Consider the following 144,179-nt stretch of genomic DNA (forward strand, 5'->3'; position numbering starts at 1 on the left):
AGGAATGGTGCCATGGGGACACCTGTCCCTCATATTCCATTCAGAAGGGGTGAGGTCCCCAAGGCTCAGAGGGGCACAATCTAGGACTCTGCTTGAATTTTTAAAAATACAGAATTTGAAATTTGCTTCCTTGCCAAATTCTCTTCTGTGAGTTCTGTTTCATCTCCCCTCCCCCATCTTAGCTTCATTGCAGCTCTTAATGAGTGACCCAAGGGCATTTTTGATGGCTATAATGGCATTAACTACAACAGGGGAAACAAATAATTCTGTTCGCAGGTACAGTTCTGCTCCATGTTGATTGGCTGGTAATGATTTTGGTATCCAAGATGCTCCATTTAAAAGTAAAAAGCTTTATTTTTTTCCCTGAGAGCCTGGAAAATTCACCTGGGGATTCAAAGTAAGGCTGAGATTTTTTTTCCTGTCCCCTGCATCATTACAAAGAATAAGAAGTCTGCAGGCCTAATTCTGCACTCCCTTAAACCTGTCCAACCCCATTGTCTTCAAATTCCACCTTCATTTACACCTGTGGAAACCCCCAGTGAATTACCTGGGGCAGTATATGGCCCTGCAACAGAACCTGAGTTAACAATCCTGTGGCTGAGGCATGGGCCACCACAGAATCCAGTTCCCTCTCCCATAGTGACGTAGTGGAAAGCAGTCAAAATGTATCTATCTAAATTCAGCGGATCCACCTCTGAATATATCAGGGTAGCAAATCAGCCAAGTAAGAAATTACCATTCTTACCAGTTGCCACTTATCAGGGTAGAACCCCAGATTAAAGCAGAAACTACTTTTCAAAGTATTTTATTAATATTTAATGGTCATAAGCCCCCCTATAATTGAAGGGGCTCACCCCAGAACATGGCAAGCCTGTCTGCCAGGAGCCGAGCACTCTCAAATCCTATTGATTGTAAGGCACTTAGCCTGTAAATCAGTGTGGAAAGGAGGTGAGACATGTCCCACAATAATGCTGCATGAATAAAAGCAAAAATGCACCATAGAAGCCCCTTTAAAGAACGTGCTATACACACAGCCTTGTGTGCAAGGGCAGAGAGGATGAACCAGTGAGTAAGTAGCTTTGTAAATGTACTGAGCTAAATCCTCAGCAGGTGTAAATCAGAAAGGCAATGGAGCGACACTTTTTTTTTTTTACACACCCTGAGGATCTGATCCACTAAATGGAAGTCCCCAGCACTGGCTCATCCCCCAAAGGGTCCTGGTGTGGCAACACCATTCTCAGCTGTGTGGACTGGACACCAACATTTAGTTACTCACTTAGCATTATCACCGTGGCAACCTCCACCTGTAGGAATTGTGCAGCCCAGAGATGCTTCATTTGACCTTTCAACATCTGCTGCCATGCTCGATTCTATGTGCCTCACTCAGGGCAATGTTCTTTTGCCTACATTTTCTATTCACACAGGGGCATGTGATACCGAGGGATGTGGGGGCGGTTCTGTGTGCCTGTCATGTCCCCTTTTAGCAAGAAGTTTGGGAGGAAGCTTCCTGGTCTAAAAGTGCCAGCTTGCTTTGGTTTGTAATGTCCCTATTTGGTGGGGATGTTTTCCTCTTCGTTTCTGGAATCCCCCTAAAGCACACACCATACGATTTACAAGAACATAAATGAGCAGCTGCACTTCTTCAAATGGTGCCTCGCTCCCGTATCTTGAGCCTTACTAAAAGGTAAAACAGCTCCTCCAAGCCTCGTGTGCAGTTGCGTGCGTGTGTGAGCATATTACTTTATTTCACTACTATGACAGCACATGCTCCTGCAAAGCCGTTCAAGGCATTAGAAATACAACTCCTCCCCCCAGTACCCCATGTGTGTGAGCAGCTCAGGCTTTCTGCTTCAGCTCACTCCCATTTGATCACTGGGCTGACAGTCACGACTCTCTTTCTACACCTCCAGGCTTCACTCTGAGGGAAGAAGGAGCAAGAAAAACACAGAAGCAGACACACAACTGACCCACAGAACCATCAATAACTTACTTCCCTTGCAGCAGAATTACAGTGGGAGGGGAAGGAAGGGAGGAAGAGGAGAAGAAAAAGAAAATCCAGAGAATTCCAGCCAAACTGAGAATGAGAGGAGTGTGTTTGCTCTGCAGGAACGGGGAAGAAAGAACAAATTAAATAAACAAAAGCAGGAGAGGACTGGAGCTCTCTTCTCGATAGCAACAGTATTATTTTAGAGGTAAAATGATTCCTCCAAGCAACACTAGTGAAGTCAGTGTGGATAATGTGGAGAAAGAGAATGAACTGGAGAACACAGATCAACCTCCCTCTCCGGCATCTACTACCAGCCAGGAATCAAAGGTATCGAATCCATTTGGTATATAAAAAAAGCAGATTTTACTCTGTGGTGGAGGTATATATATAATTTTTTTTTACATTGAAATTCTGAACGAGGATTTAAAATAGTGATTTATTATTGTTATGGCTTGTAATAGCCAGACTTCAGAACTCTTGCCATTCATCTGGGTGACCCCTAAAGTTTGAATTGAGGGGGAGAAATGGTTTTGAGGTTTCTTTTTCTGAAGGGGGAGGGGGAATCAATCCCTTTCAATAGACTTTTTAATACTTGGCATGAGAATAGGTTCAAGGTTTTCACTTGTTCATGGCTGGAATGACTGAATGTGTTGCAGGTTCAGGAAACAAGTCATGGGTTATTTCCTGACAGATGCTTCAGTGAACTTGGGCATTCGCTTTTAAATACATCAGTATTTGAAATAGGGCCTGAGTGGTCATTTTGGTGCAAGAATTCCTACCCACTCTCTATAAGAGACGGTTTTTTTCCCCCAGCCTCTTTTTAATTATCTCGCTTAACTTACCTTGCTAAAAAAAACAAACACAAACAAACAAGAAAACAGCCACTCGTCTCTAATTTCTGTGCTCTGAAATGTTTCGTGGATGTACTTGCGAAAAGTTTCTGGCTCGCCCTGTGTATAATTAGGAAGAGAAAAGTATATGAAACAAAGCAGATTTCCAAATGGTGCTCTTCTGCATCATTTATCTCACAATTCATTTTTTTATTGGTATTGCAGTTGTGCCTGGGAGCCTCAGGCGAGGCCATGTGCTAGCTGCTGTACAAAAACGGCACAAAAAGATGGTCTCTGACCCTAACTGCTTATGTCCGGATAGATACTTAGAAACCACAGACCTAATGGCAGTTTAGCTCAGGGGTGGGCAAATGTTTTGGCCCAAGGGCCACATCTGGGTATGGAAATTGTATGGCAAGCCATGAATGCTCACAAAATTGGGGGTTGGGGTATGGAAGGAGGTGAGGGCTCCAGCTGGGGATGAAAGGCTCTGGAGTGGAGCCAGAAATGAGGAGTTCAGGGTGTGGGAGGAGGCTCTGGGCTGGGGCAGGGTGTTGGGGTGCATATGGGGGTGCGACTCTAGCTAGGGGTGTGGGCTCTGGAGTGGTGCTGGGGATGATGGGTTGGGGGTGCAGGAGGGTGTTCCAGGCTGAGACCGAGGGGTTCAGAGGGCAGGAGGGGGATCAGGGCTGGGACAGGGCATTGGGACACAGGAGGGGGCCAGGCTCCAGTTGGTGCTTACCTCAAACAGCTCCTGGAAGCAGTGGCATGTCCCCCCTCTGGCTACTACATGGAGGCGCAGCCAGGCTGCTCCTATTGGCCACAGTTCCCAGCCAATACGAGCTGTGGAGGCAGAGCTTGGGGCGGGGGCAGCATGTACAGCCCCCTGGCTGCCCCTATGTGTCAGAGCTAGAAGGAGAACATGCTGCTCGGAGCGACAGCACACACAGAGCAGGGCAAGCCCCCAACCCCGCTCCCTGGCGGGAGCTCGAGGGCCAGATTAAAACATCTGAAGGGCTGGATGCGGCCCAAGGGCTGTAGTTTGCCAACCCCTTGTTTAGCTGATAAGGGGCACGTTTGATCTGGATTTAAGTCAAACGGCTGCTTTATCCCACAGTATACATATATTCTAGTATATCACAGAATTCCACAATAACACCTAAGCACTGTAGTAACAGTATAGTAAGCCACAGTTCTTTCACAGGTACCAGCTTCCTCTGGGCCCCAGGGATGCTCAACCCCCTGCTACACCCACCCGCTCCCCTCCCTTCCCCTTGCCCCCCAAACCCTCACCCCGCCCCGCCTCTTCCCATCCATGTTCTGTCCCCACTTCACCCCCACCCTGCCTCTTCCCACCCAGTTCCACCTCCTTCCCTGAGAGCTCCCCATCCCCGCTCCTCCCCCTCCTTCCCAGTGTCTCCTGTACGCCGCAGAACAGCTGATTGCAGTGGAGGGGAGGTGCTGGGAGGGAGGCGGAGGAGTTAATCAGTGGGGCCACCAGTGGATGGGAGGTGTCGAGGGGCTGGCTGCTGATGGGTGCTAAACACCCACTATTTTTTTGTGTGGCTGCACCCATAAAGTCAGCACCTATGCTTTAGGCTATGCTGAGTGTGTTCTTTGGTACCACAAGAAAGAGAATTAGAGAATTCTTTAAGTAAAGGCGCACCTTTATATTTAAAAGAAAAAATCCTGTACCGTAAATATTCTGCAATACTGCAATAATGACCCAATACTATTGTGAACTGTAGGGCTTTGGGACATCACTGTAGAACACAGAAGCATTTTTAGAGGAGATAAAAAAAGAGACAGTTATTCACTGAGGGCCCAGCTCCACCAGGATCTACCTGGTAGGTATTGAGCAACCTTGTCTCCCAGAGAAGTCTGTGTGAATAGAAGGTGCTTCACAGGAGACACTCAGCACTCTACTCCATGTACAAATGAGGTGCATGAAGGTGTGTGCTGGGCAATGGCTCCTTGGTGCTGTATGATACTGTCCTCCGGCAGGACCGAGCAAGAAGTTATAAAGCTTCAGGTTTTGTTCATCTAATCAGACTTTGCTACTTCTGTGAGCATGAAGTGCTTCTTGGATAAGTCAGAATATCAGGCTTGGAAAGGACCTCAGGAGATTATCTAGTCCAACCCCCTGCTTAAAGCAGGACCAATCCCCAGCTAAAGCCCCAAATTGGGCTCTCAAGGATTGAACTCACAACTTTAGGTTTAGGAGGCCAATGCTCAAACCACTGAGCTAGCCCTAGTATATTGTTCTGCACAACAAAAATGGACTAATTTTAATCCTAAAATCAGATCAAGAAAAATATTACCTGTAAAATTATTCTTCTCCTGGCTATACATCCATACTACTCCTAGTAATGCCAATGGGAGTTAGGCTTATCTGGCAAGAGGTCATGATACTGCTAAATGACTTATAGTTGAACAATAATCATTAGCTTTGCCAGTCTCACACCACACTTGAACAAGGAAAAGGCCTGGATGTCTGTGAAGTTTTTATCAGTCAATGCTATTATTTGCCTATAAAGACTTCAGCACATGTAATGTATATATTTATGTTTTGAGTATTTATTTTATATGCGATCTGAAAGGACATTGTATTCTCCATTGTATAGAAAAAGCCACTTTAAAATGAACCAGGAGCTCTTCAGCACTATAAAAACTTCTGAGGAATAAAGACTCATGGGGCCATATTTCAGAAAGCTGGCTTGAAATGTGCATACACAAACTGTTGTATTAAAAAAGATGACAGCCAAGCAATACTGCAGTACCTGACTAGCATGTTTTGAGATGTACAATTTCAGGCTACCAGAAAAGCAGCTGAAATTTGTAGTGATCTAGCAGGCAGGAAGTGAGTGGTTGGTGAAAATCTAACTTTGTTGCCATGCAGATTTGTGCAAGTGTCTTCAAAGATGCTTATCAGACATTTCTAATTGAACAGTCTCTCATAATTGAATCACATTCCTTATACAGAAGGATATCCCAATTAATAGTAAAGTGCAGTGCCATGTGCAAATATCAAGTAATCCTCACAAACCCTGCATTGGTTGGGTAAGTAGTGTGAACTCCATTTTACAGATGAGGAAACTGATACACAGGAAGAGTAAGTACAAGATTCTGATATCCTTACTCATACTGACTAGCACCTTTAATGACTGGTTTCAGTGGAACTGCTCACAGAGTAAGGTACAATTCAGCATAGGTAAGTGTATTTGAATCAAACCCTAAATGATATGTTCAAGGACACACAGCTGGAGACGCACTCAAATGAGGTCTGAATTTTGCCCAGGAGAATCAGGTAAATTCAGGAGAATCTAACTCCCAGCACCACACTCAGGCCACCTCTACACTTTGGGGACTATAGAAGCATAGCTATGGCATCGTATAACCCCATAATGCAGATACAGTCTACACTGACAGAGAGGGTTTTTCTGTTAGTATAAGAACACCACGATCATGAGCAATGGTAGCTAGGTCAATGCAAATATTCTTCCATTGATTTTGCTGCATCTATGCTTGTTGGATCCATTGATTTAACTGCATTTATACCTGTTGGATTTTTCATAGAATATTATTAGAGTTGAAAGGGACCTTAGGAGATCATCTAGTTCAACCCCCTGACAGATTTTTTTATACCCCAGTTCCCTAAATGACCCCCTCAAGGATTAAACTCCTAACCCCAGGTTTAGCAAAGCAACGCTCAAACCACCAAGCTATCACTCCTACCCCTCAGTGGTGTAGCTATGTCAACCTAAATTTTAAGTGTAAATCAGGCCTTATTCCCCTCAACCATGCTGTCAATGATCCTTTATGCTTTGGGTCACTGCATTTTAATACATGAAACATTGTATAGCCCGTAATATAAACCAATAAACATGTGCATAGAACATATGACTTTGTTAAGGAATTCTCTAATAGTTTGCTTTACTCTATATAAACACAAGTTTTCAGATTATCTGCCCTTAATTTAATGTATGAGCTACCTGTGGGAACAGTATACTGTAGATATTGTTATTTCAGATGCGTATTCCAAGGACGATAAATATAACTAGGCCTGCTTGTAACAGAATATAAATTCCTGCTGTGTTCAAAAGTCTGCAGCTTGAATGGTTAGAAATACTGTGATAATAATAGTAATTTATTAGATATTACAAGCATTTATTTACCACCTAAGTACAATGGAAATGGGTGCTTTAGATATATAATAAGAACCTTATATGGGTTCAGAATTAATAATAATTTGTAATAATTATAAATTATACTATGTACATACGTTTGTAAATTATGGCTCCTGTGTATTTGAACCCGCAGATCTAGTGAGAAGGAAAAGGCCAGTTTTTGTAGGGTCTTCCAGTTCCACACCTAAAAAAAAGGAAGGAATTGACTAATGTATTCTGTACGAGAATTTATTTCTCTGGGATCTTGTCACTTGCAGGGCTGCTGGAACAATTTGTATAGTGGTGATGCTGAGAGTCATTTAACCAAACTGTAGACCCTGCATATGATGGAAACCACTTCAAGATGGGGTGCAGAAGCACCCCCAGCATCTCTCATTCCAGCCCTTATGGTTACTTTTAGGCCCCTTTGGATAAATCCTATAGAAGGTAATAGAAAATTATAACATTTCAATTTTTGCACCATGTTATTGAATTCAATAAAGAATTCTAATCCCTGCTATAATGTTTGATAGAGTGATTAAAAAGCCTGTGAGAAGGAGATAATTCTCCATTAAATGCTATAGATTTTTTTAAAGTTATTGGTATAGACACTGATTAGTTCTGTCCTTATTGAATTCAGTGGAACTTTCCTAACTGAATCCTACATCTACAAATGTAGAAAACTGAATTTGGGGAGAGATAGCTCAGTGGTTTGAGCATTGTCCTCCTAAACAGAGGGTTGTAAGTTCAATTGTTGAGGGGGCCATTTAGGGAACTGGGGTAAAAATCTGTCTGGGGATTAGTCCTGCTTTGAGCAGGGGGTTGGACTAGATGACCTCCTGAGGTCCCTATGAGTCCACATCTTGACTTCTACTAGGATTAATCAAGTTTTCTACACTGTTCAAGTTTCAGTCTTTCATAGGTATGCCCATTTCCATCCGCTTTTGTAAAGTAGAGGTCTGTGTACTTTACAAAGAGTTACACACCTTTGAATGTGCTCCGTAGCTGAAATATTTGCATAACAACCCCAAATTGACTTGCATATTGAACTGCTGGCACTGTGGAGATCTAGATGTTTGGAATATCTGAGAATTGTTGCATTGAGTAGCCAGCACTTTAAATCAATTTGGCATTGGGCTAAAGAGTCAGAGAAGTACAAGTGATTTACACAGGCAAAACTACTGTTTACTGCATAGCCAGTGACTAGCTCACAGGTAAATAAAGACAATTCTCTCCCAGGTTAGTGACAGTAATTAAAGATACACAGCACATTTATGAAATCTCTATGTATCAGCACAACTGACATGTAATAGAAGATACTAAAAATCTACCTTTTTAGTATAATGAATCTTCCAGAGTGGGATCTGATCTTCGTACTGGTTTCTACAGTAGCAATCCTGAACCTACTACCTACCACACTGTGGGCCACATACAAGTAATAATATGACTAAATAACATTTCTAAACAAAGATGTCAGTAACAAATTCTGAGCTGACTTAAATGGCTTACAACCTTATTGATATTAATAGGATAGCGCATGGTTTTAATCTTGCAAGTTTTGGTCTACAGTGTTTAATGGAGATCTGTCCTGCATAAAGAGTTAATACTTCATGAAGCTTCATAGATGAGGGATAGGTTACTGGTCAATGAATATTTTAAAAGGGCAGGTAATATAGCATACAGTTATTGTTCCCCCCTCCACACTACTGAATAAATATCTAATATGCAAACTGCTGCTATGATTGTCTTCAAGGGAATATAAACAACAAAAAGAAAACCTAAGGGAAAAAAAGTCACTTCCTGTTCTTCCCCACAGGTGCTTTACATGCCACTTCATAAAATGGTGAGTACAAATTGTGCGGGAATTAAAGTTGGTAGTGCTAAGAGAAAGAAAATGAGCTAAGGTATTGGGCTAACACATTTATTTGGGAGAGTATTTTAATAAAAGAATACAGAAGACATTTTAATTGAAGGCAAGATGGTGGTGTTCTATTTCTATGAATAACTACATTTTTGGTTTCCCTGTACTGATATACATTTTTTTTTTGACTTTGTCCTTTTCTTTCTTACGTCTCACCTATTCACCTGCTGACCAAAGAGTCAGGGACTGCATTATTTTCTCTCTATGTAATTAGGTTTATGGCTCCTTCTGGGGCATCAGAATATCTGAAGTAAAATGGGAAGTCAATCTGTTTGTTCTCCTTTCACCTACCCACCCTGAAATCCAGAGTAAAGAAAAATGCCTACTGTCTCTTGATGCACATCTGACTTAGCACTGGCTAGTAATGACTTGACTGTAGCCTTGTGTGAAAAAAATCTCAATGCCAGCAATAACAACAGATTCGCCAAAAGAGAAGCAATATTTTACTGAAACAAGCTGAGCAGTTTTTGCAGGTAGAAAGCTATCATTTTTTTCATGTGAATGCTCATAGAGCAAAATTTGGTTGGTTTGCCCAGACGTACTTCAGATGTCGGACCACTGAGCCTCAATACTTACACTAGTGTAATAGGAGACCAGGGACCCTTGGCTGGGTAGTCAGCTCTGAAAACCTCCAATCCATATCTGTGATGAATATAAAATGAAGTTCTTGTGATGTTGGCATTGAGCGTTCAGACACTGTAAACAGTTTGCAAATCTGTTTAGAGAAAAAAAGCTACTGTGTCTAAATTCATGTGCAATCATTCCCCCTGTTTAGGCTGCAAAGTTTTCTTACTGTATATAGGTCATTTCACAGTTGATCTGCCTTTTTAACCAACTGTAGTGCTGTGCCAGACCTTATCAAATTGAATTCCTATCATTTAGGCTTTTGTCCTTGATCAGTCACACTGTAGCTGTTTCATTAACGATTGTAATAATGGGGCTGTTTCCCAGCCATGGGAGCTTGACTTCCCAATGGAATTCCTAAGTGAGTCCTGTAGATGAGTGTCAGTGACTGCTCAGTAAGTTTTCTTGATACAGATAAGTTTCTAAATGGCACTTAGAAAAGGAGCATTATTAAAACACCACACACGCACTGCTTTATTAATGAGGATCATTTTAGCAGTCAACTGTTGTGAATGGAAAGCAAAATACAGCTGACTTTCAGTACATGCCAATTAGATTTGGTTCAGATAGGAGCAAAATGCTACACAGTGGCACACTTTAGACTTATAAATTCCACATACAGAAAATAATCCTTTTTTTTTCAGCCATCTCTCAGAGTAAGACAAAGAAATATAGAGCTATGGTTCATTGGACAGAGCAAACTCCAGTAGGTGTACCTATAGCAAATGATGTTGAACAGGGTTTTAGGGCCAGGTTCTCATCTCAGTTACTCTAGTGATATTCCATTCACTTCAATAGAATTACATGGTCTAGCTGAGAGAGAATCTGGTCTTTACTGTGAGAGATTCGGAAATCTAAATTTCATCCCGTTTGTATTATCCCAGTTTTCAAGGATCATCCATTTCTAGAGTAATAGAAATGGGATGAAATTTAATAGCGCAAAGGACAAGATCATGCACTTAAGGACTAACAATGAATTTTCCTATAAGCTGGGGACTTACCGCTTGGAAACAACAGAGGTGGGAAAAGACCTGGGTGTATTGGTTGATCACAGGATGACTATGAGCTGCCAATGTGATGCAGCCAGGGAAAAGGTTAATGCAATCCTAGGATGCATTAGGTGAGGTATTTCCAATAAAGATAAGGACATATTATTACCTTTGTATAAGGTGCTGGTGAGATCTCAGCTGGAACACTGCATGCAATTCTGGTCTCCCTGGTCTTTTAGGCACTTACCTGGAATACGAGAAATCAAGACTGAAGTCCTGACTCTGCCTGATTCAGAGCAGGGACTTGAACCTTGAGTGCAGGGGACTGGACTAGATGACCTCTCAAGATCCCTTCCAGTTCTATGATTCTGTGATTCTAACATCCTAACTGAATGCCTTAACCAGCAAGCTATAAAGTCGATCTCTTGATTTTGGCATTTTTGTGAAAGGTTCTGGCTTCATTTCATATCACGACGAAAACAAAGTTTGAAATCCCAGAATTTTTCACAAAACAGAATTGTTGTTTTCTGGCCAGCCCTAGTGGAAAGTGATGCATTGATGACAAAAACAGAAAGAAATGTGACTCTATCCAAGGTGCTTGATGAATCCGACAACAGTTTAATGAAATATGGGCATAGGCGACACTTTGGCAGGTACCCAGCAGTTAAGTCTATCTTCAGTAGTTGGTCCTATTGACAAATATACTTATTTCTCATAGGTGTTGCACAGGTCTAGATGGATAGTCATTCACTTCATCTCTGCCTTCTAGTCTTCTTCTCTCTCCTCTCTTTTCCTCAGCTCACCCAAGTGCTTTCATCACAGAAGCCAGAGCCAGACCTCAGATTTTCTGTACATACAAAAAATCCAGGGTCAAGCTTAGTCAAGTTAAAAGTTGCCTATAATGAAAATGGATGATAATCCTTTAGCGTGGGAGGGAGCTGGTTTATAAGTGCTGCTAGAACTTTGGAGCTCAAGTCATAAGTATTGCCGCTGTAAAGCAAACTCCAGAGGCTTGACCCTCCATTTCCTTTATTAATGAGTCATGACTGCTTTCTTTTCAAGAAGTACATTGCTGCACCTCCTCTACGGCCTGCTGTGTGCTCCCTTGTATTTGCCCTGAAATGTTAAGCATTGTCCACCGTGTTTGGATGTAAATTTGTTTCTCTCTTGGTATAACTTCATGTTGTTTTCTTTTTTGTATTATACCTTATTTTCACTAGGAAAATGGAACTTGGGCAGTCAGGTCATAGAAAATGTTAGGTATGCTAACAAAATGGATCTCTTTCCTCCTCATGTGGAGTGTCTTCCTGGCATTCGGGCCTTGGTAGGCAGTAAGTAATGGGAGTGAAGGGAATGTTTCCTCCCTTTGAGTTTAAATGCACTGCCCACCCAGGGACTCACAGCCCCTGCCTATTCAAGCACAGGAATCAAAAAACCAGAAATCAAACCCAAGTCTCCCCAAGGTAGTGCAGATTGCTACAACTACAGGCCAGGAATCCCTGCACATTATGTGGAATTAATTTATTTAAGTGACCATTGTGATTGTGAAAGCTTTCCAAATTTGCAACCCTCAGAACCAAAGTTATTTGTATGTTAACAGAATAGGTACAGTATGGACAGTGGGCATACAAGCTTTCTGACATGCTCCTAAGCTGGCCAGGAGGGACCTCATCCAGTGGGGAGCTGGCTAGTGTAGTTGTTGGGTGGGATTTTCTTTCAGACTTATTGTGTCAGCAAATCCACTAGCGTGTAGACTATAATTATTATTTTTGCAGTGATTCCCACCTGGTCTAAGTGACACATGGCACAGACCTCTGACAAATTATTATTTAGAGATCAGCAAAAGGGGAACTGATGGCAACAGCTCCACCAGAGCTGCTCTAATATAGACAAATGAAGGCCTTTCCACAAAAGACTCGGGAACCGATGGCAAGTTTTTAAAAATGGAACAGTCCCATCCTTCTCAGAGCTGCACTATGCAGAGAATGCAGTTTTGGGGACTCAGTCCACAGGAGTTAGCTAGTCCCACAATCCATACAAGACTGTAGAAATTCAGACCTCTTGCAAAAAGAAGGTACTAAAATTAAGCTAACTCTTTCTGGGAATGTAAGCAATTTATAACAAATATACTCCACCAAAAGCAATAACCATGGGGGCACACAGTTTATTTGCCACCACCAACTGCTGAGCCCCTGAAAAGATCCCCTTCCCCCAAAGTATCATACCTCATGCTCAATAAAACTGGTAGCCTCCCCAGTATATGAAAAGCAAGACTACCATTAGGAAATAATTGATACAACACAAAGTAATGAACATTTCACTTGTTGACCAGTATTATAGCCATCATTTGACTCCCAAGAGCATTTGGCACAGATCTATTTATGGATCTATACCACTTTATGTCAGCAGAGAATTTGGCTCCATGACCATATTGTGTTAAGCTCAGAAAAGTGCCATCTCAGGTTCATAACCAACCTGAGACTCTGGCACAAGCCCTGCTACAAACCTGGATTCAGTCTAGGGAGAATTTGGACATCATTCCATATCAACCTTTTGTTTCCTCTCCTTCTCCCTTATACCGTTCTGTTGCCTTCGGGGTGGAAGTGCTGGTTGCCTTTATCCTTACCTCAGGTCTCTTCAGAGGACAGCAGTTCCTGTGCTCCTCCCTGGTCTACATGATCAGTCTGATTTTTCAAGTCCTGAGCACACAGCATTGTATTGTCAATGCCTGTGCTGAAGTCACTGGGAGCTACTGGGGGCCAAGCACTCTTGAAGATCAAGCCACTTGTTACAGTGCGTAGTTGCAAATGCAAGAACTTGACTTTGGAAGTCCAGTTTTGACCATCTTGCTGTCAACATTGTTATTTGTTAAATCATTCCACTGCAGCTAGGTACCATACAATAGTTTATTATTTGTTATGTAGAGAAAGGACCAGGCGTAGATAGCACAAAGCCTAAAAGAAGAAGGTGCAAAAATCTTGGGAGCCCTTAATATGTGTTCTTTAAAAGCTGACTAGATTCACGAAGGATTCCAGAGGATTGGACAATGGCACAGTGTAGTTTGAAAGACAGCTAGCAGGGAGTTCATGCTGAATTCCTCAGCTGGAGGTCTTTGAAGCTGTTTCTGCCATGATAGATAAATGAAATTTAAGGGCTGTTGTTTATTTAAATATTCCAAAAAGATTTCAGCAGAGATGGCGATTAATGGTTAAGGGGAAAGGATCATGGAATGGGAGGAGGGTCGAGTAAGGTGCTTCATAGCAAACTGGCAGAGGAGCAGAATCCTCACTCACATCAAGTTTGAACTCTTTCAGCACCTTGAGGGTCAGGACATAGCTCTGCCCTGAATTCATCTCTCTCTCATTTCTTCCTCTGGCTGCTTAGGTTCCTTCTATGCAACCCTCTAGAACAGGGGTGGGCAAACTATGGCATGGGGGCCCATCAGACCATTTAATCCAGCCCTCAGCTCCTGCCAGGAAGTGAGGTCAGATTTTTGCCCCACTCTGGCGCTCCAACCAGGGAGTGAGGTTGGAGGCTTGCCCTGCTCCACGTGGCTCTCAGGAAGCAGCCGGCATGACCTCCCTCCAGCTCCTACATAGTATGTGGAGGTGCGGCTAGGCAGTTCTGTGAGCTGCCCCCATCCATAGGCGCCATCCCTGCAGGTAAGCACCCCTGATCGCCCCCATGCCCCAATCCCCTGCCACAGCCCTGATACCCCCCCTGCAAACCCCTCAACCCCAGCCCAGAGCCCCCTCTTGTGCCCCAAACGCCTCATCTCCAGCCTCACCCTAGACCCTCACCCCATCTGTGCCCCAACAGCCTGCCCCATCCCTGATCCCCCTCTTGCCCATTGGTCCCAGCCTGGAGCCCCCTCCTGCACCCCAAACACCTCATCCTCAGCCCCACCCCAACCCAGAGCCCCTTCCTGCACCCATAACTCCTCATTTCTGGCCCCATCCCATAGCCTGTACCTCAAGCCAGAGCCCTCACCCCATCCCACACCCCCACCTCCAATTTCGTGATCATCCATAGCTCACCATACATTTCCATACCCCGACGTGGCCCTCAGGCCAAAAGATTTTCCCACCCCTGCTCTAGAATATCCTGGGTAAAATCCTCTCCGCATTGAAGTCAATGAGTGTTTTGCTATTGATTAATTTCTCACTCATTTATGCACCTCTGACCATGACAGTCTGAGTGCTTGGTATTCCCTCCTTGTTGTCGGGCCCAGCAAAGTGCTCAAGCTTGTGTGTAACTTTAAGGATTTGAGTAGTTCTCTTGACTTCAGTGGGATTACCTCATGCTTAAAGTCATGCATGTCCTTAACTGCTTTGCTGGGTCAGGTCTCTGGTGCACTGGTTGAGCATCCTATCCTATTCTTACATGTGACTCACTAAGAAACTCAGAATCTCCTCACTCTGTGAAGTAAATCTCCACATTTTTAACCCTGCAGAGCTGTGTGATAATGGACATGGAAACTGTGAAATGTTTACAGAAAAGCTATCACTAGTCTAACACTTGAGCTATGTCTTCACTGGAGAAAAATGTGTATTTTCTGAGAGATGGCAGCATGCCCGGGGACTGGGGAGCCCAGTGCTTCTAGACTCCCATGCCAGCTGACTCCCAAGGCTCTCTGACACCAAATGGTAAGCTAGCTGGTCAAAGCACCACAGAGCCTGGAGAGGCAGTAGGCCCAGAAGTCTGGCAGCCTTGGGCTCCTTGGCCCCAGGGCAGTCAGTGTGGTGGGACCCTCCCAGCTCCTCAAACCTGGGAAGCCCTGGCACCTGCTGGCTGAAATTGACATGAATTTTGTTAGTTTCACACCTGCTATTCCCTAGTGGGCAGTGTGAAACTGACAATCCTGTTAATTTCGGTCAGCATCTACTGGGTCCAGAGAGCAGATTTTCTCTCAGAAACATCAGAATTTCCCAAATGAAAAATGTACAGACCTTTTAGTTCAAAGGAAATTTTCTAAAGAATGCTTTTGTTCCAAATCAGAATGAAAACAAATCTTGAAATATCACAGCTTCCCATGAAACAGTTTTGGACAGCTCTATTTAGAATAAACACCAAAGAGATGAATTAGTGGCCAGAGGGCAAGTGAGGCAGTCAAGGGTATATGATAAAGTGCAGTGAGGGGATAAGTGAATTTATCAGATATTTCTGTATATATTTACACTGTAAGCTCCTTGGCACAGTGACTATGCCTTCTTACATATCTATAAAGTGTCAGGATTTATATTATTATAATAATTCTCTGCCAAGTTAGATTGAAAGCCCCTGTGGGTGGAACATTGGCTATGTTTGTAGAGCATTGTGCATTACTGATGGCCTAATACGTATGAATCAAAATACAGATTTAGATGGAAACTTTCTGCAGTGGAAATAGGTTGATGTGGGGAACCCTAAGATTTGTTTTCAGCACTTCTACTCCAAACTTCTGAACCATTTTGAAGCAGGAATTGAAAAACAGATTTCTCCAAGTGGCAGACAATACTAAAATTGGAAACCAGGGAGATAGTGAGGAATATGCAATCAGATTGGAAAGGTTTTGAATTGTTTAGGTGACCCTGCATTTGTCAATTATTTGCTAACTGGTCTAGGAACAAGAAACTAAGCCAGAGAGTGTGTGCTAAATAGAACAATCATCTAGCTCACTGAACCAGATATAGGAGCTTTTGTGGAAAAATCATTCAAACCATCAGCATAAGGCTCAGCTGCAGTAAAGAGTCAAACTGGATGCAGGGTTGTATTAGCCATGCAGTAGATATAAAACTAAGAAGGTGATACATTTGCTATATAAAGAAGCACTAGACTTCCTTCTCCCCCCCACCACCCCAAAACTCTTTGCCCAGCATTGGCCATGGTACATCAGGAAAGATATTACTCTCAAGAAGGTAGGGCATAAAGCAGCAAATATGACATCAAGTTGGAAGAGTTTGAGTTATGAAGGAAGGATAAAGGAGCAAACAAAGCTGATACATGGAGATCACCTAAAAGACATTTAAAATTATGAAAAGGATAACAAAAATTGAAAGAGAGAGATATTTTCACATTGATAAGAGCTTAAAACAAAGTGCTGGAGACAAGCTGCAGTATTTGGATGTGCGATTTCAGTTTTACGGGAAAGAACAGTTGTAGACTGGGGAATAGAGATTTGTATACTGAGGTCTGGTGGATAATTCACCCATAAAATGCAGATCCAGGCTCAATTTCCCAACTTCTGCATAAAATTAGAGTTTCCAAGATTTTGGTTCAAGTCCATCTCTAGCATAGTTTAACGCACAGCAAGTAAATAGGAAACCTAGATAGAACTAATACACATAAAAACAAATGACTGTGAGAAGCAAAGTAAGCAGGAAATACAGACAAATGCAAGATACACCTATATTTGGTGCTGAAGAAGCAGAGGATTTACCGAGATGGTGAAAAATCAAGAAGTTGGAATTAAGATCATCCAGATAAGGGAAAGTACATTGAGCCAGCTGGTCTTTTCCTGGTGCAAAAATCTTATTTTTATGAACAATGAAAGATACTAAAAGTATTTTTTTTTTTTACTCTAGGGTTTAGTTCTGTTTATTTTTTTCTTAAAGTCCTTACTCAGGCATAATTCCCAGCTGTAGTTAATGGGAGTAAGCCATGAGCAAAGGTCTCAGGATTTGGCCTAGTGACAGTGTTGTTGCAGAACTGAGCAGTTATGTTTTTATTTGAAGCAATTTTAACAGGCAAGTGCTTAACCCCTTAAAGAGTGGAAATACTGATAGCATATTAACTGTAACAACTCCCAGGGATTTCTGGACCTTCCTTTTTATGTTCTAAGATGAGATTATATATGGGATCTGGTGCTGATGTTATGTATATCAGTCTCTATGCTAAATATATTTTCATACTTGATTCAACAGGCTGACATCTGAATATTATAAAATGGCTAAGATTAAAAAAAAACAACTCATGAGCAAAATAAAATCCACTGGAAGTTTTCAGATGTAGCTGGGCCAAAGCTCTTTAGCTGAAGGGTGCCATGAAGCATAGGTGTATATAGAGCTTATGTTTAATTACTTATTTTTAACTTATAATGGGTAAAGTACACCTGAAGTAGAAAGTAATGTCACACATATCATCAGTACACAGATATTGTGTAGGGTCAAAGGCTTGGCACCTTACACTGGTAGAATCTTGACTCCAGTAGGATACTCAGGAGAGTAAGGTGAGCAAAATGTAGCCCCTGATTTGTTTTTTGTCTTTTTGTTGTAGTTTTGTTTTTTTTTAAAATTCTCAATGGCCAGACCCTTAGCTAGTGTAAATCAACATAGTGCTGTTGACTTCAGTAGATCTATATGGATTTACAACAGCCTGGGATCTGGTCCTTTATTCTCAAAAAGAAAAGGAAAAAACCCACCTTGTACCAGTACCTATACAGTAATACTTATTAACTCTTAAATAACTGTCAAGGTTTCTACTACTAGGAAATCACTGTACCATTTAGAAAAGAGAAATCCAAGTGGGGCGGAGAAATAATGAATTCTCAGACGAGACCTTAAAGATAACAGTTGAACTTAAGGGCATATTGAGACGCAAAAGACATATTAATCATGTGCACCATCGTAATGAGGACCAACAATGGCAAAGACTGGCTGCTTAGCAACCAGATGACTAAGGTGAAACCCAAAGTACAAAACCAGAAGGTGTAAACAAATATATGTATTTTAAACAAAGTTGCAGGAATGTTTGGAAAAAATGAGAAAGTTACTATCAACCTTCTGTTACTTAATGTGTCAGCTTTCATATTTGATTTCTGGGCAAAAAGAAGAGTCAGCTGACCCCCAGTGACAACAAAATGAGTCATAAAGGGTTTTTTTAGTTTGTTCCGGTATAGAGCATCTTTTACAAGCTAATTTGCAGAAGATGTGCTGCAACTGTTGCCACTTGTGTTAAACAAGACATTCAACAGCCTACAAAATTCACAGTCTCCCTCCCTGTTCTTGAGGCCAGCAGCTCTTTTCATTAGGTGATACATGAAAAGAGGCAGAAGAGGGTGATGCATTCACGAGCCCTGTTGTAAAACAAACAGCACGCTTTTGTCATGGAGGTTGTGTTTAGTTTAAACTGTAATGTGTTGTGACTTATACACATGTTTACAAAGGAAGAAGAATTGACAGTCACTGGGCAGAGTGCTATGAGCTCAGCAGATGTTATTTATTTTCAGACTTTTAATGTAATTTTCATGATTTGGATGGCTAGCTATAGAATCAAATAGATGAATTCTTTTCTGACCAACGATCTGATGAGAGATTACAGTATGTTGAAATGTTGCACACCAGGGCTTTAGCAGGACTATTGAAAGAAGGGCTTGTTTACACTTACACAGCTGCACTTGGGCAGCTGCTCTACTGCAGTACTTAGGGAAGACACTTGCCATTGGAGATGTTTGTTGCTAGCACCGCAGATTGGCTCTATACCATTGTAGGCAGTCTCATCATAGCGTTCCCTCTATAAACGTATCAAGCTCAGTCTTGAAGCCAGTTAGGTTTTTTGACCCCACTGCTCCTCTTGGAAGGCAGTTGCAGAATTTCACTCCTCTGATGGTTAGAAACCTTCATCTAATTTCAAGCCTAAACTTGTTGATGGCCAGTTTATATCCATGTAATTGTAGTTTGGTATCTCATGCTTCCATTCTACTATGGAATGGTCTCTCCAGATAGATTTCATCTCCTGAGATGCACCACGGCCCTGTGACTGTTATGATGCATTGCCTCCTCTCACCAAGAGGGGAGATCATGTAGTGCGTCGTGGGAGGTGTCCAACCAGGGAGTTCAGCCTATATGAGAGAATGAGAACAGAAGGCACCTGAGCAACAGCTTCCAGGAGGCACTTTAGTGGCATTTCAAAATATTTTAAATTCTGTTTTTCACAGAAAACTCAACATTTTCAATGGAAAAAAAGTCCTATTTTTCTGACTGGCTCTAATCACAAGGTTGTTCAGTTGCCTATGTGCATGTTGATTATTCTCTTACAAGCTCTCCCTGGGTACGTGTCCACATCACATTAACCACCACCACAGTTAGCATCCTTGTTCTCAGCCTCAACAGAGGCCAAGGATTGAATGGGCATGAAGAATGAACTACCCTTTCACCCTAAAGACAAGGTTTGAGGCACACTGGTACAGGAGTGTGGAGACGCTTGTACTGTCAATTTCTGTGCTGAATTTGTTCCCAGAATAGACAAAAGATTTAATTCCCCAGGACTATCAAGCTGACATCTTTCACTGGCACTAAATTCTCCTGCACACATCCCCTTTCCCCCTTTCTTTTGCATTTTCACATACATCAGCACTTCTTTGTTCTTTTTAAGATCAGAAACTGCAGTGCCCCAGTGCTTCTAGTCCAAATGGAGCAGGAAGTACTAGGGAACATGAGATTTCCAGCCTAGTTATGCTGAGCTATCAAGAGGTTCATATGGTACCATCAAGGTTTGGATGAGTGGACAGTTTGGAAACCTAACGAGATTTGGTTTGGATGCTTCGGTTTGGCTATTTTGATCAGATATGCATATCAAACCTGGAATGAGGCTAAGCATTGTAGCTCTCATTGACTTCAGTGGGAGTGCTGAGTGTTCAACATCTATTAGGATTTGAGCCTCTGAGTTCCTTAAGCTTTTCCCTTATGGCTATATGTATTACAGTAATATCCAGATCAGGCCTCTGTTGTGTTGGGCACTGTGCAAAGACTAAATAAAAGGTAAGCCCTGCCCCAAAGAGTTTACACAATTCAAAAGCTGTGTCGAACACAAAGTCAGGAGAGAGCAGGAAGCTAACGGTGACTGTAACATGAACACAGAGCTTCATGTAATAGCAAAGGGTACAATTTGGAGGCTTTGTAGTCACCTGTTCTTTGTTAAATTAGATAACTGAACAAGAGATGTAAATGAATTGCTAACAGACCACTGCCTGGCCATTATCATTAGGCATGGTGTATAAGATTTTGCCTTTGACTAGTTCAATACAGTATCCAGGCAGGCAGTTTGATGACTTTCTTAAACAAAAATAAATGTATTAGTTATAATGTTGTCTATCTAATCTGCTGGGAAACCACACAAATATAATCCATAATGGAATCTATAGAGATGGTCACTCCCTTTGACTGTGATGGATACGGATGTGTTTTCCCAAGAAGGCTGGATAGGTAACCCTCGAAAAAAGGCATTGGGCGAGGTCTCAGCTGCTGTAAATTGGCATCAGTTGAAGTCAGTTGAGCTACACCACTTTACATCAGTTGAGAATCTGGCCTATTTATATCTATGGTGCGTACATGTTGAAAATAAATCTGTTTTGCTCACAGGTTTAACGTGGAGTTTTTGCGCACACAAAAATAACTAACTTGAATTTTTTAAATATCTTTTCATCTGGCCAATGGTCTAGATTGTGTCCCATTAAACTGTCAGAAATCTGTAATATTACTGAAAAGAGATATAGGCTTTGAGATAGTTTTAATCATGAATTTGCCTATTAAAATCTTGATGCAATGCCTTTTTAAATCAAAACCAGAAAAATAATGTATCCAGGCTTAAGAAATCAGTTGTCTTTGTGGTTTTTTTCAATTTGAACAAGATAAGCATGTTTGATGCTTACATCCCATAAGCACTTCACTGACATCATGGACCACATCCTCACTCGCTGTAGATCAGCATACCTCTGTTGAAACAAATTCACCTAGGCTAATCAGCACCAGCTGGGAATCTGGCCCTATATGTAACATGCAGTTCTTGAACAAGTCTTGTTAACATCAACATACACTAATGTATCCCAGAAGATGATAATGTGAATTGAATGCTTCTTGGCCCAGAAAACAAAGTGTACTCAGTAGAAGATCATCTGTTTGTTTGTCAACCATTTGTTCTTCCCCTTATTTGACGTGCTTTTGGTCATAGTCCTCGTGGTAAGAGATAATGCACCAGACATGTTTGGTGAGTCTGAAGAATGCTGCCTGAGCCTCCTGCACTGAAGTCCTCCCCTTGCTGCAAAGCAAGAGTCTAATGCTTTTGAATATGACTCTGAAAAGCTGGAGGAAAAAATTGGCTCTGTCAGGAAGGGCAGGGTGGGTATTTACCTGGTGGTTTGTCCGTGCTGCATTTTTATTCTCTGCATTGTCAGTGAACAGAGTTAAGCAAAATTGGTGCATTTTTGTAAAATTTGCAGAGGAAAAAATAAGTGTGGGCGATTCAATCCAATTTCCTCAATATCCCTCATTATTTGTAATTCACACCATGCTATCAGTAGCACTTGACTAAAGAAAGGGAAAAGGAAAGGAAGCGTGCTTTCTTTTTCTTGTTGGTTTATTTTTGGCAGTGTAATGGGAGAGGAGATGACTAGAGCTAAGGGCTCAACCATTTAGCCTTGGAGATTCATGCAGTGAATTCACTCACTGCCCTCTTGTAGTGGGAACATAGTATCACAAGCCCTTTACTGGCCTCCCTGCGTGGGGAGGTGCAGAGCCAGCCTCCAAAACTGACAGTGGGGGCATTTGGGTAGAGGATGGAGCTAGGCAGGCTGGGAAATGTGCTGGGCTGCCCTTTCTCTTGGGTAACCTCCACAAATGCTGCTCCAGATTGCAAAGCAGAACTTCCAGGAGAGGGCAGCGTTGGTACCTTTACCTGTCCTTGTGACCCAGGGACCTCTTGGTGACAACTGGCAGAGGGCACAGGGGTACATAAAGGTTACAGGGATCCCCCTACTAGTATCTACATACTTGTTCACCACAGGGTGTCAGGCAAGGTCTGTGATGAAAGCCTGTGTCACACAGGTGGTCATACTCATTGTGAAATGTATGTACAGATAATATATAAGGAGTTGGGTACATACTGAAAATGTTGTACTTAGGGGGTGCGACTTAGGGTTGGTCATCAGAAAAGGTGAGAAACAGGGTTGGTCATCAGAAAAGGTGAGAAACAGGTTAGGCTCAGGCAAGAGATTGTGGTCTACCTGTACACATGTCAGTTCAGCACTGTTTGGTTCACAGTGGGAGTCTATTTACAGTCTGAGCAAAATGCTAGTGGAGCGATTGCAAAGTCTCCAGGGAGGCCACTAGACAGGAAAGTGCAAGCAGCAGGGGTTAGCTTGTGTACAAGTGCAGCCCAGGGATTTTTGGAATATACCTGTAGGGACAGAGGAAAACTCTGGGTCTTTCCACAGAGGAGGCAAGAGGACAACGTGCTTGATTCATGAACAGAAGATCCCAGTCAAGCCTGGCTGTAATATGCTGGCAGGATTTTGGGTGAGTTTTTTGCTCTTATGACATGTCAGTGTCTTATTCATTAAGTTTAGGCTTCAGTATGTCTGTTATGTTTTTTTTTAATGTAACCTGTTGTTTCCAGTACTTCTGTTTGCTGTCATGTGAATCTCTGTTCTTTGTTAAATAAATGTAGACTTGGTTTCCCTATAAACAAATCTAAGTGCTGTGTGTTAAGCAGAGCCGTGTTCTGTGGTGAACTGATAAGCTGCACTGAATGGTTCCTTTGGGAATTATGTGAATGGCCAGTGGAACAGAAGCTGGGCACTCTAGGGTGACACTTGTAGGATTCAGAGGTTGGTGTAACCTGTAAAGAGAGAGCGGGGCCTGCAAGGCAGGGCTTCTGTTGCCAGAGGTTTGTGACTAGTAACTGACCTGCAGCAGACACAGACAAGGGTTCCTCACACTAAGGGTAGGTGGTAGCCATGTGCCTCACAACCCGTGGGCACTCCCCAGGAAGCATTACAGTCCTCTCCCAGGGAGAACCCTCCCTCTGGCCCCAGAGAGAGGAGTGCAATCTGCTGCCATTGCTGGTGGAGAGCAAGAGCCAAGGAGCAATCTGACTGGGAATAAAGTAAACTCCACAGGAGGGGAGGGTGAATGAAATGTAAAGCAGGACCTTGACGGTGAGCCCAAGAAGCTTAAAACTGATGTGGTGGAGGCAGAGAAGCCAGCCAAGGGATTCAGAGTGGGGCTACACCATCAGTTAATTAAGCATGGGATATTTCTGAAGTGGACTGAACAGGGTGATGTGGGTGGTGCTAGAGAGGTAGAGAAGAAGGTGGTGGTAACAACAAGTGAGACAGGACAAAATTGTTTCTTAGTTGCATGAAACCAGAATTAAAAAGGAACCAAAATCTGTGGCCTCCTCTCACTTTCCATATGTATCTTAAACCAAGGAAGTAACAAACAATTGGCTGCTTCCATTTCTAAGACAAAATTCAGCCCTGGTACAGCCAGGCACAACTCATATTGAAACCAGTGGGAATTGTACCTTTTCCTACTATGGCACAATTTCACCCGCGGGGGTTTTGCTACCACTTATTTCTCTGTTGTTTGAGAGGAGCCAACTTTAGAGACCCAGAGTTAGAGCAGAGTATGATGCATGTCCAAGCGGACCCATATGCTTACAATGATGCCACTATTTCTAATAGATCACAGTAAATCCAGAGAGACATCAGGACACTCACAGTAAATCCATAGGGAATAAGGAACAGAAGAAACAATGTGAGAATATTATTTCTGTGGAGCTACCAGAATCTTTGGGGTGAGAAAACTCAGTGAGACAGTAGGGGAGGAAGAGATTGTAGTATAAGATACCCAGGAAAAGGTTAATCAGCTCTTAGAAGTTGCTATTGCAGTTATCGGAGTCCTGCCCTCAGGGTACAGTGTGTGCAGTCAGAGTTTGTTTAGATGATATAATGCTTTTAACTAGGGATTTGCAAACTTTTGTGCCTATTTTCAAAGGCACAGAAACATCCTAGGTTTCAAATCAGACAGTGAACTCAAGCCTTCTAGGGTTCATATGTATGATTTTATTGTAAGTCTTGCAATATTTGGTTGAGGAAGGGGGTGTCTTAAAACCCCAGTTTCTGAATGCATGAGTATCTCAGCTTACTTTTTAGAAACTTAAGTTTCTAGCTTTTATACTAAGTAAACCTGAAGCCAACAAACAAAAAAGTATCCCACATTTATTAGCTTAAAAATCATGAGATGTCTTTAAGTAATCTAATGGGGGGTGGGGAGGTTCAGGCCTTGACTCATTATTTACAAATTGTTGGGGTTGGCAATACTAGAAGTTTGGGTTGCTGCCGTCTTCAGCAGAAGCAACACTAGGGTGATCAGATGTTCCGATTTTATAGGGACAGTCCCAATTTTGGGGTCTTTTTCTTGTATAGGTTCCTATTTACCCCCTACTCTCGTCCTCATTTTTCATACTTGCTCTCTGGTCACTCTAAGCAACACTGAGCTAGGATCAAGATCTAGGTCTAAACTTTGTAGCTCAAATTTCTTTCCATGTGTGACTTAAACCAGAGAAGTAACAAACAGCTGGCCACTTGCATTTCTAAGACAAAATTCGTAGGTGATCAGATATGGGGATTTGTTATGGGCTTGTCTCTAGAGAGAGATTAAAAATCTTGAAACTGTACGTTTTTGCTCTGATGGGAGAAAATGTACAGAGCCTGATTCTGATCTCACTTACACCAGCTAAACGTATTAGCTTTGGTAAGTCAGTAGCCTCACAGCAGCATTAAATTCGTATAAAAGAGATAAAAAGCAGGCAAACCGTGTATGTAAATGTTTCATGACATATCTTTTAAGATCTCTTTCAGTGTTTGACAAAATGAATTAGCTTAAACAATTGCAAAGATATGGAAAACAGAAATCTTTGTTTAAAGAATCAGTGTTCTTTTGACTGCAGCGTAATCAGATATGTGATTATATTTTACATCTTTTGCCATTTACATTTCCCCAATGTCTTCAACTCTCCCCAGTTAGCTGGTTGCTTGCATCATCCTCCCTCTAGTACAGGGATCTCAAACTCAAATCACCACGAGGGCCACATGGGGACTAGTACATTGGCCCAAGGGCCACATTACTGACACTTTTTTTCATATAAAGGTACAAAAGACCCCCCAGTCCACCCCTTCTAAGAGGCCCCACCCCCGCCACACCTCTTCCTGTGCCTTCCTCGCCCCCATTCCAAACCCTTCCCCAAAGTCCCCACCAAAACTTTGCCCCCTCCCTGCCCCTATTCCAACCCCTTCCCCAAATCTCTGTCTCTTCTCTGCCTCCTCTCCTGAGCGTGCAGATCCCTGCTCCTCCCCCGTCCCTCCTGGAAAGTGCTAAGCACCACCAAACAGCTGTTTGGTGGCGGGAAACGCTTGGAAGTAGGCAGAGGAGTGGGGACACTGCGTGCTGGGGAGGAGGGGGGCAGCGAGGGAGGGGAGCTTGGTAGCTGCAGGAAATAACTCCGGGGGGCCATGGGGAATTTGGCAGGGAGAGCTTGGCAGGCCACAGGAAATAACCCCGCGGGCTGTGTGTTTGAAACCCCTGCTCTAGTAGATTAAGATAAACCAGAAGCAAAGATATGCATTCACATCCAATAGCATACTTAGGGTTCTCTAATGGGCCAATTTCTCCTCACAATGTAGTTACAGATAAACGGCTTTAGTCAAACTTTCAAAACATGAGGCCTAATTCTCCATTGCCTATATGTAACCCACACACCTCCTGGGTGTGGTGCTCTGTCCCATGTAGTGGCACCAAGACCACTTAGAGATTAGTGAGTTTTGTCTAAAGCCTTAGCTTAGAGCCACATGGCTTTTAGCTCATGTACGAAGCAACAGAGGGCCCAGGTTCGATTCTGCTGCCAACGACTGGGGTCTGTCAATGTTACATATGCATCTTGTGCTGTCATTTATATCTGTGCATAGTGGGTAAAAAAACGCAACACTGCCGTATCAGGTTTTGCACTTAAGTTGCACACGTGTAATTAACTACACAAGGCGCAAAACTATAGAGAATTGGATCTAGGGCTTCCAAATATGTTTATTACTATGCGTATATAACCACTCAGGCTACAATTTTTGCACATTTACTTGTGTATAAAGTTACAGGATTTAGATGTGTACGATTCATCTGTTTCATCAAGTGCAATTTCAAATGGGATCAGAATGTGCAAATTCTATCATTTTGGTAACAGTGTGCACAAATTGCATGGTCAAGAGAATTTGCATGCATAAATTTGCACACACACAAGTGGCACTCAAGTTGTGGCTTTTTTGAAAACTTCGGACCTCTCTGTCTTGGTTTCAGTGGAGCTCTTCTCTGGTAAACGACACTGTATCTGAGACTGAGCAAATAATATCCAATGAATCTTAATCTGTCGAACTAGACAGGGTTTTTTGTGAGGGGGTTGTTTTGTTTTGGTTTTTTGTACTAAAACACTTTATTGTATAGCTTTGTCTTCTGCCCATGGCGGAAGCATAGTAATGTTTGAGATTTAATTAACTTCATGTGGCACTGTAGAAATGAGTAGCAAATCAATAATGAATGCCATTACAGTCACCTTATGCTGCTATAATTCTCTGTGTTTGGTTACATTAATGAGGTCTTGTTTCTTTGAGAAGCACTTCAATAGCAACCAGAAGATTATTTTTTTTAATTGCTGATCTCATGTCTGTCACTGGGGATATGAAGTAACCTCAGCTGAGACTCTATTAGTGGGGGCCAATGGTTTAAGACCCAAGAGGAGGGATATAACCTATTTTGCTGGTGCTGTTGTACAGTGTTTCTCAGGCTGAGAAATTCTAAGTATTAAGCTTCAGTTGATGTAGCTATGGAAATCGGCAGCTACTTTGTCCTTGTACTTGGTAGTTAACCATTTGATCTCTGTTTGGTAATGATTCTCCTGGAGAGTAATGGAAGTAAATGAGTCTTTAGTAAACACTTTAGCGTTTGCTTTGAACATCTCCTCAGGGCTCTTTCTGCATGCCAAGAAAGAAAATGTATGTGACAACTCACTTTAGGGATTGTCAGGATCTCTCCCAGGAAGGACTTATCTATATGGAGACTCTGACATCAAAGCACTCTCCAGAACTGTTAGTGTGCAGTTGCAGGGTGAGCGGCAGGCTAGTGTGCTGTATGTTCATACCCAGACTTGCCACACACGAAGCCTCCATGTACAAGTCACTAGTGAGAAAAAGTTAACTAAACTGAAGGGTGTAAAACAGGAGTTTTACAACACAACAACCTGGACTGTTGTTAACCTGGAGAGCTGAGCTAAAGCAGCAGAATCTCCTTGCATGTTCATCAGACCAGTGAAATTTACTGTGAAGAAATATAGGAAAAGGGCCTGAGTATCCCTTGTGCCAGTTCATATGGCTGCCTGGTGTGGAGTAGAGGCTGCCTCCCATTCATAATAGGGAGACACACCATTTTATGAAGCCCCTGGCCACTAATATCTGCTATAGGCTTCATAATAATTAAAAAAAAAGGAGGATCAGAGGTGGAAAGTGGTTATAACAGAGCCGCAAGGCCACTACATCAAATCTCATGCCAGGATTACAGACCTGTACCACGCACTTTCAGGAAAGTATGCAAGCTCATTCCCGTCCATTAATTTGAATTATCACTTCCAATCGCCTTGTTTCCAGTGTAAATAGTTTCTAGTCTAAACAAATGCTCCTAGTTAGCACAGACAGACTCTGTGTGGCATGGAAAATTTCATGCTACACCGCATTGGCCAAGAAAATAACGCCCAGCGTTGCTGTAGTTGAAATAATACTGTGTGATAGGCAAAATGGACATGCTGTATGTCAGAGATAAATGAACATGAAAGGAGATGCAGCTTATGTTTACCCAGCATGCTTTTCTTTCTCCTGACTGCCCTCTTTAGACTTCAGAGCCTGTCACATCTGCCAACTTCTGTAACTCACACCATGATAGGTACCAGACCTCACCCACTGCCTTTCATAGCACTGCTAATTCTTTGGGGGGGAGCACGGGCACAGTACCAAAGCCACCCTGAATTACAGGAAAATGACAGTCATTCTGATAAAACGTATAGTGCTGTAACTCTTCATCTTCACTAATTTTTCTTTTTAAAACCAGGATTTCTAGGACAAAAACGAGTAAATATTGTATCTGTTTGCACTGAATTGTAAATTAAGATGTTTAAAAAAATACATAATCTACTTCACTGAATTCATTCCTCTTCCAGCATCCTTTAACAGTTGTTCTTGAAATAGCTTTACCTGCTAGTCAAAGACTGTACATAGGTGTATGGCACTTTAATTTCTGTCAGGCTTGAACAAAAAGGAGCATATATTCTCCCCAGGGTGTATGTGCATAATACTCTGTAATGACTTTGTTGTTGCACCTATTAAGAAGGCAGCAATAGAGTTGTTTGTTAGAGCCTACAGGAGTAATGAGTTTCTCCTTGCAAGCTCTTGTCTTAACTCTCAAGGTGCTAGTTGGATTTTGGAGTGGATTATGTAGCTCACTGGAGTGGAGTCATTACATTGCAGTCCCATTACTGGGATAATCCATTCCCAACATACTGTTAATATCAGTGGGAATTTACATGTACGCACAAAGTCAACAATACACCTCACAACATGACCCTGACCTGCTATGTGTTTAAAAAAAAAAAGTGACTAACTCTTCTGTTATTGCATTGCAGCTCCAGAAACTGAAAAGATCACTCTCTTTCAAGACCAAAAGCTTACGGAGTAAAAGCGCAGACAACTTTTTCCAGAGGACTAACAGTGACATGAAATTACAAGTTGATTTGCTGCCTGAGGTGAGCACCAACATCGGCCAGCTCCCCAACTCAGAGAGCCAGACCTCCACACCCATCAAACTCCAACAGCAGTCAGAAAGCAACCAGGTTCATGTTTTCCAGGAGCACATCTTCAAAAAACCCACTTTCTGTGATGTCTGCAACCACATGATTGTTGGTAAGAATTATTTTGTTTGTGTGTGAGAGAGAATATGCAGAGTGGCCTTCCCAGACCATACATAACCACAGAGATGTTCTTGACAGTACTAGTCCAAAGCAACTTGGACTGTTGATCCACACCAACCAGCACATTGACATGATCATGGGCTCCATGATCTCACACTTTAAGCTGTGTAGTTAACATAGGTTGCAGTTTGACCCAAATAACAGGTATCTTCCCGTGATGACATGTAGGTATCACAACTCAGAAGCTATGAAGCCAAATTTTGCCCTGTTGGGTTTTGATAAACATTGGTTCCTATTGGCTGTATTGCTAGAAAATATGGTAAATGTCATTCATTATAATAAATCAAATAGAATGAAAGTCCCACACTGTTTCACTGCATTCCAAAGTGTTAATTACTATTCTGATTCACCCTACAGAGATTATGTGTAAATTTGCCCAAGTGTGGAGGCTTGCCACACTAGCTTTGCAATAGTGCTGCAGAAGAAGAGGTAGAGAGAGGGTGCAGGCAGGATGGTGGCGCAGAGGCTGCATCCTCTACATGTCATGGAGGGTGGGGGTCCATGCCAGCCATCAATAGGCCAACAGGGAGGCTGTTACTTGAGAAGGTTGGCTGACACACTCAGTGATGATTATCCTCTCACATACAATGACGTAAAGCAGGAGCAATTCCATTGAAATCAATGGAGTTATACCACTGTAAAAGTGAGTAAGTGAGAGGAGAACCGGGCCCATGTTATTCCTCAGGAAAAATTAGAGTGAGGCAGTGAATACTTTCATGTAGAAAAAGTGACACGCTTCCTTGACTTAAGTATTAGACAGAAACCTGCAGCAGCGCATATTCTTCAGCCTGGTGGCAGATTTCAAAATGCCAGGTTTGATGTGAGAAAATGTTTGTTTCCTGAGCTGTACATTGGACCAGTGCAAACTAGTGTAACTCCATGGAGTTATGGGAAGCTGATGAGGATGTGGCCCCCTGTCTGTTGTGAGGTTCTCTGGCTCCCTTATCTGAAGATGCTAGTATGTTTGTTTTTTTAGTTTGCGGCATTGGTGGTGTCCTGTCTTAGCTAACTTTTCCAGTGTTTCTGGGGCCCGGGGACCTTCTGCAGAATTTTTAAATGGATGGTGGGCCAACAGAAGACTACATTGCCCAGGACTTCAGCTGTATTTAGCGATATTCCTATTGTGACGCTCTCCAAGGGTACTCAGGGTTGTCGGGCACCTCACCACTATCTACCCTTAGCATGAAGGAGTCTTGTCTGTGCTTGCTGTGGGTCAGTTTTCTGAAACCACCAACCTCTAGCAGCACAAGCACTGCCTTCCAGGCCTCTGTAGGTCTTTCTCTCTTTGTACTGGTAGCGATAGGCACACACCACCTCCCAAGTCCTCAGAGCATTACCTGCAGTGTCTAGCCCTTTCTTCAATGAACACCCACTGACTTACCTAGGCCTGCTGTTCCCAAAGGAACAGCACACACCAGTTTGTAAGATTCAACTCAGGCCGTTCATTTTGCTTAACACCACAGCTCTGAGATGTATTTATGCTGAAAATAAGAATAAGTTTATCAAAGAACAGAGATTCCAATGATGGAGAGTAAGAATATTGGAAACAAATGGCTACATACAAAACAAAATCATGACATGCTTTCTAGAGACTGCAGTGAAATAACAGATTAACCTTCTCTCTAAAGAAGCTTATTTCACCCAAAGTCTCCTCCAGCATTTTCAACCGAGCCTGGTTGTGACCCCTTTTTCAGAAAAGAAATTTGCTGTCCATTTACCTCCTTGGCGAGGGATGCCCAGGCATCTCCTTTGTCTTCCTGCTCCCCCAAATATACTCAAGCAAACTTTTGATGTGCATCTCAAGATATGGTTCTCTCCGGCAGCTGTCTTTTTCTTACTGTTAGTTTCTTTCTGAAGTTCTTACAATTCTTCATTTGCATTAAGTTCAGACTGATGATGGGAGACCCACTTTGAATGAGGCAGTAACCAATTTACATTGAAACAGATGGATTAACATCGCTGGCCTGACAGACCCTGTTTTTCACCTTCACTGGTGACCAGTGCCTTGATACAGACTCAACAGATTTTCAGTGTATATGCGTAACTCCTTGCACAACATCCATACATGTATTTTGTGATATTGCTGAGCAGTGTGACACCGGCTTTCATCTGAGACCTCACATGACATTTTTTTGGTGAACTAGACTGTACGTACTAGAATCAGGAGGTCCCTGTAAGCCTTCTGCACCTCCTTGCAGAAGAGGTGCTGGGGTCACACCTGTGCTAAAAAGGAAGCCTTTGAAATTAAAATGTATTTTAAATAAAGTTTAAATATAATGTGGGAGTTGAAGAAGTGCTGCTTGCTGATCTTGGGCATACAGGACTAAGTCCTACCTGGGCACAGTCATCAGGTTCTATTATATATAAGGTTTATAGCCTTAAAAAATCTTGAGAGGAGGAGAATAGTTTCCTATTTGAGATCAGAGCCAGGAGGATGAGACAGAGTATTAACACCATGGAATACTAGAGGCCCAGAGCAAAAGAAGTATGGCTGGTGTGGGTCTGACTGAGGACAACAGGTTATTTAAACCAAACAGGCTGATGTGGATTTGATGTCAAATATTAGTTTCAGAAATGTATACAACTGAGAATATAAGCTCAGACCAACTTTGCTTCCCACTGTTCACATTTCTAACTGTCTCTCGCTATTGCTGTGAATGATGTAGATTAGTAAGACTGCAAACCAATACAATTCCAAAATATTATTGCTCTTTTGCTATAGGTAGGTGGGGCCTCCTCCCTGCAGCAAACACAGCTCCTGCAAGTTCAATTCTTATACACCCTTTGCCTTTGTTCAGCTTCCTCCATGATACAGTTTAAACAGGCAAGGCCTGAAGCAGGGCATACTACAAAACATCAGTTTGGCCCTACCTGCATCCTGAGCTGGCTCTCCCCAGGGCTTCCCCTTGAAGGGCTTCCCACCCCTCACTTTAGCCCTTTTGCTATAGAAAGAAACCTTTTATCCCTGCTGAGTTGAAGCTAATGTGACCTACTTTATCTGGCTGCCTGGATGAGTCAGGTGAATTGCTCAGACCTCTACTATGCAGCTGTTGGTGCAAGGAAAAGGTGTTTTTGAGTTTATTTTACCACATGGTACTCTACAGTCTAGACACCCTGTAAAGTGACATATGGAGCTGCTTCTATTACAGCAGTCCTCTCCATCTCTTCTTCCCACAGCTATGTCTGATTTTATAACATTGTATTACGGACTGCATGTGGGAACTGAATAGTAATATTTGATATAGCTCAATTACTCCAGGTAAGCTGTATAACTATGGGCATCCTACCAAGTGGGTATCCACCCACGAAAGCTCATGCTCCAATACGTCTGTTAGTCTATAAGGTGCCACAGGACTCTTTGCTGCTTTTACAGATCCAGACTAACAGGGCTACCCCTCTGATACTATAGGCCATAGGCTGCTGAAACAAAACAGGCACTTTCCAGGAAATCTCATCATATTTCCTGCTTCCAAATGAAAAAGCTTGTGCCAACCCACTTCTGCCCTGGTCAGTTGTGATTCTGAATTTTCATTGTAATAACGTAACACCTTTCATTCTTTCCATTCATATTTTCCATCAGCTGTGATATTTCAGGGTAATGAGTGTATGGCTCAAAATTCTTTATTGATTGGAGTGAAGAGAAACGCTGAAATATGTTTTGAAGTCTTGTAAAGGTCACTGAGAGAAAGAGTCCAGGAAAATCTCTGCTTGGCTTCAGATGGTTTGATTTTTTTGTCATCCAGAAGGATTCCAGGCTCACTTAAGATGGAGCACTGATCTGTGAACTGAACAGCACAGTTGGGTATGGCGCTGAATGTTGAGCTCTGCACAGCATGATCTTCTATCCTGCCAGTATGTCAAAATCTTACTGTAGCTTAAGAGCTAACAAGAAACTTACAACGCAGACAGCAGGCTCTCTATGCTGCTCTTTTCACTGAAGACAAAATTAGAGTAATGGAACATGAAACAACATCATCCTACAGAAAATGTGCGCATCACATCCCTCTTTGTCATCCAGTACAATGAGCCCAATTCTGCCTTTCAGTGTCGGCTCCCTCATTGTCTCAGTTTGTTCCATTTACAGATGTAGAGTCGAGGGATAAAGGTCAAATACATATAACTGGTTTCAATATACAGAGTAGGATGAGTACAATGAAAAGCTACTCTAGTGCTTTTCATATCATGAATCGCAAAATGCATTACAACCCATTCGAAAGCACTCACAAGGTAAAATTCCTGTGGAAATGACCAGGACAACAGACAATAATGTGCTTTATGCTTGGGCTTGAAGATGGGAGGCCAAATGTTGCTCTCAGTTTTTTTGGGTGCAATTCCCTTGTGCTAGAGTGGCAAAATAAGCATTTGGCACAGAGGTAGTTGTTGCCTGTCAAACCAAACAAGAGAGAGCCTTCCACATTCAGGGGAACACTGCAGGATAAAGGGAGCTCCCATCTGAAGGCAGTTTCTTGCAGTAGTACTTTGGGTATGTCTACACTGCAGTAAAACACCCCCAGCTGACCCATGTCAGGTGACTTGGGCTTGCTGATCTTAGGCTGCAGAGCCATGAAGTTGCAGTATATATGTTTGGGCTCAGGCTGAAGCCTGCACTCTGGGACTCTCCCCCTTCATGGGCTCCCAGAGCCCAGGCTCCAGCCTGCACACAAATGTCTACACTGTCATTTTATAGCACTGTAGCCCGAGCCCAAGTCAGTTGACACTGGCCAGTCGTGAGTGTTTAATGGCAGTGTATATGTACCCTTAGAGACCAGTTGAATTTAAAAAAAGAGAGATAATTTCTCTCTCTCTCTCTCTAACGGCAGCAGTGGGGAAGGTTGAAAATCAAATATCTGTAGGTTTGAAGAGGTTTCCAGAGCACAGAAGACTTTTATGTGCATGTGTGTTTGAGTATATTTGATTTTACTGAATTGAGTTCCAATTTATCAGAAGCTGTAGCTAAAGACTGAAATAAAAGAACAGCAGGAAAATAAGATGAACTCCAGGCCACATTAAGAACATAAGAACGGCCATATTGGGTCAGACCAAAGGTCCATCTAGCCCAGTATCCTGTCTTCCTCAGATTTGTCACCTAAAAAGGATGGCTCAGGATTGGGAATCTCTCTCACATCCTCAGCCATGAAGATCAATGCAAAGAATTCATTTCATTTCTCCTCAATGGCTTTATTGTCCTTGAATACTCCTTTAGCATCTGGATCGTCCAGTGGCCCCACTGGTTGTTTAGCATCCTGCTTCTGATGTACTTTAAAAAATGCTATTACTTTTTGAGTCTTTGGCTAACTGTTCTTCAAATTCTTTTTTGGCCTTCCTAATTATGTTTTTACATTTCATTTGCCAGAGTTTATGCTCCATTCTATTTTCCTCATTAAGATTTAACTTCCATTTTTTAAAGGATTCCTTTTTGCCTCTCACTGCTTCTTTTACTTTGTTTAACTACGGTGATACTTTAAAAAGTGTCCATGCAGCTTGCAGGGATTTCACTCTAGTCACTGTACCTTTTAATTTTTGTTTAACTAACCTCCTCCTTTTTGTTTAGTTCTCATTTCTGAAATTAAATGCTACAGTGTTGGGCTGCTGTGGTGTTTTCCCTGCCACAGGGATGTTAAATTTAATTATATTATAGTCACTATTACCAAGGACCTGTTCTACACCCAACTTCAGATGCTTCTTCCCATTTTTTGTTTTCTTATGTAAGATTTCACTTGTTTTAGGCAGAATAGGATAACTCAGTTCAATATGAGGTGAAGGAAAAAGTCTATCAACATTTAATATCTACGCACCAGCAAAGACAGGAACTGTAAATGTAATGTCACGTCAGAAAAAAGAATCTTAAAAAAGATAGGGTGATCAAAACCACGTGTTCTCACTTTTCTCCCAATCTATAGTGTGTCATCACTCATCATTATACTACTTTGCGCTCAGCAGAAAACATTATGTCAGTACTTCACACTTAGAAGAAAACATTATGTATTTAAAAAACCCTGCTCCATCTGTGGCCCTCTTCTAAACCTTTTACTCATTTATGGTTCATTTCCTGTAATGACTCAGATGGGAAAAAAAAGTCTTATTTTCCACACATTCCACACAGACTGGGTGTATTTAATACTTCCTGTCTAAGGCAAATATAAGTGGCATATCAAGAAATTAACCCAACTTGGTTTTAAAAATATCTGACATGAAAATAAATCTGTTCAGAAATGTATTTTCAGTGTTCCCAGTCAGTAAATAGCCATTTATTTAAAACAACCTTATAACAATTATTTTCTTTAATTGAAAACACAGCAGTTGACTTTCACTACTCACTTTAACTCTGACCCATAACGACTACCCACCTTATGGTGATAAGTATATTACAACTGCTATAAATTCACGAATAACTAACTTTCATTAAATCATTGAATATAAATTAAAGCAAAAATACCTTCTGGATAGATGTCAGTTCACCCTGGCCTTCATAAATCCACTGTGAGGATTTAATGGGTATTCTGGGCTCAGCAGCCCATGTAATAGATAATGAATTCAGAACTTGCAAAAATGGGAAGTGGACAAGACAACTGATCTCTAACTGTCTAGATGCTGATCATCTGTGACATATCCATTCACGAATGATCCTCTGACTGCAACAGTCCTAATCTTATGTAGATTTTACCACTCTGATACTCATCTTTGTCACCTGAGAGAGAGATTACTACAGTATGCTCTCCTTGCAGAATTATTGTAACTTTCTCCAATCTGGAAAAAACACACTTTATTTTATTTTTCCTGTGGGAAAGTTTTAAAAAAGAGAAGAAAACTAGAGGGGGTTGGAAGAGGAGAGACAGAAAAAAATCACAAAGTTTTAATAAAATGCAATACAAAATTCATGCATTAGTAATCCTATTTATCCCTCCAATGATAAAACAGCACACTCTGACAAGCCAAACTCAGATTCAGTGTAAGCAGTGTGACAAAGTTCCTCCTCTACCTTGGTGGGTCCTGTGCTTATTGGTGGATTTGCTCGCCTCACAGATTCACCCTGTGGGTCAGAAAACAGCACAGAGACCTTCCCCTCTGGTAGAAGCCACAATCCAGGTCAATTCCTCCTGTCTTTGATCAGGAGTTGGGAGGTTTTGGGGGAACCCGGGCCCGCCTTCTACTCTGGGTTGCAGCCCAGGGCCCTGTGGAATGCAGCTGTCTAGAGAGCCTCCTGGAACAGCTGCATGACAGCTACAACTCCCTGGGCTACTTCCCCATGGCCTCCTCCAAACACCTTCTTTGTCCTCACCACCAGACCTTCCTCTTGATGTCTGATAACGCTTGTACTTCTCAGTCCTCCAGCAGTATGTCTACTCACTCTCAAGGTCTTGCACACCTATTACTCCCAGTTCCTTGCACACACTTCCTCTCCTCTGGCTTCCAGCTCTCTCTGGCCTGACTGGAGTGAGCCCTTTTATAGCATCAGGGGGCCTTAATTAGAGTCAGGTGCTTAACAGCCTCACCTGACTCTTAGCAGGTTAATTGGAGTCAGGTGTTCTCATTAGCCAGGAGCAGCCCCTGCTCTGACCACTCAGGGAACAGAAAACTGCTTATCCAGTGGCCAGTATATCTGCCTTCTGCTACTCTGCTTTTCCCAACTGGCCTGGGTCTGTCACAGCAGGTATAACTCAATTGCACTGAGGTTAATGGAACTGTGGCCATTTACACCAAAGCTGAATGTGGCCTCCATTGCCAAGGCTTTGATATGAGGCCTTCAGTTGAAATGACATGGGTTTGGTTTTTTAGTAGGACAGGGGGGTTTTTGCTACATATAGTATCTGTTCAGTTGTTTGGGTTGTTTTTTTCTGTTTAAGTACTTGACCGGAAGGATCCATCGCGGATGAGAAACTCCTAAGCTATATGCATTATCTGTAGTACCTTTGACTGCTTTTTCTGAAACTGAAATACTTTGTAACCAAAAGTGTGCACATGGAAAAATCAGTCACAGGATTCATGTGCACTAGGGTTCATGCCTCAGAATTAGGATAAAGTACTGAGTTTTTATCTCTGCTGAATTTAAGCTTCCTAATTGAAGGCCTGATGTGGCAAACTGTTTACGTGCCTGAGTAGTCTTTATTGACAGGATCGTCCCCTAAAGCCAATGGCCAAGATTGTTCCCTTTTGAGGAGGAACCTGCAGGAGTGGATTCTGGGAGGAGATCTTTGTGGGGAAAGTTTACAGCAACAGGACTGAAACCTGGCAGGTCATTAGAATCTGAATGAGACCAAGCCATCCACAGAGCAGCTCTGTGCCATCACATCAGGATTGGGCCCAGCCAGAAGTCCCAGCTGGCTCCTTTCCAGAGCCACTTTCTGGCTGTGATAGTTCATAAGGCTCCTGTAAGACTCAGTGCAAAGAATAATACTGCTTGTGACTGTGTTAACTTTTTCACTAGATCTTTCAGGATCAGAGGGAAGATGATGTGCATTGCCCTCCTTCTGTGCTCACTCCCAGTCTCTCTTCAGCCATGTCTACACTAGCACTTATATCAGCAAAACTTTTGTTGCTTAGGGGTGTGGAAAAAACACTCCCCCTGAGTGACATAAGTTTTGCCAACATAAGTTCTTGTGTGCACAGTGCTATGTCTTTGGAAGAGCATCCCAACATAGCTACCACCGCTCACTGAGCTGGTTTTATTACGTTGATGGGAGAGCTCACTCCCATCAGCATAACACAGCTACGCAAGCAATCTTACATCAGTGCAGCTATATCGGTACATCTGTGCTGCTGTAAGCTTGTAAGTGTACACATGGCCTTCTTCCCAGTCTCCAACTATCCCCCGGCACAGACTCTGTTCTAGGGGAGTGGGAGGAATATTGTGACAGAAGTTGATAAACCCATTTCTGTACAGAATGGGTGAGATCTACATATGATGGTTCTGCTCTGCGTGGGTGTAGGGGCATGATCAGGTCCAGTGGATCTACTTGTGTGAGTAAGGGCTAGGAGGATTGAGCCATATTCTTCTGTGCAAGAGGACAGAGTAATTCTCTTATCCCTTTAGGTGTATTTTCAAAAGCACCTCAGAGAATTAGCCGCTCACTCTGACTGACTCTGATGGGAGTTTGGCACTTTCTTCCTTAAGGCACTCTTAAAAATCCCAACCTAATGTTTACTTTAGCTTCATCTAGTCTCTTCTGTGAAGAGCTCGTGGGAAACAGACATTAAGCATTCATAAAAGGCAGCAGCAACACTTAGTGTAAAACCTTAACTTAAAAATACCTGTTAGCTTGAAATTAATATTGTAACAGGCTTTGATTTTTTGTTAAAATTGGCTATCGATAAGTACTTAACTCCTACCACTGATAATGTAAGACAGTTAAATGTAGCACTAGCTGTACTGGAGTAGTCCATAGGCAGCCAGCTGGGCCTTTTGTAATATAGCCATGAAAGAACAGTAATTGATTCCAGCTCCGTAGCTTTCTTTCCTGTTGGATTTAAGAGTGCCCAGTGATATCCAGCCATAAGTCTGTAAAGAAACAGAGGAATGTACAGCACCTCTGTGTGAAATTAATATTTCTCTTTGGTAGTAAGGATCTAAGCATACTTTAAAGTGAATATTGAAAAGCAAAAATTGGGTCTGTTTATCCTTGGGGAGGACTTGCATCTCTGAGATGAGGTTAGAATTTTATCTTTAAATCGCCTAGAAAAGAGCTTGGAAGCCCGCTTCAAATTCTAATTTGTCCTTGCAAGGCATCAAGCATAGTTCACATTTCTTGCTTTATTATTTTTAACTGACTGTAAATTTTAGACAATTAGTGTGTTTAATCTTCAGTTAGACACTTTCAAGCAGCTGGGTAAAGTTTGTTGCCTAGCAGATAGGAAGGTGGGCAAAACTTTCAAAAGTACGTTGTCAAGGCACTTCGAACCCAGATGACTTGTGAAAACACCACTACCGCTGAAACAATTCTCACTAAATGTGTTTGTGATGTCCCCATGATTGCTCAGTAGCAACATTGCTGCATCGAGCAATACAACAGAAGAACGTGGGGAGAACCTAGACTTCAAATGCACCACAGAACAGGGTTGGGGTGGGGGGGAGCCATTTTCAAAAGTACTGTTAAGTACTTTCCTGAGGCTAATGCTGCTGTCAAGCATGACTCTCTTCTAACTGACCTTTTTAGGAAGCACTTTATTTTTCTACCTCTAGACCTGTCTTTGTAGGCACCTATATATTTCAGTTATATAGATGACTGCAGTTACCACTTGCTTGGTAAGTGTGATGTTGGGCAAAATCAATGGGAGGTTCACCTTAAGGACTGCAGGAACCATAAAGTAAGTCAAGCTGCTTAACGAAGCTGCTTTTTCAAGAAAGTAAAATGCTGCATATAGCCAGGATGTTAAAAGCGCCCCACACAGGAAGCTACAGTGTAGCTTGTGGCTATCATTATCGTTAAGACCAGCAGCATGGCTTAGAGATGTGATGACCCTGGTAGCCAACATGCAGCATTGCATGATGTGACCCATTTCTACTCTTGGCCATACTTTCATATTACAAATGGAAGTGAATGCCAGCAGCTCTGTTTTGTGACCATTGTGTTTCTGACAACTGGTCCATATGGATCCCCTGTTGGATGAAGTTGAGGTGCCCCAGTGTAAACAAATGATGAAGTCTTTGCCTTCTTTGACACAAGCCTATTTTATATTTGTGGGTGCAGATGATATTATACACCTGCTGACACTCCAGCCTGACACTCGTGCGGACACACCAGATAGTTGATGCTTACCACTAGATTATAAATCTTTTTTCTTGCTAACAGTGACTCTGATTACAACTTGTCTATGGCTGGGAGGTTCCCTTGTTATCTGCATGAGGTAACTTGGAAACAAAATATTTGGTCACTACCTGAAGAGCATACTCAAGGGGTACATCTACATTGCAATTAAACACCCATGGCTGGCCTATGCCAACTGACTCAAGCTCATGGGCTTGGGCTATGGGGCAGTTCAATTGTAATGTAGAGATTTGGGCTCAGGCTGGAGCCTGGACGTTAGGACCTTGTGAGGTGGGAGGCCCCAGAGCCTGGGCTGCAGTCCAAGCCCAAACATCTACACTGCAATTAAACAGCCCCTTAGCCTGAGCCCCTCAAGCAAGCCCAAGTCAGCTGGCATGGGCCAACTGTGGGTGTCTAATTACACTGTAGACATACCCTGTGTTTCTTATCTCAGCTCTAACCACAGTTCTGTCTCATGACGTTTTGTGCTATGACATTTTTCATTTCATTTCATTGAGACCAATTATTGTAAAAAGAACCATATAAATTTAAGTCCCTGTAAATGAATTTTATCTGGGAGAACTCAGGTAAAGCTTCAGGTTTCACTGAGATCCTCTTTGAGGTGCCTTTGGTAGAGTTATGCTCATTTGGTCAAGGGAAAGTAACAAAGCAAGGGACATCTTTCCAGTGTAAGCAATACAAAACATTATTTGCAGAATTATTTGCCAGGAATTATTTGCAGAAAGTATTATTAAAAAAATTCTGAATAAGGAATTAACCGATCTGTTTGCAGCCAATTCATGAAAAGAAAAGCAAAATTAATCAAGTAAATAATTCATTAGGAACCACGCTAGACTGCGATTTTGACTTTTTTATGTGAAACTGTGCTAGGAGCAGAGCAGTGGCAGCTAGGATGACCAGATGTCCCGATTTTATAGGGACAGTCCTAATTTTTGGGTCTTTTTCTTGGATAGGTTCCTTTTACACCCACGTCCTGATTTTTCACTCTTGCTGTCTGGTCACCCTAGTGGCAGCTGTGTAGTGGATGCCAGAGCCATGCAGCTAGCACAGTGAAGGGTGGCTTGAAGGTAGTGGGTGGGGATATGTGGTGGAACACACCTTACTTCACTCTTTTTAAAAGAACTCGCTTGCACCCCCACTTAATCCTTGTTGCATGCCACAGAGTACATACTGGAATAGTGGAGCTCTGACCAGGCCCATTAATGTGGGGGATCAGGAAGAAAAAGGGCCCGGACATCATCTTCCCCCAGTAGCATCTATGAAGCAGTGTGCATGACTCAACTTTAAAGCCACGACCAGTATTTCCATAATAGATATAACTGGCTCCCTTGTTGATAAACTCAGTAGTGAGGTTATAGACTGAATGTATGTGAAGATGCCAGCTGGTCCTTAGTTCCAGGCCAGGGTTGAGGCATATTCATTGGCCAGCATAGAATACAGCAAACTTCTGTATCTAGGGCTCTTGATGTGGCACCTTTCACCAGCACTAATGTGTCTCTCACACACCAAGGACAATGACACATGGAAAGCTCAAAATAGATCCTGTGCTGCCCTAGATCTTGTAAGAATCATCAGATATTTGCATAAAGGAGAACACCTTGCATTCCTCTTTAAGCATGCACACAGAATAGTTCCCTGGAGCTTGCCGGGAAGAGAGAGGGTATTGTTAGCAGCAGTTTGGGATGCAAGCTGTATACATGCTTACAGGTGAATACTGAGGTGCTGCATGCTATGGGAAGTCTTAAAGTTACTGGCAGTGATCAGCAGTCATCTTCTGGTTTGTTCAGCATGAAAGTTCATATTTACCCTGTTCTGACCTAGCTGTAGCCATAGGTGATACTGGCAACCACTGAGGGTAACGCATCTGAAAGGGCACCAGAAAAGAGGGCACGGGAAGGCTGCATCTGAAGGTGCAGCAGATTTGAGTCATCCTGTGAAAAACATTTGTTGTCTGGCTCTAAGAAGACTACACTATTTAGGGGTGCTTTGCATCCAACAGCGAGATCCTTCCTGCTCCTGCAGGCCCTTTTGTTTAACTCCCTTTGAAACACCATTGCAGCTAGCCCCCTGGGGCACCTTTGGGAGAGTAAGCACCAAATCCATTTATTGTCTAGGACTGGAAATTTTGAAGGAGCCTATGGGGATTAACTGAATTTGAGTGGGATTTGGGTACCTAGCTCCCTTTGTTTCTTTTGAAACATCCAGTCTTGAGCTTAAAAAGAACAGGAGTACTTGTGGGACCTTAAACTTGAGTTTGTTTGTGATATAGCGTTTGTTATCATTGGGAATGGATACAGCCCAAACTTCACCCCTTTCTATAAACCAAACCTGAATTTTTGTAAGATTCTGATTGGTTCAGATAAAACCCTTTGCTGATTTCCAAAAGCCAGCCCCTCAACAAGTCCCTTTCTGAAACATACACACATGTCCTCTTACATTTGAAGTTATGCTGTTGAGGACTAGCTCACCTGATCGGCTCCACTGGATCCTAAATACAAACCACGAGATTACAACTCTCCCAATTTCCTTCCCTGTCTATGGTACACTTAGACCTTGTCTAGGCTTGGGATTTAGCTGTCAGACCAGAAACTGGTGTATCTTCTCTCATGCAAACCCCAAGTGTAGAGAAGGGAAGCCAAAATTTGCACTGGTTCAACTTACTCCAGCTTAAATCTAGGGTAAACTCAACCAATGCAAATCATAGCTTTTGAAATCTACATCTGGAGTTTGCAGCAGGGCAGCTACTGAACACTGAATGAAGGCTATTCCCAAATATATACAAGGCCTTATTCATCTGGCTGAACTAATGACCAAAGCCTATGACATAAAATGAAATTTTTATTTACCATTCAGATTATCTTGCTCCAAAGATAGACCCCATGAAGGAAAAGTTCCTTTTACATGCATTGCAGAGATGGAGTGAAATCCTGTATTGATCATGTGAAAGAGTTCTTTCCAGCAAATGAGAGGCTTTCTTCTTTTTAAAAAAATTCATGTCCTTTGCCGCTACTGTGTAGAATTGTTTTTAAGCTATCACTGCTGTGCTGAATAAATCATAAACCCAGGACCAAATTCTATTCAAGGGTTGTAACTGATGGCAGAGTTTACCTATTTCTGTGTCAAACACTTAATATGAGAGATGGTCAGAAATTTTCTAATGAAATGTTTTTCTGTTGGAAAACACTATTTCATCAAAATCAAAACTTTCTGCGGGAAGTATCAATTTCAATAAAATTTTGTTTAAAAAAAAATTGAAATGAAGCCTCTTGATAATGACTACTTAAAGTCAAATGATTTTTCATTTCAAAATGACTATTTGCTTCAAAATTTATTTCATATTATAAAAAAGTAGGGTGGTTGATTAATCACAATTAACTCACGCGATTAACTAAAAAAAGGAATTGTGATTAAAAATTAATCACAATCACAGTTTTAATTGCACTGTTAAACAATAGAATATCAATTGAAATTTATTAAATATTTTGGATGTTTTTCTACATTTTCAAATATAGTGATTTCAGTTACAACACTGTATACAAAGTATACTTTATATTATTTTAATTACAAATATTTGCACTGTAAAAATGGCAAAGAAAAGAAATTGTATTTTTCAATTCACCTCATACAAGTACTGTAGTGCAATCTTTGTTGTGAAAGTGCAACTTACAAATGTAGATTTTTTTGTTACATAACTGCACTCAAAAACAAAACAATGTAAAACTTTAGAGTCTACAAGTCCACTCAGTCCTATTTCTTGTTCAGCCAATTGCTAAGAAAAACACGTTTGTTTACATTTAAGGGAGATAATGCTGCCCACTTCTTGTTTACAATGACACTTCACAGTGAGAACAGGTGTTTGCATGGCACTTTTGTAAACAACATTGCAAAGTATTTATGTGCCAGATGCACTAAACATTTGTATGCTCCTTCATGCTTTGGCCACCATATGAGAGGACATGCTTCCACGCTGATGATGCTCATTAAAAAATAATGCATTAACTAAATTTGTGATACAATTCTCCCCCAAGGAGTTTAATGTCTCCTACTCTGTTTTACCTGCTTTGCTGTCATATATTTCATGTTATAGCAGTCTCAGATGGTGACCTAGCACATGTTGCTTGTTTCAAGAACACTTTCACTGCAGGTTTGACAAAATGCAAAGAAGGTACCAATGTGAGATTTCTAAGGATAGATATAGCACTTGACCCAAGATTTAAGAATCTGAAGTGCCTTCCAAAATCTGAGAGGGATGAGGTGTAGATCATGCTTTCAGAAGTCTTAAAAGAGCAACACTCTGATGCAGAAACTAGAGAACCCAAACCATCAAAAAAGAAAATCAACCTTCTGCTGGTGATATCTCATTGACTCAGATGATGAAAATGAGTATGCGTTGGTCCGCACTGCTTTGGATGGTTATCAAATAGAACCCATTATCAGCAGGGATACATGTCCTCTCGAATGGTGTTTGAAGCATGAAGGGACATATGAATCTTTAGTGTGTCTGGCACATAAATATCTTGTGATGCCGGTTACAACAGTGCCATGCGAACACCTGTTCTCATTTTCAGGTGACATTTTGAACAAGAAGTGTGCAGCATTATCTCCTGCAAAAGTAAACACTTGTTTGTCTGAGCAATTGGCTGAACAAGACATAGGACTGAGGGGACTTGTAGGCTCTAAAGTTTTACATTGTTTTATTTTTGAATGCAGGGGGGTTTTGTACATAATTCTACATTTGGAAGTTCAATTTTCATGATAAAGAGATTGCGCTACTGTACTTATATTAGGTGAATTGGAAAGTGTTATTTCTTTTGTTTTTTACAGTGCAAATATTTGTAATCTAAAATAAGTATACAGCAAGCCCTGTACACTTTGTATTCTGTATTGTAAGTGAAATCAATATATTTGAAAATGTAGAAAATATCCAAAACTATTTAAATAAATGGTATCCTATTATTGTTTAACATCGCAATTAATTTTTTAATTGCTTGACAGCCCTAAAAAAAGTCAAAATCAAAATGAAACACTTCAAAATGCTTCAGCTGACCCCAAACAAATGTTTTGAAAATTTGAAATCGCTGAATTTCCTGTGAAATGGTTCCTGTAGAGTTCTACAAAATATGATCCTTGGGGTTATTCCCACTCAGGTCCAAATTATGCCCACCCACACACACCTGTGGCTTCAGCTCAAATCAATTAGAGCTGAATGTGCCTCCAGGAGCAGAATTTGGTTTCTGATTAGAAAATTGCATGTAGCCAGATTCTGAGAGCAGACTAAGTATTAGGCATGTGTGTGTAGTTATCCTCTGCTGCTGCCTCCTGCGCAGCTTCTGTGACATGGGGAGAAGATGGAGGGAGGGGTTGCAAAAGTAAGTCAGATATCTGTCTTTTCATTTGGCTGGCTCCAGAGTCAGCTCTGCTGCTCTATCTGCATTGACAAAGTCCAGGTACACAACAGAGAAGTTGGTTTGACAAATTAGTGTTCGTGCCACAAGAGAAAATAGCCAAAGCTTTAAGAAGTTTGGTGCAGCAGAAGCGCAGAGGGCAATCAGCTGTTTACATATCAAGGTGGGGGGTTTTGAAGTTAAATTGTCTTAATCCTTTGGCACACTGCATTCTCTTTCACTTCAGATTAATTGGTAATGGAGTGACACAAGCAACAAAAATGATAAACAGTTATTAGCAGAACAGACGGGATGAAAAATCCCGTAGCTGTGATGAACTCAGAACAGATTGTCCTTCTATTTCCCAGCGTAGGGTTCCTTTCCCCCTTTTCTGCATAGCGAATGCACCACTCTACATTTTGCAGCCAGTGCTTTGGTCTGATAGTATTTTCTCACCTTCCAGGTTCCTAATCATGGGCTGTAGACCTCAGAAGATTGCAGGGTTAGTACATATAAGCATCTGAACTTTTGAGAAGCTTATCTCATAAAACACTCAAAAGCCAGTTTTTTTAAAATCAGGTGTACGTTTTTTCACATTTGAAAAGACAGGTGCAAATAACTTGTGCCTATACAAAGAGAGGCCATTATCGGAAAATCTGATTTCCCGAATCAAAAATCTCTTTTTGATCTAGGAATTGAACTGTATATCTCATTTGATTGGACTTTCTTGCAAGTTTATCTGCCCAAACTAAGGCCAAACCCTTGGCCTGTACTGGTCCTTACTTCAGCCACTGGTCCAGGTTGCTGCTTTTCCTGTTCTTTATTCTATTCTGGTCAGGTTCTTATACCACCCTCATCGCCAGAGTATCTGAATACTTTCCAGAAGTAGCTGTCTACTTTCTGCCTTTTACCCTCCACGGGAAATCTTCGATAGGAAGATTTTTTTAAACGTTTAATTATTTGTCTGCTGTAGTATGTACGGTCGTGACTGAAGTAAAGACACTGAAATCCATAGTTAGGCATCCAATGTTGCCTGATTTTCACGAGCAATTCAAGTGCTCAGACTCTGAAATCAGGCCACAGACTTAGGTTGTGTCCATTTAGGAAACCCAGCTTGAAAATGTTGGCCTAAATCTGGCTTCTTCTGTAGTATCCTATAGTGTTTTTAAAGATGTGTTTGGGTTGGTTATTTTATCTGAACCACTTTTTTTTTTGTTAAAAATATTGTCTCGTACCTATTGCTTCTTGCCATTTAGCAAGTTCCAGCAGTGTGATAAATCTGAATATTAGTACTGTGCTTCTTTAGGCAGTTTTTATCTGCCTTTCAGACAAAACAACCCTCTACAATGTTCTGTTGTATATGGCTTGCAAAGAGCTCACCTGACACTGGCAATCGTTTTGCAGAGGAGTGGTTGTTACTGAGACATCAATGCCAGTTTTTTTAAAATACAGTAAATTAGAGATGATTTATTGCATTTGTTTTTTGGCTTTAATAATACATTTTGCTGTTAATTTATTTATCATGTTGCTCTTGCATCGTAACCAACATTTAGATAATCATCAACAAGAGGTGATATTTTAAGAAATGCGGTGGTGGATAGTTCCTTTCAAGGACAGAAATAGTTAGCAAAGCTGCTGAATATTTGATAAGTGAATGCTGGGAGAACTGTGGCTTTATGTGTTCAGTGTGAGGCAATCAGCTCATCTTCATAACATTAAAAGATCTAGAGTGAAATTCGTCCTTGTACAGAAGGCCAGTGTGCCACTTAAGCCCTGTTTCAAGGATCGATTCATGACCTAATGTCTGAGTAATGGTGTTACTGATGTAGACATTACAGAGCTGAATTACAGATGGAACAAGTGTGTTTTCACCAGTGCACATTGGTGAAAACAGAAAAATAAACGTACGAGTGACACTTTTAATGGTGAAGGTTTCTTTTCTGGACCAATCCCCGAAGAAAAACTTGCCTGTTTATTAATTTTGTCCTAGCACAATATTTCTAAAGAAAGCTCTGTCACTGGGAAGTCACTTCTAATTTTATGCTCTGTTTTCCAGCCTGCCTGCATACAAAGGAACTCTTTTTTTTTTTCTTCATTCTATTTCTACATGTTAAGAAAAGCCAACTGAAACTCTTAAGCAGCTCTGGATGCCTGGGAACTAAAGGTGACTCAAGCAGAAATGAATTTCCTGCCCTAAAACGTTAACGTCCTATCTTCTGCTGATTGATACATTGCTAATATATTATGCTCAGGGAGGTTTGTACACAGTTTGACACTATATTTCATGATTCATGGAAAAGTGTGATTTCAAGGCTGTGCTGAAGTTCTCTATCCTTAACAACCAACAAAAATGTGTTTAAAAAAAAAAGTAAAGCTGTAAACTTCACAACACATCAAAGTCAGACCAATACTGTCACTTTTTAAGGCAGATCACTATAAACAAATTCTTTGCCTCTTTTCATTACTCCGTCAGTTTTTAAATTATATGTAGAGGTTTTTAAATCCTCCATCCTACATATCTGCCCCTCACTTCTGGAACCCCTGTTCTACTGAGTTCAGGCAGTAGCAGAACCTTTGACAGAGAGGGCTGTTTGTGATGTGCTATTTCCTTTCTTAACAAAGGAAATGGAAATTGACCCTTGTGAACTATGCCAGACTATTTATCTACAGCACAGGGAGGATCAATACAAGTTGACCCTTCACCTGCCCACCAATGTAGCTTGCTCCTAACACCAAGAGACTATCTCTGCGTGGTAGACAATATTTCATCAGCCCATTCAGTCCTGGCCCCCAGTGCTGAGGATGCCCTGGGGTTGCCGCTTTTGCTCATGATTTTATGTGATGTGGATATCTGAGTGGGAACTATTCATTTTCCATAAGACACCCTGTGGCCATCACATCACAACTTTCATTTGCAACCAACTGAAGCAGGACTACAGGAACTTTCGACTTAGATGGGAAGGCTTGGAGTTTGATCTTCAGCTGGTGCAAATGGCTTCAGTAGGATTATGCCTATTTACTCCAGTTGGGGGGGGACAGGGTGTTGCTCAGTTGGCAAGTAGGGCAGTTCTAGCCCTTGCTGTAGCCAGTCTGGGATGGAGCAAGAAGCTCCATCTGTCACATGATTGTCAGCCCTGGGAAGGAACCACTGATCAGAAGTGCTAAAGTAGGAATGCAGAGATCTCCTTTCCGCCCTCCCCTGAGCAGCCAAAATAATTTGAAGGTTAGGGAGGGGAACTGGGGAGAGGAAACGTAAAGGGTAACAGCTGTTCCGGTCCCTTCTTTGCTCCTGTGAAAAGAGTCAGTTTGCTTCCTGCTCCTTCCCTACACCTTTCCCTCGCTGCAACACCAGGCCTGAGAGGAAGTAGGAGAAGGGGTGAAAACCCCCTGAAGCTCTCCCCAAGGCCTGGAAAGGGTGAGAAGAGAATCCTACTCCACAACCTGTGGGAGGAGAAGAGGTATGCTGTGGGCAAGGGAACAGCTGTGCAGCTGAGGGGAGCAGAATTAATGTAAGTGGCTGGATGTGCCTAGGTGCTGGTCTGGAGGGAGAGAGGGGCAGATGTGGGGATGGGGTAGACACAGAATAAATAAATAAGTGTTTGGGTTTGGGAAGAAGCTGGAGGCTGTGCACCATCAGGCACCTTGGAAGTCTGCAAAAACCAAACGCAGACCAAAACCCACATGTATCTATTTGAAACATACCATGATTTTTGAGTCCATTTCATGATTTTGGGGGAAAGGGTCTGACTCAGGATTTTTGAACTTTTGGGCTTGGTAATGCCACCTACAAAAAACCAGTCCTGAAGCCATCCAGTCCTGCAGCTGAAGCACTGATGCGAGAGGGAATTTATCCACTGATGGACAGCAGCAGAATCAGGAAGTGGTCACAGAGAAATTTAGAAATAATGAATATTATTTTTAAAACTAAGCAAAAAGTAAACAATGCAAGCAAAGAGTGGGTGAGAGGTTGAGGAATGAGGAGAAGCCAATGAGCTCATCGGATGGACTTTTCTTTATGCTTCAGGGTGACATTGGAAATCTCTTGCTGACAAATTATTGGCCCCGCCAACTTCAACTCTCCAATTCCAGCTCACAGGCAGCTCACCTGCAACAATTCCAAATGCGCTTGGGGAAGGAGGTGGGGGAGCATACATTGCGTTCATCAACTTCCCCCAGCAGAAGTTCAAGTCTGACAGAAAGTATGTGGATTGGGTGTTTTTAGCAAAAGGAGAAAAAAAATCTAACTTCTGAGTAGCATGATCCTTTGCATGGGAATGACAATAAACCTAATGTCTAGGCTGAAATCAGCTTAGGTGCATGCAACAGGCTCCTTTCTTGTTGATAGGAGAATGAAAACGACACCTTCAGGAGAGAGAGGTCACATTAGGTCCTGCATTACAGCCCATGTTTGACATAATGGGGTTGCATTGGATGTAAGTTGATAGGATATGGCCCTTTTGGTTTTGTGTCTTCAAATATTATGTATTTATGTTAATTTCCAAACCGAGAGAAATGCAAAAAGCAAACAAACGGCAGAGAAGATGAAAAATACAGTGGATTGTTATTAGAAATCTATGGAAGGAAATGTGTTTGTTCAATGTAGATGACTTTAAATATTTTCAGTGTCCATTTTACTCAGGTTGAATCATCTGATTATCTTTGGTATTGAACCAGATTTCAGAAACAATACAGGTAGAGCTGGTGGGAAATTTCTGAATTTTTAAAATTTCAATGGATTTTTTTCCCCCAAAAATGTGTGTTTTATCAACCAGCTTATAAAACGATGAGAATTTTTGGGAAAATTTTAAATTTGGCTGAAAATTTAGTGCAAAATTTTGAAAACACTCACAGAATTCTGTCAGCATTTTTCAAAAAACTCCAAGGGAAGGTTTTATAAGCATGTGAACTGCAAGATCCTCCAGGGTACTTTTAATGATTTTGGGGTTCATTAAACAACAAAAACAGGACACTTTTAATAAACAAACTAGAGCTCTTCTGTGGTGAACTGCTGTATACAGCTACTACACTGTATTCTTAACCCCAGCTTCTAGGACACACATCTAAATTCCTACATTCAAAATACTGGCCCATATGAGGGAATGTCTCTAAATTATAAACTTCCACAAACATATCTCGACATCTTCCCTGTAACATTCTGTACCTTGGGGAAATTATGAGAATTGTGTTGTATGTTTGTCACTAAAACATACTGTAAATTGGGGATTCAGCCAGATATTAGCACTGGGAGGGATCTGACTGGTGCCTTTCTCTGTCTGATTTATGAGTGGCTCTGGGAGGGAGCATTCATGCAATATAGCTGGGTGTGGGGCTCCACATGTGGTTGTGCTGAGCACCTGGACGGATTTGCTTCTGGTCACTCGCAAGGCATTGTGAGAGACAGCCCAGGCTGGAGACAGTTCAGAGGACACAGTGGTCCCGTGGTTCCAGGCTGCACTTCAGGGATCCCGTCACGGTGGCGCAGCAAGCAGGGTGAAATACACACCTTGTTGCACTGAGCAAGATTTGCAGTTCATACACTGGTGTAAATGCTTTAAGTGTGGTAGCCAAGGACAGTCAGGAGGAGGCTACCAGTTTGTTATTTTCCGTTTGCTTATTCCGGGACAGAATAAGGGATGTGGGGACAGAAAAGCAGGAAAACTTATGAAAGCAATGAAACGATTATGAAGTTGAAGCTTTTTAGACTACAGGTTGCAGAAAGAGAGAGAAAATCCAAGATTGCAACTGAAAGAACTGGAGATAAAGGAGAAGTGGGAGGAAAGAGAAAGAGAGTGAAATACCAACTGGACCTGCTAGAGAAGCAGAGCCAGAACCCACCAAACCCAGCGATTCCCATCACACCAAAAATCCACAATTGGGACCGTTTATATCCTGCATACAATGAGGCAGACTATATTGCTGAATATCTGACTACCTCTGAAAGGCTGCGTGCAGTGCATGAAATCCTTGATGCCAAGAAAGTTCCTACCCTGATTGCAAAATTAACTGGTAACGCTCTAAGTGTACTCAATGAAATGCCCATTGAGGATGCTTTAGACTATTGTAAATTTAAAAACACTGTTTTACAAAGGTTTCAGATTACCCCTGAAACATACAGACTTAAATTTAGGACTCTTAAGAGAGATATTGGTATGAATAATGGGGAATATGTGAACAAAATGAAAGATTTGATGAGAAAGTGAGTGAGGGGCAAAGGTGCTGCAAGCTTTGAGGGAATGTTTGATTTTACTGCTCAAGAGCATTTTCTAGGCATATGCAAGACTGATGTAAAGCAGTGTCTATGGGACAAAGATGTAAAGTCTGTGGATGAGATGGTATCTCTGGTTGATGCTTTTCAACGGACCGAAGCATCTATTGAAAGCAAACTGCCAAAACTGAGGTTTAAAGCTGGTGGGAAGGGAGGATCCTATTTTATCTCTAGCAAGAAGAAGGGTGGCTGGGAGGCTGGTCACTCACCTCCCCAAAACCATTCCTCTAACCCTCATTCTAAGCCTCCTGTGAAAACAGAAGAGCCTAAAAGGTGCTATAGGTGCAATTCCACTGATCATCTGAGGAATAAATGCCCTGTAGTAGGAGGAAGCAGACAACCAGTAGCTCATATTAGTTCTGCTGTCCTCAACACAGACCCTCCCCCTCCCCCAGGCAATCGAAACCTGGCATATTGGTTTTGTGAAATTAGCCTTTACAGAACCAGATATGGAGCATGTTAAGGTTGTCCAAATTAATGGCATGAAATGCTTGGGGCAGAGGAATACAGCGGCCCAGATCTCTCTGGTTAAGCAGAGTATGGTCCCAAAGGCCAGCATATTACCTGGGCAAAGGGTAGAGATTGTGGGAGTGCATGAAAGCAGATTTCTCGTGCCACTAGCTAAAATCCAAGTGGTGTGGGAAGGTTTGGAAAGTGTTTTGACTGTGGGGATAATGGAACACCTCCTAGCTGACCTGCTTCTTTGTAATGATTTTTAATGTGTAGCTCAGGTTAGAGTTAAAGTATTTGCCTGCGCAGGGAGGAGTTTCATGTTGGGACCCCTGAGGGAAAGGGTAAGGTCTCAGGAACTGCTGAGAGAATGGGAGAGAGTCTCCTTGATTCTTCTGCAGCAGGAGGAAACCAAATGCTTCCAGGTGGGAGAGTGGTTGAAACCAACTCCTGCACTGCATCTGGAGGCAACACCACCTCAGCAAGGGACAGGGGTGTTATGCCTGCCAGGAGAATTGTTGAGGTTGTTTGCTGCCAGAAAGTTGCAGATGAAACAGACAAACCCAGCTCTAGGAAGCATAGGGAAATGTGTCCCAGAGGGAAGCCCAGAGAAGGGAGAGGGAATCTCAGAAACCACTGAGGTGGGCGAGGATTCCTGTGACTTTGTCACACAGGAAAGCAAGGTGCTTCCAAGTATGGGAAGGAAAGTATGACCAAGGAAATTGTCCCAGTTGTTCGCTGGCACAGTTTTGCAGCTGAACAAGGGACAGACCCCATCCTAGGGAGAACAGAGAAATATGTCTTAGCAGAGGGCCCAGAGGTGGAAACTAGGGAAGGAATAGGGAGGTTACAAGAATGTCTTCTGACTAGTCACTTGGGAGAGGATGCCCAGGAACAAATTGCTACGTCAGAATCCGTGCACCCAGGCAATCAGCCTGACACACAGGTTTTGAGATAGAACAGTGTAACTGACCTTCTGGAGGGGAGCAGTCACACAGCTGACTTCTCAGGGACAGAGAAAGAGGTGGTGGAGGGTACTCTGACACAGGTCCCAGTTTTTCAGGATGCTGTTTCTGATAAGTTTTTGGAAAGTAACTGAGTCTCTTTAAATCAAAATGCAGCTCCAATGCCTGTGATAGTAGAGGAGTTGAGATCAGAACATTGTAGTTTTGTGAGAGTGCGAATGACCCAACTGACAGAGAAGGGTGTGTCTTCCTCCAGGCTGGTGAGACTTAGGCTAGGTCTACACTGAGGGGGGGGAGAGGGTCGACTTAAGATACGTAATTTCAGCTATGCGAATAGCGTAGCTGAAGTCGGCGTATCTTAGGTCAATTTACCTGGCCATGAGGATGACAGCGAGTTGACCGCTGCTGCTCCCCCGTCAACTCCGCTTCCATCTCTCGCCGCGGTGGAGTTCCAGAGTCAGTAGCAGAGCGACTGGGGATCAATTTTATCATGTCTACACTAGATGCAATAAATCGATCCCCGATAGATAGATCGCTACCCGCTGATTCGGCGGGTAGTGTAGACGTACCCACAGAGAGAAGTTATGGGAAAGCGGCTGGGAAAAGGTGCATCTGATCAAAGGGTAGACACACCTAGCCCAGAGAGCACAGCTCACAGCCCTCTATGGGACAGGGAAGGTTTCAGTGTGGGGAGGGGGAAACACCAGGGTAACCTCAAAAAGGGAGCTAGATTTGTATATACAGTCCTGGGGTTGGGAGACATCTCCCCAAAGGGTCAGCCAATATGCAGAATCCCCCTAGATCCCTATCTTGCCAGATCTTCAGGTACCAAAATCCCCAAAACATGCTTAAAATAAGAACCCAGGCAGAGGGGAAAACTGGAAGGAAAGAAAAGCCAGTGACTGATTACATGGGAAGGAGTCAAATGACGCCACGGATAATGAACAAATCAACCTCAAACAAGACTATTTGAACAGAGAGTGTGGTATCATAAAGGTACTTGTAAACACCCATCTGTGATTAAAAAAAATTGGTATTAATGTTAAAACTTATGGAAACACTAGTTCTCAGTTAATACATGTAAACAGATTTAAAGCTTATCACAGCAGAGAAATCTAACAAACCTGGTTTTCTGTGTGTAACCCTTCTGCCCCTCTGACTTGGCAGCAACAAGGGCCGGGTTCAGTATCCAGGGGTTCCGTTTCAGTAACACAATGCATAACCGGCTCGAGCCCCCACCCAGTGACCTGGGACACTTACATACCACACACCCCTGGGCGCCTCTAGGAGGCAATACTTCCCCTCTCGCAAGCACGGAATCTGAGTGTAGCAAAATCTTTTTAATAAAGGAAGGAATCAATGTGGCATCCCATTGGAGAAACACCACAAACAGGGTTATAACACAAACCATAAACAAAAAACCCACCTCCAAGTACGTTTGGCAGTGTCCTTTTTCCCCTTAGGGTTTTAAGTCCAATCACCCCAAAGTCCAACAACCCAAAAGTCTCTGGTCAATGCCACCCCAGAGTTTGAGAGTTTATCTGTAGAGGTCCCTCCCCCCAGCCTGGGTAGAAAGGGGCACCTTATGTGGTCCAGGGCCAACTGCCCTATGTCTCCGTGGGTTCTGCTTCCGCCTTCTCCATGAACTGCTCTGCTTTACCAGCCGCTCCACGCTGCTCCTCCAGCCGTCCTCGCAAACTGCTCCGCTCCACCAGCTGCTCTGCTCCATGAGCTGCTTCAGTTCTCCCTGCAAACTGCTCGGCTCCGCTGCTCTGTGGGCCGCTCCACCCGTCCCACAGCTACTCCACTCTGCCAGCCGCTCCGCTCCACCAGCTGTCCCATGATCCACTCCAGCCATCCCCACAAACTGCTCCACTCCGCCAGCTGCTCTGTTCCACAGTATAGCTGCAGGCTCCCCCACTAGTTAGCACAGTACTCAGTGCTCTCAGCTCAGTAATTTCAGCTCTTTAGTGATTTCAGCTCTTAGTAGGGGAGCCCCAGTGCTAGTGCACCATTAGCCCAAAGTGAGTTCAGCTCAGTAACCTGTATCTAGATTCTTGAGGGAATAAAAAAAAATCAACTCTGACATTCCACAATGGAGAGAAGAAGGAGTGGAACTGGTGCTTCTGGCTCCGCAAGGAGACTGCACCACCAGGTACTGATACCTGTCTCCAACCTCTCTCAATTCACTGAGTTTTGGAACCCATGTCCCTTGTCTAGCAAGTACCACCCAACTGAGGTTGAGTCATTTCTGTCACAAAGCAGTCCCACAGCTTGGCAGCCTGGGATGGGGTAGGCGTGCCTATGCAAATACACTCTCTGAAATTCTTTCCACCACATGTCAGGGTAGAGCTCATCCTGACTCTGCTTACATGTGTATGAATGGGGAAACTGAGGCACACCTCCTCATGGCCTTGATGGCTGAATGCCAGAAGAACTACAACACAAACTGCCTTTGAGTTGGTCAGTGACTAACCCTCTTGCAGTAAACTAAGGAGGGAGGTGTGACATTCTGTGCCTTGGGGAAGAACCCTGTAACCCCCATTTTCCTCATTTATATATGATTGTGATCTTGCATATAAAGCATGACTTGTAAGATATCAGGGAAAAGGTTATGATCCACTGAAAGTCATTTCTCTATCCATATATGTATATCATTAATACATATGAAGTTATGAGAATTATGTTGTATGGTTGTCACTAAAACATACTGTAAATTGGGGATTCAGCCAGATATTAGCTCCCCAGAGACAACAGCAAGGAAATTAACCAACACCATCATCACTAGACAAAGGAGAAACCAATATATCTTGATTTTAGCAAAGCTTTTGATATGGTCTCCCACAGTATTCTTGCCAGCAAGTTAAAAAAGTATGGATTGGATGAATGGACTATAAGGTGGATAGAAAGCTGGCTAGATGTTCAGGATCAACAGGTAGTGATCAATGACTCGATGTCTAGTTGGCAGCTGGTATCAAGCGGAGTGCCCCAGGGGTTAGTCCTGGGGCTAGTTTAATTCAACATCTTCATTAATGACCTGGATGATGGGATGAATTGCACCCTCAGCAAGTTCACAGATGAGGTTAAACTGGGGGGAGAGATAAATACGCTGGAGAGTAGGGATGGGGTCCAGAGTGACCTAGACAAATTGGAGGATTGGACCAAAAGAAATCTGATGAGGTTCAACAAGGACAAGTGCAGAGTCCTGCACTTAAGATGGAAGAATCCCATTCACTGCTACAAGCTGGAGACCGACTGGCTAAGCAGCAGTTCTGCAGAAAAGGACCTGAGGATTACAGTGGACAAGAAGCTGAATATGAGTCAACAGTGTGGCCTTGTTGCCAAGAAGGCTAACAGCATTTTGGGCTGCATTAGTAGGAGCATTGCCAGCAGATCGAGGGAAGTGATTATTCCCCTCTATATACCACTGGTGAGGCCACATTTGGAGTATTGCATCCAGTTTTGGGGCCCCCACTACAGAAAGGATGTGGACAAATTGGAAAGAGTCCAGCGGAGGGCAACAAAAATTATTAGGTGGCTGGGGCACATGACTTATGAGGAGAAGCTGAGGGAATTCAGTCTGCAGAAGAGAAGAGTGAAGGAAGATTTGATAACAGCCTTCAGCTACCTGAAGGGGGGGTTCCAAAGAGGATGGAGCTCTGCTGTTCTCAGTGGTGGCAGATGACAGAACAAGGAGCAATGGTCTCAAATTGCAGTGGGGAAGGTCTAGGTTTACAGCACTGAAACTATCTGCGCTCGGGGGGAGGGGGGAGCGTTTTTTCACATCCCTGATCAAGAAAGTTGCAGCATTGTAAATTGCCGTGTAGACAAGCCCAGTGACATGGTTTGTATTTCAAGCATAAAAAGCAGTTTCTTACCACATTAGTGATGTCGTGATTGATCGTCTCATGCTCTTTGTTTGCACTTCTCAATTCCTAAATGACCCTCGTGGATCTTCTGTAGTATTTTTTGAGGGGGAGACTTATTGGAATTACAACCTTCCTGCACTTGAAAATCACCCATCTTTCACAGTAAGTTCATGTCTGCCGTTCCAATAGTCTCTTATACTGGGACAGCAACTGCTTATTTCTTCAGGCTACCATTTATCACTTGTTTAAGGATCCCCAGCAATAGATCTTTCTCCATTTCTCGTCTGATTTGTTTGTTCTTCAGGTTGGAAAACGCTTGCTCTTTCTCAGTGGCTCCCAAGCTGATAACAGTCTTAAAACAACAGCTACAAAAATCCAAGCTACCCTGTCGTGGATAGCTCTGTTCATGGCTTTACTGATTGAGCAAACAATGGCAGGATGGAGTTGTTTGATGACATGTATTTTCATCCTCTGGGGTGCAGATTATTTCACTGCAGCACAGTGTTTATCCGTATGTTACATATAGGAGAGACTGAGAGAGAGGCCAGGGCCAGAGATCTAGGATTAATCAAATATCGCCTCTTCTCCCAAACTTGTCATGCAGCTATGGTTAGATGTTCTGTTCCCATCTAGTCTTCTAAATAAGGGTTAAAATAAATGCTGCAGCACCTCCATTTGTAACACCTATGGCCAGATTTTCAAAATGGCGCAAGCCCAGGCCCGTAAAGATCTTTAGGCTTCTAACTCTCATAGAATCAATGGAGTTAAGCACCTAAATACATCTGAGGATCTGGTCTCAGCATCCAATCTGCTGAGCTCTTGTGAAGATCTGGCCATCTACTCGAGTGTCTAAACAGGAGCTGTGCTCTTTTCAATTCAGTTCTGTCTTCTGTCACGGGTGCTAAAAATTCCAGCTCTGGAGTACTTCTACCAAGGCATTGTAAACTTTACCTGCTTCTTAAAAAACTACATCCTTCCAGCCCCAAGCTTGTAGATGCAGTTGCTGGAGCTTGAGGAGAGTGACTGAAGAACAGGAAACCATGCATAATCTCATTTTTAAATAATTTATTAAAAGCTACTTGGAACTTTGACATGGAATGCCATATGTTGTTTTCATCAGAACAGTCACATGGAATATAATGGTCTATAATTGTTTCTCTCATTCCCCTCAGCAAAATGACATTGCAAGGGTGTAGTATTTCATGCAGTGGAGACAACATGGCCTTCCTGTTAATAGATGTGAAACGACCATTCTCCCTCAGGATGTGTGTGCAAGAGAGAGAGAGAGACATACTATATGCATGTCTATGTGTCTGTGTTATCATAATTAAGGGACATTAAAACCAGGTATTTTTTCAACCTTTTTCTGAACTGACAGATAAGTTACAGGTAGTGAAGGCTGCCAAACAGTTTCCATTATAAGACCCTGTTTCCAGTGGCTTATAACTTTTCCAAACTTAAATGGTTCACATTTCCCATGCCAAGTGTCTGCCTCAGGCTAAGTGTTTTGGGGAAGTTTCAGCTAAAAGGGTTCTGCTGTTTCAAAGAATGGTATTAAGGGGAAAGCATGTAGTTTTGCCTATGTTAAAAAAATTACCACCATTTCACCAAGATCTAATACCTCATACTTTGGAGCTTGAAATGTGGCATGGGCTCAGCCTGGTGTCAGGGATGTGCTTTTTTCCATCTACATGAAAATGCACCCAAATCTGGCCAAGTTAAAAGCCTCTGAAAAAAATCTCAGTTTACACATGCTTAGTTCAAGACTTCTTGGAATCTGGCAGCTAAATTCTCTGAAGATTCCATTTGCACTGAGCATGCTCCATCCCAGAGAAGCAGGAGCTGAGAGAAGGAGAAGGACTTTCTCTCCAGCTTCTGCTCCCAGCCTCTGTGGTGCCTGGCACAGGAACTGAGTGCAAGGAGACACTCTCTCTTGTGATCTTACCGCTGACACCCAGACAGCAAGGAGGAGGAATCTACCTGACTAGAATGCAGAGGGATCAGGAACCGGGGAAAGAGATGCAGGATGAAGGATAGGGGTAGGAACTCAAGGAGGGGAGTGGGGAAGGGGAATTAGGAGCAAATGCTTGCAGCGAGGACTGGGTAGGAGCAAAGGGGACAGAAGATGGGGAGATAGGAACAAGAATGGGTGGGAGGGAGAGGGGTGGCTAGGAGCTGAGGAGAGCAAGTGCTATGGAGCGGTGCTCTGGGAATGAATCCAGGTTTTGTAGTGCATGGAGAATTGTTGGTTGGCCCCCTCTGAAAAATCAGGCCCTACTATTCTCATTTAGGCTCCTGAAATTAGTTGACTTTTCTGACATGTTGGCTGTAATCTGCCTCAGTTCTCTGTGTGTGACATAAGGATAATACCACTTTACTTCACAGGAGTGTTGTGAAATTTACTAATGTTTGTAAAGCACTAAAATAACATGATGAGTGCACCACAAGAAAGCCCAGGAAGAAATTAATAATTCTATCTGAAGAGTAAGTTTTGGATAATGTGCAATAAATAATGTGTGGGACACCTATTGAGTGATGAAGATGAAAAATATTGAAGAGCTATCTATTCAGTAAGCACTGTCCATCCTACATACTTAATGTGGAAAAAGTAATATGTGATCATTTAGTTAAAGACTATCATAATGCATATGTAATAGGAGGCTGAATTAAGGCTACGCAGCCAACCTTAAATCTAGCATTTCCTAACTTCACGTGCTTGACTTTGCAACCTTGATAACATTCTTTTAATGAAACTTTCATAATGTAATAGTAAATAGGCCAACAAGATGGTTAATTGTACTATTGCTGTTTCTAGAAACCCAGATCAATATGTCTGTATCTGAAGTCGCCTGAAGTATTTGACATCTAATTGCAAGGGCAATAGTTACTACATTGCTGATCATTCCTAAATGGAAGTTACTGTCACGATCCCGACTGGCAAGAACATTTTATTTAGCACTTTACTGTGATTACTTCCAGCTGTGCTTTGAGTCTGGTTTAGTGGAACATCTGCTGATGGGGATGAATTGTAGGCTGCAATCCAGACTGTCAGCTATTTAGAGGTCAGAGACAGAAGGAAGTCAACAGAGAGATTGCCAGGCTCACATGTAGGCCTTTTCCACTTCTGTTGGGAGCAGCATCTTCCAGGCCATGAGGTGGCCTTTTCAGATATGAATGTAGAAGGATAATATTCGCCTCTTCCCTTGCTGTTCAGAAAGTTCATTCTTATGGGAATGAGCACAGAGGTGGAGTCTTCATTTCAAACAGGTGCTCCAAACACATCCACATGAGCAGTGGGAGACAGGTCAAAATGTCCCTCTAACCTTCAGTTACTCCACAGAGTAAGGAAGAGAGAAACCCTGATTTGACTGCAATTCCTTTAACCTGTGTACCTATTGTGGGGTCAAATTGTGCCGTTCAGGGGACAATCCCTTCAGGGATAGGATGGCACAATCTGATTTCCCCTGGCAAGCTGAGCCATCTTGGTAGAGAGGCACCATGGCCCCACCTAGTTTGCACCTTCTTTGGGGTGAGCTGAGTGCCTGGAGGTGCATGGTGAGAGAGGAGACCCTGTGCTCCTGCACAAGAGTAAGAGAGAACCTGACCCTAAGTAATGTTTTAGTCAGCTGCAAGAGCCTGTGGACTGTTTATGCAGAACAGGAAGTTGCGGGGAGAATTTAACTATACACTGGACACCAGTGATTTCACTGAAGCTGCAGGGAAGTAGCTAAAGGCAGAAATTGGCATGCTGAGCATTTCTCGCAATCACTCTCGCTGTGAACTAATCAGCTGACTAAAGCTCTGTGAGTTATGTGTGTATGTGCGCTTAAGCTTAGCCAGGGCTGAGGGACTAGAGGAACCTTGCTTATTCTTCAAGGGATGGAATCATGAACCTGAGTTGTTTTTGACACATGAGCCATATGCACTAAGACACTGAGCCATGAGAATGGTTCTAAGGGTGTATACAGAATGAATGCAGGACATAAAATGACCTGCATGGGGGATAAGAAGAACTGCTCTCCTCTACATACAGCATTGTGCAATTGGACAGGAACATCATGGGTGCGTGTGCAATTTATCTTTTTTTGAAGTACCAGGTCAGGCACTGCAGGAGGCAGGACACTGAACTAGAAGGACCAGTGATCTCATCTATAAAGACTATGATATAAGGTATCAAACACAAGCTTATATCACACTGGTCATCATAAGCATTGTGAGATGTATGTAGGGGTATCATGCAAGAAGTTGCAAGTTTGCACTAAAAATATGTTTAAATCACGTAACCAGGCAGCGTTGATCAACAAGTTTTTCCCAGACACAGGAATGTTGATCTAGCTATCTTCCTAAATCTCTGGTGTAAAGTGAGCCAATAAACCAACATAAAAGAAGTTCTAATTGCATATTAAGCTGACAGGAAAACAGGTTGAAATCAGCATAGGTGACCAAACACCACAGGGGTTGTCTTGTCTCTGGGATCAAAACAATGAGTTTTGTGGAAATATAAGGTAAAACGAAAAGACATTTTGTTATCCACTTGCTGAGGAGACCCCTAGCAGTGCATGGGGGAATCATGAAAACCTGGATCCTAATTTGACTGAAAATCAGTAAATTCTACAGAATAACTTTAAGGGTAAGAGAACTGCTTTAGCCAAACAATTGTAGGTTGCTAAAGTTTTATGTTTCATCTGTTAGACACATGTCATATTTTTGTTTTATTTGTAACCAATTCTGTTTCCAATGTCCTTACTCTGTCACTTGATTTTCTCTTTGTTAATACACTTCTCTTTGTTTTATCATAAGTAGACCTCAGTGCTGTAATATTAAACAAAGTGAGAATTCTTAGCTGAATCAAACAAGTTGGTGTCTACACTTTCTCTTTGGAGATAGTACACTTGGCAATTTCTGTGAGTGTCCAGTGACAGTGGCTAGAAACTCCGGAGGAACACACTTCTAGCAGGCTCAGGAACTGGGGTGAACCAAGTGCTACCTGCAAGGCAAACTAAGGGCTGTCAGAATCCAGAGAAGTTTGTCTGGATATCTACCAGAGGGGTGATAGCTCCCTGTCACTCAGTTTAGCACCAGCAAATCTCTCACTCACTGAAGCACGGGGGTTACACAGTGACTTAATATTTAAAAGGATGAGATGCAGTCTTTCCGTTTCTGCATGTGTGAATTATGCCCACCAAATTTGCACTTGCAGTTTTCAACCTGCAAATTGATTTACAAATAAAAGCACTTGCCACTCTACTTGGCTGATTTGCATCTGCAATTGAACTGCAATATGAAAATGTGCATGCCAGTTTCACTGGTGCAAATTGTGCCCAGGAAATCTGCAAAATATAATCTTGTCAGGATAAAAAGAAAATTATGCTTCAAAAGAGTTCTAAAGAGAGAAAAAAAAGGTAGTATGGTCAAAAGGTTGCACACGAGTGTCTCACATCAGAAAATCTGCGTACAATGTCTGACTTAAGTCATACTGTAACTGAGTGTGAGCTAGGCCACATCATAAAAGTACATCGGAATCTGGTATTGTCTGATACCATTAGCAGTCGCCATTCTCGAAGGACCCAAAACTGAATTCACACAGATATTGGTGTTCAGGTGTGAGGTGCACAATGACAGAGCCGTATGGAAATGCTTGCCCACAGCCTGCCCACAATGAGCCTGATTCTTCTCTCGTCAAACACAGGAGCCTTGCCAAGAGACGCACGTCATTGCAGGGGAAAAACCATCTCCAGGAACCAAACAGATTGACATTAGTAATTTGTTTACTGCAGCCTCCAAGAAGATTTTAGGAAAATCTCCAAAGGAAACTGGTGTATGCATCCTTTATCTTTCCTTAAAGAGTTGGTTGTACATCATCATCATCTTTCCACTGGCTCAGCAGAGTTAAAATATACAAAGCACTGTCCTCAGTGCAGAGACTGCTTCAAATGTACAAACAATTTCTCATAAACAGGTTTCCAGTCATTCTGTCATTAGCTGCCTTTTAGAAAGAGCTTTCTCCTGAGATAGATCCATAGTCTCCTCTTGATGTTTGGGGGATTTAGATAGGCAGTCCTATTAGCTGTAATTAACATTGAAACACACCATTTATACCCAATGGCATTTCTTTAGACATAATGTGGGTACACAGGTGTAAACTCAGAGTAACTCCACTGAAGTGAATAGAATTACTCCAGATTTATGTAGTGTAGCTGGCATCAAAATTTGGTCCATAGCCCTTTTTCTTTTACATTTCAGTCTACCGAACAGTGTTCCAAAATCTGCCCTGCCACTTACACTCTTGTAACACCGAAGGCAATGGATTGCACAAGCATAAGAGTAAAATTTGACCGAAAGAGCAAACTCTGCTCTCATTTACACCTGTATAAAATGTAATGTGATTTTTTTGAGCTAATTGGAAACTAGTTGTTCAGTGCTTCCAAATGACTACTTATTTGGGTCTAAATATGGACTTAATTTTGGAGACACAAATGTGATCGTTTTGGCCAGGGTTTCAAGACCAAATTGGATTTGGAACATGACCAATGAGAAATCAGAGTAGAAGGCTTTATTCTGGGTCAAATGTATGATACAACACTTCCATTTTCAAAGACTGAGCTATGGCAATTGTGATGGGGCAAGGCCAGATGGCTACAGTAAAGTAGTGAGGAACAGGTATGTTAGCCCCAGGCTAAACAAATCCCTAGTACCATGGTAACTAAATAGCAGTTGCCTCAGGTTAATCAAGACACCTGGGGCCAATTAAGATCCTTCTAGAAAGCAATGGAAATAGCTAGGTTGATTGGGACACCTGAAGCCAAGGGCTGAAATTAGTTAAAAGCCTCCCAGTTAGGCCTGGTCTACACTGGGGTGGGGCGGGGGAGAGGGATTGACCTAAGATATACAACTTCAGCTACAAAAATAATGTAGCTGAAGTCAACGTACCTTAGGTCCATTTACCTCGACTTACCTTACCGCTGCTCCCCCATCGACTCCGCTTCCGCCTTTCGCCGCGGTGGAGTTCAGGAGTCAACGGCAGAGCAATCGGGATCGATTTATCACATCTACACTAGATGCGATAAATCGATCCCTGATAGATTGGTAGTCGTACCCTTAGTCAGTGAGGTGTGTATGTCAAGAGCTGTAGGAGGAAGCCACGCTGTTGGAGGAACTAAGCAGTACAAATCCATATCAGGTGCAAGGAAGGAGGCCGTGAGGTAACGGTGAAGGAAATATTGAGAGGGGGCTGCTCTGGGGAAGTGGCCTAGGGAATTGTACACATCCTATTTCCAAAAAGTCAGCTACCATAGCTGCTATTATTAGGGTCCCTGGGCTGGAGCCCAGAGTAGAGGGTGGGCCCGGGCTCCCCCCTCCCCTCCCTGATTAATTACTGAGATTGGGAGACAACAGAGACTGTGCAAGGGAGGATTGCTTCTCCTCACCTCCCTTGCTGGCTTATGATGAAAATGGCTCAGTAGGCTGTGATCTTTGTCTCTAGAGAGACAAGGGCTACGTGGAGGGTCACAGTGAGCTGCTGAGGCTAGTGAAATCCACCAGGAAACACGGGACCCACTGAGACAAGGACAAAGCTTTGTCACACAATGAAATGACAATTAGACACAAAGTAAACTCTTCTTTCCTAAATCCATCAGCTATTGCACAAAGAAAGTCTGGTAGACACATGCAAAATTGTTCCCAGGTTGCTTAATTCACACAATAAATTGTACAGTTAGAAAATACAGCAAAATAGAAATTGAAGTTTTGGGTGGCTAACGGAAATTCCATTTTAATTTACAGATTCTCTTTATATGCCAATCTGCACCTGAAATAATTTTCCTCTCTTTCAAGCTGTTACCTACATATCTATCGGTGACAAATGACACTCACTAATAAAAATATAAAGTGCTAGTCCTTCTATAATTTGTTTTGTTGAATTGATTGCAGGCAATGCTCACAGATGTGTATTCCAGAAGAGAAAATGCTTCTGGTTTTGAAAAGAGTGTATGTAGCTACAGTGCATGTATTTAGCACATCTTTTAGGTGTATAATTATATATAAGAGCAATAGATGTCTAAGATCACATATTTTATTACAAGGCTTTTATCATCAGGAAAACATTTAAAATACCAATATTCAAATAAACATTAATATTAAAATGATGGGACTATCAAAGCAAATGAAAAATAAAGACACGGGAGCTGATTCTCCTGTCACGTTGGTGAAAATCAGGCACAAGTAAAGATATTCTGGTTTTATATCAATGTAAGTGAAAGGAAAATCAGACCCTGTGTAGACACTGTATCAAATATGCATGGTAGTTATTCCTTGCCAGTGCAATAGCTTGTCATTTTGAAACTTTTATTCTACCCAATAGATCTAATAGTATAGTGAGGACAAAGTCCTGGTTTTGTATTGATTACGCCAGTCATTCACTTCTAGAAAAAGTGAGTCAACATTCTGTTCTCAGTAAAACAAGCTGGAAGTCAAAATTGGTTTGTACATGTGTGATTGAAATTGGCTCAATGTGTAAATTAAAAAAAATCCATAGTCACACAAACAGTATTCAAAAAAACTATAGACAGGAACAAGAATTTTTTTCTATATGATTTTAATAAAAATAACTATCTCAGGATTGGGCATTACCTAGCAGTTTGTAACCACCTGGATTAACTGCAGCCTTTGGCTTCTCAAGTCAGCCTCCAAATACCAGAAAATGCCCTCCCTGTCAGACATTACATTGGACCTAATTCTATCCTGACCCATGCACTGTGCAGTCCTATTCACTTCAGCCTTTTTCAACTCCAGTGGAGATACAGTATGTGATCCAGGGAAGAATTTGGTCCACAACATCAAGATGGTGAGAAAAATCTCTATATGTATCAGGAGACTAGTGACAACAAATGTACCCAGCAACTGCACAAAGACACGGAGAGGTAGCTTCTTGCTTCCGCGTGCTGAGGCAGGTAGGGGCCTGTTGAGTGCCCTGGAATCTGACCAGGACAGGGCATAGGATCCATCTTTTTATGGATCCTCAAACAACCACCCATCACTTCTTTGGAGGCACATTTGGGACACAAAGCCTAACTTAAGCCACTAGACTAAAGCAGTCTCTGTGGAGCAGCTCCCATAGCCTGGGGCTTGGAGTCCCTCACTGGTCTGGGTACTAGGTTCCTGAATTTGGCCAGTGTGATAGCATTTATGGGGTTATGAGGTCACGGAAAGGAATCATGATAGACCAAAGAACAATCCAATTTATAACCAAGGTCAGTATTATCCTGGAAAACAGGGAGAAGCCTGGAAGAGACTATCCTAAACAGGACAAACCCAGAAAAGCCAAAGGGAGTTTGTACACAAATAAGAATGGGAAAAAGGCTATTACAAATACCTACAAAACAGTAACTGACCTTCTCTGTGATGCATTTAGGTCACTTGTTAAATGCATGGAAAGTATTGATTTTGCTTATCTAAATTATCTCTGTGCATTTGACAGGGACAAATGCTAAACACGGACTGCGCTGTAAGGCTTGTAAGATGAGCATCCACCACAAGTGCACAGACAATATTGGACAACAGCGTTGCATGGGCAAACTGGTAAGCAAGCTGCTCGGTACAAAGTGAACAGAATGCTACACAGCTCGCATTTCATCCATTAACTCTTTAAACTCTGCCCTGTTAGCGGTAGCCGATTGGTGTGTTCGCTAATCTGGAATCAAGTTCCTTTCATTTAGACTATGACAATTATGACTCGAGATCTGAGGAAACACATACAGTTTCTGTACTGTTGTAGGGATGTGGGTATATGGTTTCACATGAGTCATATTAATCTAAAGATTAGTTATTTTTAATTGAATATGCTATATAGTACGGATCTCTGCACAGAATTAATAAAACTGTTAAAATTAGGGCTGGTTTAAACAGTTGAAAAATCTGTTGATAAATATCCTGTAAATTACATTTGACTGGTTGCTGCCCTCAAAATTTTGTGAAAACAATAATTTAGCAAAAAAAAAAACAAACCACTTTACAGGGATAGTAAATATCATGCTTCAGAGCTTAAGTTGAACACTGACTATTATAGATCGGGATAAGCAGGGGCAGCTCCAGGCACTAGCATGCCAAGCATGTACCTGGGGCAGCAAGCCGCGGGGGGCGCTCTGCCGGTCGCCACGAGGGCGGCAGGCAGGTAGCCTTCGGCGGCATGCCTGGGGAGGGTCTGCTGGTCCCGTGCCTGCGGGAGGTCTGCCGAAGCCGTGCCGCTGAATCTGCGAGACTGGGGACCTCCTACAGGCAAGCCGCCGAGGGCAGCCTGCCTGCCGTGCTTGGGGCGGCAAAATACCTAGAGCCACCCCTGAGGATAAGACCTAGTAAGGGGGGTGGATTACCCCACATATGCCTATGCAGGGATCTTGCCCCTTCCTTTAAAGCGTCTTCGATTAGCCACTGTTGGAGACAGGGAATACTGGACTAGCTGGACCCTGGGTCTGAGCCAGTCTGGCAGTTACTGCAGTGCTTGAGTGTAGACACTAACGGCACTGAAAAGAGGAGTTCTCCTGTTGCTGCAATATATCCATCTCTCTGAGAGCTGGTAGCTAGGTTGATGGAAGAATTTTTCCAGCAACATAGCACTGTCTACACCTCCCTTCTCTTCATGTGTCAGTATATTTATGCCTGTATCTGTAATTTTCACTCCATGCATCTGAGGAAGTGGGGTTTTTACCCATGAAAGCTTATGCCCGAATAAATCACTTGTCTTTAAGGTGCCACCGGATTCCTCACTGCATAGGAGAGGAAGGATTGAGCCACCCTGAATGCTACTGCAACCAATGGGCTATAGTACAGGCTATGGAGCAGCATTGCATCCTCTTGGGATGATTCCAGGGGTGAACTGCTGAGCAAAGCCCATTTACTCTGGCTTTGTATAAGGAAAGATGATTCACCCTTAAAGCCATATTTATGGGCATGTGTCTCTACCTCCCAAGGCTCTGAAGTGGGTTACAGCAATATGGGATAAAGACCCAAACTGAGAGCCACAAGAAAATCAGCAATTCCCAAAACTTTAAATAGTGTGGCAATAGCTTCCTTAGCATCCAATATTGCTAAACCTCTATTTTATGATCCAGCATTTCTGCTGTAATTAATTTAAACTTATTAACACTAAATTTGTGTAAGGTTGAAGATAAAATAGAGTTTGAAAATGAAGGCCATCATTCCAGATAATATTAAGAAACAGAAATGAGATGTTTCCAGCAGGCAAACAAAATAAACCCCTATTCTCAGCACTCTCCAGTGAAGGAGGTAAATTGCTGGTCTGTAACAGAGAGTATGTTCCTGCTCTCGAGACTTTTTTTAATGGGAAATCAGACTAGCAGAACAGCTGAGATTATTTCTGATGCTCCGTGATGCTACATCAGTCATATCACGCTACATCACTTCACATGTTTCCTCTCTCTAGCCAAAGGGATTTCGGCGTTATTACAGTTCCCCACTACTCATTCATGAACAGTTTGGCTGCATCAAAGAAGTGATGCCTATTGGTGAGTTTTAATCTTTCAATCTCTCTTGGGCTGCACTATGCTTTCAAAAGTGATGTTTGTTCTCAGCAGCCCTTCAACTCCTTTGCCAGTGAGGGGCCAGGTGTTCTTCCACCATCTCAGAGAAGTAGTCCTTCAACATTGTAACCAAAAGAAATGTTTATTTTTATTTTCAATATTACATGATTCAAAGGCACAATACAAATAAGATGCTCACTGTTATCAAGTTCATCAAACCAATGCCTATGCTCAAAGTGGGAGGAGCCCATGCATTGCTGCTAGCCAGGCCTGATTTGGGAAGAAGCACCACAAGAGTTGTATGTTAAAGTAACAGTGAACTATGCTCAACACTGATCAGGATCTTGAATGAATTATGCTTCCATTCTTTCTTGTTCACCTTCCTTTCTTTTCTCTTTTTATTGTTACTGATTTAGTTATTATTTCTTCAGCTACTTGGGCCAGATTTTGCTCTCTGTTACATCCTGTTCTGAAAATGAAAATTTTGAACCAAAAAAATATTCGATTTTGAAAAACTTCCTCCATGTGATTAAGTTTACCATTTAAAACTGGCAATGCAAAAACTGAAAACCAAGAAAATAAATAATGTGAAAGAATGTGTCTGAGAACAGCCAATGGGCTAATATTTTTGCGTGTAGTTTCCATCAAATATTTTTTTAATTAAATAGCAGGGTGTAAATTTCCATTTTCAAAAAAAGACCCTTTTAATATGAGAATTGTTTCTGTTCAAAATATTCTGAGCAGCTCTTCTGTAAAAACAAGGTTTGTCTTGCTCTCTGTGACGTTAAAGACCCCAGTATCTTTCACCTCCCCACTAGGTAGGTTAGCTGGTTACCATCCTCTGCCCCAGAGGAGGCTGCATTTCCATAATGCTATGTATTATATAGAGCCTGAATCTGATCTCAGTCATACTGCTGTAAATTTGTAGACTTCCACTGACTTACCTTGATTTACACCAGTGTAAGTTAGAACATACATTCAGAGAGTCCAAAGCCAGAAGGAACAATGGTGATCAACCAGACTGACCTGTATAATACAAGCTGCAGAACTTGCCCCATATAATTCCTCTTTGAACTAAACGGTACCTTTTAGGAAAACTTCCAGTCTTGGTTTTAACATTTCTAATGATAGAAAATCAGGTCCACAGTTCTTGAATGTGCTTTGGGATGAAGAGTGCTAGGTAATGTAAGGCCCTGATCCTACAGTGAGAACTGTGTGGACAGACGTTACTGACTTAACTGGGGCTCTGCTTGGGGACAAGGGTGCTCTCCTGTGGTTCTTAATGTAGGATTGGAGTTCCATATTCATTATCTTGCATCATTTTTCTCTTTCCTCAACTGAGACTTTTGCCGTTTTGAGATACAGGAGAAGTGCTCAGTTCTTATAAAATGATAGCTATGTAGGGCTAAATGGGACCTCAAGAGGTCATATAGTCCATTTCCCTGCTCTGAAGTGGGACCAAGCATACCTAGACCATCCCTGACAGGTGTTTGTCCAACCTATTCTCAAAAATCTCCAATGATAGGGATTCCACAATCTCCCATGGTAACCTGTTTCAATGCTTATGGTTAGATAGTTTTTCTTATATCTAACCTAAACCTCCCTAGTTGTAGATTAATCCCATTACTTCTTGTCCTACCTTCAGTGGATGTAGAGAACAATTGATCATAGACCTCTTAATAACAGCCCTTAACATATTTGAAGATTGTTATCAGATCCTACCCCCCACCCCCGTTTTTCTTCTCAAAACTAAACATACCCAATTTTTTAAGCTTTCCTCACAGGTCAGGTTTTCTAAACCTTTTATCATTTTTGTTGCTTACCTCTGAATTCTCTCCAAGTTTTCCACATCTTTCTCCAGCTGAGACCTCACCAGTGCTCAGTAGCGTCTCTTACATACAACACTTCTCTTAATGCAGCCAAGAATGATATTTGCCTTTTTCTCGTGCATCACGTTTTTGGCTTATATCCCATTTGTGATCCACTATAACCCCGAGATCCTTTATTCCAGTTATTTCCAATTTTGTAGTTGTGCATTTGCTTTTTCCTTCCTAAATGAAGTAGTTTGCATTTGTATTTATTGAATTTCATCTTGTTGATTTCAGATCAGTTCTCCAATTTATCAAGGTCTTTTTGATTTATCATTCTGTCCTCCAAAGTACTTACAATCCCTCCCAGCTTGATGTCATCTGCAAATTTTATAAGCATAGTTGCCACTCCATTGCCCATTAATGAAAATGCTAAATAGTACCAGACCCAGAACTGACCTCTATGGGATCCCACTAGATACACCCCCTTAGTTTGACAGCAAACCACTGATAATGACTCCTTCAGCATGGTCTTTCAACAAGTTGTGCACCCACCTTATAATAAATTCATCCAGACTGCATTTCCCTAGTTTGCTTATAAGAATGTCATATGGCACTGGCCTTACTAAAATTAAGTTATATCATGTCTCCTGTTTTCCCCTTATCCACTAGGCCAGTAACCCTGTCAGGGAAGGAAATTTGGTTGGTTTTGCATGATTTATTCCTGACAAATTCATGTTAGCTATTACTTATCATCCTATTATCCTCTAGGTGCTTACCAACTGATTATTTAATCGTTGTTCTAGTACCTTTCCAAGTATTAAAGTTAGGCTGACTGGTCTGTAATTCACCAGGTCCTCTTCATTCCCCATTTAAAGAATTTAGCATGTTTTCCCTTCTCCAGTCATCTGGAACCAGTTCATTCTCCATGAGTTCGTGAAGATAGTTGGTCATGGTTCCGAGATTGCTTCAGCTAGGTCCTTAAATACCTATAAAGACACAAAGTAGAGCTCAGCTCATATGAGAGGATCCAGTTCCCTTCGTGAACTGCTAATGACTTTTACATATATTATAAATATCTTCCATTCAAAACAAAGGCCACAATATGCTGGATGTTGAGATAAGGCCCATCTCTCTTTTGCAAAGGAAGTAAGAGCCAGTCACAGAGTGTGTGGGTGGGAGGGAACAAGAAAGCAGAGAAAAGGAGTCTACGAGCGAGATGGATGGCCTAAGGGTATGTCTACACAGCAATAGATGATGCAATTGCAGCACACATCAGCATACCAAGCAGGCTTGCTAAAAATAGCAGGGAAGTTGCATCAGTACAGGCAGTGGCACAGGCTAACTGCCCAAATACAGTCCCACCTGGGACCCCAGGTACAAATTCGAGCAGCTAGCCCATGCTACCGTGCCTACACTGTTACTTATAGCAAGCTGACTCAATCAAAGCTAATATGGATATGCCTACACGGGCCACCTCAATTGCAGCATAGACTTATCCTAAGTGGGAGAAGGGAGAGGTTTTGAGACAGTGGGTATGGGTGTAGCTTATGTAGTTTCTCACAGATGAGGTGATTTTAGTTGCAATGGGAGATGATTTGGGGGAGGGGAGTTAGTCAATAGGAAGGGGAGCAAAGAATGAGTGGAATGATGGGATGGGCAGTTAAGTCTCTAAGTGAAGGAGACATAATGGTGGGTACTTTCTTTCACATGTTTATCTCTGTTTTGCCTCTTCTGTTGCAGCCTGTGGCAACAAAGTCGACCCCGTGTATGAAACCCTCCGCTTTGGAACCTCCTTAGCACAGAAGACCAAGAGGGGCAGCTCTGGAAGTGGATCTGATTCACCCAAACGGAACTCTGTAATCCTTCTGTTTTTTTATCTTCCCTTTTCCTTTTGCAGGATCACAGCACATCCATACACAATAGTTGTGTCAGTTTCCATCAGAAAGCCCAAATTTCAGGCTGTTAAAAAAAATACATTTCAGACTAGAACAGGGCCTATAAACTCTTTTTTATAAACTCAATTTTTTAAAATCTTGTAAATAACCTTAAAAAGAAGAAAAAATAGATGTTGAACAGGTGAGTGTTCCTGTTTCACTTTGATCTGAAAATGCTGAAATTCAACAAACCACGTAGGCCAGAATCATTTGGGAGGGAGAGGAGGGGAAGTAAAAACATAAACAAAAATGTTTAAATTTGAAAAGTGACTTGCACAGGCACGGGCTTTAAAAGATGCATTAGTATCTTGCAATTAGCTGCGACTAGCCGGCAGTGCATAGTCACAATGTTCTAGGGGCAGGACAGGTACTGAATTCTGCCTCCACCACCCACTCTTTGCCTATGTGCACAGGAGAGGGAGTAGCAGCTCAGTGGCACTGGGATCCATGATCTGAGTAGACCATGCAGGTAATTAAGGTAGCACCTTATATCCCCTCATTTTCATTCCTGGGCATGTCGGCCAGTCCATGACTGAAGCAGCAGAAGGCTGTTTTTTCAGGGGTGCTGAATGCCCACAATTCTAACTGATTTCAGTGGAAATTGCAGGTAATTGGCATCTCTGAAAATCAGGACCTAGATAGTAGTAGTAGTAGTCTAGGAATAGTAGGCTGCAAGGCTTAAATTTTCAGACACTATTCCCTAGAGCTCCCCAACTCTCCAGCCTCATTTGGGGCTCCAGGTTTCAGCTGCAGGGCATTAGCCCCATAGGGAGGTGCTTGGGCTCAGGGCTTTAGCCCTGTGGAAACGTGCCAGCTGAATTTAAGCCCTGTCTGATCACATGGTGCTAGCTTGGGTCCTTATTTAATTAAAGATGGCTGGAAACAATACATTACGCGTGTGAGGGGAATGATCCTCCATCATGAATAAGAAGGAAGGTGGTCAATAGACAATCTCTCTAAGTTGTTGTCTGCACTTGAAAAAGGGAACTCCCGCCTTAGAGTGAAGCCATCACTGTAAGAAAGCACTCGTAGGATTTAGGTGCAGCACTTAAACACATGATTAATTTTAAACTGGTGCTTCAATTCATCCCTGTTCAGCACAGCACTTAAGCCATTATTTCATTTGGGACATAAACAGGTGCTTAATTGCTGTGTTGAATCAGGGCCTTAAATGGTACAGATGGCCTTTTAAACAGATGTTAATGTAACTCAAAAAGGCAAACCAGAGAAATTCAAACCAGAGACTTACAATTCCTAAGTGAAAGCTGCACAGGAGTTAGTAAAGGACATGCCCTTCATCCAATGTTTTCTCTTTTAAAATAAACTTAATAATTTTCTGCCTTTTTTTAAATTCAAAACCAGTTTTAACACCTTTCATGGTTTGTGATTACAGCTCTTTCTTTGGCTTATTTAATTTACACTGGAACAGGAGTTCTACAAATGTAATTATTACCTGCTAAATCAATAAGGCATTACGTTAAATTATGAATGATTACTCAGGCATAGAAAACACAAATGGATTGTCAGCTTGCCCTGGACTTTTGATCATAACAACATGGGGAGTGGGTGTAAAGTATAGAATGCCAGTTTGTCATGAGCTAGTCTCCCAAGGAGTCAGAGTGTGACTAAACGTAGCACATGTCTGTGCTTAGATAATATAGAAAAGCATAAGACAGAGAGACAGATATGGGAAATTCTAACTTCTCACAGTTAAATCCTGAGCCAGCAATGGGTGAGCAGTTACAGAAATACAGAAACTAAACTTCTTCACTGTTGGTCCTTCCATCCCACACTCCCTGAGCCATTGTTTCATTACAATCACAGTGGAGGTTGTGAATGATGTACCTGGTTTGCCCAATGTTCCAGGTGTGTTTATGCTGCAGTGAAGTGGGTAATAGATGCAAAGCAGGAAGGAATACACCCTTCATGACCTTATTGAGACCAGTGTCACAATACCATCTAGAATCTGCATGTCCCTCTATGTGATTTTAGCCTGGTTTCTTGAATGACCATAAATAGAAGGTAGGCATATGCTCCAAACAGAGCATCTGCCACTTCACTGCTACCTCAGAATGTAACCCTCTAGCCCATGTTTATATGGGAAAATTGTTTGAAGTAATGTAAACATGGCACCAGTTTTCCTTCAGGGTTTGATGGATCAATTCTTTCGGAGTGACGCTTTGTATTTCAAAATGAGAATATTTGTCCTATAGGGCCTGATCCAAAGCTCATTGAAGTCAGTGGAAAGACACACGCTAACTTCAGCGGCCTCTGGATCAGGCCCATAATGCAGAGATTTTTATGGTACTGACACAATATTCAGCAAAACATTTTGTTATAGCAGGATAGCCTCACGCTTTGACTGTGTTGTACCTGAGGTTTGGAGCCAAAGGCTTTTTACTTTTTAATCATTACAGAGATGCAGGAGTCTGGTGTTAAGGGAGCCAAAATGAAGCATTACATTTACTGGAGGTTAAGTCTTGAAGCTAGTTGGTGGGAAATCCAGAGACCCGGCCTTTGCAAACTGTAGAAAAATAACTGTGACCTGGGGTTTCTTTCAATGGTGTCTGTTTTCCACCTAGGAGCTAGGAAGTCCATGTTCAGCCTGTGATATTCCCCATAGTTTGCCCTGCTTTACACAGCATTATTATCACTTAACGTTTATATTGTGATAGAGCCTAAAGGCCTCAACCAGGTTGGGACCCCATTGTGCAAGGCACAGTACAAATATATAATAAATGACAGCTCCTGCCCAGAATTGCTTGCAGTGCAAAAGACAAGCCATAAGAGGTGGACGGGACAAACAGGAGGGTAGGGTGGTGGCGGGGGAGACAAGATAACAAAATGATTTTGTGTCCTGCCAGCTTCCTGTTAACTCCCATGGCAATATCCTTGGGGAAGGGAGAAGTTAGGAAAATAGGAGCACATTTTTCCTCAGGCAAAATGTGAAAATATACTGGATTTGACATATACAGAGCTGTAGGTAGGAGAAGTAAGCAGTATTATCCTTAGTTACAATTTAGAAAACTGAAGACCAAAAAAGCAAATGAATGCCCAACTTTTACTATAAATTTCTGCTAAAAGAAATTAAAGAAACATCTTTTAAAAAGACAATGATCCTAAAAATTATTTGTCAAATGCTTGTGCTATGAGGAAATACTGCTCATGACACTACTAACTTTTAAAAACCAAGAAACGTATTTCAAGTCCAGTCTTGCACTACTTGGGCAACCTCTTCATTGTCTTCATGCATAACTCCCATTGGTTTTGGAGTGGGGAAGAGTTATTTGTTATGGACCAATGTTGACACAAGAACAAATGGATATAAACTGACCATCAACAAGTTTAGACTTGAAATTAGTTGAACGTTTCTAACCATCAGAGGAATGAAGTTCTGGAACAGTCTCCCTAAGGGAGCAGTGGAGGCAAAAAAGAAACCTAGTAGTCTTCCCTACTGAGCTTGTTAAGTTTATGGAGGGGGTGACATGATGAGACTGCTTACAATGGCATATGGCCCATCTGTGACTGCTAGTAGCAAGTAGCCCCAGCGGCTGGAGACAGAAGACTAGCTAGGGAGGGCTCTGAGTCACCACAGAGAATTCTTTACCAGGTGTCTGGCTGGTGGGTCTTGCCCACTTGCTCAGGGTCTAACTGATCACCATATTTGGGGTCAAGAAGAATTTTTCCCTAGGTCAGATTGGCAAAGACCCTGCATGCTTGTTGCCTTCCTCTGCAGTATGGAACATGGGTCACTTGCTGGTTTGAACTAAAGTAAATAGTGGATTCTATTTAACTTGAAGTCTTTAAATCATTATTTGAGATCTTCAGTAACTCAGCCAGAAGTTATGGTTCTACTACAGGAGGGGGTGAGTGAGATTCTGTGGCCTGCAATGTGTAGGTCATACTAGATGATCACAGTGGTACCTTCTGGCCTTAGTCTATGAGCCTATGAGTAAGCAGAAAACAAGATTTTAGAAAATTGTTAAAGAAAGCCACATCACTGATGGTCACCTTTAAACATAGCTGGAGTAATTTTTTTATCTTTTCTTCGTGATGCAAGCATAGGCTGTAAAGCAGTTGGTTTACTTGTGTTTACAGTATCATTACACCATATCATAAAGACATTAAATGCTAGGATGAAATCCTCAAAAGCACTATAAAAAGGTGTTAACAAGAAATAAACAAATCTTGGGAATATACAAAAGGAAATAGGTTTTCAGACTAGAAAATGTGTCAGAAAACTCCTGAGTTTATAGGGATGTTTTAAAAATAATCCCAAAAGTAGAGCAGGGTCTGAACTCAGAATCTGAGGGTTCAGCGGGTCAGATTCTGATAACCTTATCTGGAGCAGCTCCTTACTCCAATGTAACGACTCATGGAGAAAGGTGCTACTCAACAGAAGTAACTCTGACCCTTAGACTATATACTTTTGAGGCCTGGAACTGTGTTGTCCTCTATGTTTGTACAGCACCTAGTACCATGGGGGCACTAATCCTGATTGGAGCCTCTAGGCACTACTGCAGTACAATTAGTGCATAAAATAAGCATAACAAAGATATTTAGTTTTTAATTTTTTTAATGATACCAGTGAAGAAATTAGGTACAGTAATTATGTGACTAATTTCAGTAGGTCTTTCACACTCCTGAGCTTGCATCCATAGCAAATTGGAGAAATTAAGGTCACACTTCACATTAAGGATGTGTTTCTAAAGTGTTTCTAAAATTGTAATAAATTATATGTTTTAATAAACCATTAACGAATTGTTATAGAGGGTTATGAAGTGTAACTGCAAATAGACATTTACAAGCACCAAAAAACAGCTACTCTGTACAGATACCAACCATTCTTTATTAACTCCTAACCCCCAACTTCATCTGCTGCCCAGAAACCTGTTGTACACTAGAACTGGCATTCATTTGGCTTTCCTGCTGCTTCCCATTAAGAATTTGAACTGCCCCATTGGATAGCATGTTATCAGCAAATCTCTTCATGTTGACTCCCTCCACTCTCAAAACACCAAGCTGCTGCTTTCACTTAATACTCTTGTGTGATTTTATTTCACCTCATTATCCACTTTCTTCCTTATTCAGTCCATTTCGTCCTCTCTTTTCTCATAGACTTCAGACCTGGCAGAAGTTCCTGAGGAAGCGGATGGTTCAGGACGCATGTTTGATATAAACAGGAAACGCAGCAACAGTGGTGAGTTCTGGACCATCTAGCATTTTCAAAAGCAGCAAAGAGTCCTGTGGCACCTTATAGACTAACAGACGTTTTGGAGCATGAGCTTTCGTGGGTGAATACCCACTTCGTCAGATGCATGTATTTTCAGACGCACAAAAATAGTCTTCTAAATGAGTGGTGTAATTATTCTACTACCTTGGCCCACACAAGTGGAATCCATGAGGGATGAATTTGGCCCAATGTTGACTTTTCTGAGTAGCGAAATTGCAGTGTCCACTGGGTTCCAGTTCAGTCCTGGTGATAGAAGGATTGTGTGTAGAAAGAACTTTGGGGCACCCAGTAAACTTCTAAGCCAGGAGTGGAGTTTGTGTTGCACCAAGGCTCACCAATATCACCAAGAAGAGTTAGTATTCCCAAACTTCAAGCAGGAGCAGACTGGCTGAATCTGAGGCAAACACATGCCGTAGTGAATAGACCTTCCTTTTTGAACCCCAACATCCACTTCCTCCACAGTGCAGATCCCCATTGGTCTTGCCATATGGCTAGTAATTTTTATAGTGGTCAGGTGTTAACTGTAGTTGTCTTTTCCCACCTCCAACCCCATTTTACCTCCTTCCCAGACTCCTCCCTGCTCCTCATTCTGACCCTTTCATTTCATATCTCTGTTTTCAGTCCTTTTCCTCCCTCTCAGCATGTGGCCCACCCATCAGTGGCACCAACCTCCTCCTGATGGGTGGGCTACATGCTGAGAGGGAATTTTCAACCTCAGTTGAGCACTTGGAACTGTGATTCAACCTGGCCAGTGGAAAAGCATCCGGTCAACCTGAGTTTGATTTTTCCCCTGAGGTTTTCAGATCACATTTTTTCTTCATCACTTACCTCATCTTTTTTTTTTTCAGCCTGTAAGAAACTTTTCTATGGGATCTGTATGACTTAGTGGCATCAAGAAGCTTGCTCAAAGAGATCAGTTTAAAGAAATCAGCATATGCCAAACCTCCAAATAACTTCCTCAGCACATTAATGATTCCTTTGATCGACATTGGCTTTCTTTCTCGATCCATCCTTCAGAGGCCTAGTGTATAAATTATGCAGCAATTGCTCCAAATATTTCCTCTTGATAGATTTTAAAAAACTGCCTGTGTTGTTTGTACTAATGATGGAAATGCTAAGACTCTTTCATGCTGTCAGAGTTCCCACATGGTTTTCCTGCAGCTGCAAAAGCAAACAGATGGATTTCTGGTTTGTGTAGAGATGAACCCCATAGTTGCTATGATCTTTACTTTTATATGTCTCCCAGTAATATTCAGAGAGCATGAGCTAAACAGAGATTAAAAGTTTAATGAACTTATTTAAAAATATTCTTGGGGCGTTATTCACCATCGCATTGCTCCAGCTTTACATGGGATAACTCCAGTGATTCTAATTGGTGTTTACTGCACCATAAAGCTAGAGTAACACAGAAATGAATCAGGCCCCTTGTGTTTTATTTTTCCCAGAGAAACCTGACTTCCTCAAGGAATGTTTTAGAAAAATGCAGATTTGTGTCTGTTTGTGCAATAGGGAAACAGCAAGAGGAATACAGTATGGAGACGTCTAGGATGCACAGGCTGGTTTATACATTTCTATAGGATAGAGATAATTTCAAGGGAAAATTAATTCTCTACAGTGCTAAAGCACACACAGTATCAAATGTGCTTAGTTTACAAACAAAAAGATGGCTTTTCTAACTGCCAACTCTGTAAACTCACCCTGGTCTCCACCAGTCAATTGGGCCAGATATTGGGCTTATTACTTTGCATGCATTATTACCAATAATAAAAGTTCTGCAGGTCAATTTACTCTGTAAAAGACATCTGTTCAGTCCCATTGTCATCAGTGAGTTTGTGTAGATGTAACTGATTCAGGTATAGGAAACAATCTCCAAGTAGGAACACACTTAGTATTCAGTTCTGTCAGCGCACCAGAAACAGAACCCAGCTCCCGCACTCAGTTGATTCTGCATTGCTAACTAGTGTAAAATATAGTAGTAAGATTTTATTTTTGTCAATGGAGAAATCAGAAATTACCCTGAATATGCAGAGGTAGCCAATCTGATGAACAAGAAGGTTACATTTAGATAGTCTACTTTTCAGGTCAGAAATGCACTCTAAAATTTTGTAAAGCCTTTTCACATTATGGATGGTGTAAGTCTAGATAGATATTACCTCACTCATGTTTTCTGTTATTGGACCAAATTCTGTTGGTGACAGAAACAAGCTTTTGAACTTACACAGAGCTCTTCCCCAGAACTGAAGGGCTCTGTGTGAGCTCAAAAGCTTGTCTCTCTCACCAACAGAAGCTGGCCCAATAACAGATATTAGCTTACTGACTTTGTCTCACTACGCCACTGGGGAGACAGAGAGAGATTCAGCAGGCGTTCACTGGCTTCTTGGCTTTTATTATTCTGAAAGTATGAAACTAAATCACAGAAAAGGGAGACAATAATACACAGAACAATCACTAATGATTGGCTCAGACTCAGGGCCAGCGCTACCATTTAGGCAGCCTAGGCAATCGCCTAGGGCGCCAGAATAATTGGTGGGCGCCGTTTTGCCCAAGGGGGCGGTAGGCGGCTCCGGTGGAGCTGCCGCAGTGGTGCCTGTGGAGGGTCCGCTGGTCCATGGCTCCGGTGGAGCTGCCGCAGTCATGCCTGTGGACGGTCGGCTGCTCGCGCGGCTCCGGTGGACTGCCCGCAGGCATCACTGCGGCAGCTCCACCGGAGCCACGGAGCACCAGACGCTCCGCAGGCACCACTACAGCAGCTCCACCGGAGCCGCGGGACCAGCGCGCGGGGTGGCGAAATTGCCGTCCACCTAGGATTCTCAAACCCCTAGTGCCGGTCCTGCTCGGACTGCTTGTGGAGACTTCTGACTTGTATTTCTTATTTTTCTAACAACAAATGTAAGCCAATGCCAGGACTAAACATTTCTAAAAGTGACTTAGGCCCAGAACAGTTGATGGCTTCCATCTACTAAAATCATGGCTGGGCTTTGTCCAAAAGTAGGGGACAGTATTCTCTAAAAATTATGAAACTGCTCTTTGAGAATGAACATAGTGTAATAAAGCAATTGATGTTAGCAGAGAAGGCACCTGAAGCAATGCTGTATAAATCAGCTAATGAAACAATTACAGTAGATTAAGCTAAATTCTGATACCTTTATTAACCCTGAGTGGGACCTTACATCTTGAGTACACCTATCTCATAGAGCTGGAAGGGACCCTGAAAAGTCATCAAGTCTAGCCCCCTGCCTTCACTGGCAGGACCAAGTACTGATTTTACCCCAGATCCCTAAGTAGCCCCCTCAAGGTTTAGGCTCAGAACCCTGAGTTTAGCAGGCCAATGCTCAAACTACTGAGCTATCCCTCCCTATAGAGCCCACTGATTTCAATGGAGTTACCCACAAAGTGAGGTGTTACTCAGTGTGAGTAAGGCTGCCAGAATCTCATTGCCCAGGAGTCAAGAGACCCGGGCTCTGTTCTCAACTCCACCACTGACCTGCTGCATGACCTTAGGTATTTCTCCTGTTTCCCTTCCCACCTTTTATTTTGTGTGTTCTGGTTGTTAATTCATCAAGCAGGAATTGTCTTGTACTACTTGTTTGTATGGTGCTTAGCACAATGGGGCACCTGACTTGATTGGGGGCTATAAGTGCTACTGCAATACACAGGCCTGATTAATAAAAGAACATTACTGAGAGCAGTAGGGAACAGTTAGAAAGGGGGGATTAGGAGTGAGATATATAAGATAGGCCTCGGGAGGTGAATCGCCTTCAGCTGTCCCTAAAATGTCCTGTGTTTTGTTTTATATTAGTGTTTACCTACTCAGAAAATGGAACAGAAGACTTTGGAGAAGAATCAAAAAGGATAAACTCCCTGGTATGGGTAAAGATTTAGTGAGTGTATAGTGAAAATGTTAATTGGTTTAAGAGGCTTGTTTTTAAAGAAACACACTTGGGTGAGTATTATAAATTGGCCTGGTGAACACAAACATTATGACAGGTGAGCCAAAGCAATGTGAATGGAGCAGTCTTACACCTGTGACAGCATAAGAATGACACTGCACAATCCAGAGTCTGACATAATTTGAAAAGGATCTTGGGTTTTTTGTAGTTTCTTTTGGTCAAATCGTCCCTGGCCCTTGCATGAGGGCGTATATGGAGAGAGGGAATGCAAGGAGTGGTCTCCCTCGTTGAGCACACTGTGTAAACATTCCTGAGGTGGGAGAGTGCCCAATCGTTCCTTGAGCTCTGACTTTCATGGTTATGCACCACCCTCCTCAGCACTGTGGATGATCAGCAGGGGGCTTTAACAGAGGGCTAGATGTTTGCGGGGAAGGAGGATGGAGAGGAGACATGGAAAATTACAGGAGGGCCATAGGAGTAATAACAAGGAATCTGCTCAAAATTTTAGATGTCTATACACAAGTGCAGGGAGTATGGGGAATAAACAGAACTGGAAGTATCAGTCTGTAAGCTAGATTATGGCTTAGGGAAGGACAGGCAGCATAAAAAAGAAGGAAGTGTTGCATTATACATCAAGAATATATACACCTGTTTTAAAGTTCAGGAGGAGGTAAGAGGCAGACCAGTTGAAAGTATCTGGATAAAGATCAAAAGGGTAAAAAAATGAGGGTGACATCATGGTAGGGGTCCACTTTAAACCACCAAATCAGGACAAGGAGATGGATGAAGCATTTCAAGAACAAATAACAGAAATATCCAAAACAAAAGGCCTGTTAGTAATGGGGGGCTTTACCCCAGACACCTGTTAGAAAAGTAACATGACAAAACTCAAATTTTCTAATAAGGGCTTGGACTGTATTGAGGACAACTTTTTGTTTCAAAAAAATGGAGGAAGGAACTAGGAGGACAGCCATTTTAGATTTGATTCTAACCAACAGGGAGGAATTGGTAGTAAATCTGAAGCAGGAAGGCAATTTGGGTGAAAGTGACCATGAAATTATAGATTTCATGATTCTGAGGAAAGGAAGGAATGGGAGCAGCAGAATAGGAGCAATGGACTTCAAAAAAGCAGATGTTAACAGGCTCAGAGAACTGATAGATTCTCTTTCTATAGGACCTTATCTAAGGGAAAAAAGAGTTCAGGAGGACTGACAGTTTCTCAAGGAGACAGTATTAAAGGCACAACTGTAAACTATCCTAATGCAAAGGAAAGATAAGAAGAATAGTAAGAGGCCAATATGATTCCATCAGGAGTTCCTTAATGACCTGAAAATCAAAAAGGAATGCTACAAAAAGGGGAAACATGGACAAATTGCTAAGGGGGAGTATAAAAGAACAGCACACGCAGGTAAGGACAACAGCAGAGGGACTAAGGCACAAAATGAGTTATACTTAGCAAGGAACAGAAAAGGGAATGAGAAGAGGTTCTTTAATACATTAAAATCAAGAGAAAGACAAAGAAAAGCATAGGTACTATACTTAGAAGGGAAGGAGTGCTAATAACTGATGATATTAAGAAGACTGTGGTATTTAATGCCTATTTTTCTTCAGTCTTCACTAGAAAGGCTAGTGGTGACCAGCTACTTAATACAATTAATATGAACAACAAGGGGGAAGGAACACAAGCCAAAAAGTACAAGTTAAAGGATATTTAGATTATTCAAGTCAGCAAGATGTGATGAAATTCACCCTAGGGTACTTAAGGAAGTAGCTGAAGCAATCTGAGAACTATTTCCAATTATAGTCAAGAATTCACAGAGGAGTTTCTAGAGGGCTGGAAAATGGCAAATATAGTACCTATCTTTAAAAATAGGAACAAGGAGGACCCCGGGAATTACAGACCAGTCAGTCTAACTTTAATACCTGGAATGATACTGGAACAAATTATTAAATAAGCAATATGTAAACACTTAGAGGATAATAGGGTTATAAGGAGCAACCAGCATGGATTTGACAAGAACAAATCATGCCAAACCAACCTACCTTCCTTCTTTGACAAGATCACTGACCTAATGGAGAGAAAGAAAGCAATAGATATGCTATATCTTGATTTTAGTAAGGCTGTTGACACAGTCCCACATGACATTCTCATAACTAGAAAATGCGATCTAGATGAATTTACAATAAGGTGGGGGCACCACTGGTTGATAAACAGTATTCACATAGTAGTTATTAATGGTTCACTGTCATACTGGGAAGGTGTATCTAGTGGTTTCATGAATAACTTAGATAATGGAGTAGATAATTTGCTTATAAAATTTGTAGATGACACCAAACTGGGAGGGTTGTAGGCACTTTGGAGGGCAAGATTAAAATTCAAAGGGACTTTGACGAAATGTAGAATTGGTCTGAATTCAACAAGATAAAATGTAGTAAAGATAAGTGCAAAGTACTTCATTTAGGAAGGAAAAATCAAATCCACAACTACAAAATGGAAAATATCTGGCTAAGTGGTAGTACTGGCCTAAAGGATCTGAGGGTTACAGTGGATCACAACTTGAATATGAGTCAATGATGTGCTACCGTTGCAAAACAGGCTGATACTTTCAGGGTGTAAGAACAGGAGTGTTGTATGTAAGACACTGGAGGTAATTGTCCTGCTTTACTCAGCACTGGCGAGGCCAGAGCTGAGTACTGTGTCCAGTTCTGGGCACAACGAAGATATGGACAAATTGGAGAGAATTCAGAGGAGAGTAACAAAAATCATAACAGTACAGAAAACCTGACCTATGAGGAAAGGTTAAAAAACTGGGAATGTTTAGTCTTGAGAAAAGAAAAAGAAAACTGATGGGGACCCTGATAGTAGTCTTCAAATATGTTAAGAGCTGTTATAAAGAGGACTCTGATCAATTTTTCTCCATGTTTATTTAAGCCCATTACTTCCTTCATCTGCAGCATGGGAGCTTTAGGTTAACTATTTGGAAAAGCTTCCTGTTCTTCCAAGGGGGTTGTGGAATCCCATCATTGGAGATTTTTGAGAATAGGTTGGACAAACACCTGTCAGGGATTGTCTAGGTTTACTCGGTCCTGCCTCAATCCTACATTTTAATGATTCTATACGACAGTAATAAACTGCCAGGCACATATCATGCAGCCCTTAACATACAGCGGAGAGCATGGGCTTTTTTAAGATCTCACCAAAAATATGCACAAAGCACTCTTTATCTGCTTCTGGAGGATGAAAAGCTGAGTCAGCTCTGCCAGAACTTGACCCTTTGGTTCTAGAGGGTCTAATTGTTGTAAACCTCAGAAGTCATGATTATCCCCTAATACCCTCTTAAAACTTAAACATTTCTTTGATTTAGAACCAACTGCACATTTTGTCCCTATGTCTGTAATGAGATGAACCAAAATCCTAGCTTGAAAGGCCCCAGAGTTCAATAAAGTTCAGATCTGGAGCCAAATATTACATCTCAGACCCATCTCTAATGAGGGCATGGTAATTCTAGCAGCCAGAAACTTACAAGATTTCTTATCTGTTTTTTCCCCCCTTAAAGGGACCTCTTTTTAAAGACACATTACAAATGCACACCTACGTTGCCTTGTACAAATTTGTACCACAAGAGAATGAAGACTTGGAGATGAGGTAAAGTGCTGACATATTTACTCATTGATTTGACCCAGGAAAACTGAGAATGGTGCAGACTTAAATTAGTGGTATACTTTTAATTCTAATTTTTGCTATGCATATTTGTATTCTATTATTTATATAAACATGGTCTCACAGCTATTTAATTATGTATTCTTTCCCTCTTTCCACTTATGAAAATGCTACAGAGTTGAGGACAAGTTTTTTACAAAGAAAATAATGGGTAAAACTTTCAAGTCATTTTGGTGCCAAAGTCCAGTGAGTTAGGCGCTTTTGAAAATTATGCTTTAAGTCCCATTCAGTGACTTTCAGTGAGATTTAGGTTCCTAAGTGCTGAAGTCTCTTTTGGGATGGTTGACAATTTTTTGACAGAAAATTGGATTTTCAACCAAATACATATTTTTGCAGCAAGTATCTGCTTTCCTTGAAATTTTAGATTTTTTTTTAAATCAGAAAACGACAAACTTTGTTTTGTTCTGGCCAAAAATAATTCAATTTTCAGCAACCAAAACACTGAAAAAATATCAGGTTTTTAATTTGGGGGGAGTTGACAAAAAAAAGTCCACAGGAAAAAGAATCCCATTTTCTAACCAGATCTAGTGACAATATCAGAACTTCTAGCAGTGTTATTTAACTGATTGCTCCCTCCCCTCCTTCCTTCCACCCACTCCCCCAGAGATTTTTTCTCCAAAAAGGGGAATAAGGAGGATCTCAAGATGGTGAATGACGGCTAGTGTGTTTTCATGTACAATGTATGGAAGGTTGGTTTCAATTGCAAAATCTTCTGGTTCAAATATCTTTTTTTTTTAGCACTTTTTCATGTAACCCTGCACTAGTGCTGCCTTATTCAGTCTAACAGGACCTGTCCAAAGCCCCACTGAAGTCAAAGGGAATCTTTCCATTGACTACCATGGGCTTTGACAGAGGCCGACAGTGAGTAGTTTGTTGTAGAGACTTTAACAGGCTCTAGGAATGCTGGCTGCTTTGGGCACAGTTCACAAAACACATCAGCTCTCTTCATGATTTACCCAGGGTCAAACCAGTCAGATGCTGACTCCAATAAAATATATGTAACCCTTCTGCCCATCAGAGCTGGCAGCAACGAGGGCCAGGTTCAGTATCTAAGGGTTTCGTTTCAATAACACAATGCAAAACCGGCTTGAGTGACCTGGGCAATTACATACCACCCCCCTGGTGCCTCTAAGAGGCAATATTTCCTCTCTCACAAGCACAGAGGCTGGGTGTAGCAAAAGCCTTTTAATAAAGGAGGGAAACAATGCGGCATTATGCTGGGGAAACACCACAAACAGGATTCATAACACAAACCATGAGCAAAAGACCCACCCCCAAGTATGTTTGGCAGTGTCCTTTTCCCCTCAGGGTCTTACGTCCAGCAACCCAACAGTTTCTATCCTTGGTCAGTGCAGCCCCCAGAGTTCAGAAGTTCATCTGCAGAGTTTATCTCCCAGCCTGGGTGGAAGTCAGAGAAAGGTATGGTCACATCTTACATGCTCCACTGCTTGGGTTGATGGCCGATTGCCATGCCTCTCCATGGGGTTCTGCTGCAGTCTTCACCGATAGCTGCACCTCTCCGCCAGCCATCCTGCTAGCCATGCTTCTCTGCTAGCTACTTCCCTCTGCTAGCCATCCTGCTAACCACTCACCAACTTGTCTTCAGGCCCCCCCTTTACTTAACATAGCTCTCAGTGATTTCAGCCCTTAGTAACTTCAGCCCTTTAGTGTTTTTCAGCTTTCAGTGCTGGCACACTCAGAACCACTAGCCCAAAGTAAGTCTAATGCTTAGACCTAGGAATCAGTGATTACAGCTCTGCAGCACCTAACAAGACTCCTAACTGAGTCAAAATTAATTCTATTATTACACCATGACAAGGAGTGTCAAAGTGCTGTTTAGGGGCCCATACTACTAGGTACACATGGCTATCCCCAGCTGCTCTCAATTCATTGGGCTTTGGAACCCTGGCAAGCGCTACTGAGTTGAGGGCGAGTCCCTCCATCATAAAATGCCAAGTACAGTTCTACTGTCCTTGATTCACATAGCCAGGATACCAAAACTTTATTACTCCTGCCCCAATAACAAAGAGAGTGGGGATTCCACAGCAGCCAAAATGACCATTTGGGCAAGCAGTCCATCATGCTAGGCAGTGTGGGTGTGCCCATGCAAATGAGATCAGCTCCTGAAGTTCTTTTCCACAGCTCACCACCAGATGTCAGAGTAGAGCTCATTCTGACTGCTTACATATACTTTCAAAGTCACTTAAGAAAAGTCCCACTCTTCAGCATCTCTCTATTTCCCTTTTCAACTGTGCCCTCTCCTTGCTCAAGATAGAACTACCATTTTGCATGGCTGGCATTTTTCCATGATTGCTTTGTTTCAGGTGTGATAACTGTATAGAAAATAGCCACATGTGGGATATTTGCTAGGAATCCAGAGCCTCTATGTCTAAATGCTCCGCATGTTGGACTCTCATTTTGCGTTATTGATTTATTTTGGTTTATGCACTCACTCATTCGATTAAAAAGGAGCACCATCTTAAAATGTAATGTAACCACACTTCCCAAGGATGTCTAATAACCCAGCAGCTGAACTGTGTACTCAAGATCTGACCATCCCCTGCCAGAGTTCTCCCACACCCTTACAACAAGGTATAAAAATGTGCCTTGCAGTCCATCCTGATGCTTGATAAACGAGGACTGCTTTGGATTGACTTGCCTTCTCTGTTGAGATGCCAGCTAAGTTTTAGATTAGTGCCACTTGTTATGGTGGTAGATTTTTTTTGTGTGGCCCAAAGCCATCACAATAAAGAGCATCAAATAGCCACCAGATAGCAATGCTGTTTGGTCGCTACAGACCTGGGCTGGATTCACACTGGTCACTATAGGTTAGATTTTTGTTTAAACCAATGGGAGTAAGACACCTAGGTGGTTTTGAAAATTCCACTAGGCACCTGTGTGAATCTTTAGATGCCTAAATACCTTTTGAAAGCTGGCCCAAAGCACTTTAAAAACGTTGGCAAGCATTATTATCCCCATTTGATAAAGGTGAAAACAGAGACAGAGAAAATAAAAACTCAGTCAATTGACTTTGATGGGAGAGGGTCTTGCTTTTAAGTGGCATAGCTAGGAATCAAACACAGGTCTGATGCGCCATCACTGGCGCACGCTGTCCAGTCAGTTCCTGGCATGTTCCAAGAAGACTGGAAGCTTTATGGTTCCAAGATGTCATCACTCTTGTACAAGGAGTTCAAGACAGGATGTGGGGAAAGCTGGAGAAATTAGGGTTCAGCTATTGCCCATTAATTTCAGTGAATTCAAAACCCTCACTGCCCCCAAGGAAAGGCTCACACCCAGCAGAACAGAGCTCTTGGAGCTGGTCACATTGGGAAGTGGGTAGAACTTACTTCCAACAGCACAGTTTGTCACGTTTGTGTAACAACTTGAAGCAGCATCAAAGTGGGTCTTCAGATAGCTGCTGCACTAATGCTGCAATATTAGAGATGAGCCCAGCAGGCTCAAATGTGGCAAGCTGGAGTAGGCTAATATTTCTGGCCAAATTATTCTCCCAGCCTGAGGCTGTAACTAGTCAGCTTCCTTATGATACCCAGCAATTACGGCATGACTCCACACATTATGAAGGTAAATATGTCCCATTTGAATCAAAAAGACATTTTTGTGTAGAATTACATCCCTGCTGATTAATTATATTTGTCAGTTAAATAAAACTGTTTTCCTGCTGCCTTCCTTTAGCAGTAACAGCACGAGAACCTGGCTGATAAGATTCTGTGTCCCAACAATATTTAATGCCTTCATGGAACATGGCAATCCCTGTTACAAATGGGTATTTCTAAGCAGTTTCAGACTAAATTGGAAGCAAAGTATATCACACGGGATTTGCCATCTTACTACAAAGGTCTTTCTATAAAAAGGAGGGGAGGAGATTGTGTATTCTAAACTGGGATATCAGGTTCTAATTGCTGAGGTATGGTGAAATGTGGTTTAATATATCACCCACCACTTTCACAGCCCTTTACTGCTCCTGTTGAAGTCAGTAGCAAAACTGAATGGGAGTAGGACCCAGGCTCTGTGTGGATCAAACCTTGGGGCCATATTGTGTCTGGCCCTAGAATGGATGAAGATGCCCAGTGCCTGCATTAGCCAGGCACAATAGTAGTCCTTCCACTCTAGGAAGCACAGGATCACATCAAAGGGGATGGGGAAAAATGGGGGTCATGGCCATGTGTTCCTCAACTTCCACCTAATGCAACTCTTACCAGTCCATGGCTCACTGGCCAAAACACAGAAAGGAGAAGACTGTCCCATTCTATAGAATGATGTCATATGTACTCTTCCCTTCCATGTGTCAGGTTGCTGGGCCAGAGATTATGCTTGTGAGACAAAAATCCCTCAGAGTGTTCACCCTGGTATTGTATCCTGCCAAACTGCCTCTAACATGAGCCAGTGCAAAGAATACAGGGCCAAATCCTCACCTGGTATTTACAGGCACAGTGCCACTGACTTCATTCTGTCCCCACTCAGCTGCAGGTAAGAAATGTTACAGCTTGTGGGTGTATCAGCAGAGCCATGCAGGGCCTGATTGCTCTACTCGGCATCAACATGTACAGGAGAATTCAACGGGACAAATTTTGCACCCAGTTACAATGGTCCAACCATGTTGGCATCACTGAGCTTTGTACTTGTATAACTGAGAGCAGAGTTTGATAGTCTCTCATCTGGCAGATGAAGATTTTTGCTTCTGTGCTCGTATCTGACTTACGAAGTTCTCATTGCTTCATGGATTCACGTGTAGTGATTAATGAGATATAACGATCAAGGCTGGGTTACCCTTCTAAGAGAATTTCACTATGAATGCTGGTGTTCTGTTGCAATTAAGACACATATTAATCGAAATTCCTGACATCTGTCCTTTCTAATTATAGACCAGGTGATATGATCACACTGCTGGAGGATTCTAATGAAGACTGGTGGAAGGTACATGCCAAATACTCCTATATCCTTTAACAAAATAAATTAGTGGTATTTATAATGAGTATGAAGGTCATTCTTCTGTCAATGTGCTTGCTCCATAGGGGAGAATTGAGGACAGGATAGGATTTTTTCCTGCTAATTTTGTTCAGAGAGTGCAACAAGACGAAAAGATTTTCAAGTGCGTCAGAACATTTATCGGATGCAAGGAGCAAGGACAGATTACACTGAAAGAGAACCAAGTAAGTGAAGTGCACCATTTACTGTACATTAAGGACACAGTTCTGCATTCCTAGTATATCCAGTAATCTGCTTGGTTTCATAAGAAGTTTCGGGTGTGCAAAAAAACCATGAGCAGACTTTCACAGCAAATAGAATTTTTTTTCAGTAAATATTATTGATATTGTGGTAATACCTAGCGCTCAGTCAGGATCATGGCCTCATTGTAGGTACACTAGAGCTGTGTAGGAAACTGTTTTTTTCATCCCCTGATAGTTTTCAAGATTTTAAAATTTCTTCATATGCCAACTCAGGCTGAAAAATCAAAATATCAAAAACGTTCATGAACATATCTGAAAAAAAAATTCAGATCAGGACGATCTAAATGTTTCCTTTCAACAGTTTTGATGCATTTCATTTCTACTGGCCTTTTTAAACCTTAATTTAATATAAACTAACTCAAATTTCAAAACAAAGTCATTTTGAACCAGAAAATGAAACTTTTTGTTTTGAAATTTTCAAAACAAGATTTTTCAACCGTTTATAAACTTTTTTTTTTTAAATCAAGATATTCGTGAAAACCAACCCTTTCCCGCAAACAGTTTTGGTTTTGACAAATCAACATTTTCCACTGAAAAAATGTTTTGTCAGAAAATTCTGACCAGCTGTACGAAACACTGGGAAGACAGACTGTGCCTCAAAGAGTTAATGGTCTAAATCCTCAATCCCACAAAGATTTAGGGACATGGTTAATTTTACAGACTCAGTTGTCCTAGTGACTTCAGATTAGACCCCAAACAATGCATAAAGTTAAGTACTTATATAAGTTTGTTGCAGAACTGGGGCTTCATTTAAGACAAGACTCAACAGATGTGTTTAACAGACAATAGGAGGGAAGAGGAGGTTAATGGTAATAGTGATGGGATTGCCGATACATGGGGCAATATGTGAACAACTAGAGGTGTCCAAATAATTCAGGGTGGGATTTTCAAAACTGCTTTGCATTGGGCCTGACCTTGCTCCCACCGATGCCAATTCCCAAACGCTTGACTTCAAAGGGAGCAGAATTAAGAAAACAGCATCCTTAGATCTCTTTTAATTATCATTTTTAAATGCCTGATCATTCCATAATTCCCTGTTCCTCCCTTTTTCCCTCACTCCTACACACTGAACTTTTAAAAAAAATTAAAATCACCCCTCTATATTTTTTCACTGGACTCACACAGTCTATTCATGCTGAAGGTCTTTGATCAAATCCTCCTCTTTAATATTGTTTTTAAATGTGCCCAGAAAATGATGGGCATATCGTTCATCTGGGGATATGCCTTTGGTGTGTTCTTATTTCGAATTTGATTTTATAACTACTTTTCCTGAACACTGCCTGGATCCAACTGACATCAGTAGAGGGCTTCTCTGGGACTTCCCTGGTGTAAATGAAAGCAGAATTTGGCCCATTCTGCATTAAAAGAACATCAACCCTGTGACAAACACAGTAACATAACTAAGGAAATGAACAACTAAGGGGAAAAAATACAGCCTAGGTTCTCTGATACAAAGGGACATCAGCTCGTAATCTTTCTCAGTGCATCCTATTAGAGCTAATTATTTTCCCCTCTTCGTGGGGCTTTTTCTTTCGTTTGGAGATTTGCATCACATCTTATATCCCTAGGGGCCAAATTCTGTGCTAACTTGCACTCTCTGCAATGCCACTGACCTTAATGCGGTTGAATGGGGGTGGGGGGAGGTCTAGGTCAGCACAGAATTTGGCCCCTAATATTTCTTTAATGTAGCATTTGCTTGTGACATTTGTTAGCACTTCAGTTTGATCGTAGGTTAGCATATTTCACCCCTTTGATGTAGAAGAATGTCTAAGTGCTAATATTTTGTGGCAACATCAGCCCTGTAAATAAGACATTGGAAGAGCAATACTTGGATTATATAGTATGACTGCCTTCCTGCAGCAAGGACACTAGGCAGCACTGAAGCTGTTAAAGTGAGATAAGCTGCATGAAGTATTTTACCAGCACAGTAAATTAATGCACAAATGTCTTCACTGTGAGGCTGATTTTCCACTGCCCTGCACCTTGCGTGGTTATTTTCATCTGTGCAAAGGGATGGGAAAAACATGATACAATCAGGATAGTTGGGGTTTATACTGCTTTGCACTGGTGTGAATGTCTAGGTAAGGGGGAAGGGAGTGCGGAATCTAGCCCTGTGAATGTGATGTGTCAACATGAAGGTAAATTGACAGATGATTTGCGCGATTAAATCAGATTATAATGTTAAGTACGTGATATCCTGTCAGTTAACATGACTAACGTTGTAATAGCTATGGATCGGTTTTCTTGTATCATTTCCCATAAAACTATAATTTCTAAAAGATCTGATACAGAGTCTGGCACTCGTCTCTAAACATGAAACCATCCTATTGTCCTTTTTTCATACTAGGATTGCATGGGAGCTATCGTCAGGAGCAGCTCATTGTTTCAATTCGGTATATGAGATGAATAGGGGTGGACTAATCCATCCTGTCTGTCAACCTCTTTGTTCCCTTTCAGTAAGGACGGGCAAACTTCTCTTGCTTAATTCTAAACCCATGCAAACACTGAAGTTCAACTTGAATGCTATGGGTTCTCTCTTTGCTTAGGAGAAACTGAGGGAAAGGGAGTGAAGAGGGAGAAAATGTGTTCAACGGAAAATAGAGCACAGAAATCAGGCAGAGTGAACAAGTAAATGCAGAGGGATCTGGGGAAAAGATGTAGAGACTGAGAACAAAATCTAGGAGGTCAAATTATGACCAGCCACTTCAGGGAGATGCAGGAAGGGAGGTGCAAGGAACCTCTATGCCACTTGGCACAACTTCAAAAAAAGGTCATTCTGTCACAATTCCTCCAGGAATCCCTCTCATCATCCTGGGCCTATCCCTGAGGTGGTCTGACCCCCACACAGGGCTGTACTTAACTGGCACAAGTCTAGTCATTGAACTTTTTAAAAAAACAAAAAATGGCTTTTTGACCATTACAATTTTTCCTCACCAAAAACTATGTTTTTGCTATGATTTTTCATTAAAAGGTTTACTTTTCAAAAATCAATTTTTTAAATGTTTGTTTGTCTCTCTTTTTCTCCATTCCTCTTTTCTGTTTTGCCACTGAAAATAGAAAATGGGAAAGGAAAAAAGGAGAAGAAAAATGAAAAACAAGAAAGATTCACGTAGGAAGATTGGTTTAATCAAAAACCCAAAAATTTCAATGGAAAATTTTGAATGAAATGAAAAATGTTCATTCCTTTTGACATATTTTTTTGAAAATACTTAACCTTTGTCAGCTCTGGACACAAGTGAGTCAATATACATGCTATACACAGTGCACCACTCATGCCAGGCTAGCTTTTGAAGGAAAAGGAGAGATTCTTCAGTCCCAAACATAGAGGTCAGATTCTCTTTATCTAGAAAATCTGCATAATTCATTTAACAAATGAATGTAAATTATATTAGCACAGATTCTCCTCATTTTACATTCATGTAAATTGACTGGATCAAAATCTGTGCTGGCCCAGAAGTCATACAAAAAGCATTTGTGACAATGAAGTCAGTGGGGTTACACCAACAGAGACCTGGCCCATTGAGTTTAATGTGAGCTTCTCATTTTCAAATACAGTGCTTGTCACCAAGGGCTTTCATACCGCAGGATGCTCCTGCTGATGCTTGAACATAACTCTCTGACACGTTAGTGGGTGTTATATATGCACATCAGGAAGAGAATATACAAACCATAAAGTGCTCGGTGCAGAAAATGAGGAAATTTTTGTATGCACCCTCTACCCCAATACAACGCTATCCTCGGGAGCCAAAAAATCCTACCATGTTATAGGTGAAACTGCGTTATATCAAACTTGCTTTGATCCACCAGAGTGTGCAGCCCTGCCCCTCCAGAGCACTGCTTTACCAAGTTATATCGGAATTTGTGTTATATCAGGTCGCGTTATATGGGGGTAGAGGTGTATTATATCAAATCAGCAGCAAAAATTCATAATCATAGACAGGCAAAAATACAGGCTATGTTAAAAACAGGCAAAGAGATTTTCAGCATCCTGGGCACCCTGGGCATGTCTTCCTGTGTCTTTGCTTTGCACAGTTTCAAACACTTTGAGTTTCAGGTTTATCCAAACCTTTATGGTAAAGCTGATGCTCAGTGTATGTCTACACAGCCTGCAGAAGCAGGCTTCTGATCTTAGATCAGCAGACTCAGGCTAGCAGGACTCATGCTAGTACTCTAAAAATAGCTGTATAGACAGCACGTTGACATTGCAGCTTGAGCTGGAGTTTGAGCTCTGAAACCTAGGGAGTGGGGTAGGCATTAGAGCCTGAGCTCCAGCCCGAGCCACAACTGCAAAGCACTGTCTACATCACTATTTTTTAGAGTCTAGGACGAGCCAGTCTAGCTGGAGTCTGTTACTTTGGGCTGGGAGGCCCGTTTCTGTGTGCTGTGTAGACAGATGCTAAGGAAGAGAAGGGAAACAGCACACTTAGCTCCTCCCTCTCTTGCATTATGTAAGGGTTCCACTTCACATAAGAGCTCTTGAAAAATTCATTATGAAAAATGAAACTCAGCCTGGGAAAAAAGCATTCTTCAAAGACATCAACATTTTTCACGCTAGGGTTCAGTGACAGGCTTGTGTGGGTTGAAACTGGTTCAGAAGAAAAATTTCTCTATAGGGCTCAATTCTGCACCTCCTAGAAAAAAAAATTGTATGAAATGTTGTAGCCCAGGATATTAGAGAGACAGGGTGAGTGAGTAAAAGCAGCAAAGAATCCTGTGGCACCTTATAGACTAACAAACGTTTTGGAGCATGAGCTTTCATGGGTGAATACCCACTTCGTCAGATGCATGTAGTGGAAATTTCCAGGGGCAGGTATATATATGCAAGATAACGAGGTTAGTTCAATCAGGGAGGATGAGGCCCTGTTCTAGCAGTTGAGGTGTGAAAACCAAGGGAGGAGAAACTGGTTTTGTAGTTGGCAAGCCATTCACAGTCTTTGTTTAATCCTGAGCTGATCGTATCAAAGCTCAGCTGTTTCTCTTTGAAATCTGGTCCTGAAGTTTTTTTTGCTGCAGGATGGCCACCTTAAGGTCTGCTATAGTGTGGCCAGGGAGGTTGAAGTGCTCTCCTACAGGTTTTTGTATATTGTCATTCCTAATATCTGATTTGTGTCCATTTATCCCTCTCCGTAGAGACTGTCCAGTTTGGCCGATGTACATAGCATAGGGGCATTGCTGGCATATGATGGCATATATTACATTGGTGGACGTGCAGGTGAATGAACCAGTGATGGTGTAGCTGATCTGGTTAGATCCTGTGATGGTGTCGCTGGTGTAGATATGTGGGCAGAGTTGGCATCAAGATTTGTTGCATGGATTGGTTCCTGAGCTAGAGTTACTATGCTGCGATGTGCAGTTACTGGTGAGAATATGTTTCAGGTTGGCAGGTTGTCTGTGGGCGAGAACTGGCCTGCCACCCAAGGCCTGTGAAAGTGTGGGATCATTGTCCAGGATGGGTTGTAGATCCCTGATGATGAGTTGTAGGCGTTTTATATGGGAATTGTATGTGATGGCCTGTGGAGTCCTGTTTGTTTCTTTCTTGGGTTTGTCCTGCAGTAAGAGGCTTCTGGGTACACGTCTGGCTCTGTTGATGTTTCCTTATTTCCTCATGCGGGTATTGTAGTTTTGAGAATGCTTGGTGGAGATTTTGTAGGTGTTGGTCTCTATCTGAGGGGTTAGAGCTGATGCAGTTGTACCTCAGAGCTTGGCTGTAGACAATGGATCGTAGATGTGCCCGGGATGGAAGCTGGAGGCATGAAGGTAGGCATAGCGGTCGGTAGGTTTTCGGTATAGGGTGGTGTTAATGTGACCATCACTTATTTGCACCGTGGTGTCTAGGAAGTGGACCTCCTGTGTCGATTGGTCCAGGCTGAGGTTGATGGTGGGGTGGAAGCTGTTGAAATCATGGTGGAATTTTTCCAGAGTCTCCTTCCCGTGGGTCCAGATGATGAAGATGTCATCAATGTAGCGTAGGTAGAGAAGGGGCATGAGTGGACAAGAGCTGAGGAAGCGTTGTTCCAGGTCGGTCATAAAAATATTGGCATATTGTGGGGCCATGCGGGTGCATGAGGTAACATCTTTTATTGGACTAACTTCTGCTGGTGAGAGAAGCTGGCCCAATAAAAGATATTACCTTCTAGAAAAAAAAACATGAGTTTTGCTGTTGATTTCAGGAGAGTAAGAGCAGGTCCTTGTTCTTGAGTTTGAAACCAAAGCTTGCAGGTTTTCAGATTTTGAAACCTAACTCTTACATGCCACTAGTTGTGTAAATTTTCCCATTTGAGATTGTGTCCTCACCTGGATGTGAAAATCTTTCTCTAGCCTAAAACATGTGACCCAGCATATCAGTTCAATAACACAGATTCTGCAGCCTTCCCTTCATACATTAGCAGGTCTTAAGTGAACCTCTGCTCAAAAAAAGAAATCTGCATTTTGAAACATATCTAAATAGATATCATTATGCGATCTATGTTTGAAAAATAACATTAACAATAAAATTAACATTTTGACCATAATGGCCTTTAAAGCACTCAAAATAATCTACTGTTTGAACCTCTGTTTATTATTCTCCCTAATTTCCTGTTTAAAACAAAGGACATGAACACTGGAAAAAAAGCCTTGAGCCAGATAGACAGCTCCTGTAAATTGGAGTAGCTCCATTGAAGTCTATAGAGGTGCACCATTTTATATGAGCTGAGGATCTGGTCCCCTGTACTTCCAAAAAGTTGAACTACTATAATCCAAAAGGTCCCAGGTGGCAAAGAAATTCATACCCAAAGCTAACAGTCAGTCCTTTAATCCAGTCCTTTGCATCTTGCATAAGCAGATGCCTTCAAAAAGGGGAGTTGTAATTTTCCATAGTGTACAGTGCAGCAAATCATAGAGGAGTGACTTGAGAGACCTGAAAAACTAAGCAGAAGGATCGACACATTTATCAAAACATGGCAATGTAAATTGTCTCTATTACATAAAGAACCTCCCTGGAAAGTGACACTGCTGCAACTACAGAACTAGCGTCTGTGCTTATAACTTGACACTGCTACATAGCAGTATTGTACTGACATGCTGTTAGAACACCCAAGCCCAATAGCTGGATAGAGTCTTAGGGCTTTGTACTAACACAGCTTTAGACTTTGCTGTCCCTGAGCACACTGAAACTCATGGAGCATGCTCCCAGCCTAACAAGTTTCTGAGTTCCCATCCTGAAATACTGTAAAGGGCCCTGATTTTCCCTGAATAGTTGCTTAGCTCTGTCTGAAAACCAGGCCCCTTTAACGTATCTCAAGAACCTAAAATTGATGTTCCCCCCAAAAAAACACTAATTATGTTTGAAAATTTAGGCCAAACTAACTTCCCTCAGATTGGTGGAGTGTAGATCTTCCTCCAGGCCATTCTTGGAGCCTAAGTTATCAATGTCTTGGCAACTTGAAATCTGCATCCCTGTTGTATTAAATGGACTGACTAACACAGAGGAGTGGGAATGGACTCTGGAGCCTTGCATTAGTCTGTTAGTGATTCAAATCCAGCCCTGTTGGCAGTCCCCACCATCTGAACGTTTTTGGGTAACCCGTGTGAATAAGCTGGTGCTATCAGTCCAAATGCTAGGGCACTAGTGGGCACAAAAAACATTATCACAACTGCCATCCTGGCTGGCAGTTTCAATCGCGAAGCAAAAAAAATGAATGGTGATTTCAGGGCAGGATTGAAATGAATTGGCAAGACAACCTAGGGATGCTTACCTGGCCACACCAGTTTCACAGATATATAGAGGACATCAGCCTCCAGGACTGTCAATCTGATACCTTTCTTAAGTTCTAAATTCCCGCTAAAAACTGTAGTGAGTTTGTATCCAAATTACGATTCGATGGAAACCAAGGCATGGCATGGCAATGAGAAATGGTGTTTTAAGACATGCAGGAGCCATGGGAACATTCTGGGGTGAAAATAAGAGACAGCAGTGAAAATCAGCGAAAGCTCAGAATTGCTGTTTGACAAAGGGCATTTTCCATTTGAGCCTTTTGCTCTCATGGCAACATGCAAAGTATAGGACTCATGTGAGTTGAAGACTATTAATAACTGTGCAGTTTAAAAGATCATTTCGTAATCATTAATCTTGCCCATCTGTTAAGGGAAATGTGATGGACAAGAATTCTTCAGGGTCAGAATATGTTGCCAAGTTCAGGGAACAGTCAGGATCCCAGCAATTTAAAAAAAAAATAGAATGGAAACAAAGAATTGGGAAGTGACTTTCTAATATTAGATCATGTTTTCTGCCTCCTGTTCTCTCCTCAGACCACCCACTATCTTAGAAATAGCCTGAGAAATGGTCACTTACACCATTTCTAACCTCACAAACCAGCGGCAGTGTTTCAGTGTCTGTATTGCTAATTTATTGGGGAGCTGCTTCCCAGCTGCTCACTTGCTTTGGCAGTATGGCAGCCTCTCATGCATGAACATGTCAGCATGAGTAGGCGCCATTTTAAGCAGATTCCAATTTGATACAGCAAGCTGTAAATGCCCAACAGCAGTAGTCTCTCACTCCTCCCCACCCGCCACAATATTGTTTTGCATTTATCAGCAGCACTAGTTCCACGTAGCAGCTGAGGCACTGTGCAGGGTCCCAATCTAATGTGACAACAGTTAGCTATAAGGGGTTTCAGTCTCCATTAACTTAGATGTCCTTTACAGCGCTTTAACAGTTACTCCTGATTTACCCCTGAGCAAGATAAGAATCAGGTCCAAGGATTACAGCTTGCGGCCAATGCTTGAAGGTGGCTAAGCTCTGGTCAATGCAGGACACCCGAGAGGTGAAGGAAGGAAAAAACAGCTTAAAGCCACCTTTGCATTCCCCCAATCCCTGAGGTTGCTAGTGGCTGAACTGGCCCGCTGAACTTGGAGCACCTGATCTAAGTTCTGGCAGCTGTTACAGCCTCCTAAGACCTGATGTCTGGCAGAGTGCCAGCTGGAGGTTCCCACAGGCAAGGATTAGAGTATTACTAGCTTGCAAGAGAAATGTATTAGGACAGGCAGTCCCTTACAGGGATCAGGAAGGAATATTTTTACCCAATGCACAATTGGCCAGATGTATTCTGTCTTTGGTGTTTTTGCCTTCCTCTGAAGCATCAGGGATTGACCACAGCTGAAGACAGGCCACTGGGCAGGGTGGACTGGTGTTCTGAGGTGCTAGAGGCGCTTTCTTAGAGGCCTGGCTGGTAAATCTTGTTCATGGGCTGAGGGTCCAACTGATCACCAGATCTGGGGTTGGAAAGGAATTTTTCCCCCAAGTCAGATTTTCAGGGACCTTGGATTGTTTTCACCTTTCTCTGTGGCATGGAGTGTGGATCACCTGCTAGGATCATTTGAGTCTATCCTACCTAATCATTTCTCTGCCCCTGAGGGGGCTTGGGTTGCTGGTGACATCTCAGTCTGGCACAGAACATTTTAGTCTGAGGACTAAAATGCTTTAGTCTAATCTCAGTTACTGGGTTCAACACTGGGGTAACTGGATGAAATGTAATGGCCTGTTATATACAGGAGGCCAGAGTAGGTGGCCTAATGCTCCCTTTACTTCTATGAAACCATATCCTCCCACCTAATTAGGCCATAGTTTCATAGAGGGTGTTACCACTGACAGTAGTGGGAGCTCTGAAAGGAATCGGCAGCAAGATCAAAAACCCTGTGAAAGCCCAGCCTGCCATCGTTCAGTTATTGCAGAGGGGGATGAAATGAGACTTTTGTGACTATGTGAATAAGTGATTTTCTTTGACTCATGAAGAATTACGCCCATTAGTAGTTAGGCATCTAAACGTCTTGGAGGATCTGAGCCTATACGTATGTACAATACCTGCTAGAATTGGGCCGTAATCTAAGATGATGCATTTAGGTACTAATGTAATAAATATAAATCATCATCCAGCTGAAAATTATGCAATTAGATATACTTGAGGGCCATGTGTTAGTTGCATGTCCTCTGAGTAACTAAATATTGCACATACTGGTAGCATATTCTCCCCTGTTCAGAGATAACACTATGAAGTGATAGTTCAGCTTGCATGGTGTCAAGGATGCAAGAGTCCATCAGAGAGACCATTCAGTGCCCTACATCACTGCTGTGGATGCATCTGTTTTATGTCTAACTCTGGAATGCTGTTTGATTTCAATAGCTTGTTTGCTGGAAATGTACGGATCCTTAGCACCACATAGGGGGTTCCAAAGAAGATGGTACCAGATGAGAGAACAGGGAATAATGGTCTCAAGTTGCAGTGGGGGGAGGTTTAGGTTGGTTAGTAGGAAAAACTTTTTCACTAGGAGGGTGGTGAAGCACTGGAATGGGTTACCTAGGGAGGTGGTAGAATCTCCTTCCTTAGAGGTTTTTAAGGTCAGGCTTGACAAAGCCCTGGCTGGATGATTTAGTTGGGGATTGGTCCTGCTTTGAGCAGGGGGTTGGACTAGATGACCTCCTGAGGTTCCTGCCAACTCTGATATTCTGTAATTCTATGATTCTATGTTGGCTTACATTTATTAAAGTGATTTGGGATATTTTGTTTGTTGGTTGCTTGCCCAGCTGATAAACTTTACAGGGCCAGATTTTTAGAAGACAGCTGCTCAGTAACATGCAAAAGGCAGGTCTCTTAATGGTGTCTCAAGCTGGGCTCTCTAAAACTACACTACCTCAAATCACAAGTCACTTCAGAGAATATATTATTTAACCTTAGTATTGTAGTAGAGTCCAGATGCTTCACTCATGATTGATTCCCATTGTCATAGACACTATAAATCAAACACAAAATGAGAGTCCCTGCTTCAAAACCGTTGATAGAAGACACTTCCCACTGATGTCAGGGAAAACTGCAAGTGTATACTGGCATTTCAAAAGGAAACCCTTGATCACTTTATATATGGAGGTGGAGTTTCTTACATTTGGAGTTGAAATATAAAGGGGACGGCTCTATATATAGGCTTTATAATCACAGTCTCCCCAACACAGTAAGTACTCGCTCGTGGAATAAAGTGGCTGTTTATCTGAATATTTCTCCCACTCTTTAACTTCAGATCTGCGTGACTTCTGAAAAGGAACATGATGGCTTTATCAAAGTTTACTGTGGAAAGAAGAAAGGCTTTGTCCCCCTAGATGTCTTAGAAATCATCTGATTTCCGCACTGCATTTGCTGCAGTAGGAAAACTTTGCTGGCAATGCCTGTCTGACTCATCTCACACTGTGTCAACCCGGCAGGGCCGTCTTGCAGATGATCAGGGACTAGTGAGACGACCGCAGCAACAAAAAAAAGACACTTAGACTGTTACAGCAACAAGAAATAAAAAGACGAGGGTTGATTAAAATAATATATATCAGGAAACCTCTAAGGGGAAAAGAGGCCAAGGAAAGTAAAAGGAATAAGGTAAGGAATGGCTGGACTAGCTCATTTCCAGTGCAAGATGGCTATTAATTATCCTGATGGAGACAGACAGACAGACAGAGACAGCTGTTCTGAAGGACTAACCTCATACCTGCTCATCTGTCTTAAAAACAAGCTGTTGGAGTGCGTTTTTGTTTGAAGTGTGATTTCAGGGGGGGAGGTTCAAACTGTCCTTGTAGTACAGTCTGATCTTGTAGTAAAGTGTGACTGTGAGTCTAGAGTTTTGTCCACAGTATTAGCAATCAGCATAGCGTTTAATCCCGATGTCGAGTCTTGTAACAAAAGCAGTTTGGCGGCACTATGTAAACGTCAGTCTGAGAAGTTAATGCACCATTGTCTGGACGCCAACGGCTTTCTCTTTCTCTGTGCTCAGACTGTACAAAACAGCGGCCAACTTCTACGTCCTTTGCTTTCTCTGTATACAAACAAAACTCTTGGCACATATTGGATGTAACAGCTGCTCTGGTAGCCGGCAAACTTAGAGTCCCTCCTGTTCAGAAGGCCAGGCTAGAAGTATTCCTCTGGGATTCCTTTCTCCTTTATCTGGTGGCAGAGGAAGTGTCAGAAATACAGAGCTGAGTGAGAGCCCCATGCTTGAAAAGTTTTCTATTTTTCCATGAGTATTAAGTTTGAAGAGATTTTATATATTGATCCTGTTTATAAGTAGTAGATAATCAACCAAGCTCCTTCTAGAGTAAAAACACTAGTAGAGAATTGCAGTAATTGTTGGTAAAGTCAGGAAGCCTCCCAATCCAGGATCAATGAGAGAGAGAGAGATAAACTAGAGTATCATTTAATTGTATTAACACAAAGTCTCTTGCTTCATTCACTAGACGGGAGCTTTTAGGAATCAGACTAAGCTAAATTCTGCCTTCACACATACCTGCAAACCCTATTGATGCCAATGAGGTTACAAGAGGTGTCTGTCAGGGCAATGTTTGGCCTATTGTCTGCATCATGTAGGCCCGTCTTGTAATCTGTTCTGTGCATATGAACCCCTGCAATGGTCTCTGTGCAGGCATAAGAGTCTGCCGGTGCAGATCAGATTGCAGCATCGGGGCCTTGGTCTATTGGTCTCATAATATTTCCCACTTGAGTTCTTGCCTTTGTTGTCCAGCCTGTGACAGAACCCTACTCTATATTACTACCAGGGGTTCTGGAATAGTTTTCATAGTGGGGGTGCTGAAAGCCACTGAACCAAACTGTAAACCCTGTATATAATGGAACCCACTTCAAGACAGCGGGTGCGGAACACTCCTGGTTCCAGCACCTATGATTACTGCTAGAGATAGACCCAACTCAAAATCCTAAATCCATATATTCCCACACAAAGAGAAGTTTCAGATCTGCATCTGAACTTCACATGTGGTCACACTCTTTAAAATGGGCAGAACCACACAATCCTGCAATCAAGCACTGCAGAATTATGAATGTATCCATAAGCCCTGGTCCTGCAGCTAGATTGGCCTATATGAACTGTCCATGCAGAGGCTTCCTGAGGACAGTGGGGTTCCATTCAGCCTCAGAATGCAAGATCAGAGCCATATATTGTAGCTCTCGTCTGGCTCTCATTATTGTGTTAGTGTCAGCTGATGAACCTTTTTTCCTCTCAGCTAATGTAATCTAAACAAATCACATGTCATTTCATTTCAGATATTGTTCAGTGGGGAGATCAAAGATATATAAAGGGCCTTTTTCAGTGTAAACAATGAATTACTTTAACTCAGCTTATTTTCCAAGGTAATCAGAAAACTTCTGTGGGGGTGGGGAGACTGAAGATGCTGATATGACTCAGAGACTAAGAGGAAAAGCAGCAGAAATGCTATTAATCCATCCTGCTTTATAACATTATTTTATTTGATATTCACCAATTTTTAAAAAACCTCGAATGCCTGTTACAACTAAAATTATTGCTTACTTTGGTCCAGCCTGTTATGCATAAAACTAGGGAAATCTGCTTTAATCTCTACATATATGCTCTTGTTTACATGATTGCATCTTACTGTGATTCCCTCCTATGTCACTCTCCTCCTATTATTTCAGTTTCTCCCTAAAACATGCATCGTACTATTCAAAGAATAATATGAACATTAACTACAATTCACAATGGCCTTTAATCAATGTCAGTTTGATTTCTTTTGATACCAAGCAATAAATAATAAAGTGACTGAAAAGCCCCTAAGTGGATTACATCATGGTGGAGCAAGCATTACTTTCTAAATAAAAGCTTTCATGGTTATTTTTACTTTTTTCTTTTCTGTCACTGGTTGATGTGTATTTTGTCCCTGATTCAGCAAGTTGTTTATGCACGTGCCTAGCTTTAAGCAGAAGTGTAACTGAAGCCAGGCACTTGCTTGAACACGTTACTCATCAATTTTGGATGCCTTACTTTGATTTCAGATTGGCATTCCAGAGTTTTTTCTACCATGTGCAGTTCATCACAGATATTTGCATTAATAAACAGATAAAGTCCAGATCATCACTGTGGCTGCCTATCTGGCACTTGCTCAGATAAACTGTATTTTAAGAGATAAGGGTTGTTCATATCTAATTTTATATTTTGCTTAATAAAGAACATGCAGCAACTGACTGGAAAGAGAATGGAGAACACGTGTATCAATCTCTTCATTGCATTGGGTATGTTATCATTACAGAGACGTTATTGGAGCACTTACTGCAGGCATCAGCAACAGGAGTTGTTGAATACTTTCATTTAAACCCATAGGGCTTGCTCCTGCCCCAACTGGAGTTTCTCCTTTGAAACATTTCTAAAACAGTTTTTCTGTAAAATAGTAGTATATACAGGATAGTGCAGTGTAGAATAAAGGTTTTGTTTTATCCATGCGGCTTTGGGATAGTTGAAATTACCTCTCTTTCAGACCGCTGTTTTACAGTCCAAACCCATCAGTCTGACTACAGCAAGGTTTCTTGCAACACTTTCTGAAGCAGCTGGTCCTGGCCACCATCAGAGACAGAATACCGGACTGGCTGGACCAGAGGTCTGATACACTGTGGTTGTCTGTATGCTTATTCACATATGCAAGATAGAAACACATAGTATTTAGATATTTTCCATAAGTTTGTCTCATGCTTAAATAAGTGTTTTTGCACATCAGTGAAATGAGGAAAATATTTAAAATGCACAAAAAGTCAGTTTTCATTCTATCTGGAATAGATGGTGGTATGAAAGATATTACCATGTACATTATTCTATATTTCACTAGTTTATTTATAACCATAAACCAATCAAACCAGTTCATTTTATATATTTTGTATGAAGTTACAAATCATCATCCAGATGTGTGCAATATGTTTTGTAAAGCACATAGTGCCTGGCTCCTAAATGTTTTCCAGTGGAACTATACGTCAACAAATTCCTCACATTTAGTTTTTTCCATGGCAAAAATAAAATAATCTAAGTTAAGAGGCACACAAGTGTTATTTTTAAAGCCATTCTTTATATAGAAATTGGTAGTATGCTTGGGGAACAAACATTTGGCAGACTTTGCTCACAAGAGGCCCAGTGCTGGAACAGCAGGGTCGCTGCAAGTTAGCATGTAACTACGTGTCTTACACCATTAGTCCTTTGTAGACACAAGCATCACATGGAGGGCAAGTGCATAGGCCCTTTATCATCCAGCCTTATTGACTGGTTTTCTTAATGTTTTTGGCACCTAGAGCCTCAGGTAAGTGGCACCCTGAGATGGCAAGATAAATAGCTATAGGGTGCTATTTGCGTTAGACAAAGTGTCTACCATATAAATGCACATCTGCGCTGCAAACATACAATATTGTAGGCATGTTCATAACAAAACACTCTCCATTTCCAAAATACATGCCCCTAGCTAATCACAATTAGGTTATTTTACCATATAAAAAGTACTGTATCCCAACCCTAGAATCACAGTCAGATCGATACGTAAAACTCACCTCTTGAACTGAGCTTTCTCACTATAACAAGATACTCAAAATATCTCTCTTCACTTGGGGCTAGACATATTTTTTTTTAAAAAAGTGTCCAATGCACAGATGCTATGGTAAGGGCACAATATGAAAATCTATATAAATGAGACAGAAACAGCCCATTGGTACAGCTAGCTAAGTATCCTGCCAGGCCACTGATACCTAATGATCAAAGGAAAGTGGCACATAAATAAACAAGGGTTATTTTAGCATTGAAACAAGCTGCAATGAGCTCCAACAATGAGAGGCCATAACAAACAATCGGGATAGCCTGCCTAAATATATATCTCAGTTGCCAACATTAAATTAATCAAGGCCCCAAAGCCTCCGACATAGCACTGATGAAGTGACAACACCACCACCCCTCGCTTGTGTGCACACATACACACACACAGATGTAACATCAGTTCTTTGGCACCCACTCTTCCCCTACTATCCCCATCACAGTAGTAATTTCCCACCCACCTACCCCCTCTGCTATGTTAGTGTGCCAGAGACGCCCTAGAGCTGAGCTATATGCCATGCAGGCAGTGCCTAGTGCTGAATGGCTCCACCAAAACCTGTCTATCCTCCCCACCGGCAATGAATGCATGATAGTTCTGCTGCTGGGGTCGGCTGCACCCATTGGAGAAAGCGCTAAAGTTTTCCCCACAGGAACAACAGTCAAATAAAACTGACAGTTAAAATGGCAACAGGCAGGCCACACCAAAGTGTGGCCTTCTTAATGACACATTACACAGCCATATGCAGACCCACCAGTTCTTGTGTCTGTCTGCCATGGTCTGTTTGTCATGATTAATATTAAACAGCTGGGCCTGCCCTGATTCACCATTAGCCCACCATCCATTCGTGCTTTGGTTGCATTGACTCTCACACTTCTGCCTTGATGGCGTGTCCTTTCACTTATGCAAGCCTGCATTGCAGCTGCCCTGTTAAATACTCAGCCTCGTCCCTAAACCAAATCAATTGAATCTCAATTTCCCTGAAACACAGGTCCTGCATGCTTTCCCTACCAGCCCCTGGCCAGAAAGCTTAGTAGGGGCATAGGGCTGATCTGAGATGAGGGGGCCAAGCAGCAGGAGAGGGTTGCAAGTCTGAGCAAAAAACTGTGATGATTCGTTACACTTTGGAAACAGCCCACATTTCCAAGGCCTGACCAGTACGTGTTCCTCTTGCCCCCTTGCCAAGGGCTGTGCTCCTTGTCGATGGTAACCAAGTCACTGCGAGGAATTCCTCTTTGTGGGTTTTTTTTTAGGCTAATGATGTTGCATCTCTTTTGGCGAATTCTGTGTCACTGCAATGACTCCATTGAAGTACCCTGAGAATGTCCTGGGCCCCGCTAGTGCAGCACAACGTGAAATGACAAGAAATGCCCAAGTAGGAAGGGCGGGAATTTTGTTTTTTGCTCCTTAATTTTCTGGGTGGTGCCTCATCAGATTACAATGTGCAGTGACTAAACTCCTGCACAACAGCAATGAGCATTGGTTGAAGCACATGTCTGCAAAGCGGGAGAGTGATGTGATGTACTAGCATTCATTACTTTACATTCCTTTGGAAGGGGTATGTGGGAGGTGTTGTGTTTGGTTTTTAATCGCATATGGTGAGGTTCATCGGACCTGGCTGGCCCACATGGGCACCAATGAAGCAGAATTCTTTGACCAGAGTGGCTGGTGTGTAAAATTAGATACAAGCAGGCTGTTATTCAGACATACTGGAGTCACATGACACCCCTTGATGCATAGAAATAGCCACAAGGTGTGTCATTTTATACCAGGGTGGGAGAGGCTAGGGTGACACTATAAGGACATAAATATTACACATGGTACGCATCTTATAAACAGCCATCCAAATTAATATAGTGCTAACTGGACTAGCCACTTAGGCCTCATTCCTATCAAGTGAGCTGCAGCTGTGTACCAGCTGCAGCTGGCAGAATAGGGCTCTTACCTTATAAGATTGCTCATAAATGGGGAAGGATGAGCCTGGGGTTTAGTCACTGGGCTAGGGCCCAGGAGATCTGGGTGCAATTTCCAGCTCTGTCAGACTCTCTCTGTGACCTTGGGCCACTCAGTTAGGACCAGATTTTGAAAAAAGTATTTAGGCACCTAAAGATACAGCTAGGTGCCTAATGGAATTTTCCAAAGCACCTAGGCACGCATCTACCATTGTTTCCACTTGGGCCTAAGCAGATATCGCCAGCATTAGACACATAAATACTTTTACACATCTTGCCCTTAACCTCTGTGCCCCTCTTCTAAATGGGAATAAAAACTATCCCCTTTCTCTTTTGCATTGTCCTATTGATTTAGCTTTTAAACTCTTTAGAGCAGGACTGCCTCTTATGACGACTCTCTACAGTGTTGTGGTATCTTGGTATTAGGATCAGACCACCACCCTCTGTATGTCTCCTGGCTTTGAGACACAGTGCTGCAGGCTCTCTGCCTCAGTTTCTCCTACTATGTGTTTCCACCCACTCTGGTGATTTATGGTGCTCAGACCTCCAGCCAGATCACCATAAAAATTCATTCCCTAGCACAGACTGGCGTCTCAGTCCAAAACACACACTGTAAAGGACTTTTTGCCCCAGATCGGGTTAAGCCCAGAGGGGCTGAGAATTATTTGTCCATCTGCCCTCTAGATTTAGTTCTCCATCCCCATTCTGTCTTGTCAGGTGACATACCCTCTACAGTGGCCCGGCATTCGACCATCAGCATGTCCTAGGTCCAGCCACATAGTGCCGTGTCAGGTCCTACCATCCCCCTGCAGGGAGGTTTGATTAGGCAGCAGACCTACTCATCTCTGTTTTCCTGCCCAGTTTCTCTTGCCACATGAGTGCCATTACTGTACATCTCTTCCTAGCCAGCTTCTTTTTAGCCCTTTCCTTCTGGCCTAACACCCACCACAGGGGTCCGTACAGGGTTTACAAAGCCCATCATACTGCAGTACAAAGAAAAAGACACTGCACTCCTGCAGCTACCCATTACTTTACATCCTGCAGACAGTCACTTGAATGAAGAGCTAAACAGCCAAAGTGAACGGCCCTTCATTCGGGTTCAGGCAAATCATTCGGCCCAGGAGGGAAAGGAATGAGGTTTCCAGGCACACAGCGGGAGGGGGAGAAGTCTGCTCAAATCTCTGAGGAACCCAGAGGAGTGTTCCTGCTCTCACAACACCTTGTGAGCATGCCTGGCCCGTTCTATGAGCCAGTGCCAGGGCAGGGTAAGGCCAGGCTCCTCTCCCCTCCTCATGGAGGTGATGGGAAACCAAAAGGACACACAGAAGAGCAGTCCCTGCACGCCGTTCAAGTACAGAGACTGCAACTGGGACAGGCTGTTGTGCAGGCCATGCCAGAGCGGAAAGAGCTTTGCACACTCCAGATCCCCAATGCCTCATGTAACTGTCAGCAATGGGCAAAATCTGGCCTGTAATGAGCACCTTTGCCACTACAGCAAGTTCCAGGGCTGCACCTAAAAGGCCGACCAAGACTGCAGGCCATTAAAAAACAAAGCAGCCTTTGCTACCCTCTGGCATGTGACTTTTCTGCAGGATTTTCTGGGTTCAGGATTGGAAATAATCCAACAAAACTATGGCAAAGTCCAACACTAGCATGTGGTATGCGCTGCTTTTTAATGGCACCTACTCATGTGCAGAAATAAATCCAGATATACTGCTCCTGTTCCCAGTCAGAGCCACCTACCAGCAAAGCCATGCTGTACAGCACTGATATTTTGTCTCAGCTCTCAGTGTGTTGGGCTGAATAATCCTAATTCACATTGGAGAGTATTTACTCACACACTTAGCCCCACTGACATCAGAAAGGGTTGCACACTCTAGCCCACTGGGTTCATTCTTCCTTGAAAAGCTGTCTGCCCCGCCACGCCTGCTGTATAACACCACCAGCACGCTCCACAGATGACTGTAACGCATCAGCTGTCAGACCAGATGCCAGAGCAGATGCCTGGGTCTTGGCAAGCCAGTTCTGCAGTTACTGAACCATTCAAATTCATTCACTAGCAGGCAATGTTGTACAATGCTTGCAAACTGGAGCTCAACAAATCCATGTCTTGAGATTACATAATTATTGAAGGTGGCACCCTTCCCCTCCCTTTTCATTTTTTATGCAGTTGACCAAGCAGTCCTCTCAGCAGCGAAATGTGTCTAAATAGCCTACTGTTGCAACACATTTTTCTTTGAACTAGATCTTGCTCCGTGCCAGAGCTCTGCTCAGTATAACTGAGGGTGGCAGGGAGAAAGAGTGGCTCCCCGATCACATGCCCCAATCCCTAGGTCTGTTGTCAGCTGGTTTGGCTTCCAGGGTAACTTTAGAGCAGCCTCAGGGCCCACAGTGCCATTATGCCAGACAGACGTTACTCTACTGCAGTGTGCTCTGGCCACATGTGCTAAAGCATGCTGCTTTTGCCACCATAGTCAGAAGAGACTCTATAGATCAGGGTAGGCAACCTATGGCACGGGTGCCAAAGGCGGCACACGAACTGATTTTCAGTATCAGAGGAGTAGCCGTGTTAGTCTGGATCTGTAAAAGCAGCAAAGAATCCTGTGGCATCTTATAGACAAACAGACGTTTTGGAGCATGAGCTTTTGTCAGATGCATGTAGTGGAAATTTCCAGGGGCAGATATATATATGCAAGCAAGCTAGAGATAATGAGGTTAGTTCAGTCAGGGAGGATGAGGCCCTGTTCTAGCAGTTGAGGTGTGAAAACCAAGGGAGGAGAAACTGGTTTATCTTTTTCCGTAGCGACTGTCCAGTTTGGCCGATGTACATAGCAGGGGGGCATTGCTGGCATAATATGATCATATGATCATATGATCATGTACATGGGCCAAACTGGACAGTCGCTACGGAAAAAGATAAACGGACACAAATCAGATATTAGGAATGGCAATATACAAAAACCTGTAGGAGAACACTTCAACCTCCCTGGCCACACTATAGCAGACCTTAAGGTGGCCATCCTGCAGCAAAAAAACTTCAGGAACAGACTTCAAAGAGAAACTGCTGAGCTTCAGTTCATCTGCAAATTTGACACCATCAGCTCAGGATTAAAAAAGACTGTGAATGGCTTGCCAACTACAAAACCAGTTTCTCCTCCCTTGGTTTTCACACCTCAACTGCTAGAACAAGGCCTCATCCTCCCTGACTGAACTAACCTCGTTATCTCTAGCTTGCTTGCATATATATACCTGCCCCTGGAAATTTCCACTACATGCATCTAATGAAGTGGGTATTCACCCACGAAAGCTCATGCTCCAAAACGTCTGTTAGTCTATAAGATGCCACAGGATTTTCAGTGGCACTCATACTGCCCCGGTCCTGACCACCGGTCCAGGGGGCTCTGCATTTTAATTTAATTTTAAATGAAGCTTCTTAAACATTTTTAAAACCTTATTTACTTTACACACAACAGTAGTTTAGTTATATTACAGACTTATAGAAAGAGACCTTCCAAAAATGTTAAAATGTATCACTGGCACGTGAAACCTTAAATTAGAGTGAATAAATGAAGACTCGGCACAGCACTTCTGAAAGGTTGCTGATCCCTGCTATAGATCCAGCTATATCTGCTGGATACTCACCCAAACTGGGGGACTCCTCAGTGGCCCTTTTGGAGCAGTTGTTGTACCAATTATATTAGACCAATAAAAATAAGCAGGATCTTATTAAAGGGGACAAGGCAAAGATGCCACATTTATTATTATAACAATTTATGACTAACTAATATCTTAATTCTTATACACACACATTATACCTACACACACACACACACACACACACACATTCACATTATACCTAATACCTATACACACACCCACACACACATTCACACACACACACACACACACACACACACACACATTCATCAGGTATTCTGCAGCTGCTGCATAGTTACCAGTCCTGAAGATACCTTAAGTTCATGGCTTGATTTTGCAGCTTGGGTTCGTAGCTTGTGGCAGCTAACTGGCCAGGAATGCTGGGCACAAGGCTGAGCTGGATCTCTGTTGGGCAGGCACCGATGTTCTTCCATGTTGGCAGCAGAATGTTACCCAGAGTTTCTCATCTCACCCTTCTTTTTTATAGACTTTTAGTTTGGATTCAAAGTCTATAGGTCTTGCTGTGTCACGCTGCCTCTGGGTTTAGATTGATCACCCATTAATTGCAGGCGTGACTTTCAGCCTTGAACCTGGCTTTGATCTTCCTTCTGTTGTTTTGTTGTCCTTTTCTTTTTAGGGTGGATGCTTCTTACTTTGTTTAGGGCTGTTGTCTAGGTCTTCAGCCATTGGTATTTGAACTTTATCTCATCAGGACAGGCTGGGGCTGGAGGTTGATTCCGTCATTCATACATACCTCATTCACACATCTAAACTAAACTAATAAGATTACAGCAGGGTTTGCAAAAATGAAGGTTGGAGGAAGCTTTTACAAAATGGAGTGAGTGTTTTAAAATGGGGTTTGAATTACAATATGGAACAGAAGTTACAGTGTAGGCAAGTGTAGTGAATGGTGAATAGAAGTTACATTAATAAAGTGAACAATTGAAAACAATTTCATTTATCAGTTCTACACAGTAGTATGGCCACATTACTCAAACAGCAAAGTGCACAGAGGTCATAGTAAGAGCTATAGGTTGTGCTTCCAAAGCACACCGTGCGCAGGCAAAACCTAGACTTTGTCCTTCAAATGCTTTCTGATGTATGATTGTTCCAAAGACATGGCCCATTAAAAGGGAATCTCTCCAGGACATTATATTTGTCCATCTCGGGCTTTTCTGTAGCACCCATCAATCTTCATCATGCTGATTCTGGTGGAATTGCACTGTTGAAGAAGAGGGCCTTGCAGCCTGAAAGCAGCCAGGTTCTGGACTGGCCTGATCTCTTCTGGAAGCTTGTTCCACAACCCTTTGACTGAGAATAATCTATCTTTGACTCTCATGCGTGTTGTTCAGGGCTTTGTAAGCTTTCTGAGAGGAACTTCGGCTGGCTAGGCAAGTTGCGGATGGAGAGGTGGTAATTGATGTGGCTAGGTCCTGACCCATTGATGGCTAAGAAGATCAGGACCAAAGCTGACTGACAATGAAACCAATCTGAGAGTCTGTGGAGGGAGCATAGCAGAGATGTGACGTGCATGACGAGGCAGAAAGCTGCATTCTGCGGCAAGCTGGAGATTCAGTGTTGCACTCACATTTCAGTCCCAGAATCCCACAGCCACAGTAACCAAGTACAGAGGTGATGAATGCACAGACCATTGGGCCAAATTCTCATTTACACTAGGACCCCTTTACACTTCATTATAAAGGGGCTTTATAATGGGCATCATGATTCACTTGATTTCAAGTCCATTTGCAGTGCCTCAGTGGTGTAAAAGAGGTTCTTTTTGTAAATGTGAATAAGGCTAATTATGTCCAGAACCTGATCTGGGGTGTAGGGCTCCCTGGCAGGCTGTAGATGGGAGGGGAGAATCCCAGCTAGTTCTTCAAAAATTTCTTCCTTCCACCCAGTGTCACCTTGTTTGTGCATTGTCCTGATCAGCCCCAGAGAGAATTCCAGTCACAGGAGTGTCTGACAGAGTGGCCAGAGCAGAGGTTCTCAAACTGCAAGTCAGGACCCCTCAGGGGGTTGTGAGCTTATTACATGGGGAGGTCGCAAGCTGTCAGCCTCCACCCCAGACCCTGCTTTGCCTCCAGCAGTTATAATGGTGTTAAATACATATATATAAAAGTGGTTTTAATGTGTAAGGGTGGTCGCACTCAGAGGCTAGCTATGTGAAAGGGGTCACCGGTACAGAAGTTTGAGAACCACTGGGCTAGAGTAACACCTGACGTGGGGTGGTAGCTTCTGGGACATATCATGGAATTATACCAACCAAATTATTACAGTGCAGATACAACTAAGATATGCACCTTCCCCTCCTGTGGGGAGTGGAGAAAGGAGAAGCAGTCAGAGTACTGGGATGCAGAGTGAATTATACAATTATGGTTTGACAGCTAGAGTAAAGTGAGGCAGACAGTGCTTCCCGCATGGTTCATTGCTTTATTAAAGTCACACTGCTGACCATCACACACAATACCTCTAGCCATGCTAGACACAGTCAGATACAGAAATCAGGTATGTATGTAATCAAGATTCCATAGACAGTATTGCAAGATCATACAGTCATACAAAAACTCTGAGATCTTTACTCAGGCTGTTTTCTTCCTTATAATATGCAGCGAAGACAACAATATACTTACTTGTAAATACATACCACAGCAATAAATGTATTGATTAGATGCACATAAACAAACCTGGAATTTCACTAGTGGATTATTTGGCAATCTCATATGCTGTCAAATGAGTACTGAAATTAAAAGAAAACAGACAGATTTGGTTTACTGACCCACAAAATACAAGAGCTATAAATAGTGCACACTGCTATACGTGTGCAATACTCATAAGTCAGGACACTGCAACATATTTCATAACTAACTGGTGAATATTCAAGGAAGGGAATTAAAAGAAAACAGACAGATTTAGTTTACTGACCCACAAAATACAAGAGCTATAAATAGTGCACACTGCTATATGTGTGCAATACTCATAAGTCAGGACACTGCAACATATTTCATAACTAACTGGTGAATATTCAAGGAAGGGAATTAAAAGAAAACAGACAGATTTAGTTTACTGACCCACAAAATACAAGAGCTATAAATAGTGCACACTGCTATATGTGTGCAATACTCATAAGTCAGGACACTGCAACATATTTCATAACTAACTGGTGAATATTCAAGGAAGGGACCCAACTTTACAAGGACCAGGAAAAGAGTGAGGGCTCCCTGCAGGTCTACAGAATGAGTTGAATTAATAGACCCTGTGCTTGTGGGTTGTAATGAGAAGGAAGGCACGGTTGACATTTACCTGATCAAACAAACAATGATGAATGGATGTGGCTCAAATTGTGGTAGAAAATGTATGCAGCAACTTGGGACACATAAAAGGTAAAATGATGTGTCAAATCGCAGTCAAGTGTGAGCAATAAAGTCTGGCAGATCATTACTCAAGAAGGGAAGACAAGAGGAGTGTGGAATCTTGATTTTGTCCCAAGGAGGAGGAAGAACATGTGAATCAATCACATTGCATATGAATAAAACAGAATGTCATAATCACTGTATATTACTGCAGTGTAGAACCAGATTCATACAAGCCATTGAGTGCTGGGAGTGGATAAACAAGGGTAATAAAATTCATTAATGTATGTAAAGGCTAAATTCATTTAAGTCTGTAAAGTGCTTTGAGAATCTCGGATATAAGGCATCACAGAAGCACAAAGTATTACTATCAGTGCTGACATGTTGCAGTGATTAGCAGCCTATAAAATATCATAGATTAGATTAAATCCACAGCCACACATCTATAGGCAAATGCTCACACCATTGCAGTGATGCAATTCTGTGATGGGATCAGATTAAAGTCAGGGGAAATGCCAGCCTTTAAAAGAAAGAAGAGGATGTTCAGCACTGTAAGCAGTTACTAAAGGAATCTAGTCTTGCCACCAGCCCACTGGACAACAGAAAAAGTCTCTTTTGATGCTATTCGTTCGTTTACATATTTCATGTAATTAACACTGGGCAACAACATGGCTAGTGTTCCTTGAAGAACAGTGAAAAATCCATTACTCTTCTCTTTCGTCTGAAATGACTGAAGTGTAAGGAAAGTCAGAAGGAAAATGTGTGCTGGGTTGCTTCATTTCTCTTCCGTCTGTCCCGCTGGCTGAAGGAACAGAAAGTCATTAATCACCTCTCAAAACAGCAGATTGAAATTGCCTTGGGGTTAGCAGGGATTAAAAAGGATCATCAAAGCATGGTGATTTATTGAAAGGGGTAAAACAGTGTCAAGAGTCTCATTCAACCCTAAGTAGCAGGTGACAGGTAACATTTCTAATATTAAGAAAAATTGAGGGGGAAATTGCAGTTGACTAGAAGAAGAGGAGCAGCAAATGAGTTACAAGATAAAAAGAAAGAACAGATGAGGAGAAGAGGAGGGTTTATAGTAATAATCCCGTCTTCTTTATTGTCTTAAAACATTTAGTCAGAAACCTCTAGCCATGTATTCCTTCCTCATCACATTATTTATGTCAATACTAAGCAAACAGAGGTGTAATAAACAAGCACCTATCATCTGCAAGGTTTCTTCAGAAGAATGCTGGCGACAGCTACCAGATCTGTCAGTCATGACTCTATGCAGGTATGTGAAGAGACGTCTGTACCCCAGCTAGACTTTGGAAAAGCCAACATACTTTTTGAGACTGTTTATTTGCAGCCTCCAACTCTGCCAGGCTCAAAGATGCATTAGCTATCACTAAACTCTGTTGCTTTTATGCACCCCATCTCATCCCCTCTCACCGAACTAAAACATGCCAGTTTGTTTAATCTCTCATCATATGGCAGTTTCCTTTCCCACCTCCTTATATGGAAACCCAGTCTTCCCATCATGCTCTTAAGCACTGTCATGAATTTTGGCTGGACCTCTTCTATGTTGATTCCATCCTCTTGGAGAACAGGCAACCAAAATGCAATGCAGAATTTGAGCTGAGGGTGTACCATTGATGTATATATTAGCATGATAAAGAATAACATGGGCAATGCTATCCCATTCTTTAACGTGTTTTTAAAGCACCATGCATATGCACTCAATATTGGTCTTGTGGTTAAGGGATCACACTGGGAGTTAGGCATTCTGGGGCACTATTCTGCAGCCACTGAATATAAGGAAATCACTGGGAAGTCCTCTTAACCTTCACTTGGGAGAATTAGTCTGGAAAGTTCCATACCTGGCCCTGTTACAGACTTTCTCTTATCTTGGGCAAGCAATTTTCTTTCTGCTTCAGATTTTTCATCTGTAAAATGGGTCTAGAAATTCTAGAGCCAGCTGGGAAAGAAGTTTTTTTTTTACCCACGTGGAAAATTTCAACAAAAATGGCTTTTTCATTTTAATTTTTCTTCAAATGTTGAGTTTATAATCAAAATATGAAGAAAATTGTTTGAGAGCTTTAAACTGAAAATATTCACCTTTCAAGTTTTCAGTTAAAGCCTGAACATTTTCAACAACAATGAAAGCCTTCCATGAAGTTTTCTATTTCATTTAAAAGCTCTGTTCCAATTTTTTTTTAAAAAAAATTGTTCCTGAGAAGTTTTGAACCAGCTGTAAACAGTGTTTTCCTAATACACCTCAAAGAAATGCTCAAAGCTAAATTTAAAATGATATTACACAAGATCTTTGTTGGGAAGTGGTGAAGCTGCACACATAATGTACATGACACAAAGTGAGGAAATGGACAATTAAGCCATCTAACATCTCCATTCCCATCGATCACCAGTCCTTAGCATTACCATGACTGCCATACGCCACATACCATAGCCTTAACTTCCCTCCCATCCAATAAGCCTTGCTACACACACACTTTAAACAAACGACTGCCTCCCAATACTTTTCGTCGGCTTCTTTGGGCTTTGGACCAGGCTCTAAGCACTCAGTATTATTACAAAAGGAGCAGCAGACTCCACTATAAGTTGCATCACAGCATCTGTTCCCACCATCCCCTTTCAGTCAGGCAGAAATTTCTGAAACTATCCCCAAACAAATGAAAAAGCCAAGTCACTTGGGCAGAAGGAGAAAAAGAAAACTGTTCACAAATAACAGGAACTGTGAAACTTTCCTTTGGAATAGCTCTCCAATGATGGAACACTGAAATTTGGCTCAAAAATAGCCCTAATTCAGAGTCCTTTGCGTTTTGATTTGGCCAAAATATGATCCTTGCACAGTATATTTTATATGGGCTGTCTTTATTTTTCGCTAAGCTCAAAAACTTCATAGCAAAGGAAGTGCACACATGCACAAAGGTTACCAATGATGACGCATACAGGACACAGCAAGGGCTCCACAGGACCTCTGTAGAGCAGGAATAAGGTATTATTGTTTTCTTTTTAAATGAGCAGTTTACCCACAGACCCAGTGGGTGCAAGACGCAGTTTATTTTCACTAGGCCTTTCCAAGCACTCTCTCCCACACTGTATTTCTGGATTAGAACCCCAATCTCTTCACCTATTGTGTCTTTTGTTCCTCGCAGAAGGAAAATCAGGTGATGAACTCACACAGTAAGGTTCCAAATAAATAACCACATTTACTAAATATATGCAAACATGAAAGGCCTACCCATTGCAATGGCTGTTTTCTGGCCATGTCTAACACACAGAATGCAGTGAGCACCATAAAAGGGCTCACACACAATTTAAAGGGATACCACTCTATCCATACACTACCAGGCTAAGGTTCGGGAATATTGCAGTGCACTTTGGGCTAGATTGTGTCTTGTCTTACTCGGTAGAGGCCTCTTTATGCCCTTGTTGAGCCTACCTGGACCCAGGTCTAGTGCAAAGCTGAGCTTCTGCTCTCTTGATACTTCCCACACTGTGAGAGCGGGTAGAATCTTGGCTCTACCACCCCCGGGGCTGTTCAGAGCAGCTGAGCAAGAACGGTGGGGGACCTCAGTGATTAATTGCTGATATAGCCTAGCACTAAATCATTAGCACCCGGAAGCAAAGGAGAAGAAGGAGCAGAATTGTGCCTCAAAAAGATGTGTCCTCAAGACACAGTGCCTCCCAGGTCTATTCTTATATATTTGTTGATGTTGGACTTCTGGGGGAAGAACCTATAAGGACTAAATCTGCTGCTTCTCTGTGCACAGAACTTCCATTCATTTCAACTGGCATTCAGCACAGTGAGCAGCTGCAGAACTGGTCCTATTAGAATCTGCAATTTACAATATATTTTCAAATCAGCAGGTCTGACTTAGCAATGAGACTTGCGGATAAATTAACCCTGCCCCTCTGCCCCCAACAAAGCACCTTTACACAGTCTAAAGAGTACGCTTTCAAAGCTGGAGATAAAAAATACCATTCACCTCCCAGACCCGACAAGTGATCCACACACAATGTGTGTGACGTTTTCAGATATGGCTTTTCTTTTTTCAATTTCTGTTAAATAAAGGCCATTTTTAATACATCTTTTTTGCATTCTAATCAAAGTTCAATATTTGGCACAATAATTTTTTTGCATAATTACACTACTTAGCTGTTATCTGGAGCACACATATCTGGGTTGAGGTGAAGCATCAATCATGAGGCAACCGGAGGAGTTCATAATAAACTCACACCCACATTTGCAATGCAAAATTAAATAACACCATTTCCGCATGATTTGGTACAGTCCAAGCCCTAAAGCATCCAAAGTTGCTTAGCAATTAGTGATTAGTTCAGACACTGGCTGCCATTTAGTAGACACTAAAATAATTACAATCCTGCTGGCCTCAAGGAAAAAATATTCTGTTATCATTCAAAATACTCAATCTGTTGTGGCGACATGAGTTCAGAGTACATCTCTGAAGATAGCTACCACATTAAGATGAGGAACGCTCTGTTGCAATGGGGCTGAATCAACTTTCAGAAAATGATGTCTTCTTCAGATATGCCAGCCAATAATATTGCATTCATGTGTGATATTATTGTGCAGCATATGGGATATGACTCGTGATACATCGCACATTATTAGCTAAAGATATTTGAACTTCAGGAAACTAAGGTTAAAGGGAAAGAAGTCACAGCTTTCAGAAATAATTAATATGGTAGACAGAGAGATCGCTCCAGAGTTAGTTAGTGCAGTAGGTTCCCCAGCCCATTTTGTTTCTGGGTTGTCAAGAAGCAAAGCATTCGGGCTTGCTACCACAATGCACAGATCTATAGGCAGTGGTGAGTCACCCGTGGGGTTCAAACCATTTGAAAGGTGGAGAATGGATTCTGTCACATAGAGCTCAGACCTATCCTGGGGCAGTGTCATGCCAGCACCCTCACAGCAGCACATCCAAGTCCAAGAAGAAGACACCAGATCTGTAAATTTGTTGTAACTGTAAAAGTTTATTGCACTGTGGAGATAGCTGCATTGAACCTCACCCAAGCCATTTCCTCCCAGCGCTTACTCTGTGAAATGTTCTTTGATTTGCAAAGAAACGAGTTTTGGTGTGAATAAACTGTGTATGTGTTTAAGTGAATTGCAGTGATCCAGGGCTACCCAGGGGTGGAGGCAACTGGGGCAATTTGCCCCAGGCCCTGGGCCCCACAGGGGCCCCCATGAGAATATAGTATTCTATAGTATTGCAACTTTTTTTTATGGAAGGGACTCCCAAAAATTGCTTTGCCCCAGGCCCCCTGAATCCTCTGGGAGGCCCTGCAGTGATCACAGGTTAAAAGGGGAACGAGTACGTTAGGCATCTCCTGCAGTAGGGGCACCCTCATCCTTGCCCAGAGATGCCCACGGGAAAGATTGTAGTAAACACCCAGGAATCCCTGGGCTCAGTCCTCCCTGTGTGATGCGAGTCCTGTTCACATAAGGCTGGGAAAGAAAGTCAAGCCAGGCAGGTACCAGGGTGAAGTGAATCAGGGTGGGGACTCAGATCCTTTTCTCACTCAGTTCAGCCAGGATACTGTGTACATGTTCTCCTACTATGGTGGGACAAATCCCCCTGCTTACACACACATTCAAGCCAGCCTTGCTTACTGAACTTCTCTGTCCTTAATATGAAATCAATGGTCCTATGAAAGCTACAGTTGGTTCACGACTCAGCAGCCTGTCTGCTCTGTTAATACAGACCACTGAGAACATATCAGTCCAGTACTCTAGTCTCTTCACTAGTCCCCGGTCGAATACTGGGTTAAATTCAAGACTTCATGCCTGATTTTCAAAGCCCACCATTGGACTTACCTAAATTAACTGAGGGACTGCCACATCTTCCAGGGTCGTGACATCCAGTGAAGACCTCGGTCATATTCCTGCCTCTGCCACTGACTCACTTTGAGTCATTCACTTAAACCATGCCTCTGTTTTCTCACCTCTAATAAGAGGACAATGATGCCACCTTTGTAAAGTGCTCTATAAGAGATAAAGTGCTGCATAAGAGCTGTATTTCCATACTTTTAGACTTAGGATTTTTTAACTTATTTTAGTTACTGACCAATTCCGATTTTCAAACATGACTTATAGCCTTAACTTTGAATTTCACTTCTTTCAAGTATTTTCTCTTACAATCAGGGCCAGTTCTAAGTTTTTTGCCACCCCAAGCAAAAAAATTTTTGGCTGCCCTCCACTCCAGCCCTGTCCCCCCCCCCACACTCCCTGCCGCCCCAGCATTGGGTTCCCTCCTTTTTCCCCCATCAGTGCCCTCCCCCCCCACCCGCACTCCCCTGCCTCTCCAGGCCTGGGCTCTCCCCCCAACCTGCACCCTCCTGCTGTCCCAGCCCTGGGTCACTGGTAACTCGCTCCCAGGGCGGGTCATTCAGCAGGAATTTTGGATGTGCACAGAACACAGACAGGATTGGTTCCCATATGGCAACAGAACTGCAGTAAAGTGGAGCAGTTTTCAGCTTGTGTGATTGGAGTATATCTGGATGCATATTATAAGACTGTCCTACATAAATGAGGAAAAGTTGAGATGCCTTTATTATTCTTTTGTTCCACTCTTTGTTTCTATGGGGAATTTGCCAATGCAATATCACTGTCTTCCTTTTAAACAAATAAAACTTTTAAAAAAGGGGGAGGGGCCAATACTTTTTAAAAATAGCAATTCCAGTCCTAAAAACCACTGGGAAGCATTTTTTGTTTTGTTTGTTTCTTCATTTCTTATCCTACTTTTTCTACAGCAAGTTACAGTGGATCAGTATATTTGATTTGGAGAAATGAAGAAACAGCTGCCCAAATTGAGCTTGAGTATTCCTGAATTTTGAGGGTGTTCAAATTTGGAAGGCAGGTGCTAGATTCCCTTTCTGAATATTAGCTAAATCTGGAAAGGAAAAGTCAATTTCTGCTTCCATGGCCCAGAAGTGGAAATCCTCCTACCTGCCTGGCACTGCATCTAAAGCTGCCAAAGTCCCCTAGCAGAGCCTCCCCTCCCTTACTTTTCATTTTAAATTCTAGTGGGATCCACATACCTCCCTTGCTAGGCTTCAGATAGAGAGATACACCGTCCATTTAGTCCACCCAATTCCTTCTTTGTGGGCTGCAAGGTGACATCAGACCAGTATCCCTAATGCAGTCTGGGGAAGTCTTCTGAAGGGGACATCTGGGGTAAAGCCTTCTACTCCTTGGGCACACTTGTTCCCCATTCACAGTGCCACCCCTTCTGACTTGCAGAATGGCTCAGCTACCTCACTCACTACCCCTTCCTTTCCTATTGCTAGCTGCCAAGGGATTGCTGGGAAATGTAGTTCTTTCCCTGCTCCAGGGCTGGCTCTATAGGCAGGGAGCTAGGCAAGGAACTATAGCTCCCAGGGTCCCATGAGTTCTCAGCTCTCATGCTGGATCCCCACCTGCTTCATGGCTCTGCTTCTGCAGGGTTGTAAGAGGGGAGGAAGTGAGTTAAAAAAGATGGCCAAAATGACGCCCCCTGGAAATGTGCTGCCCCAAGCACCTGCTTGTTTTGCTGGTGCCTAGAGCCGGCCCTGCTTACAATGATGTTTAATGTTAAACATTGCTTACAGTTAATAGATCTCTATAAATTTATTTTTTTTCCAAATTGATTGTCTTTCAATAGTATACAGCAAAGGTTGATATTTAAAAGTAGTGGATAGTTTGAATTTAAATTCATAGAAGAAAAAGACTTGATAATGGACTTTCAGAACACAGAAATCGCACAGATATCCTTTCAGAAGAACAAGGTTTGTTAATCTGGTCTTACTTCTCTTTTTATCGAGTACAACATTACTCTTTTTACACCAAAATGGCCATCAGTGAACAAACAAGCCTTCTGACACACACAATAATGCAACCAAAAAATGGATTAAAATATACTGCTTTCCGCTCATGTGTTTTCTCAGCTATGCGGTGGACATGCAGAGAAGCAATTCTGTTCTGCCATGGCAGAGCCTTTTGTTTTCCCAAGGTCAAAGCTAAGTTATTGAATTGCATCTCAAAAAAGACCTGAAGAATTTGTGTGCCTATGAAAGGCACTTTTGTATTGGCCCACCTCCGCCTCCTCCTACGTGGTACATATCTTTCATTAAAGGAGAACCACAGCAAAGCTGAGCATAAAGGCCACTGCTTTATTTATACAGACCTAAACAAAACCCAGGCATTGATCACCAACATCACCAATGAAACAGATAGGAACATAACAATACTGGCAGTAGGTTATTATTTGCCCAGAATATAGTGCAAAATCTCAACTAAATATATATACACAAAGGACTCAAACAAATATGATTCCACATTTTATGAATTATTTCCCCAATCTTGCAACTATATGCACATGAACAGAGTCCCAATTAAATCAGTGGAGCTCTGTGCGGGCAGAGGGGTCCTTCTACACAGAGCTTACTACAGGATCAGAGCCTTGCTATATAGGCCGGAATCCAGCTCTGATTAAAATCAATTGAAAGATTCCCATTGTGAGTAGAATCAGGCCTATAATATATGGAGTCAATAAAAAAGAATCCAAAAAAGGAATTAAGGAAAGGGCAAAGCAACATGAATTAGGAAGAAAGAAAGGATGGGGTGAAAGAGAGGTTGAACTGAATGGAAGAGAATCTGACAACATCTGGAGACTTATGGGAGAAATTCCTGGATGGAAACCATTTACAATTAGGGGAAATTTTAAAATGTAGTGCCCATAACTGAATAATGCAAAAGAAAGAGTACTATATCACAGGGACACTGACATTTCTACTAGCCCCTTTCTTGACTTCAATCTATAGCATTAGTAAGATTTGGCCCATGACCTTCCCATCTGCTCTTGGCCCACAACTTTCCACAGAGAAATGACCAAATAATCACAAACATTTCCAATCCTACTCCAGTAGATACTTTACTGATAGGATGAGGATGAAGATATTGTAGTAAAGTAGTCATCCAGGGCTTGGTGACTGGGTGACTTGGAGTATTACAGGTTGGAGCCATTCTCTACCCTCCCTAGCTCACTGTTTAGTTAGTTGGGGGGTTCGCCCACTCTGTTTGTTATGTAGCTGAATAAAACACCATGTTCCTGTTGCAGGGGGCAACAGTTAGGGATTGTTTGCCCGGTGTCCGTATCCCCAATGACCACACCGGAGTGGAGAAGCAAGTCTCTTTATTTGAAATCAAATAAGGTGCAGGGAGATACAAAATCTCAAATCATGCACTGTCATAAACAGATAGCTAAAGGTTAATGTCTCTTTCACCTGGAAAGGAGTAACCTGAAACACCTGACCAAAAGACCAATCAGGAAACAAGACTTTTTCAAATCTAGGTGGAGGGAAGTTTTGGGTGTGAGTTCTTTGTTCTTTGTCTTGTGTCTGTGCCCTCTCGGCTCTGAGAGTGATTTTTCTACCTCCAGGTTTTCTAAACTTCTGTTTCCAAGTTGTAAGTACAATGATAGTAAGACAATAGGTTTATATTGTTTTTCTTTTGTATTTACATGTGTGTAGTTGCTGGAATGTTTAAATTGTATTCTTTTTGGATAAGGCTGGTTATTCATTTTTTTCTTTTAAGCAAATGACCCTGTATTTGTCACCTTAATACAGAGAGACCATTTTTATGTCCTTTTCTTTCTTTTTATATAAAGCTTTCTTTTTAAGACCTGTTGGAGTTTTTCTTTAGTGGGAACTCCAAGGAATTGAGTCTGCAGCTCACCAGGGAATTGGTGGGAGGAAGAAGTTAGGGGGAAAATCTCTTTGTGTTAGATTTACTAGCCTGACTTTGCATACTCTCTGGGTGAGGGGGGGAAGAGAGATTAGCTCTGTCAGTACTTGTGTTTTCCAGGACTGGAAACAGGGAGGGTGGAGTCCCTCTGTTTAGATTCACGGAGCTTGCTTCTGTATATCTCTCCAGGAACCCAGGAAGGGAACACCTGGAGGGGAGGAGGGGAAAGGGAAATAGTTTATTCCCCTTTGTTGTGAGACTCAAGGAATCTGAGTCTGGGGTCCCCCAGGGAAGGTTTTGGGGAGACCACAGTGAGCTAGGCACTGTATAAATCCCTGGCTGGTGGCAGCGTTATCAGGTCCAAGCTGGTAACTAAGCTTGGAGGTTTTCATGCTAACACTCATACGTTGGACGCTAAGGTCCAGATCTGGGAAAAAATGTTATGACATGCACAGATTACTATCCTTTTTCCCTACCTTATATACCCTACTTGTTTACAGAGCTGTTCACAGGTGCTACAATCGATCATTTACAATTCATTAACTACTGAATCTTTTAATTAACTACATCCTTTACCCACACTACAGAACCCCCTTTGATTAATCTTGTGAACAGAACAGTCCCTTTACAAATGATGCATGGCCTGCAAGTGGTGGAAGGGAGTTAAATTTGAGAAGTGGAGGGCAGATGAGATGGAGAATGATGGGCATGAAGGGACTAATCCAAAGATCATTGGGCTCTGGAACAGGTCTTAACTGCTTGTTTCCTTGCTTTTTACAATTTGTGTTGGTGAAAGCTGCATTCTAGGAGCATTACGTCAAAGGCAACAAAGATTTTTAGGAGTTTTAAACACACACACACACACACACTCTCTCAAACAGAGATATACTAATTTTTTTCTTCAAAAAGTTATTCAAGGCCCCTGCCCATCTCAGTTACTCAAATAAAAGATCCAAAATGACAAAGGCAACACGGCATCCTTCTGAGTACCCTTCAGATACGAAAGTTAAACCATTACTGAAAATCATTGCTATTAACCTGAAAAATAAAAATCACAGAAAACCTTTGGGAAAACTCTCATTACAAATACCTATGTACTAACGTTACTGAGCATACAGAGAAACAAAAAGGAACAATTGTGCTATCCAGGAACAAGAGGCAGAAATGTTTCCTAGCTATAGACGTGACATTTATTTTTTTGAAAAAACTTTGCCAGAGTGTTTGCAGTGTTAGTTACAGTTTTCAATTGTCTAAACAAAGTTAATCCTAACCTTGAAACCCATTATTAGCCAACTATTTGTGCTACTTCTTCCCACATGATGCAGCACATTCTATATCCTGTGCCACAGGCTGCTGCCAGTTCTTTTTTGGCCTTCCTTACTTTTTCTTTCCTCCCTCGTGTACCCAATTTGATGTTTGCTTAGCGTGTCTCCCATCTGCCATACAGGGTACATGTCCCAACCACTTGAGTCTTCTTTCTTTTATGATATTTTCTAACACATGCTGTTCTGTCAGCTCCCTTCCTCTTCCCTTTATTATTTCATCTTTGTGTAGTATGTTCCTAAGCCATGTGTGATGGTCAGCCTCCAGCCTCTTTTTGTTAGCCAAGGGTAATGGTCAAGTGGAATTAAAAAGCCTGCAAAAGCAGCATCAGCCCCCGGGAATCAAATCAGTATCACTGTGCTGGGTGGAAAAGGAAAGCTCATAGGAAAACATAATCCCATGGAAATTTTGGATCAAAATGACTGTGCATTAGTCTATGTAAAGGGATGCTCAGAGGTACACTTAGAGATTTTGCACACCAGCAAGAGTGTATGAAATCAGAAAGAAAGATGTGGACGCCAGGGGGTAACAAATCCTGCCACCGTCTGTGTCCTTGAGCAACCTCACCTTTGCCCAAAAGGTAAGAACTTGGTGTGATGTGGGAGAAAACAGCTGTGAACATGAGCAAACTTCCTGATACCGAATCCTGGGGCTAAACTCTGATCCACAGCCACCAGTTTCATAAAAAAAACAAAACATTATGTATGCATGCTGACAAGGGTAGCTGTTAATATGGACCTGAGGTAACGTGCCAAGCAGGATGGGGAATAAACATGACACATCATCATATGTGTCTCTCCCACTCCCATTCTTTGCCGACTTCAGGATTAGGCCCTGGATGGATATGACAGACAGGAAGAATGGCACAGTATCTTCAATTTATATCCCTCATAATTTTCTCTAATTGAAAATGAGGGAAAATTTAAAAAACTAGTGCCCATAACAGTATAATTCAAAAGAAAGGGCCACCAACATTCCTACTAGCACGTTCAATGACTTTGATTCATTTCCCTCAGAATGCTTTTCTCTTTCTTCTGGGGAACTGCAGTGCAAACCACCTAGCCCAATGGGGGGGCTGAGCTATATAGTACTAAGGCAGCTACTGATATGTCTCAAGTGAGTGCATCGTAGAAGGCACCTTTGTTGTCCGCTGGAGATGATCCCTAACTTTCCAGATCAGTGTCTAATTAATGGTGTTTGCCCTTCTCTAGGTAACAATATCTTTTACAGTTATCCTGCAAATTGCTTTTCTAGCACCCCATTTGACTTTGTTGTTGATGTAATGGGAAAAACTGTTCCGTAGTTTACAAAAGCATTCTCTTGTTTAGCGCTTACCATTTCTTATAATCAGATATGGCTCTGAATAATTATGCCAGATTAATACCAAAGTAAGTCAAATAATAGGGCACAGGCTCCAAACAAATATTAGGCTGAAAGATCAAAGGATGGGCAAGGGCAAGATGTTTGCCTTTGCAAAGGCTAGAGAATTATAGAACTGGCCAGGCTTCAAAATCATGAATCATAAGAAAAAGCCAGGCCTCTAGCGCACAGCAGTTTTACATGGGTGAGCTCTGTTAACTCTAGAGGTCTTAGTCCTGATCTACTGCACTGGCAAATGCAAGAGGGAATCAGGCCCTGCATATTTTACAGATTTTTATTTTAAAGGCTGTACTCTGAATTTTCCTGGCTCATTGTAACCTCTGTGTATTCTTGCCATCATGATCTTACCTTGTTAAAGTTATTGAAAAGAAAGTTCTTTACTTGAAACTCCATCTTACTGCACAGTGCTCTGAAAAGCGACTATGAAAATTGCAGCGGGGGCTTCCATAATTATTGCTTCTCTGAGATTCTAGATCAGATTTCAATTAAAAAATGTAGCAGGGCTAATTTTCCACTGACTTGCAGTATCTGTTTTCATTTACACCTGTGCCAATGGGTTATAAATCATTGTCCTTCTGATTTGGTGGCATTTTACACCCTCTTATAACTGATGTGAAGCATGACACATGGTGAAGAAGCCCTGAAGAACCAGCCACACTTCTCCTACCATCATCACTGCACAATCAACCTAGATTTTGAAAGTTAAATTGCATCTTTTCTAGTTCATGCATTATCATCAGTAGTAAAGATTCTATAAACCAGACTATGCTCTCGGTCACCCTGATGTAAATCAGGTGTAGATTCATTTAAGCCAGTGGAGTCTGTCTGGCAACAAACAGAATCTCTGTAAACCAGTAATATGGCCTGAGTTTGTGTTCACACAACTATGCATGTGCAAATCATTTGTGTGCACTGTCACTTTTGCATGCAAAAAAACCATTTGTGTGTATGTAACTTGAGGACAAATTGGTTTTGCACAGGTATGTTCTATGATTTATATGCCCAAAAATAACATATACAAATGATTTGCATGCAAGAAAATGGCTAGCTGTTGAAAATATGGCCTTCAATCTGAAGAGCATTTTTATGACCTTGTTTATGCTGATGGTTAAATTTTCAATTTTAGAAAACATTTGTGCCCCTCATCAACTCTTAAAATACACTTGAATTTTCCACATATTCATAGGACAACATAGCAAGATCTCTTCATCCCTCCAGCACTGTGTATTCTCAGTGTCCCATTTCCCATTCTCAGTGACCTACCACAAGTAAACACTGCCTTTTGTTCCCCTAAGTCTCATATTCAAACACCTGTCATTGTGATACACAGCACAGCACTAAAGAAATGGAAGCTGAACACAGCCCTTTTTCATTGTGATAAGCAATTGCAGTCCTGAATGTTTAAGTGTCTTGGCAGCCTCAAATAATAATAATCAGAGCTACAGCCTGTTGAAATTAGTAAACGAAACCATCTGAGGGGTAAGGTCATATGAAATGCAAGACATACCTTGATTTGAAGACTTAAATTTCATCTATCAGCAGCAAACAGAAAGCAAGTATATAGTATGCCTCAGTTCTGAAAAGAAAGTGTATTAGCAACATGACATCTGTATAGTATGGTCCTTATTCATGCTAGCAACCCAGGCATGACAGAAATCTATCATTTTGGATTCAGCTATTGAAAAGCAAGGATATCTTTCCCCTTTTCTAATTTTCAAATATTTCCAAATAGAATGGTCAATTAGTAGAAGTCTTTTGTTGCTTTGTCACTAATCCAGTCCACCTCCTGGAAAACATGAGTCAGGCTTTTTTGTGACCTTTTCTTTAGGCTCCTTTATGCAAAAGAAAGAGAAAGGGATACAAAGGGAAATGAAAAATTAATGCAGCTAAAATGAGATCTCAAATGACCAAAATATCCACAACATTCAAAGCCAGCAACTCAACTTGAAAAAGTCCCAAGTGTCTGAGTCAGTGGATCCTTTCAGAGAACTAAACTCAGTCTCATCTTATTTAGTACAACAATATTGTCTTCTACTGTTTAGTGGCAGGATTCCTACTGTTAGGCGCATTTTCTGTTGTTTAAAATTATCATGGAGGCATAAATATTTGTTCTAGACTCAGTCTTGACATACAAGATCTCTGGGAAGGAACGCTCTAGGAGTGGGGATTTTTAGGCATTTTACACAAAGATTTAATAGCTTTAATTGATCATTTTGTCATTCAACTATAATCAAGCTATAAAGCAGATTAAGTGCTTGCACCCTTTAAAATCTTTGAAGTGAATGGGATTACAAAGTAAATCAGTGCAGAATTTGGTTTGTGTATATACACACAAGAAGAGAAAAGAGAATTTGGCCTATATACTGCAAACAGATATATATAGGCCAAATTCTCTTCACAGTTATGACAGTACAACTCCATTAAAATCAATGAGGGTATACGGGTGTAACTGAGAAAAAAATTGGTTTTCTATAAAATGTATTTGCTACATATATTTTGTATACAATTCTACATTGAATTATATGCAATGCAAATGACTTCAACTGAGTTGCACAGGCATAACTGCATGTATTGCACATATTTATTGCCTTCCAGTTAAGGAGTGGCCCCCAGAACATGCAGACCAATAGACCCATGCGATGTTCTAAACCTAGTAACCAACAGGAATCAAATAAAAAAATTTACCTGGAATTTCCACACAGCCAGAGAAACCAAGATCTGAACGAGCATGAAGACAGAACTCACCCTCTAAAATTCATCTTTCCAGGTCTGTATAGTACATCAGGAGGGCAAGTTTATACTGCCACTGTCCATGCTGAACCCATCCAATGGATAAATTAAGAATTTCAGTCTGCAGGGCTACCAGGCTCATATTTTCCACCAGCAGTAGATTTCTTTAAATGGTGTTTAAAATAATAACACCTAAAATGGAAAATTTCCCCACTGCTACTTTTCACAAAGATATGCAGCCTTATTGGATAAATAACAGGCCAAAATAACCCTTACTGAAATTAGAGGAATTACACTAGGTATGAGCATGACTTGAAATATTTGCGAATTGGCTTTTCATGAAAAACTGAAGAAGGTGTTCTTCAGGGCCTGATTCAGCAGCCTACCACTGTTCGCTTCCAAAAGAATTTGTCCCAAAAAAGGGACTGCAGAATTGGGCTCCAACGGCGACGCTGGCAACTTGTCAGGGCCCTGAGGTCAGCACTCTGTTTGCATATATATTTACAGATTTTTAAACATCAAAAGTAAATGCACAATATCATATGAGGTGCTTGTAGTTTACCACACCTTCCATGTCAGAATAATCTAAATTGCTTGTAGGCACAGGATAGCTGAACAGCTGAGAGAGAGGGCTGCAGGATATATTTTAGGACCACTTGACTTCATGAGACCCGTGACTAATTGTTTGAAATGGTATCAATTGGATGACTATCCAGCATTGTCTCTTCACTATCTTCTCCAAATTTACCTTGCTTACTAATACTGAATGTTGTCATAACTTAGGTTCACTACCCTGCACATTAAGGCCCAATCCCGAAACACTTACAAGAGAAATCCTCTCTCACATGAGTACCCCCGATTGGCTTCAATGGGACTGTTTGTGCATATATTATTAACATAATCTATGGTTGCTTTACAGCAGAGGTCAGCAACCTATGGCATGCGTGCCAAAGCCCGGCAGGCAGCAGCATGCTCTTAAAAATTCTGCCCAGCCCGGCCTGGCCCGCTCTTCTCTGCCCTCTGCTCCCCCCATCCCATGGGGCAGGGGGCAGAAACATAAGCATGTGCACAGGGTGTGCTGAGTGTGCCCAGGCACACCCTAATGCAGGGGTGGGCAAATGGCTCCACTCTCCCAGGGCAGCAAGCCGCGGGGTCCGCGCTCCCGGGCCGGAGTGCCTGGCCAAGAGCAGCAAGCCGCCGACCTCTCCCCAACGTTCCCCCCTTCCCTGGAGCCATGCCACCGCACACTCAGCACTCTCGGGGCCGGGGCTGCGTGCTCCTGCAGGGCAGTGTTTAGCTTCGTGGGGAGGCAGACATGCTCCCCACTCCCCTGGAGCCATGCCACTGCGTGCGAAGCACTCTGAGGGGTGGGGCTGCATGCTCCTGTGGGACAGCGTGTCTGGCTCTGCGCGGAGCAGAACATGCTGCTAAGAGCCTCCTAGTAAGGGGTCCAGGGCCAGGGGGTTGGATAAGGGGTGGGGGCAGTCAGGGGACAGGGAGCAGGGTGGGTTGGATAGGGGGTGGGATCCCGGGCAGGGTGGTTAGGGGTGGGGGGTCTCTGGAGGGGGCAGTCAGGGAGCAAAGGGAGTTGGATGGAGGATGGGAGTTCTGGGGTCTGTCGGGGGCAGGGAGGTGGATAGGGGTCAGGGCAATCAGAGACAGGGAGCAAGAAGGGTCCTGGGGGGACACTTAGGGTGGGAGGTCTCTGGAGGGGGCAGTCAGGGAGCCGCGGGGTTGGATGGGGCATGGGAGTCTCGGGGTCTGTCAGGTGGTAGGAGGTGGATAGGGGTCAGGGCAGTCAGGAGACAGGGAGCAAGGAGGTTCTGGGGGGGCAGTCAGGGTGGGGGTGTCTCTGGAGGGGGTGGTCAGGGGACAAGGAGCTAGGAGGATTGGATGAGTCAAGAGTTCTGGGGGGGCTGTCAGGAGGCAGGGGTGTGGAGAGGGGTTGGGGCAGGCGGGGGGGTTGTATGGGTCAGAAGTTCTGGGGGTTCTGTCAGGGGGTGGGAAGCAGTTGGATAGGCATGGGTGTCCCGGGGGTCTGTCTGGGGGCGGGGGTGTGGATAAGGGTCGGGGCAGTCAGGGACAGGTAGGAGGTTGGGTCCTAGGGGGCAGTCAGGGGACAAGGAGCAGGGAGGCTTAGATAGGGGGTGGAGTTCTGGGGGGCAGTTAGGGGCACGGGTCCCAGGAGGGGGTAGTCAAGGGACAAGGAGCAGGGGGGTTGGGAGTTCAGAGGGGGGCAGTCAGGGGGTGGGAAGTAGGAGGGAGTGGATGAGGCAGGGCGGGGGCAGGGCTAGCGCATGGAGGGCGGGACTAGGGCAGGGCTCCCTAGGTGCACACCCAATGAAATGTGCCCTGCGCGCCTATGGACAGAAGCTTGATCCTGCCAGCTCCCCTGCCTCTTCCCATAGTGTGCTGGGTTCCTGTCCCTCCTCTGCCTCTCCCTCCCTCCGTCCCTGCCAGTGGAGCAGCTGATGACCCTTGTGAGGGAGGAGGTCAGGAAGGAGCAGAATCAGCATGGTCGCTGCTCCCAGCGGAGGCAGAGAAGAAGCGGGGGCAAGGCCTTGGGGAAGGGAGGGATGGGTGGAATAGGGGCATATCCCCTCCAGCCCCCTACCCTGACCCCTCCTCACACACACTCAGCCCCCTGTCCTGACCCCCCCACACACACACACACACCCATCTACCCTGAGCTCCACAGCCCCGCACACCCCCCTGGCCCGTGCCCTGAGCCCTGTTCCCCGCAAACCCTCCAGACCCCTGCACTGAGCCCTGTACCCCGCTCATACACACCCAGCATTCTGCTTGACTCCTTCACACACACACACACACAACCACAGCCCTGCCTCTGGCACCCCCACCACATACCCAGCCCCCCCCTCCACCCTGACACCTGCATGCCCTCACATGCCCCCAACCCTCTGCCCTGACTCTTGCAGCATCCCACATACCCAGCCCCCCCACACCCTATGCACCCCCACATCCTGACTTCTGCACCCTCCCCCCACATTCCCACCTGCACCCCTAGCACCAAACGGGAGCTATCCAGGTAAGTGCCCAATACCCAAACCGCCTGCCCCAACCCTGAGCCCCCTCCCTCATTCTAGCCCCTGGTCAGACCCTTCACCCCCAGCTCTGTGCTCAGTGCACTCCCACCCTCAGCTCAGTGCAGAGAGAGGAAGAGAATGGGCCAGAACCAGGGAGAAAGCGGGTACCCACTGTATGTGGGCAGGGCCGGGACCCCAGACTGGCACTGGGCTGAGCGGGTCCGGCAGCCGGGATCCCGGCTGGCAAGAACTGGCAGATGGAACCCCTGAGCAGCAGTGGGCTGAGCCGCTCAGCCTACTGCCAGTCTGGGGTCCCGGCCCCGCACAGCTTGCTGCCGGTCCGGGGTTCTGGCTGCTGGACCCTTGCCAGCCGAGGTCCCGGCTGCAGGCCCTGCTCAGCCTGCAGACGGCCTAGGTGAACAGAACCTCAGACCAGCAGCAGGCTGAGAGGGCTGGCAGCATAAGATCACCCTTTTAATTTAATTTTAAATGAAGCTTTTCAAACATTTTGAAAACCTTGTTTATTTTACAATACAACACTAGTTTAGTTATATAATATATAGACTTAGAGAGAGACCTTCTAAAAAACGTTAAAATATATTACCGGCACACGAAACCTGAAATTAAAGTGAATAAATGAAGACTCAGCACACCACTTCTGAAAGTTGCCGACCCCTGCTTTACAGGATCGGGAGCTTGCTTAGCAATATAGTCTGCATATTTATTAAAAAATTAATATCTGTGTATATACAACAGCCCTCACTACTCCACTGCCTTGGAATAAACATTAAGAGAAAGAATATCATTACATTTCTAGAAGCTAATACAACCACAAGAATGGGTTTAGAAAGAAAAGCCTTTGCCAGATAAACATGGGGTGGGTGCGAGGGTAAATAGATTTACAAAATGGGTGGACAAAGGAGGGGGGAAAGTAGCTCTAATATAGTAGGATTTTGTAAAGCGTTTATTACCATCTCACAAAATTTTACTCTCAGAATTCATTCAAATTGCTTTGGATGTGAACGCTGTCACATAAACTAAAACCTGGTCAACAAAGGCAGTATATGAAGTGGGGGAGCGGGAGGAAGTGCCTAGGGAGGTACCACAATGATCCCTTTTGGGTGAAGTGTTAGGAACTCAGATACTGGGCTGTACCAATGGAAGCCATGTAAGTAGATTGAAAAGTTTGGTTGGATAAGTAGATAGTTATTGATTTAGGAAAGGGAGTAAATGACATATTAGAAACCAATGCAAATGATGCTAAATCAGGAGGAATTGCAGACACCAACCAGGACATCAAAAGAATACCAAGAGACCAAGTCACAATACCCAGTTACATACATAAACAGGGGCAAATCCTAGCCTTGCCTCGGGGCCTGTGAATGGCCCCCAGATGAAAGAACTGATGCAATTCCACTTTACAAGGAGAATGGGGGTGTGCACCCAGTGAAGTGTCTGCATGACACCTTGCAGGGGATAGTGCAGAGCACAAGATCAGTTGCTGTGCTAATCCTCTGGTCATGTCCTATACAGGCAGGGCAGAGCTATTCCTGCTATTGGGCTACAAGTAGCCTCCATAAGGCAGCTATTTGATGGCTTGGTGCAAGGATTCCTTGCCTGTCCCATAACTGCCCAGTCAGTACCTGGCTACTTGAGGTGGGCGCCAAGTTTAGGATATGTTCCACTGAGCACCAATAGGTTTTAGGCACATAGACCTTGAGTCTTCTCATTTAGACCAGTGTAAACCAGGAGTGACTCCACTGAAATCAACCATACTGGTGTAAAACTGGTGTAAGTGAAAGGAAAATCAGGCCCATTGATACTCTCTGTTCATTTTGGTCATTCACTAAAATGGCAGACACAAGCAATTTGAGCAGCCATAAATGGGGGCTAGAGGTTAGGGGCTTTTTGAAAATTTGACCCATCAAGTTCAAGAAAGCGGTCACCAGTCAGGCCATTTAAGATAGACAGTTTGCATAGATTTGCTGTTTCATAGCCCTAATTTAACTGAAATCCAAAATATGAATGTAAAAAGCAGGAATCTCTCATGAAAGTGAAAACTTCCCGGCATAACCCACAGCACTCACACACAGCCAGAATACATTTCCTGGTGGAAACTTTTCCTAATTTGAGAAGGAATATTCCATTCATACACAGTACTGGTCATATGCACCAGAAATTATATACACACCACATTTTGTAATTCACTGGAAAAAAAAATCAGGATCCATATGTGGTTGAGTCCCTTAGTATGGTCCCCTCTGAAAGCTAGTGAACAGGTTACATCAAGAGGTGGCATCCCTCACTTCTTATCTTCCTAGAATTCTCCTGCAGGTGGTTGCCATTTTGCATTCAGTTTGGGTGTAGCCTGCAAGAGAAGAGACACATGCACTGTGCTCTCACCTAAAGCCTTTACTTCTGTTCTCTCATATTTTGTTGATTTCCACTAAATCGAAAGACAAGTAATTCAGCCTGAGAGGATATGACTGTTCTTTGTCTATAGTCATGCATAATAAATAGAAAGAAACATTATGGCTCTTCTCAAACTGATCAAAGAGAGAATGTGGCAGCGTGGGAGAGAAAGCTATAACAGGAATTCTGCTTTTAGCAATGTTAATAATTTAATAGGTTTATTTTAAAAATGTCTGAAGCTAGCTGGAGTTTGCACTAAACATGAGATTGCAGCTTTATCAACTTCTGTGACCTTTAACATTTGTTAATTCAGGCGGTATCCAGACCCTACAGTGTCACAGCATGACAAGTTGTCTCCTTTCCTACCCATCTTCTCTATTAATGTGCTTGTAAACTGAGGAGTGATGTCATAGAATCAAGCCTATTAATACTAATGGGTTTAGATTGCCATTGCGGCTTTGAGCATGCTTGGGCCAACTCTGATTCAAAACACCATCTTAGAGGTTCTGCTACCTCCACAGTCCAGCCTCTAGAGGTGGGTTAGGTACAACTTTTGCTTACTGAGATGACAGCAGGTAATGCACAGCAGGAAATTATCTTTCCCTAGTGTTCTTTCATTTGTGAAAAAAAAATGAAAATTACTTTTCAGGGACACTCTCCCAGGCATTCTGATCAATTTGACTTCAATGCACTTGCTAACAGCACTTCATGCCTGCCAAGTAAAATACTCCATGGTAACAAGAACAAGCAAATTAATGAATGAGAAAACCTTGTCTTCACAGACTGCAACTGTGGCCACACAGGACTGAAAGACCAACAAAGAGGGAGTCTCGCACAAAGTTGAACACAGGAGATATGGCTCAAAGGAGAACAGAGCCGCATGGCTTATTTGCATCTCCAGAGAATGCCTGATGCACTGAGAAGCAAGTTTGCTGCCTTCACAGTCTCCCCCTGCCCCAAGCAACAGCAAAAAAACAAAGCTAAAGCAGACAAAATGCAAAATCAGAGTAACATTCAAGGACCCAAAAGTCCCCATGTTTTAATATCAGTGAGCTGGATTGATGCATCTGACAAAGTGGGTATTCACCCATGAAAGCTCATGCTCCAATACGTCTGTTAGTCTATAAGGTGCCACAGGACTCTTTGCTGCTTTTACAGATCCAGACTAACACGGCTACCCCTCTGATACTGCATTGATGGTATTTTCAGTACCTGGCCCAAAATCCTGCCTTTGTTAGTGCTAGATCCCTGTTGCAGGAACCTTTGGAGTGAGACTAAATTGACTGCACAGTGTAGTGGATCTCTTGATTTACCCATAATGAAAATACAATATTCCTCTAACAGGAAGATGAATATATATTCCCCGTACAATCTCCATACAAATGTGTACTTCTATTTCTTACTTCCAGCTTCTGACTCAATAGTAACACATGCAAATTTCTCAGAGGAGAGGATTTTTGTTTTCAGTAAAATACAATTACACAGGCCAACAATCCTTATAATCAGAACATAAATTGACCTCCATCCATGGATCAGAAAGGAACTTTCTCTGTCTAGAATATAATTAAAGTCCACATCAATTAAATCCTCATGAGGTTTTATACCTTCCTCTGATGCATCCAGCAGTGGTCACTTTCAGAGCCAGGATATTGGATTATGTGGACGGCTGGTCTGTTCTGGGATGCAAATTCCTCTCTTCTGCATCTAGTCATTTAGAGACCTTTTTACAAATCCAGCAGGGGACAAGAGAAATTTTACACTTGTTTAATTGAGTTTAAGTTATCTTCTTTCTCTAGCGAGAAATGAAATTGCAGAAAGTTTTTTATTTGGAAGGCGGTAATTATTATAAGCAAACAGTCGGAGACTGGAATATGTACTGCAACCTTATAAATTGACTGGACACAATCTTTTTCTGTTAATGAATGTGATTACATAGACATAAATTGACAGTTTTGTTTCAGGGCATTTACAAAAAAGTTGGAACTATGAATCTATAACAACTTCAGGCAGGTCAGAGGAATCAGTGACAAGAGGGTTGCAAATTATTAATTATGATGATTATTTATTTGTTTTGCAGTAGCATCTGGGGATCTCAGTCATAGACCATGCCCCCTGAGAATCAAAATCTTATACAGTTTGGGGGTTGTTTCTCATTTTGTACACCACTTCTTCATTGACTTAACATCACAAGGCCTCCATACTGCATTCTTGTACTGTTCCTCAAGTGATCTCCAGCATGCATTTATGAAAGCTTTGGCAACTGAAAAGGGTTTTTGCACATGTGCCAATGTTGAGCCTTCCTTTGGTGGGAAAGCCTAGAAGACTCAGGAGGACACAACCAGTCTTGTAATGAAGAATCCTGTGGCACCTTATAGACTAACAGACGTTTTGGAGCATGAGCTTTCGTGGGTGAATACCCACTTCCTGACATGCATCTGAGGAAGTGGGTATTCACCCACGAAAGCTCATGCTCCAAAACGTCTGTTAGTCTATAAGGTGCCACAGGATTCTTTGCTGCTTTTACAGATCCAGACTAACACGGCTACCCTCTGATACTAGTCTTGTAATGGTCATCTCTGCAACTTCTAGGCTTTACTATTGCAACATGTTCTGCATTAGGGCTGATTCTGAAGCCCACCAACACCCCGACTTTCTGCAAAATCTAACTCCTGCATGGTGCCAGCTGCTGTGAGCATATAACACCTATGCTCAGATCTCTGGACTAATTTTACGAGCAATTCAAGGTGTTTAAGACCTGAATGGCCTGAAACTGAGTTATGTGAAAAATCACATCTAGTTCTAGTCCTTAGGATAGTAATTAAGATCAGCTGTGAAGCTCAGTCTGCTAATACCTAGGGCTGGATGTTCCATTAATGACAGCAGGCAGTTTTCAGTTGAGGTCCCTGAGCTTTAGAATTCAAACAACTTAGTTAGTAATATTGCACTTTAGACTATAAGATCTTTGGGGCAGTCTCTATATTTACATTTTTAAAAGACACCTAGTGCAGCGTTGATGCTACAGAAAATCATAATTTCCCCTTATCACGGCACAATATAAGAGTCATTTATTTTGTCTAGTGCTCGTTTTTAGTTTTTGTTTCTGAGCGACACCAAAAATTCATGCTTTAATCTTTGCATCTAAAGCACCAAAAGGAAAGGCACTATAGAAATGAGCATCATAAATAAATACATGATAAAGAGAACATGTGATCAAGGAAATCTCTCTGTTGCCTGCATGCAAATAGACGGGAGGCGGGGGAGTTCTCTGTGTAGAAGAGGCGCATGACTGTACACAGATGCTATCATACCTGGCTACTAATTTGCTCAGTGAAAACTCCAGAGGCAAGTTTATCAGGCAGAGACTACAAAATTGACAAAGCAACAGAAGAAAGAACAATAAAACGTAATGAACAATGATCCATTTTTATGCATCATCACATGCCAGAACACTCTAACTCTTCATACTATGGAATGAATGAAATGTCTGCCTCATAGTTCACATCAAGAAAACACATCGCAGGTTTTCCTCCCCCGCCACTAGCACATGCCACTCTATCCAGCCTCTGAGTGTCCAGTTGAGATGCCATTCAGAAAAGAGGCAGCAGTGAGCTGTCAGCAGTGACAACATTTCTCTTTCCCTTGCTTCGCTAGTGACCTTTGCAGAACTGCAGCTAACACACTGGAAAGTAAATATCTGCCAGAGGACTGGTGGCATCAGCACAGCACAGCTGTGAGGCCGCTGAGCAGCAGACAGAGATCCCGCTTGATGAATGAGAGATAGGGTCAAAGGAACAGCTTAGCAACTGGCAGCTCAACCTGCTCTTGGAATGGGGAAAGAAGAGAAAACTCAGGGTCAGTGTACACATATAGATTCTGCAAGGCTGTTGCCACCATAGAGATAAACACCAGTATAAAGACAAGACAGATGGATGTGAAGTAGATGCTATCAATCCCATGGCTGGGGGAAAAAAGGAAGGCAGCAAAAGAACTATTTTAATATGGAGATAATTACATGTGTCCTTAGGAAGAAGTCGCTTCTTCTTGTTGTTGCTGTAGTAATATCATTTTTTTAACTCGTGCTTTGCTTGCAAGATTTAGGCCACAAACCTATTGAAGTCAATGGAAAGCAGGGCTACCCGTGGGGGGGAGGGCAAGTGGGGCAATTTGCCCCAGGCCCTGCAGGGGCCCCCACGAGAATATAATATTGCAACTTTTTTTAATGGAAGGGGCCCCTGAAATTGCTTTGCCCCGGCCCCCTGAATCCTCTGGGTGGCCCTGATGGAAAGACCCCCTTCCCCAAGGACTGACTCTCTGCTGCCTTGCACAACAAGTTACACCCATGCAAAGTGGGCGCACAACACTGCCCAGGCACAAGTGATCACCTGGAAGCAAGGCAGCAGAGACTCAATCCCCCAGTCTTACCCTGGAGCAGCTGATCTTGTTTCACTACTCTCCTTCCCTTTCATTTTCATTGCAATTGTTAGATCTCCTCAGCTGGGAGTTTACAGCACTGTGAACAAAGCATGAGTTCATATCCAAACTCTCACACAAACACACACCCCTCTTCTTCGGGTTTGGTTCTGTAAGTACAGTGAAACCCTGCTATAACGCGACCTTTGGGGTCCAAAAAATTCCATCGCGCCAAATGCGGGGTCATGGTATAGCGGGGTTTCAAATCACTCAGGTTTTCAGTGGTCCCCAAAGCGGTGCATTGAGGTGCACTGCCTAGTGCCCCTAGTGCCTAGTGCCCAGCATGGGAGAGGAGCTGCAGCCCCCGCCTGCCGGGGACAGAGAACTCCGGGGCTGCAGGCGCCGACGCTCTCTGTCCCCGGCAGGTGCAGGGCCGCGGCTTCCCTCCAGCTTCAAGAGGAGCCGTGGCTCCCTGGCAGGCGGGGACAGAGAGCAACAGCGCCAGCACTCTCGGAATTCTCTGTCCCCAGCAGGTGCAGGACTGCAGCTTCTCTCCCCTGCCATGGTGTTGGGGACCACTGGTACAGTACCATACTGTATTATACTGTACCTTAAAGGGGAGCTAACCTGGTGTCATCGTATAATTCCACACTCTGAACCTTAGCGTCTAAAAGATGGGGTACCAGCATGAATTCCTCTAAGCTCAATTACCAGCTTAGAATCTGTAGCGCTGCCACCAACCAGGAATTCCAGTGCCTGGTACACTCGGGTCCCCCCAAAACCTTGCCCGGGGAACCCCAAGACCCAGACTCTCTGGATCTTAACACAAGTAAACCCTTTCCCCCACCGTTGCCTCTCCCAGGCTTCCCCTCCCTGGGTTACCCTGGAAGATCACTGTGATTCAAACTCCTTGAATCTTAAAACAGAGAAGAAAATTTACCTTCCCCCCTCCTTCTCTCTCCCCCTCCCAGATTCTCCCTGAGAGAGAAAGTAATCCTAACACAGAGAGAAAATTAATCTTTCTCTCCCCCTTCCCTCCTTTCTCCCCACCAATTCCCTGGTGGATCCAGACCCAGTCCCCTGGGGTCTCACCAGAATAAAAAAACAATCAAGTTCTTAAACAAGAAACTTTTAATTAAAGAGAAAAAACAGTAAAAATTATCTTTGTAAATTTAAAATGGAATAGGTACAAGGTCTTTCAGCTGTAGACACTGGGAACACCCTCCCAGCCTAAGTATACAAATACAAATTAAAATCTTTTCAGCAAAATACCAATTTGAACTCCTTTCAGCCAAATACACATTTGCAAATAAAGAAAACAGCCACAAGCCTAACTCGCTTTATCTACCTAGTACTCACTATTCTGAACTTATACGAGCCTGTATTAGAGAGATTGGAGAGAAACCTGGTTGCACGTCTGGTCCCCCTGAGCCCCCAGAGTGAACAACAACGAAATTCTAACAGCACACACAGAAACTTCCCTCCCTCAAGATTTGAAAGTATCCTGTCTCCTGATTGGTCCTCTGGTCAGGCGACAGTCAGGCTTACTGAACTTGTTAATCCTTTATAGTCAAAGAGATATAAAGTACTTCTGTTCTATTAACTTTTCTTATCTGTTTATGACACCTGGGATCGCTTTATATGTGATTTCTTATTATTGCAGCCCGCCTTACAGGAGGGTTTGACTGTACCTCAAAGACAAACACAGCACTCAGTGCAAGCTTCCTCCCCACAGCTTAACTGTCCCTTTAGGGCAGGGTTTACCTGCTGCCTTTGCCTATCCCTTTCCCAAGCCCTGCTCCACTCAGGTACCCTGTCTCTAGTTCCCTGCAGCCAGGCCTGTCTGCCCTCTACAGCCAGAGAGAGACTGTTTGCTTGAGTTCCTGGCTCAAGCCTTTATAGGGCCAGCCGGGCCCTAATTAGGCGTGGCCCCAGCCAAGCCTGCTTCCCACTCAGCCTGGGCTGTTCTCCCAGACCTCCCACCCTCTGCCAGGGATGGTTTTAGCCCGGTCAGGGCTGGCGCGGGTAACCACCCTGCTACATCCCCATTTTTCATTTTTTCTTCATACTGGATGGCATAAATCGACGATTCAACTCATTAAATGGATATTCAAATGTAGGATCTAGTTTTCAAGGACGTTTTTTCACAGTAATCATTAGCATTGCATCAGTAATTATTGTCAGCCATGTTCTTGGATCCGATCCTATGTCAGACTCTCCACCTTCCAATAATTGTTCTTCAGTTTTAGATTTGGATAACAGTTCTTCATCTCTGGACTCTTCAGATGAAGAAGTAAATCTTTGGTTGGATTGTGATTGTTCGTCTTTATCAATTAGCGAATAATCTTTGGTTGGATTGTTGTTCATCTTTATCAGTTGAGCAAGATAATCTTTGGCTCGATTGGTCTTGATCAGTTGATGAATAATCACTTTCAGTGCATTGCTTAGAGCTTTCACCTTGATGGTTGACTTTTTAAAAATATTTATTTGAAGTACGAGATAGTTTTTTCTAATCCTTTTTGCCGTTTCTCTCTTTGTTGACAGTAGGCAGCACCGGAACGTCATTTTCGGTTTTGTGCCAGCATTTTAGCCCTATAACCACTGGCACTGACATGGAAATTGGCATGAATGGCGCCAATAGGGCGGCACAGTACACACAATCATGATTCCTGATTTAAGTAATCAATAACTGTTACCGTTTACACATTTACGCACATTCACATTATGAGTCACCGTGTCACAACGTGACACAATATTTTTCACATCACACTCCTATCGCACTACTGGAGATTTTATTGATCTTCATGTTTTTGTTTTGTTTTGTTTGTTTGTTTCTTTGTTTTTGTACATTGGTGGATTTTTCCAAAAAAAAAAATGTCCAGAATGCCACCCCTGGAAATGTGCCACCTCAAGCACGTGCTTGCTTTGCTGGTGCTTAGAGCCGGTTCCCCTGATGGGGTGAAATAACAAAATAAATGGTCAATGTCCTGAATCAAAGGCACATTCCTGAGTCAAAGCCCTGACAAATTTCAAATCCTTGAGGCACAGTCTGTGGGCACCAACTCAACAAAAAGGTTACCAGTATTTTTTAACATGGGCAGAGCAAAGTGCCTTTCCCTACCCTCATTACTGGAAATGCATGAAATCATTTTAGCTGAAAATTAAAAAACAAAATTAAAAAATAAAAAGCTTGAGGCTAGACACCTGGCATTTAAAAATTTAGCAAAGTCATAAGAAAATCAAAACATGGTCTTAATAATGGGAAGTGTTAGTCAGAAGTAGTTCTAGCGTCCTCACTTAACATTAGGGTTAATGCAGCAATAGATACCTCTGCATTCAGACTGGTTTAAAAAAAGCTCACAACATAATTTCATAATAACACCTTTACCTCGATATAGCACGACCCAATACAACACAAATTCAGATATAACGTGGTGAATCAGTGCTCCGGGAGGGCAGAGCTGTGCACTCTGGTGGATCAAAGCAAGTCTGATATAATGCGGTTTAACCTCTATAACACGGTAAAAAATTTTGGCTCCCGAGGACAGCGTTATATCGAGGTAGAGTTGTATATCTATCCATATACCCACTCTCTCCTGATATCATTTACCTATCTAGCTCAGCCTTACCATGCTGTAGCCATAGGCCTTAATGTAGCCTTACATCAATTTACTTTGGTGCTGGTGAGTCTCCCTTGGAATAATGCAGTAGTTAATCACGCCCACACTTCCTTCGTGTCCCAGGTATCCTCTCTCATGGAGTTGATCACATCACTGTGCTGAGCTGTGCAGTAGAAATGAAGTCTGGATTCTATCAGGTGAAGGGAAATCACTCATTGTTTTACAGGGCTGGGGCCCAAAGAACTCTCACCTGGTATAAGCTGAGGTAGGGCACAAAGACTTCAGTGGAGCTATGGAGATTTACCATAGCAGAAGAGGTAGCCCTTTCTCTAAACACAAAGCAACAGGCCCTTTGCTTTTCAGAAATCCTTTCTTTCTTTCCAGAGGACTTCAAAAGTAGATCCCACCCCCCCCCCCAGTTACAGTGAATATACAGCAAGGATACTGCACCTTGCTCTCTAGCCCTTCCCATAAACATTGATGTGTTTCTTGCGATTAACACCAGGATAGCCCCATTCTTCACAATTAATCCTCTGTGCTTTTCCACTTGATTCTGTAAAATGATAGCGTGCTTCCCAATTCCTTCAAAATTTTGCTTTTATCCATAATGGCTGCACACTGAAATGACTTTTCCCTGGCTGTTGCAATTGATCTGCAAAGGGATTTATTAAATGCAACATTTGTCAGAGCTGTTTGAAGATACTTACAGGGACGGCGCTTCCATTTAGGCGACCTAGGCGGTCGCAGGGGCACCAGGATTTGGG

At 42.5% G+C, this 144,179-nt stretch overlaps 1 protein-coding gene across 1 annotated transcript; it reads left to right on the forward strand.

Annotated features, from left to right (window-relative positions):
- The first annotated feature begins 1,881 nt into the window (after nt 1-1,881).
- Nucleotides 1,882-104,344, forward strand: STAC (SH3 and cysteine rich domain). Its single transcript, XM_030551274.1, has 11 exons — nt 1,882-2,314; nt 28,989-29,265; nt 66,505-66,605; nt 68,467-68,548; nt 72,115-72,230; nt 77,427-77,508; nt 81,341-81,405; nt 84,989-85,077; nt 90,036-90,087; nt 90,186-90,323; nt 101,451-104,344. The coding sequence occupies exons 1-11, from the start codon at nt 2,198-2,200 to the stop codon at nt 101,547-101,549; spliced, it is 1,218 nt and encodes a 405-aa protein (XP_030407134.1). The 5' UTR covers nt 1,882-2,197; the 3' UTR covers nt 101,550-104,344.
- The last annotated feature ends 39,835 nt before the right edge of the window (nt 104,345-144,179 follow it).

This window comes from Gopherus evgoodei, chromosome 2 (genome assembly GCF_007399415.2).
Source record: "Gopherus evgoodei ecotype Sinaloan lineage chromosome 2, rGopEvg1_v1.p, whole genome shotgun sequence".
Taxonomy (NCBI): domain Eukaryota; kingdom Metazoa; phylum Chordata; order Testudines; family Testudinidae; genus Gopherus; species Gopherus evgoodei.

Excerpts from the sequence above, each read along its gene's own strand:
- STAC (XM_030551274.1), top strand. The coding sequence starts at position 2,198 with ATGATTCCTCCAAGCAACACTAGTGAAGTCAGTGTGGATAATGTGGAG. Across the intron at positions 81,406-84,988 it reads CAAAAAGGATAAACTCCCTG|GGACCTCTTTTTAAAGACAC; the intron begins GTATGGGTAAAG and ends CCCCCCTTAAAG. Across the intron at positions 90,324-101,450 it reads TTACACTGAAAGAGAACCAA|ATCTGCGTGACTTCTGAAAA; the intron begins GTAAGTGAAGTG and ends CTTTAACTTCAG.